The sequence below is a fragment of the Sturnus vulgaris genome, chromosome 9 (genome assembly GCF_052056855.1).
Source record: "Sturnus vulgaris isolate bStuVul1 chromosome 9, bStuVul1.hap1, whole genome shotgun sequence".
In the NCBI taxonomy this organism is placed as follows: domain Eukaryota; kingdom Metazoa; phylum Chordata; class Aves; order Passeriformes; family Sturnidae; genus Sturnus; species Sturnus vulgaris.
In genome coordinates, this window is record NC_142251.1 from 22,127,309 (window position 1) to 22,258,017 (window position 130,709).

At 37.5% G+C, this 130,709-nt stretch overlaps 1 protein-coding gene across 7 annotated transcripts; it reads left to right on the forward strand.

Moving 5' to 3' along the window:
• Window positions 1-59,574: 59,574 nt before the first annotated feature.
• Window positions 59,575-121,327, forward strand: LOC106858805 (uncharacterized). Of its 7 annotated transcripts, XM_088170117.1 has the most exons (10): window positions 59,575-59,966; window positions 89,862-89,974; window positions 95,710-95,825; window positions 114,099-114,203; window positions 115,170-115,235; window positions 117,031-117,319; window positions 118,043-119,559; window positions 120,222-120,296; window positions 120,378-120,449; window positions 120,534-121,327. In XM_088170117.1, exons 7-10 carry the CDS (start codon window positions 119,284-119,286, stop codon window positions 120,558-120,560), a joined length of 450 nt encoding a protein of 149 aa, XP_088026243.1. In that variant the 5' UTR covers window positions 59,575-59,966; window positions 89,862-89,974; window positions 95,710-95,825; window positions 114,099-114,203; window positions 115,170-115,235; window positions 117,031-117,319; window positions 118,043-119,283; the 3' UTR covers window positions 120,561-121,327. The 7 variants fall into 7 exon arrangements, with proteins under 7 accessions (XP_088026243.1, XP_088026244.1, XP_088026241.1 ...); XM_088170118.1 differs by lacking the exon at window positions 117,031-117,319; XM_088170115.1 differs by lacking the exon at window positions 114,099-114,203.
• The last annotated feature ends 9,382 nt before the right edge of the window (window positions 121,328-130,709 follow it).

Sequence of the window (130,709 nt, forward strand, 5' to 3'; positions counted from 1 at the left end):
AAAAAGACTGTAACTGTATGATGCTGCCTCAGAATATGTAATTCGTGTACAGAAACAGAGCTTAGTACTGAATGAAAGATTTGTGCTCCGAGCTAAATTGGGTACCAGTGTATTCATACAATGTGGGTAAAATCCTAAAGGATAATTACTTGCTCCAAAAAGAAATTTTTCTCACTCCCTTTTCTAACCAATCTCAAATTTGGCCTTTGAAGTTTTCTGTCTGTGCTTGATTTGGGAATAATTTCAATTTCTGTTCTTTGAGTAAGAGTGGTTTAAGATTCTCACTCACCTGCTTATAGGCATTAAATTATATTTTACTTGATTTCTTGTGCTGCCCTTTTAGTGAAGTAAATCTGTCTAGTTGTTTCTAACAGGAGCTTTAGGATAGGTTTTGATGGAAACAACAATCTAATTATGACTCACATTTTTCAATGTAATAAATCATATAACAATAACATTTTCACCTTATACAGAACAATAAAAGAGTGAGAGTGAGCATAATTTTCCATTCAGTCTAAAACAGTCTATGGTCAAAATAAAAAAAAAGAAAATCACAAAACAAATTCAAATATTTGACTTGATTTAATTTTCTCCATTTAAAAGTTCTCAATACTCAAAAATCATCCTGCACATGTATTTTCTCTAAATTTAATACTAGCGACTTTAGGAAATGTCCATCAAGCTAACAACCACCATGGAACTGTAACATCTCATGTTACTAAACCAAATAAAAAGCAACTAGCACATGTTCTGTACTCTGAGGGGATGGTACAGATATTTGTTACTGAATGGAGTTGACTCTTGCATGACTTTGGATTTTAAAATACATTTTTCAAAATGCTATGGCATATAACACGTGGTTTCTGTAACACCTTGAATTCTTCCTTTGCCCCGTTTCTGACTTATCTGGCTGTTAGGCTTTAAGCACTGAGAGATCTCTGTGTCTGCCTAGCCACAAGAAACCCCTGTCCAAAGAAACAACCACAGATAACCACCTCAATAAAAAGAAAAGCTAAATGTTTGGAGATTACATTAAACTTGCTTAATAATGTGTTTCATCCACAGTGAAGCTGGGGTATTACAAAGGCAAGCTGAGATTTTCAAATCTGTTTTAAGGACGTGTACACCACAACAAGGCATTCAAAGCTATTGAATATTAAAAATGTTACTCACTCGAGGAACAATTGGGACAAACATTGCTTGCCAGAGATAGTTAGTATTGCATTACAGTTATTAAGGTCAGTGGCATTTTGCTTTCCAGGTGTGAAAAGAAAAATTCCTTTAGGAACACTGTTTAAAACATTCAGATAATTCCAATTTTAAAAATTCCATTTAAAGTTACTGAACTATGCAAAAGAAATAGCATCTACTTACCACATCAGTTTGTTGGGATAGGAATCACACATTTCAGATTCAAATATTTTTGGTGTAAAACAGGTTTCCAAATATGTAAATGCACTCAGAGATTCTGTGGAGACAATAGAGAAGCAACATCAGTGTTTGTGTAGGGTCTGTTGTTTAGGAGTGCTACAGAATACAGCTACAGTATGCCAGTGTTATTATATATTATTATATACTAGCCCTATGACAATTTTAAAAACCTCTTTTTATTAAAAAATTGGGAATGTTGGTATATGTATTTTTTATTTCATATAGAGTCAGTCTGTGTCTTTTAGGAACATCCTGTCCTGGAAAAAAATGCCTTTTTTTTTTTTTAAACAAGAGAACAAGAATTTTCTATTCAGCTACAATAATCACTTTCCAGCTAGCACATTCATCAAAGAATGAGCAATTCACTAGGGTAACATATGCAGGAGCTTGCTTGTATATATTCATATTGTCTTCTGCCTGAAAAGAGTTAAATAGAGCATATAAATGATGAATACAGAGCGTCTTGGGATACAAAACAACTAAAATGGGTTAATTAGTGAAAAACATGCATCAGACTATAAGGCTCAACTGTAAACGTTACAGTTTTTTAAACCTGTTATATCTGCTGATAGTATTTGGGATTATGGATAATATATATAAAAAGATGTTAATTTCCAAAAAGAGTTGAGTGGAAGATATTAAAGAGTAAGAAATATTCATTGTTTGCATAATAGTTCAGATGCATTCACATTAAACATACATTAGCGAATACATTTCTTTGACATGCTCATATACAAACACAATACGTAAGTGACCTAGAAAGTACAGACATTGTATAATCAATGACAAAAATATTGAGACAGATAAGCCCCGAGATCTTTGATCAAATATATTCTTTGGCAAACAAACCAAGCATGTTATCCTGACAAACGCTATTCCTGGGAGCAGTGGCAGCGCTCAGCAGCCGGGTGTCCTGGGCAGGGCAGGACTCGAGCTGCTGCTGCTGCCTGCTCGGGGTGGTCACTGCCTCTCCCTCTGTGCTTTGCCACGTTACAGACCCCTGGCCCGGCTGCTGGCATTCTGACAAACAAGAAACACACTCTCAAGTTGGTAAAGAGATGAGTTTTGTACAGAGAAGAAATGATGTGGTCTCTATTCAAGGGCCAGCAAGGTGTTTTAGGATTTTAAGGATCTTTTTTTCTCTACCTAAAAGAGTCCTGCACAGTGCTGTCGTTGCAAATTTTGCTTTTATCTTCTTACTGGCAAATCAGTGAGATTTGCAAGCTGGCTCAAGTGAATACTGACACGCCATTGGTATTTAACTGAAAATGCTCTGAGTTTTCTCCTGTGATTCCCTGCTTGGTTTGCTGTGTTTGTGTCTGTGGGCTTCTGAAGAAACAGACACCAGAATAGAAGGGATAAATCTCTTGCAAGGTCTGTGGTTGAAGAGACTCCTGAGAGCCTGAAATACATTAATTCAATATAATAAAGTCCTTTGGTTAAAAAAATCTTCTGGAACTGAGAAAATTTGCAGTCATAATACTGTTTCATAAAGTCTTTAAAAACCATCATGACATAGATGTGCAGCTCCCTGTGACCTGTGATAACCCTGTTAAATTTATCTGTACAATGTGCTCATACAGAACCCCAAACAGGAGAGTGCAATGCTGATAGAAAATACATGAACTTGTGACAGAGCAGTAAAATTTGTTCCAATTAAAATAAAATAATTAGCGAAGCATTTAAGAAATATTTGTGGTTCTTAATATCAACATTAAAGTGAAACTGAAAAGTCTTCTTTTTAAATTATGCATTTTTAAAGTAAAAATGACATAATTCCAAACATGTAGATGAAGTCTTTTCATATATGGATATTCTCAATTTGGGTTAGGCAATTGGCATTTTAAATATGGATTGGAAGAGGATATACATCAGAGTATTCAGATAGAAATGTTAAAATACATATTTTATTTTGACAAGTAAAAGCTCTGTCAGAAGGTCTTTGATTCACAAAGCTGGAATACATTCATAGTTTTGAAATATGATCCTTTATCATATTCACTTCTTAGACAAGTTAATGTCTTAAATACAAACAAATGCACATCAGACAGAATCTGAGCCTGATTTGGTTGAGGGCTGTAAGGATAATAACAAAAAAACCCTATTATTAAGTAGATTTAGCATGAAAAGGAATTTTTTTTTCAATATTTTCTTATTTGTCTGAAAAATAAATTCTACCATTATAGTGTGTAATACATGAGATATCTATTAATAACCAAATTCAAATTAACAAGTTTTTCATTCTAAGGTGCTGCCTAAATATTTCCTTTTGTCCAAATATAACTGAACAGTGGCATTCCAAACAAATAAATTTCAGTAAAATACAAATAAATTTGTCTGACAAATAAAATAATTATGGTTTATACGAAAATATTTCCATTGGAGAAGCCAGATTGCAGCTGATACCCAATAAGAGCCTTTATAAAGAAAACAACTAAATATCTCTGTATCTTGTGGAAATGCCTTTTCAGCACTAAGAAAGCCCTTTATAAATCCTGCAGTTATTTTCATTCCTTGTTGATATCATTCTGATAGATCCAATATAGCACTTAGGTTGGACATTAGGAAAGTTTTTAATGGAGAGGGTGATTGGGCATTGGCAAAGGCTACCAAGGAGCTGGTGGAGTCACTGTCCCTGGAGGTGTTTAAGGAAAGGCTTAGGATGTGGCACTCAGTTGACAGGGTGGTGTGGGGTCACAGGTTGGGCTCCATGATCTCCAAGGTCCTTCCCAAACTAGCTGATTCTGTGATTCTGTGCTCTGTGAGAAAGTATAAAATCCATAGAAACTAGGAGTGCAGCACAAGTCTGACTTTTTTCTTCTTCTCTGTAAGTAAACATCTTTCATTTCAAATTATTAAGTATCTGCCAATCCCAAACATGGCCTGCAGTTCTTATTACACCCCAGGACAGTTCTTTATGTTGAGTACCAATGGTGTGAGCTTTGTACCATCAGCACTAGCTGGGAGCTCTTCAGGGCCTTTACATTTAAGTTGTTGTATTCATTCTCAGTGCCTTTGGATGTAATTTCCCATATTCACTACAGGGCAACAAAATCACATGAAAGGTACTTAAAAGTTTCTTGCAAAATTGGGCTGATATATTTATAACAGGTCTCAAAGCTAGAAATTTGAACAACACACTGAAACTGGAGGTGAAGCTGCAAGGTTCCTGTGACTCTGATGTCTGAACAAGATGCAGCAGTATGGCACTTTGTGATGACAACGTGCAATAAAAATGGATACAACAGAGCAGAAACCTATCCATGGAATTTGCATTCCCCAGGCATAGACAAAGTCACCAGATACCACAGTACCTGTGGTACTGTCAACATCATCTTGCTAAATACCAACATTCTCACTTTCCCATGACAGGAATCTTTGAACCAAACACAGATAAACAATAGACAGAGAATCCACCCATGTAAAATTTCCAATACAGTTTTCTGTATGAAACTTCAAAAAATGGAACTATCTGCCAACAATCTGTATTGTTCCCAACCTTTAACATGACCTATCTTGAGACAAAATATGTTTTATTACAGTATAAGCAAACGTGCACCCAAATTGCCAACACATAAACTGGTGAAAGCTATCCCTCCTTCTGTGCTGTGCCTTTGTGTAGTCAGTTATGGACTGAAATAAAGTACCAAGACTCTCCAAAAACAGTGCAATTAAAAGGCTTTCTCACCTCTCATTTTGTAGGAGAAGGTAAGTTTGACCCGTCTTTAAGACAAAATTAAAGTCTTTTAAGAGAAAATACATTTTAAAATCACAAACAGAATAGAAAGGTTATGCATAGCCCCAATAGCAGTATCTCCTTTATCTCTGGTTTCTACTGCAGTATTGTATACGGACTGGAGCTTCCATGAAGCTTATATAAAGACTCTATTAGTCTGATAAAAACATCAGCAGGTGTAGGAATGAAATCAGACGAAACACAAGGTGGTGTGCAGAGAGGTTCCTGAGGGTTTTTCCCCAGTGGCACAGAGACAGAAGGCATGTGGGCTCAGGCTGGCTCAAGCCCTTGCTGCTGTGCCAGAGTGGCTGGGGCCAGTTGCCAGAGGGGTGTTTCAGGGAGGGCTGATATCCTCAGGATGGTTGCTTGACTGGAAACATCAGCTATCACCTTGATACCACTGCCTTAGAGAAGTCAAAATAAGCAGGCAGAGTAGGAGGAGGATCTGAAGTGTGAACATACAGAAGCTTCCCTGCTGGTAGATGGGATGTAGGTTATTTCTGCAGCCACTGGAGGAAGGAAAATTCCTGTGTGCTTTCGGGAGAATTTTTGGATGTAGAGCCGTATTAAGACCTTGAAGCTAAATCCTGTGCCTGCACATATGCAGTGGCTCTTTGGTGTTATTTCTCAGACAATTCCCATACCAAATACAGTGTAAAGTGAAAAATTTCCAGAGTTATCTATGGTCAGTGAGCAGTTTGCTGCACAGTTGCACAGGAGCCAAGATGTGCCCTGGCTGTACATTAGAGCTGCTCCCTGCACTGCAGCACATCCAAACACAGACAGGAAGTACTGGGGATGTATCTCTGTAGATGATGGTCAGGTAAACCTGTGTTTTGGCTGCCTTGCTGTCTAACACTCCACAGTCATCATCTTTCAGGGTATGTTTCCTCACTTTCTTGGTCCAGTAAACTAGTTTCAGTTATTAACCTGATCCTCATCTAACAGTTCTGTTCAAACTGAAACAGCTCCCTGCCTTCCTCCTTTGGTGACTGATTCTAAGAAGTGGCCACTGAGAATGCCAAAGAACAGGACAGCCCTCTGCTACAGATCTTGGTCTTCATAAAGGCATGAAAAGAAATTTTCATATTTGCTTGAATCTCAGAGAGGCCCCAGATATCACCAGAAACAAATCCATTCACATAGACAACTGTTTCTTTAAGAGACAACTAAGTCTTTCTGGAACAGAGTAAAACTTTCTTGGCGAATAAAAGACCTAAATGACAATAGCTTTATCTTATTCTTGGCTAGAGACTTCCTTCAAGTATCTGTTCTTACTTTTGCCATTCTAAAGGGAAAAACAAAACATAGCAGCCTACATAAATTGTCTACTAGAAACCTTGCAATTAAAATATGACCAGGAATAACCCTGCCTTAGAAAAATAACTGCATTTTCATAATAAAATTTCTGTTCCAATAAGAAAATAATTTTCATATTAAAAACAACTGACTTGCTGCAAAAAAGTGTCACTAAGTTTCTTACTAAAAGAAAATGCAAGAATCAATTAAATGCTAAAAAAAATTTAAAAGAAACCAAGGAAACCATGATGAAATGTTAGCAGCTACACACTAGAGTTTAGACTGTTCTGCAGATATTAATAATGAATATGGTCACATTATTTAACTGAAACATCATGCATCCTTCCACAACACATATGAACTAGGCTTACAGGATAGAAAAACGACTGAGAATCATGGATTTTGTAGTGACATGAAAATGACAGATGCCTTTTAAAGTGAGGAATACAGTATAGGATTGAGGAATTTGCAATGGTCACTTAAGCTATAAGGATGGCCATATGATCTGTTTACACTGCACAGGAGCGTTATTAAACATATTTAGATAAATGCCAGTGTCCTCACTTTTTATGCTTTGTCAGATTGCATATAAACTGTAATTCAAATAAAAGATGTAAAACCTTGAAACCACTATGTCAAACAGCCTTGTAAGTAGCTAAGTAATTCCACCATCTCTCAAATTTAACTTTCCCATTAGCGGTCATGCAACCTCATAAATTAGGGGAGCAAGGTAGCTTAGTCTAAATAGAGTGTTGATCAGGGTTAAAAAATATAATCAAATCCTAGGATTAATTCCAGTAATTATCATGTCCGAAGAAAAAAAAATCTGCTGTTTTTCCATTTATTTCATAACACCTTCTACAAATTATAGTAGATTTTCATCATTCTTATATCAGAAATATGGACCCTTGTCTAGGTACAGAGCTACCTCAAGAGAAACACGCTACCAGCACACAGCCAGTGTCACAGAATCCCAGAACAGGGCAGGCTGGACAGGAGCACAGCAGATCGTCCAGTCCCACCTCCTGCTCAGGCAGGGTCACCCCAGAGCACATGGCACAGGATTGCAGCCAGACAGGTCTGGAATATCCCCAGTGAGGGAGACTCCACAGGCTCTCTGAGCAATCTGTTCCTTACACAGTCACCTGCACGGTAAAGAAATTCTTCCTCGGGTTCACAGGTGGAACTTCTGTGCATCAGGTCCTGCCCATTGCCTCCTGCCCCACTGCCCAGCACTCCTGAGCAGAGCCTGGCCCATGCTCTGAGCCCTCCCTACAGACACTGACAGACCCTGATGAGGTCCCCTCTCAGTCACCTCTTCTCAAGGCTGAACAGTCCCAGCTCCCTCAGCCTTTCCTCGTAACAGAGATGCTCCTCTTCACCCTTGTCACCCTCAGCTGGACTCCCTTCAAGAGCTCTGTGTCTCTGGGGAGCCCAGCACTGGGCAATGCAGACCAGATGTGCCTCCCCAGGGCCGAGCAGAGGGGTAGGATCACCCCCTGTGTGATGTCAGTGCTCTTCCAAACACACCCCAGGATCCCATTGTGCTCCTTGGCCACAAGGACACACTGCTGGCTCATGGACAGCTTGTTCCCCACTAGGACCCCCAAGTCTTTCTCTGTTTGAGCTGATTTCCAGCAGGTTGATGCAGTAGTATGACCTGAACCTGCACGCTCAGGAAGAGGACTATAATAGGCATCTTCTCTACTCCTCCTCACGTGCCATGGGCATGTAACTCCATTTCACAGTGGTGGGATCTGTGCATACACTTCCAAGTGGGACAATGTGTATCTGCCTTTGATATTCCAGTCAATACAGCCTGTTTACTAAATGCTGTTGGTTAATGATAAAGCATCTTTCAGAAAGCTCTATTATGTTCATCCCGTGAAGAGAGTTTTGAATAAATGCAAATACAATAAATGCAATGATCACATTTTAACTTGACAAGAGAAGGACTTGGTGTTTGCTACTAAATTTACTACAGAAAATCAGTGGTCTGTTTTCTTCCTCTCTTTAGAACATTTTTTGATTGTCTAGACATGCTAAGAATTTCTCTGTCCAGTTTCACTAAATACCACCTTCTGTAACTGTGAACGAACTATTCCCACAAGAAATAACCTTTGAAAATATGTTTAACATTTCATCAGTACCTGGCCAGCCAGAAAACTCTGTATTGACCTGAAATAATTCAGTAAAGAAAATGTGAGAGTCAGAGAGAGGATACAAAGAAGAAAAACAGAATTCAGCAGAAAGGAGCATGCTTTGAGTTTACCTAAAAGCAACAAACCAGAGAATGAAATCTTGTCGAGCTGCAGTTTTATGGTGCTTGGAGAGCACCACTTTTGTCATGTAAGAGAAGGGAGGCTCTAGATTTTCTTGTAACAAACACTACTCTAATAGGAATCAGGGACAGTTAAACACACTTGGCAAATGTTAAAGGATATGAGTATGTCCTGAGGGTTTCCAATTTGGCCTAGTAATTTTATAATAAACTGTAGAGAACCTTTTATCTGTGCTTTGTGTTCAGTTAAGTCACATAAAAAAAAAAGAATGGATCATTTACATCCACTTGGAAGTTACCATATGCCTGAATAAAAGGTAAAACAGCACTGCTTTAACACACTCTCCTCAGCCCCTGTCATTAAGATGAAACTTGTATGTGTATAAAATCAAGCTCCAGAAAATTCACAGGCTGCCCATACTCCCCTTTCTTCATCTCTGTTCAGTCTGCAGCTCTAGAAGCCTTCACACCAATCTCCATGGTTTTTGCTCCCAAGCATCTGCCCAGCCACTCCAGCACTGGGCTATGGCAGGGTATTTACACAAAAGCAGTGAAATGCAGCTGTGAGACTGACACCTTTGATAAAATGACTGATAACCTTTGTCCTGTGTCTGGACTCACCAAGAGGTCACTGATCTTACAAGGACCTTCTTGAGTCTGCATGCAACTCCATAGGAGAGAAGAATGAAAGCTTTGGCAGAAATCTCTCTTAAGAAGAAGTTTAAATTAAGCCAGTTCATAGAAAAGCTTTTGGTAAACCAAAATTGAAACTACAGATAAAGACCTGAAGCTTCTAATTCCCTTAGTTGTGAAGGTTACAGTCAAAGTTTCAAAGACAATGTTTTAAGAGACAGATTGTGGAAGTGATAGCTCTGAGTCATTACTTTTGTCCGTTCACCAGAGGGAAGAATTAGGTTCAAATCCACTTGATCAACTGAAATAGTGATACTAAAACTAAATAAACTTGGAGATTATACTGCTCACAAGATCTGCATGAATCTTTATTGCTATTGTTTTTCTGATGTACTGAAAAAGCAAGGAGACACTACAACATAATTTTCATTTTTCAAGCCAATTCTGGAATAAAATAGAAGAAATATAATGCTCAGCACTTGAGGACTAATATCAAATAGCTCACTCTGGGGACAACAACTACAGTAACAGAGCAAAGATGATGTTTGAAATTATTAAATGCTTGCTGGTGCAAAGGTAACTACAGCACACTCTCTCTTCAGAGGCAGGCACAGGATGTAGGCATTGAGAGCCACAATGGTCTTTTCTAGGACTAAGTGGGAAGGAAACCAAACACTGAGTGCCAGCTCATAGCAGACACTGAATCACTGACACCAGTACAAAGCATAAACATAATTCCAGGGAATGTGAATATAGATATATCCTCAGAATCCAAAACAAATCTCGTTTAAAAAAGGAGAAAAAAAAAAAAAGGCAAAAAATTCCAAACGAAAAAACCCCCAAATAAACTAAACTAAAAGTGTTATCCTTACTACAAGCTTATCATTCTCTGCCTGGAATCCCCTCTATACCTACAGTCATGAGTTTAGGAGTCCATCTTTCTATTCAGGTTCCTTGGTGGTTTTCATCTGCAAAGTATTAATAAAGCTTGGTCTTTGTCAGCCTATGTCTGATAGGTTAGGTTTAATTAAAGTTTCACAGTCTATTTCATATCTCTTCAAGTTATATTTCTTTACAGCCCATAATATGATTTTTATAGGTAATAGTCTTTCATGGGCTACAGCAAGATCTTTCAGAAGGATTGGAGACTTCCAGGGACAGAGAATATTTCATACATATGTAAGTAAAAATCACCCAAGGCTTCATAATAAAAGTGAGGTAGGGAAATTTCTGATGTAAGAACACATATCAGTATTAAAATAGGAATCTAAAGAATCAAAAGCTACAATTTCTATTTAGATATAAAATAACCATCTCTGTAACTTTAAAGTAGTAAGCAGGTATTATGCTAAAGCTGATTAAAATAAAATAAACCAAAATAAATCTTGATAACTATTACAATAATCAGCTGTGACTTCCCTGAGAGTCTCTTTGAATACAAAAATATAAATTCAAGGTTTTCAGAATTAGGAATAAACTATGGCCAGAAATGTTTTTTAAATATTTCAAGACATTTCAGAAAACACTATGACATTTCCCCTAAATGCCAAATAAAACCAAATAGGACTATGTATATCCATAAAGTAAGGCACATAGCCTTAAAACCCAACAACTATAATTAAAAAATGAGCTCCTCTAAAATAGCAACAATTTAAACTATGAGCTTATTTGTCACTGGGCACATGAGAAAAAATAAATCTCCAGCCATGCCAGCAGTGTTAGATTTTCACAATTTGGAAATGCAGTCATCAGCTTTGCTGAAAAACAGCCACAGAATCAGGCTGTACAGAAGGGCGCCTTTGTTGCACTTGGTATGTACTGACAAAAGAGTAATTCTTTGCATTTTTAGAAGGACTGACTGCTTCAGAACAAACCACCACTATTCCAACTTGTCAGAACAAGCTTGGAGAAAACTAGATAAGAGCACTTGAGAGATCTGTACACAGAGACAGCTGAACTGGAAGTGAAGTTACATACACGAGTTAACTACTGTGTGGTGCAGCTTTAATTACCTCAAACAATTCCTCAGTCTTGTTTGTAGCAATGATATTCCATTTCCCAAAGTTCTTGTTTCATATATGTTTCAAGGCACACAGGTTGCATGCTTTTGGTCTTCAACAAAAACTATGCTGTTACCATGGGGTGACAGGTACTTCACATGGAAATACTAATGTCCAAGCTTGTTCTGATTTAGTTTCATTTTAATGCAGTAATTTATGATTTTAAATACCTGTGCCACACAATAATACTGTACAACACATGACATTCAGCAATGGCTACAGATGGAGCTTTCCCATACAAAAAAAAAAAAAAGATGATTATGAACTGCACCTGTTTCTACCAGCCAGGCTATCTTGCACTGTAACTCTTGTGTTGTGCTAATAATGATCAGCTTAGCATTTAACAGCTCTTAGCCAACAGCTGGCACAAACTGGGGCACACATGTCCCTTGAGATGTGAGCCTGCAGCAGCCCAGGCACATGTGTCACCACAGGCACACTCCAGTCCCTCTGCACATAAGAGAGGAAGGGAAGTTCACATGTGAGGAGCCACCTCTGCACCTCTGGCTCAAGAGGATTTCGGGAAAAGTTTCTTCTCAAAGAATGGGCTAAGGGTGGAGATGGTTATTCAAGTGGCACAGAAAGAAGAAAAACAGGGGAACTGCATTAATGTTGATGCTCTGAATCTAGATTAGAAATTAAGATCTAGAAATAAAGAATAAGGACATTCACACAGCCAAAAGTACTATGCCAGAGAAGCCCAAGTGAAAATGAACATACAAGATGAGATGAATGGAAATGGTCTTTTAGGAGATGATTTTTGCAATAAGAGAGCTAAAAAAATCCAAAATCATAGATATTCCTACTAAATAAACAGGCTTCTTGTGGTATTTTCTGAAGTTTATTTACTTCAGTAAAAATAACGCCTGTATAATTCTGTACAACAATTTTTTGGTGTGAAATAATTTTAAGTTTTTACTCTTCACTGAGTACTAGATTAATTAGTTATATGTCATACATATATATTTAACTCTGGTTCATATTTATCTGAGTAATACATATATTTTTCTACTATCTGGGTATTAACACAAACAATTGGATCAAATAATAGCTTTCAAAATACTACAGTGCATCAGCACTTCCATAAAATTGGCACTTCACACTTATTTTCACACTTGGAAAAAGACTAGAAATGTCACTTGACTGTCTGAAATGTTACATCAGTAAACTTCTGTAAATAAATGAATAACGCTGTATTCTGGCCAAATGGGAAGAGTCCTGCCCACAGAAGAGTGAAATTTTTAAATCTGCTACAAAGTACATTCTGTGTTGGATGCTTCTATCCCAGCCTTAGGAGACAACATCAGACACTTCAGAAGTTGTTTCTTAAGTTTTTGAGGAACCCTGATGAGCTATGAAGGAGTAACTTTCCTACATGGTACTTTTTAGTATTTGTCTTACATGCAGGTTGCTGACAAATGCAGGGTCAACAGCACGATTGGGTGACTGCATTGTTCTTGCCATTATAGCTATTTTAACAGCTGTAAATGAATTATTATATTTTAAGGGTAAATAATACTATTCGAGTGTTCAAAATTGTAGATTCATAGGTGAGGTGTGCTTTACTAAAATCCAATTGCAATAATACAAGTTGAGGCAGAGGGGGGTACAGCAATTTTTTAAGGTGAATCTATGTCCAAATTTAATACTAATGGGATTAATTTTTTGTTTCACTCTTATGTTTCATACCAATTTCCTCTTGTAATTGTAATTTGTTTTTATTTTGGGATTATAGTAACTGACAGCTTATTCATGAATTAGGTCCTACATACTGTTTGCGACAGCTGTAGACTTGAATCATCCCCTGTGTGAGCAAAACACAAATTTCATAGACGTGCATCAAACTGTGTTCCACCAAAATGTGAGATGACTGTTAAAACCACAGCCCCCAAGCCTTCAGCAAATGTAAAGCCTGTCATGTGAAATTCAATGTGGATCTTAATGTGTGGTGTTCTATTGAGCTACTGTACTTGATTCAGAACTAAATTTAAGAATTATTATTTAAGAATTATTATTAAGAATTTATGCATTTAAGAATAAAATTATAATCACAAGGTCTTAAGGGGGAAAGACAAAAAACAAGAATAAAGTAATTTATTAACATAGTGGTACTGAAGAACCTTTCCATTTAAAGATAATGTCTTTTTTTGTTGTTGTTGTAAACATCTTTGACCAAATTTATTTCTGATATTATTTAACTGATCTCGTTTTTTCTGCTCCTACAGTCTTAACTGACACTGCTAGCATCTGCAGCCTTTGGAAAAAATGGCATCTTGGTTCAAACATGAAATGAATTGGCTTAGACAGGAAAGAAAAAAATAACTTACATGATTTTAGTCATAGTGAACAAAAAAACTCAGCAATCAAAAAGTTTACTGTAAAGCAGATTGGAAAAGTGCTCATGAACAAGAAACCCAAGTCAATTTTCTGAAAAAGCTTGAGGGCTTCCCGAATATCACTTGAAGCTGAGATACAGTATACAGACTTAGGATATGGTATAAACTTCCATTGCTTTATGGCTATATCAAAGCTCACAAAAGCTTTGTAAAAGTTTACTGAGGCTGAAGAAGTACCAGCACTTTGATATCAAAGCTTCCTCATTCCTTCCAATAAAGGAGGAGAAGTTAAGTGCTTTAATACCACCCCAGCAAGCAGACAGACATTTTCTCTAAATCGGCCATTGCTGTTAAGTGCTGCAGAGAACTATTTGCTGCTTGGTTTTCCAATAGTCTCAGCTTTCACAACTCTGATTAATTTACTCAGAGCTTCTATAATTTAAGATCTGGATTCCCCCTCAAAGACTGTGGGGAAAAGGCAGTTGAAGACCTGACAAAAATTTTTGTATATTTCAGTTTGTTTGGTATTTGCATTAAATTTTTAGAGCTGAAAAACTATACTGTCATTTACATTACACTCACAGTTACCAAATATCCTAATAACTGCAGAATTCTTTTCAGCCCAGCAAGGTGAAGAGATGTGGGGATACCTGGCAGCACAGTAAAGAGACCAGGGAAAGTGAAAGAAAACAAAAGATAAGGGCAGAAGGAATTTAATGATGCGGGATGTAAATCCATTAGATTTACAGGGTCCATAGAGTTGCACTCTGGTGTTCATAGAAAAGCTTGTTTGGGTAAGCCACGTACTGGATGGCACAGCTTCCAATAAGGCAATCCATTAAAAAATGCACTGAGCCACACTGCATTGATGCCAGCTATTGCTGTGCTCCAGAGTTATTTCCATCAGAGCTCAATAATCACTAACTTTAGCACTGGAAAGCGGTCACAGACTATTATACATCACTCAACTCCAGTTGTACAAGCCCAATCCCTCTCAAATCTTAGCATTTGGCCTTTATTTCTAGAGTAGGTGGAGCTGAAATTCAAGGAGAGAGCTTCCCACACTGGGAAAAGTCTGGATTCAGAGCTGACCTTCTGGGGTGCTGGGCTTACATAATTTGTCAGCTAGCATGGAGAGGAGATAACATTACTGAAGACAAGGATCACAGTACTACTGTTCTTTTCCAGCACCACTGAAAGGGTCTTTCTTTAAGACAGTGATAAAAACATTCCTGTCTGAATGTAAACCCACTGAGTTATAGAGCAATCCATACAAGAAGTGAGAGGATTTAGGCCTGGGAAGTGCCCCACTGAAAGGCAGGTCTGAAAGGACTGCAGTTCCAGAGCAGCCCCACCACCCTCTGTCACACAGTGCACAAGGAGTGCTCCCCTGCACCCATCCACAGGATGCTGGACCCCCATCAGCCCCAAGGAACAATACTGCTAATTCTGACTCAAAGTTTTCAGGCTGCCAAATGAAATTCACTCTCTGAGTGTACACACAGAAACTCCCATCTCTGTCTCTGCTTAGAAATACACCAATGTGGGGTTTATATAAGGTTGGGATTAAGAGAGATGGATAGAACAGCAACACATCCATCAGAAACTGAAATTAAGCCTCTTTGAACGTCTTAAGCAGAAAGGAAGTGGGTCACTCAATTATCTGTGCTTAAAATTAGGCATTTAACTTATTTCAGCTTATATCAAATTCTTTAAATCATTCATGGGAATTGACCAATCATTCCAGTTAAATATCTGAAGTAATGAGAATCAGGCATCAAGAGACAGACACATATCAAACACACACCGCTTAATAAACAGGTTTTGATTTAACAGTCACAGAGGCGTCAAACTTTTTAAGGGTAATTTCAAATTACCAGTGTTTTGGTGAGAAAGGCAATAAAAACCGAGTAGGCTGTTGTTTTCTCAGGCCTGTGCAGAGAGCCTTGGCTGTGTTGCTCTGTCACAGTCTCGTTACCATGGGTTAAGGTAATAACAGAGGAATGGGAATGCAAAGTGTCAGGTATAGAAAGGTGCTCGACTTCAGTGTTAATGCTACAAAAGTGTTGTTAATAAAGGCCTAGTATATGGCCTTATCATCTGTTTTCTTAAAGTTCAGAGCAGCTTAGAAAGTCTAAAGCCAAGCTCATACGTACTAGTTTCAATGAAGTAAAGTATCAATTAAAACAAGCCAACATTAACATATGCATGATAAACAATCACCTTAAAAACTAATTTGGTCAAGTTATTTATTCCAAATTATTTATTTGAATTTATTTACTCAAATTTTTTATTCCAAAACAGGCCTCTCTCAAAAATATTGGCAAAGCAAAATACTTAAATATCTCAAATTTGCAGTTAGCATTTATTTTTAGCTTTTTATTACACGAGTATTTTGGGAAGTGTTTAATGCGGAGACTGTCCTAATGATACAAGTGTTCTTGAATTCTGTTTTTTCTTTCATTCAACCATAACAGAAGCCAGCTGCTGATGTTAGATGTGGATTGGCTTTGATGTTCAGCAAAACATAGAAAATCCCCTTCCTACATCTCTTTCTAGTCCCATATTTTATGGCCACAGCGACCAAAATCCAGAGAGCCTCATCCGTCTGACCTAACTGCCTGGTGGGGAGGGGTATGGAGCAAGAGGCACCTCTCTGCAGACAGAGAGCATTTTTCTGAAACCACACAGTTTGTTTGTATATCCTGTGAGGGTAGTGACAAAATGGTTCAATAGGACCTTTGTATTAAGCTTGTATTCCCCCTTGCTTCAGTACTCTCACTGATTGCTGCAGGACCTAGCAGCTTTTCTTTTCATCACCTATTCTCCCCCAGCACTTTCCCCAAAGTGACACATTAGCTAAGTCCTGGGGTGTTTTCCTGAAGAAATGTAGCTATAGCCAGAAATAGGAACAGAACCCTTTGGCTGATGTAAAAATCCCCGAAGTTTGTGTGATGCTTGGCTCAAGCACTCACAGATTGCCAGATCGCAGGCAGGAAGGCATTTCCCCACAGGGCAGAGGTGGCTCTGAGCGACTCCCCTGCTCGCACAGACCCAGCCCTGCATCTCAGGCTCACCTGGAAATGTCACTCAGCAAGTCCCTGCTACTGCCACGTCCTGTGACAGCTATAAAGCTGCTGAGCCTCCTGCCTTCTTCCTGTGGCACACTGTAATTGTGAGCAGAGATCTTTTATCGTGGCTTTAAGCTTGTTACAGGGTATTAGAAGTGCTGTGCAGTCTCTGAGAGGAGGAGCAGATGATGTCCCCCGGGCCTGCCCGGATTAACTGCTTGTTACACAATTGTCAGCCTGACAGCCCAGTTGGTCCTTCTCTTGCTCGAGTTTCTAACTTGTAAACTGTGAACCCACCCTCTTTACAAGAAAAATATATGTTCTCAAATTTTTTTATTATTTCATTCTTGGGTTTTCTTTTCTCTTGGCAGTGCCTTTTATAGATCCACTTTTTTCTCCTGCACAGCAATTCTCTTCAGAGATAAGGGAGAAGCAAAATCAAGCTTAAACAACCCAACCCTCAAACAACTCATTCTATTTATGCTGATGGCTTAAAAACAATAGTTAAAATTCCTATTATCCAATGTGAAACAACCTCTTTAAAAGGAAGAGCTACATTTCATAACATCACACATATAATTTGCAGAAGCACAGAATTTGAACATGGAATCCCATCACATAAATTATTCATTCGTTGCCAAGGCAATGTAAATTTTGAATAGTTGAAAAGTTAAAAAGGTTTTAAAGTTTGAAAAGTTTAGAAGTTAGAAGGGTTTTAAATACTTGTAAATGGATGTAAGGAATCAAGCTTCCCCTAGCTTCTCAGCAAGATAAACCATATGGATATTAAAGCATGTTTATGTTTCTGTTTGGAACTGTTTTATTTTGCTAAAATACCATCTTAACTCAGAATAACTAAGACTAATTTTTGTTGCTTTTCTCATAACAATATAAATGAAATATTTATATGGGATAGATTTATGCTGGCTTCTAAAATGTAGGGGTAGTTTGGACATAGAATCTGAATATATGTAATGGAAAAAATACTGACTGTAATGCAGAATTTCCTACTTGTGATAAGAAGATATGTCATCAAAGGACCTGACATGCAGTTTCCTGTTTGGTTCATTTCAGAGAACAAAGAGATTGACAAACATATTTGTATATATAATAACACAAGCTTAGCCATCCATCATTAAATGTTTTCAAGTCACATAACAATACAATGGCAAAAAAATTAAGCTTGTACATTTTAATAGTCAGAAGAGATCATACTGATCTTTTCTTGCTACCCACTCCCTTTGTACACAAATCCATAAATTTTGGTCCATCTTTAGAACATGCATTTCTGCACAGGAAAACCCACTTGTTAAATAAAATTCAAACATTGGTCCAGTGAATAATAAAACAGTATGTTCATACTTTATGCAACACAGTGGCCAAAGAAATTCAATTTGGGTAGTACTACTACAAAACATTAATTGTGAATTTCTGTGTATGAAGAATGTTTCTCTAAGGTTTTTTAATGTAGGTTTAGAGACTGTGCTGCAAAGAACCCATTCCTCTGGTTAAGTGGTAACAGTCTAAGACCAAAACACAAATCACTTTTATTTGGCAAATGCCACTCAGGGGTATCAGCTCAGACCAACCAAATTAATCACTGGTAAACAATGTACATCTTATGTATTCTTCTTTCAGCAGAGGCCATGCTGCACTTCAGTACAAGCTGCATAAGGATTTCCATTTTAGATGCAGAAAAGCTTCAGAAAATAATCTTCTGGAGGCCAATCTAGGCTAGACTTTTCTAGCTTGATCTACACAAGTGAGACTCAACCCCCTGAAACGATACCTTATAAAACCTGGAGAATAAAGAAGGAGAAGAGCTGGCACTGCTGCACATTTCTCCCATTGCACATTTCCATTCTGTGAGGGTGTGGCTGCATGGTCTCCCCTCTGTGTCTGTCAATGCTCAGCAGCAAAGCTCAGACCCTGGGCAGCACAGCAGGTGAGCACCTGTGTCTGCCTATGACCAGGTATTGAAACTTCTCCTCCACTCAGGCTGATACATGGGGCTTATTCATTTTCTTTTCCAACTCTTTCCATTTAGAGTATCAGCACAGAGACTCTATGTTCAATATTAATTATACAGCAGAATTTAATGGTTTTCCCAGACTTGTTATGTGCCTGTTATAATAAAAGAGAATTTTATGTTTGCAGTCTTGTGAAGACTAAAGAAAGCTGTAGGTTAGATCAAATAAGAGGTTTCGTTTAGATAACCTCTGTCATTACTTCCTAACACCAGTGAGCATGCTCAAATGCATCCAATAAATTCCCTAGAATTCTCAGGAGGGAAAAGAGGAGTTCCCATGCAAATATAACGGTTCAAACCCATGAGAGATGTTTGATTCCTTTTAGAAAAAACAGCCAGTCTCTTTTCTGGATTTTCCTTTACAGACTATTTATAGTTCAAATGTACTTTCCATATTCACCTATTTAAAAGTAGAGGTTCTAGCAAAAGGAAACACCACACTGGGGAGAGGCACTGTGCTACATAATGAGTTTTCAGCTGAGACTTCATTTACCATACTGAACTAGTTTCACACAGTAAGACAACCTTATGACCAAAGAAGACAAAAGAAAATCCCTCGTGGGTATGCAGCACTGATCAAGGGAGCTTCTTTTGCCAGGAAAGACAGTTTCAGCGTGGCAGCTGGGGGGTTTCTGACTAGAAAGAAAATTGTGTTGGACAAACAATTCTGCTAGAATTGCATATACCACATTGTTATGACAGGGAATTAATATATTTTGCTCCATACTCTAGTGCAGCCCTACATAACAAAAGAATATATTATGGGATAGACTTATGTTTTAGTACTGAAAAGAAATGACATCGTTACATGAAATTTTTTTCACGTTATATATATATTATTCCACTTTGATAAACTAATGCTATACATCACCCTTTATTAAAAAAAAAAATTCAGTCCTTTGTCTTAAAATGCTAGATTTAAGTAGATCCAGACACAAAGACCCACAAAAATCCAAGTGATCCCAAGTTTTGTGACAGAATCCTCCTTTACAGCATTCCCATGGTAGAAGACAGACACATGTTCAGAGTTTATCATTTCAGGCTGCTTCAGCCTTTGCTGCAAATTTTAGTAAATGTTCAGTTAAGTTACTAAAGCTTTTTTGGGGGGGATGGGACATACACATATTTAGCATGATCAACAAGGGAAACCTTTCTTTCTAATCTTAATAGAAACACTGTCTGTACCACAAAATAAACCCGTAAAAGAGAACATACGCTTTTTCTTGTAGGTCCCATACTGTTTCTGTAGCTATATCACAACAATTCTCTCTGTATTTCTCTCATCATAGCATATTATCATGCTGATCCTAGCTCTCAGAAAAAGGGAAATGCAGAACACATATGTGAAATAAAAGAAAACACATTATGTTTTAGATTAAGCCAATCTCAAGATGTTAAATCCCAGACCTGCTCCACAGAAGAGTGAAATGGGTATTAGCACCATATGAGAACCATTCCGTTCAGGACTAGACTTTAAATTGTAACGTGTTTTTCCTAATAATGTGTCCTCTTGGTTCCATCTCACTTCTGAGACACTGTCTCATCAATGTTTGTTCAGAGCTGCACTCACTGCACCAGTAAGAATTGCAGTTATTTTTCTGGCAGCCTGCTGCTCCCTCATTTTATCCAATGCTGAGAGAGATCATGGCTCTCCTTTGCTGAGAGCCAAGCAGTGAGCTACTTAATCTCTTGACCTCAACAATTTATTGGGCGACAGAAGAAGTTGTTTCTGTCGACACCTTTGGTTTGGGCATTCAATTAGAATGTGGAAGATTTAAACGTTTGACACTTCCCTAGAAAAAAAATTGTTACAAATTTACTTTGCACTATCTATCTTCCCCTCTCTACTACAAATGAAGAATGAAAACCATGAGATTTTCATACCTGTTCTTACCTTATGTCAATCTACCCACAGAAAATAAAAATATTTATGCTTTTGATTGAAATTCTCGTGACAGTTTTTTATATTTTTAGTATAGACTTTAACCTGGCTAGATCACCATATATTCCTTAGATGCACTTTGTATAACCACCTGCTTTTCCCATTTTTGAGTGGAATATAAATAATCATTTTCATAAAATATTTGTGAAACTATACATACATATGTACCTCTTGAGAATATATGTTGAAATAATTAATAGACATTCCTAATTAGAATGACATAAAAGAATGTTATTTTAAAAGAAATATCATGTAGCCATTATGCAGTATAGACAGGAGAGAAAAGGAAATAATTGCCTTACACAAAGTATAAGGTCTAGTTGCATATGGCCAGCAAGAAACCAGGAATTGCCAGCATTTTTTTCCATGTTCCATAATTTGTTGTTGTTACACATCAAAAACAAATGGACCTTTCACTATCAATCAAAAATAAAAGAAGATTAAGAGAAGCAGGTCACTCATTGTCTGGATCAAAATTTAGACCTTCACTTGTGTTACCACATATCAGGTAATTAACCCAACTGCCTGGGTCTTCTAGACTCCTTTATTTCCCCTCTCCTTAATTCCAGCATAACTCACCAAAGAAGAGTTTCCCCACCAGAAGTTCAGTGTTCAAATAACCAAGAGTAGTGGTCAAGGTAATGTTTAGTGAAAATACATCTCATATAGAATGGTTTAATTTGGAAAGTAGTTCTGAAGATCATCTGGTCCAACTTCCAGCTCAAAACTGCATTTTGCTATGCTTGGTTTAAATATAGATACCAATGCCATTTGTACAGACTTTTCCCATGCTGTGTTTGATAATTCTCCTCACCATTGTAATGATCAGAAATCACAGTTACAGAATGGGTCAGGTTGAAAGGGACCACCACAGGTCTTAGACACACAAAGCACACCCATTAGCTAATGCTTTACTAAGATCATGCCTAGGTTATGTGGTTTCCACAAAAACCAAACTCTTTTTTTGCCAATCACAAAATTCAATAGAAACTGTAAAGATAATATTTTTTTCCAGTAACACTTTATCAGAAGTTTCCTCACCAAGTTTATTAGAATTATTAGTGTAAGCCAGCACTTTTCAGTCACTCAACTCTCCAACTGCTCCATTGGGGGGTACTGTGAGGAACAGCTTGTACTGTGTTCAGAGGGGTCTGTTTAAAGAGGAAACATTGCTGAAATTGGCTTCAGCCCTGTGTCCTAATGTTCTAGCTCAGAGCTTGGTCACTGCTCTACCACTTTATTACTCCACAATATTTGTATAGCATTAAAATATACTAAATCCTTCCAAATTTCTCCCTTTGTACTGGAAAAATTCAGAATTTTAGCTATGTATTTTCAAATAGATCTAAGTGTCAACAGGGAACAACCACAAAACAAATTTAACTGCACAGAGTTTATGAGCAGTTTGCAAACAACACAAGAAAACGCTTTATCCTACCCGTTCATTGAAATGAAGGAATAATAAATACATGCACAAAAATAAGAGTACTTTCCAAAGGAGGCCCATTGAAGTTTTCATGTTTGGTATTAGGGGGTTTTCTGTTTTGTTTTGGTATTGTTTAACAAGTAATTAACCAGTCCTTTATAGTATTTATGAGATTTTAATTAATGTGTGTCAGCAGTTCAAAATGAAGAGTCTGTCTCACAGCCCAGCTACCCAGGCTTTGAGATTTAAATACGACCTGCATAGAATTAAAAAAAAATAATTAAAAAGCTTAAACTACTAAAGTGTTGTCATTGTTGTTTTAAATGACAATTTAGTGGGATAGAATTCAAGACACTTAATTATCACATTAGTTAGCCAGATGGTTTATTTGAAATCCCAGCAGACAAGTATCTGCATTTTGCTTTAAGTTGGGCTCAACGAGTTAGCAAAGGCAAAGGACAGCAAGAGTATGCAACTCTCTTTTGCTTGCTTTAATGACTAAAATTTTGTCTGCCTACCCCCTGCCTACACTGAGCAATGCTACAAAGGGACTTTATAGAAAAAGTGGCAGCCAAAGGAATATGAGTCTTCCCCAACCCTTCAGATATTTGTGGTCACTTAATCTTATTACTCCCTTGACACTAAATTTCCACCAGTTTTTCAAAGAAAGGGACTTGAAAGCAAACTTCCATAAAAACACAGACTTGTCTCTAAACCAGAAAAAAAGTAGTTTAAATAGTATGCACAATCTCTTTTTTCTCCCCTAAATGTTTTGGCAACAAATAAGATTCCTTGTTGGATGACTTTATGGGTGGTAGGGAAGAGAGGAGTCATGCATCAACAACCCCAGAGTAAGAGCTGGTGGCAGGACTTGGCTGAGCTGTGCTGTTTCAGCAGTCAGCCCTCGAGTGGCTCCTTCAAATGGTCTCAGCATTTTCACAGGAGTTTCCATTAGTGTCTGCTCCAGACGTGAGAAGAATCCATCAATTTCATTTTCAAAATGTCATAGCATGTAATAACTGCCTTTGCTCAAACAGCTTCTCTTAATACAGAATGTTGAATTCTGTCTGGTAACTGCATCCTGAATAAGTTTGTCTTGGGGAACAAGTCATTATTCTTGGAAGATTTTCAGAAGTTTTTTGGCTTTCACAGGCTGCCTGAGCTATGGACAGATACCATCTGCTCATATAAGAATATACATCTCTGGTGTGTCATCGTCCTCGTGTATGAAGTATGCAGACACAGAAGAGCATCACTTCCCATCCCACCCCCACTGTGGCAGGGACAAAGGTCTTGGTACTCATTTTCTCTCGGGGGTTGAATTAGAAGCGTTAAAATTATAATGACACAGAATTTCATTGCCTTTAAAATATTTCTCAGATGACTCTTTGAGAACAGAATTAGCACCTGATGTACCCACCGAGGTGCAGACCTGGGCAGGACTCTTCTCCAATGCTACAATACTGGTTCAGAATGCAGGAACAGATTGCAGTCTGGAAGCTGCAGAATGCAGTCTGGAAAACAAGGCAACCAAAGATATTTCACATACAGACATAAATACAGTGGCCTCTGAAAGGTGGTATTTCCAAGCAGAGAACTACCACAAATTTCCTTTCCTTACTGGAGATGTGAGGAACAGAAATATTAAATGGCTTGTTCAAAATGACACTGGTGTCTCTGGCAGAGAAGAGAGTCATGTCTTGCTCCCCATATTTCAGACCACATACCTTTTGGATATCTGCCCAAAGAAGTTAAATCCCTTGTTTTATGTATTGCTCTGATGTAGCAATTGGTGAAACTTGAAACAAAACATAACAACCAACCTCAAACATTCAAATCCCAATGATTTTCAACGAGACTAAAATTTTTTAGCAATGAAACACAAGTACTTTGAGGTGTTGCCCAAGAGGATCAGCACATGGAAATATTAACACAAGCAAAACAGTAACTAGGATTTCCAGTAAAGACAGCATAGTCGATTTGTTTCTTGGTATCAAATAGCAACATCTGCACTATGGTAGGTATATACTAGCTCCATTACTTTTCTTCTTCACATAAAAAACAGATTGTCAGTATGAGAGAGAGTGTTTCTGGGTCATGGCATTAAAGTCAAGCTAATGCATACCAAATGCATCATCTTCTATGTATTTTTATAGTTCTGAGGTTGTCTGCACTGTAGAAAAGTTGCTTTTTCTAAGATTATTCTTGCAGAGGCCAAATATCATAAAGAGCTGCAGACTATTCAGTGTTTTACCTTAACCTGGGTCCTTCTCTTCAGCTGACATACACGTGCTTAGACTTGCCAGTCATGACAAAGCATTTTGGATCACTATTGCCATTCAGGAGCCTTTTTCTAAACAATTGTACCATGGTTTCCCCCTTCCAAAGAACGATGCCAAAACAATACCATCTAAAACCCACATGTGCCTCATTTCCTATGACTGCAGGTAGGAATGACCAAAGTAATCTACAGTAGAAATACAAATTATTTTACAAACAAAATTACCTATAAGTTCTTGTCTATTACTGATTTGAAATCCTGAATACCAGAGATGATCAAAATAATCCTGTCTGGCATCATTAGGTTTCCCTTTCTCAGCTAGGCACCCCAACTTCTCACTGTAGCACAGTTTGCCAGTTTGTGCCTCTCAATATGTGTGAACTATCACATCTCTACCTTCTTCTTCATCCTTTAGCATATGAAATTATGCAGATTGCTCCTAGATAAAATATACACCTCTTAAATTAGAACTGTTTATCAATGCAGGATGTCACAAGCAGCTCAAACCCAACTATTATAAATTAAGTTATGGAAATACATAGCACACAGTGAAACATTAGGTTTGCACTACAGAGGGAGCATGAAAAAAATGCTTGAATATTTGAGTCTGCTACAGGCTTAGAGGGTAGCTAGTTTTAGGAGAATATTTTGGGACGTGTTTTTGCTTCAGAATGTGTCTAAAAACAATTTTATCCAAGTGCAGCTCGGTTTTTCTGTCACAGAGGAGAAGAAGCTCCTGTGTACTTGAGAGACCCGGGTTTGGGTGCCTCTGAGAACAACAGGACATGACTAGTTTTTGGGGTTTGAGAGGGGTAAGTTTGCTTTCTATAGACAAACGTCACTCTAAGGTGTTGTAAAAAACCTCCTAAATTCTGCACAATTATGGCGAAAGATAAGACTGCAAGACTTGACATCACACATGAACACACAAGACAGAATTTACTAAATGTTGTTTCAAAATATACAGATTTAAAAAAAAAAACAGTGAACCATTCTTGTCTTGAAAAGGACAAAAGCAGACATGAAATATCTTGCCTATGGTGATGTAACAGGTCAGTAATAGAAGTGGGACTATAAAATGTGCCATCAGTTAAGTGAATCATGTACTACTCTTATAAACTATAATATTGCTTCTCTTAAATCCCACTTGAAAGAAAAATATTGGCTTAAAGCACATGCTGGTCTGTTTCGTCTCCAAATGCATACTTCAAAGAAAAGATGCAAATATTTATTCCAAGGGTGCTAGTGGGCAATCCTTTAGAAGCAGAATAGCTACCAACAATATGTCATGGGAAATAAGTGATGAAGTTACTTGATGGCAGAACACTGGACATTTATATGGGAAAAATAGTCTGTCTAGTTTTTGAGACAGTCTAAGGAAAGTGGGGGAAGAAAGAGGAACACTGAGCTGTCAGCTCACAGCTCCTGCAGATAACTGAATGGCTCCAAGTCACAGGGAGCTTTTGCCCAGCCCTTAACAGAAAATAGCTGAAAGAATAAAGAAATTCTATGATGGGGGGCTGGGGGAGGGGAAGTTAATTACACTCAGAAATGGTTTTAAATGTAATTTTTCAGAAGTTTCACTAGCTGCTATTTATTGGCAAGCAGGTTTGTAATAAATTATGGAGCCATACTCTGCTTCAAAAATCAAAGATTCACTATTTTCTTTCATAGTTGGGGTTTTTCATCACAAGGTTTTTGAAGGCCATCCTATATAAATTTGATTACACATTTGCAATTTATTGTTTCCCTACTGTTAAACCCATCTTTTCTGTGAAACTGCTGAGCCTTTGAGAGGGAGCTGTTAAAAGACTGCAGCTAATCAGTCCTTTTTCTGGAAGAACTCTCTCAGCTAGAAATGAGGTATAAGATCTGTGGCTTTCAAGTTCTACTGTCTAAATTGTTCTTCCGCAACAGCTGGAGAAAATGCTTTCAAGAGTTTTGTGCTCCTTCCTGTGTGGTGATGCAGCTTTCCTCTAACGACTATTTCCCATCAATACCCACAGACACCTACCTTCTCAACCACTGCCTTAACGGTCTCTCACCACTTCCACCTTTCCGGAAAAAGAAAAAAAAAAAAAAAAAAGAAAAAAAAAAAAAGAAAAAAAAAAGAAAATAAAAGAAAATAAAACACTCATCTGGGAGAAGGTTTACAAATATCTGTTCACCAGGCTGCTGAAGGAGATAATATCTCAAGGAACTTAAAATTTAGGTGCAAAAGTCTTGTCTAGAGAAAAAAAAAAGGCAAACCAAAACGGTCCTGAGCCTGTGGAGGCAGCAGATGTGACCAAGAAGTTGAGTATATACCCTTTCTCATGCTAAGATTACAGTGTTCTTTACTGAAAACTTCACAGCAAGGAAAAAATAAGTGCTCTTTTTCCATGCATTGTAAAATGAATAGCTAATACACTTACATACAGTCCATTTCTCTGAATAATCCCATGTTCTTTGAATTACAAGAAAGTTTAAAAAGTATTTCTCAAAACCTGCAAAACACATGAAAGCTCTGGTTTTTCCAAGAGCCACTATCTGCTGACTTTTCTGGGAAATTTAATGTTTGTTTCATTTTCCAGAGGACTCTGGCAATCCACTGAATTGACAACTTAAGCTCACACCGCATCAACAATAACATATTTTAACCTTATTAGGGTAATTATTCACCTACAGAATTATTCAAAATTTCAGTAAAATATTTAACTCAGTGGTGTTTCTTCAGATAGTAACTGAGAGTATCAGAACAGCTCAGAAAATCAGCATGTACTAATAGTGACATATACTCTAAATTATTATAAATAATGTACACTCTCTCACGGGGTTTAGTTATTTGTTAGATGGAAAAGAACAAGGGCAGCTGCAGCAGAAGAACATGTATGTGACACAGTCTGGTAACTGGTCATATTGACCATTATTTCATGGAATATTCCCAAACTTCATTTGGGGTAAAAGATGATTACACAATTCAAAAATTCTAAACTGCCACCTGGTTTTAGACCTGTCCCTAAAGAAAATAGGAACCAGTGTCCACACAGAATGCTAAAGGTTGCCACCCCCGCCCCTGAAAAGAGAGAAGTGCTTTATTTAAATCAAATCATGAAGATAGTGATGAAAAAATGCCACAGAAATGCATTTATAAAATTAATCAATAGCTAATTCGGAAAAAGAATATAATGTAAAGTCATTGCTGATATCCTCTGACCTCACGAAGCACAGGTTAACATCACTGAGAGAATGTTAAGCAGACAGCCTGCAGGGACTAAAGGTGAAAAGTGCTACAGAAGTATTTACTGAGTGTAAGGACACTGCCTGCAATCAGAAAGAAAACAAACATTAAAGACCTATTTTAAAATCTTTTTTTCCCTTCCCAGCTGAAAATAGAAGACCGTTTGCTACCACAGGATTCCACTCAGTCAAATTAATCACAGAGAGGAGTGGATTAAATTTAGATTAAAAAGAAAATCATTTTTATCAGAAGGGTTGGCTCTGAGGTATTCATGAACAAAGCAACAAAATGAATGTTGAGGGTTTACAGAGAATCATCCAGGAGCCTCCACCCAAGCATCCCAGTGCCCTGGCACTACACCCATGCCCAGGCCTTGGCTATGGTTTGTGTGCAGCTCAAGGTTGGTGTCTGTGGCTCTGGCAGGCTCAGAGGGGAAAGGGGCACTCTAAACTCGAGTTTATCAGCAATCCTCGATTATGGAACGTTGTGCCACTGCACAAACACAACAGTCAGCATCTCCTCTCCCTCCAACAAGTACCATTACAAATGCATGAATAATGAGATTGGTAACACTGTTGTTATGTTGCTAATAATACTAAGTGTGCTAATCCACATGAAGGCTTTTAGGTAAAATATATCCGAACTTTTGAAGCAATGTCTTAACCTGAGAATGAGATGCTGCAAATTCAGTTTGTGTGGCTAGAGCATGGATTCAAATGCAACAATTCAGTTGTTAGAGGTTCCCTATTATAGGAATACAGGAAAAATAAAAAAATGAACTTGTAAAGAAATAGGACAATCCCAATATACAATCCCAAAAGTTAGGAGAACAGTTAAAATCTAAGTGGAAATTCGCAGTTAGTTCCAATATTAGAAAGCTTTTCATGCTTTAAGAAATAAGAACTATTTGGGCTAACTTGACTGCTACAGCAATTCAGAAAGGTGTTCTGGATGCTGATTTGGGAGAGTTAGTAAGAGACAAAAGACTGAAGAATTTAGTGTAGGAGGAAAAAAGGAACAGTATCCAGAATCACTCACAAAAAAATGCAACAAAGACAATACGTAAGTAGGTGACTATTTTTATTTTCTCTGCTTATTTAGGAGAGTATCTCAAAGGAAAATTCTGAAATCCCAGGTTTCTATTTTTTCACTAGATTTTTTTATCAGGTAAAAATCAGAAGAGGATTATCAGCAATGTTTTTATAGAACTTAGTGAAAATAACTTTACTTCGACTTCCAATGCATAATTATAGTTTCTTTAGTTTGATGTCAAGGCTGTTCAGCTATTTAATGTTTGTGTTTAAACATCAGACAAGTTCATCCTATGGTTTATATTTTCTTTTCACTTTTCTAATTCTGTTTTTTAATGCAAGAAGTTCAAATGAGATAAACATTCAAATATAGAACGTGTACAAATTTTTCTATTGCAAAAAGCTGATTTTCTACGTTTCCTGTTCTCAAAAAAGCAGTTACTTAATTTTTGCCAGTTTTATACTTTTACATCAACTAAAGCTATGGATATGACCCAAATTCAATTCAAAATTTAATTTAGACACTAAGAACCTATTTAAACATTTTATTTAGAAAATTTATTTCATAATCTTTTTGAGTACATTCATCAATTATAAAAGACTTTAAAGACTATTTTTCTTGTAAAAAAAACCTTAAAATTACTACATCTTAATTAACCTCTGCATGCAAGTAACCTTCTAAAGAAACAGCCATCTTATACATTTAGGTTCATTTTTTAAAAAAATGACCATGCAAACCACTAAAATTAGAAATAGCTCAATGTTGATAACAAAACGAATATCAGGTTCCAACATGCCCGTTCCAAATCAGAAATAAGTATGATGTGTCCTTATCAGACTGTAAGCATTTGATTGTTTGTTTTTATGCATCCCTAAGAGCTTGTTTGGAAATTTCACATCCACAGATATGGATGTGTTTGCCAGTGTGAACACCAAGCTCCAGCTTGTCAGCTATCACACTTTGCTTCTCTCCCTCCACGAGCAAATACGCACGGAGAGGAATGTCCCTGTCCTGTCCCCAGGGACACTGCACAACGTGCTGTGTGCCACAGCTTTCACCCTGCACTTCCAGACTTTGTGCAAACCCATCCTGCCACATTAAGATGGAGTTTCGATTTTGTAACCAGTATCAGTATAAAAGCATTAAGATTATAAACGAAACTTTTCTCATTTCTGTGCCAGCAAGCACAGTAAGATGAGGAGCTTTCACTGAGGTATTCAAAATTTATCACTGCTTTCATGGGTAACAATAGCATCAGCTGATAAAGTGCCAAACCAATGGAGTCTTATTTCATTCACTTCAGGGTAGCTTAGTCTTAACTTGTGGGTTTTTTGGTCTTGGGCTGGGAAAGCAGGGTGAAGACTGAATTTTACTATTCACACACTTCCTTTTGTATAGGTGACAGAGCATTAGCAGAGACAGAAATACACATGTTTTTTGAATTAAAAAAATTAACATACATAATCCAAGGAGACAACACAGTAACTCGAATAGAATCCATTTACACACAACTGAGTAAAAATAATCTGTCCATATTGCAGCTATTCTATGCTACCATCTGTATCTGATCTTTATATAAATGGATGATACATTGCCTCCTGCAGCACTGCTCCAACATCTCATGGCTGAGAGAAAACTTTAGTTTGTCTTTCAGCTGTCTCATCAAAAGAGCCTTCAGCCAGCCCCACACCTCAAACACCACTAGAAGATGCCTGACATCATCACTGCGGTTTTAGAGTGATTTATCCAAATAGTACCGAAAAAAACATCCATAAACAAGGTCAGCAACTGCCCAAGGTACAGGTGCTACTGCATCTCACAAGCCTAGGATATAAATGTGACAAATTCCAGAATAACTTGCTGTTAAGCTTCCTTTGAATGTATAATTTACAGTGGATGAATTTAACCCTTGGTCATCCACATGGGCAGCTGCCACTTTCAGTCCTCACTGTGTGAATCAAGTCAGGGCTGAAGTATCTTGTATTTCTGCCTGCCAGCACAAGAACTGAAATCCAGAGGCATGAAATTCCTAGCAAGGAGGGTCACAAGAGTTTCTGCTATTCTACTGTATATTTAATGTTAAATTTTCTACTTCACTTAATTTATTCATCCTTGATGAGAAAAGGGGTCACTGGTAACATTTCACTAATTCGCACTGTTTGCCAGGTTGGCATACACAGCTGAAAAAATACAGAGTTGCTTTTTTACCTTCATTTTTTTTTCTTTCCTTTCCAACACTTTTAAACATCAACTGAAAATATTACCTTTGTAATACACAAGCAATCCCTTTCCTGCACAGTCTAGAGTTGTAGGCCTTCCATCAGTCTTTTTCACCACACTTTTAAAGGCACTTCAGCATTAAGGAGCTCCATAACTGCACAGCAGCTGGCTGGCTGCCAACCAGCTGCAAAACAAACGCCCCTTATATTGACATTAGAGGTTCCTTGATCATATTCAATAAAGAACCTTTGATGTTAGCACTATTGGCTAATATCATCTTACAGGGTCTTGAGGGAGAGTTTATCAAATCTGTAAGACAGATCATGAAGCAAAAAAAGGACCTTCTAGTTCCAGAATACAACAAAGTTTGTGTTCGTGAGGTAAAAAAATATTATTTAAAGATGGGAAAATGTCAAAATGCACACATCATCTATGATTCACCACTTTTTGTGTAACATTTGGTGAACCACAGATCTCACCTTGTCTGGCAAAACCCAAGTTGTGCTCTCCTGTTATCCAGCCTCACCAGTGAAATCCTCCATGGGACACAAAACAAACCAGCCGTGCTCGGGTCCCTTTCTGTCACTCCATATCCTCCCGACTGCCATCCCATATCCTCCTGACCCTCCTTTGCCACAGCAGCTGCCTCCTTCTTCGCCTTCCTGGCAGACTCTGCTTTCAGAACCGTCTGTCACCCTGCCCACAATGTGGCACTTCAACACTTGGCAGGTTCAAAGAAAAGCTTCTAGTGCTCTAGTACTATGGGCTGTTTGGTTTAGTGAGACCTCTTTAAGCACATGAAAATGAAAAAGCAGAGACTGACATGCCACCCAAAAGGCTCCGAAACAAAAGGGACACTGGCCCAGGAAAAAGAAAAAGGTGGTGCAATACAAAGTGCCTTGTTACAGAGTACTCCAAGAGGAATGATCCCTGGAAGGGATCCACATCTTTTACTGAATTATGGGAGGTGTACTAGGCTTTGGTGGTAGTGGTGGTTTTGGCTTTTTTCACTCTGTTGCTTCATCTTTTCCTTTCATCTTTAGTTTTCTGTTCCACTGTGGGAAATACCATAGGAGACCCAGCTTCCTGTCCCCTTTTTCAGCTATTGCAAAATCTCACCTTTCCCTGCCCTCTAGACACGAAACAGCGTCTGGCTAAATGTTCTGATCTGGAAGATTCCTTCCAGTACTAAGCTGGAGAAAACAACTCCCCTAGCATGCCAGCCATCTCCTGCTGGTCTGGGTGGGACAGGTCAGTTCATGAGCAGGTGAAGGGACCCTGCTGGAGGGGTGGTGTCAGTGTGCTGTGCTCTCAGGCTTGCCTCCAGCACTGCTTACCCACAAATGCTAGTGAAGTGTGTAAGTACCAAGCAGTCACACTTTTCTGTCACACTCTTCGATCCTGCAACAGCCAGAGGTTTATTAGCTCACAGATCTCTAAAAATTTCTCTCCCTTGATTTTTAGTAATAGAGGGGAAAGGCAGAAAAAGGCTATCACATATCATTTACATGAGAAAATAAGATATTCTGTTTCATTTTTGTGAAAACACACAGGCACAGATGGAGATGATGATGATAATCATCATCTTTTGAATGCTGGATTATACTCTCATATTGGCCTGGCTTACTCAGCAAGGCACAGTCATTCTATTTCATTAGACACAGCCCATATGAAATACTTGACATTATTCTATTTCTTGGGCCAGCTCCTCCCTCTTTCTCCTGTTTTGTCTGCCCAGCTCAAGGACTGTTGCCTCTTCACTCCCACCCCCAGTCCACATTCAGGGATATTTTCACTTTAGGCTCAGCTCTTCCCGCTCTGGGAACACGGACTGGGCAAAATTTCCCACTTGTCAACACCAGTGGGAAAAACCCTCAGGCCTGCAGGCCCTGAAAAATGACCCACTCTGTCTAATGTCAAGGACAGAAGCACTAGAAATGGGATTTCAATAATCAAAATATTTTCTTATTAGTCTACGTGTTGGCTGGAACACCTGTATGTTTATTTACCAGTTTGCTCTGTGAGATGTTCAGCCTAATTGATTTCATGCCCTGAGGCAGATATTTTAAACTAAATAACAGATGTATGAACTTCCTTCAGACATGAACTGCTCAGGTTATCACATTGCATTGAACCAATATCCAAACATCAGCTCACAACATAATCTTAGCAGGGTGGAACTTCCCAGTGCCACAGCCTCCAAAAAAAGTAACATTTCTCCTCCCTGCATTTTTGTATCATTGTGCTCCTTTTCCAGCTACTTTCTTCAGAGGAATACGTTTTTGCAACCTATATTACATTCACTTCAATAAGCTTTTCTGAAATTATTGTTTCTTTGAAATAGAAAGCTGAATAATAGAACAAACTATGACCATACTTAAAAAGCCAAACAAAACAAAACAAACCATAAATGAGTAAAATTTCTAATTTGTGAATGAACTGATTGACTCAACTCCCCAAAGTTAAAAGTGTAAGATCCCCCAAATGTTTTATACCATGGCTGTGACTCAGTTGCCTTTTAACAGTGTGTATTCATTAAATCATTAAAAGATATCAGTTCTTAAATTAATTTGTCTATGTATTTAGATATAAAAACAAAAAAGGGCCTGAGATATAAAAACAAGTTTCTTTTGGAAAGGAAGAAAGGTGACATTAAGAGAAGCCAGAAAATCATATAGATTAAAATAATTCCGAAAGACAAGATATTGCTGTCCAACAGCCCTAATGCTGCCCAAATAAATATTATATTTTGGTAAGCAATTTTCTGAGCATTAGAAAACACCTTCAGTATGGAGAATAACCTAGAGAAGAAAGGAGAGAGGGTGGCAGTTAAGTAGGAAAAACGATAAGGAACATGAATCCCAGAAAGTGTCATTTTCAATGTATTTAAGAAGAGTTGTAGAGGCATAGAAAGGGAAAAATTTGATGCAACAGGATCAAATTGACTGGAACTGCCATAATCATTAATGATTTTAACTGTAAAATAAATTCACATGTACAAAATGGTGTCTCAAACAGTCAGTCCCTGTTCTAAATGAAATCAAGGGTGATTATATTGCGTAGTTTGAAGAACATGAATTACAAATTCTAATGGTCAAAGAGCTGATTGAAATTGAGATCCAAAGAGCTGAAATGTCTAAAGAAGCCAAAGAATATTCCTTGCAAAGATAGGCAGTTTCCAGACCAGTCAGTGAGAGAAGAGAGGGTTCCAAAGACCTGAAGTCCTGAGACTTCTGAACCACTTAGTAGATTTGGGCTGCAATAAAATAGAGCAAGCAGTGTGTTTTCAACATCTGATTAATAAAATTAGATTTTTTAAAATACTTTAAAGGTTTCCTGAATTTTTGCCCATTTCCAAATCTGATTTTAATTGTATTTTAATATTTTCAGAATCCTGTCCTTACATATCCACTGCTGGTAAGACAGAAAGAAAAAAAAAAGATCCTAGTCATGTTAGATATTACTTGGATAAAGCATTAGGAACAGAAAATTCAAAAAAAGATTAACAAAATGAGATAACCACATTTTAAGCATTACTATTTCAGGCAATCCAGAGGACTCTCTAAGTTTGATGAGACTTGCCTTCATTATAGGTATTTCATATTGAGAATAAGATGCCTACTTTCATTTTTCTCTTCAAATCTGTACATCTTTTTTCTTTCATTTTCCTTCAATAACCTTATAAAATCAAAAGGTCACTAGTGATTTGCGCATTTCTCGTATCTGACAAACATTAATATTAAAAAAACTCAGCATTTTTTAGAAAACAGGATGCATAAGAGAAAGTCTAAAAACTGGAAATGTTTGCAGTATGGACATTTAGTTCTTCACACTCTTATGAACCTGTGAATTTCCTTTTGATAGTTGCAAGTTAATATGACAGTCAAATTTACGTCCACAAACTATGCTTAAGTATTTAACACTAGACAATGTTATTAATGGAACTTTAAAAGATACACAGTTCTGTTCATTAACACAACATTAAAGGCGAGTATTTTTGCTTCTTCAGTGTGAGATGACTTTTTGATTTCACATAATAAAAAACTGAAGCCAAACAACTTGGGTTTTCTTTCCAAACCTACCCTATGTTTTTCTAAAATAACAAATTTAACCTTCAGAGATGTGTATGGCATAAAAGAGGCAGTCAACTGGTAGTTTACTTTGCTTTTTATAGGCACATTACTCTCTATTTTCACTGAAAAAGGCCACACATGCTATTTTAAAGCCTGATGACTCCAGCCTTGCTCGTGTAAAGCCTCGGCCCCTCCCCGCCTCCTCCTCAAACGCTCCGGCTGGCCGGTGACTTGGACAAGTATTGCTTTTTCTGCACAAGCATCTCCCTCCTAAATCAATATACCAGGGTGAAGGCAGCTTGTCATTTCCTGTCACAGGATACCCTTCTAAATTACCCTTTTCTTTTTAGGAGTTCAGCAAATCGTGTTTCAAGAAATGACCATTTTTATTTCCCTTTCTGATTTAACATGTTAAAAATAAACACCAGCCATACTGCTCATGAAGCCCAGAGCCAGATGAGAGAATTGTAGATCTAAAATAAACATAAAATTATTTTTTCTCCCATCTAAAACAAGTTCTATTTGAAGTCAAAAAAGAAAGCAATCTTTTGGTGGGGTATTTTGTAAATATCTTTAAAAAGTAGAAAAGGGATCTGAAGAAATTACAGAAAATTCTTTCCCCTACTATTAAGATTTTATGTTGGAACATGCATTCTCGATTGATAGAAAACAAATGCCTACAAAAATGCCTAATATACCTCAGATTTAAACTGTAATAATCTGCAAGGTGTTGAAATTTAAACCAGTTAAAGTTACAGGCTTTCACACCATGTTTTACCTTGGAGTTCATGTTTTAGATGAGGAATTACCACACATGCTGTACTGTTAACACAGTTCTCAGAGCAAGAGTTACAGCCACAAATCCCATGCAATGAAATTAAGAATGAAACTGAAAAAATGGGAGTCTTACTTGAGTGGCCTAACCAAAACCTTTTAATAAATAATAGGCTAAGATCAAATGATAATAGAATATTTTATTTGATTTGCAAATTAACCTTTAGTAAAACTTCATTTTGATTATGAAGAGTTTCAAGTTATAAACGTCATTTTTAAGCCTGGGAGAGGGGCTGGCCCATGCCACAGGGTTGGTGTGGAAACACTGATTTAGGACATACAGAATAACAGAATACTTTGACTTGGAAGGGATCTTAAATACCATCTAATTTCAATCCCCCTGCCATGGGCAGGGACACTTTCCACCAGCCCAGACTGCAAACAGAAAAGACATTTTATACAATCCTAAAAACCTTGGCACAGCAAATTGAGGGCTCCAGTGCAACTTCCCTATCTCTGTAACTGCACCCATGCCAACACGTTTAGCTGCTTATATGTGAGCAATTTTGTTTCACTCGTTTCCATACACCGTTAATTTTATGTCTGTTGAGATAATTTTAGAAGTATCTAAGGTTTAAATCAAAGACGTCATTAGTAATCATCCACCCAAAATTACAGCTTTTAAATGTTTGTTCTGAGGTTAAAATAAAAACAGGGTGTTCAAAGTTCTCCCATTTCTCAAATCTAACCAGTGCTGAAAAAAGAAAATTAAAAAGTCCTTTCTTTGTCCACTAGAATTCCTTAATTTCTTAACTTCATTATTTTACGTCTGCTTCACAGTAACCTTTCACTGCACTTGAGATTTAAATGTGTGGGACTAAACCAATGGTCATTCTACTTTAAACCATACTGCAAAGTATTGACTCTGCATATCTTCTTCTGTACTCTTTATTGTCATTTTAGGAAAGATGGACAATAAAGGTTAAAAGCCCTCAACAATCTACTTCAGCAGAACAGCATCAATGTGAAAAGCAAAATGACACACGCCAATAAAAAACCAGCACACATTTAAACCAGGGATGTTCTGCACAGTCCCTAATGTACCTCATTAACTCAACTTTTACTGTAAAGTTGCTTTAGTGTTTTGGTCGGTTTCTAAGGTTTCTAACCAGATCTCCCATCACAAGAACGGATTTTTTTTTTCTTACATATGTTGAAGATTGTTGAACATTAATCTGACTGCAGAAGATTCCCTGTTTTAGAGAAACACACAGTTTTTGAAAAGTAAACAAAAGCCTGGCTTTGCCACATGTCGATTAAGGTTAAGGAAACCTGCAAATGTCCTAAAATTAGACTATGACTACCCCTGTATTTTGCACCTTTACTGGGTTGTCTAGGTCTCACACGTGACAGATCTTCATCACATTGGCTATTCCTTCATTATTAATGAATGCTCTGATTTTATCCCCTTTCATGTATAAAGAGCCTCATGGAGTTGCAGAGTCTGCTTTTCTTCTCTGAGGTACCCAAGGTCATTATTAGCACACTGGAGGGAGTAAATGCAGTGCCCTGTGTGCTTGCTGCTGTGGCTTATGTTTGGTAGTGTTGAGATTTCAGTAAAAGCATTACTGCTGCAACAGTGAACTCAGCATAGGGAAACTTGATCATTGGTGTTTCTTTTACTTACAAAGTAAAAGAAAAGCTTTAGGGTAAAATACAGCTTTTCCATTAAGCTCCTTTCTCAGCATTACAAAATGCTATAAAAGTGGCAGTGCTTTTACTTATTTGGTGGTTGTTAATTTACAATCAGATCAAAAGGTATGATTAGGTGTTTGAACTTTCTCTTTCCCTACTGCTGTATTTTAAATAATTACACCAAAAAGGTCAATCTTGCTTTCTTTAAATAAAACTAATAACTCACTAATAAAAAAACAAAAAGGGTTATACAGTTTTCTATTTGTATCCCAAGTACAATGAGGTCAGTAAAAATACTCTCATTAAGTTTAAACAGGCTCTGGCTCAGACATTTGTATGGTAACAACTGGACAACCAAGAAATATGGATGCCTTTCACAAGGCTTGGAGCATTTTACATCAGATTTTGCCATTTATCAAGTTAACACATCAATGGATATCAATGACTTGGAATACAAACAAGAGGCATTACAGTATTTCACTGAAGGGACTAATAGATATTGAAGTCCTTAATTGATTTGATGAGGAGCCTGCACTTCAAAAAGTCAGGAAAACTAAACAGATGAAAATCCCATTATAATGTACATGGATGTATATGGACCTTAACTCAGAATAATCACAAGCAGAAATATTCAGAGACACTTCATCTTTCACCTCTATCTTTACCTGTAGAAATCTCAAATGTTTGGTTGGTTGTTGGCCCTTCTCCTTCCATGTTCTTAGCTTTTCCTCTACACCAGTCAAACATTAATTCCAATAGGGGTTAATAAGTGGAAAGTCCTAATTTCGGGATTTTTTGAAAATTAATATCAAAGAAATTCAATTTCGATTTTAGTCCCTTTTTAAATATCAGAAGATTTTAGATTTTATTCTGAACCTGTATTAGCTTTAATTTTTAATTTCTTCAATGCATAATTTTGTAAGAATGTTTTCTAGCCAAGTAAAAAACTTCACATGGCCCTTAGATACTGAAAAATGCTTTTGACTATAATGAGATCCCAAATGAAATTAAGACAATTAATGTGCATTGCACATCCTAGACAGTTCATGACAAAGTTTCATCCTAGTACTGTATCCACAGTAAGCCACTTCCCCACACTGGCATGTCAGGTTACTGCTTATTTTCCTTTGCTCACACCTGCAAGTACATAATCAACATTTTTGAATCAGCACAATCCTTTGTCATAAACATGTAATATTTGCCATTCTTACTTTAAAGCTAAAGAAGGTATCAATGCAGTATCAGTGGATTCCTTCTAGTGTGGCTATAATAATTTCTGAAATTATGGCTTGTGCATCAGTGGGTGTCTCTGGCATGAGACAGCTGCAGGTAGAGTGAGCAGGGCTTGGACTGCAGCAACCAGCTGCGTTTGCCATGGGCTGATTCACCTGCTGCAAGCCACACACCAACAAAAATCACTAACAGGGCAGCCAGACTTCCAAATCCATGGTGCTCCCGTGTAATCCCCTCTTGCACTGCCAGCAGCATGCAAAATAAATGATTTATTAAGCTTACCCTGCTTAATGCTGGTCAGATGAAAAAATTATGCAAAGGCTTGGTAGGCCAGAATCAAAGGGGTTTCGACTTTGAGATGTTCCCTACAATTTGCAAAGCAAACTTTTTATTTCAATTGTGTTTTTAAATTATTGTTAAGGAAAAAAACAATCTGCCAGTGCATTCCTCTTTGAAAAGGTCCCATATACCACATAAATGCTTGCTCAAAACCTTTACTCACTGTTATCCACATTTCCCTTTCCTGTCATGTTCATTATGTAGCTCTCCTCCATTTTTCAGACCTCCCACTTTTCCTCTTTTATGGCTATACACACTCAATGTCCAGACATTTTCTTCCTAGTCATCACTCTATTCTGCTGAGAGGTTTCTCATTACCTCTGAGGCTCACTGTGCACAGACAGCTTCCACTCTGCCCTCCCCACCCCAGTGCCAGTCAACTGTGCTAAATCCAGACATTCCAGATGCCACAGATACTTGTCCATTACATTATCTCCCTTCAGCCCATCTGCTAAAATCAAATTTGCTGGATCGGGGACTAAACAAATGCTTCCCCTTCCCCGGCCTCTGGTAGCACTAAACCAGCTTAGGGTCAGTAATAACAACAAAACTTTGAACTCGGGACTTTTGGTTTTGCATGAAGATACCCAAGTCAACAAATTAAATTTAAATGAACAATTGAGCTCTCCTGTCATATTAAACACTGTTACAGTATTGAAAAATATTTAGAGAAAGAAATCTTTGCACTATTTTAAGACCTGAAAGACCTAATGTTTGAGCCCTTGAATGGAATCAGAACTTGTTAACAAATAAATAGTAGCAGTATTTATCAATGCAGTTATCTTTGTAGTTCTCAATAACCACACTGCTATTTTGTATACACATGTACTGCATACCATCTGCTGATGTTTATTTTAATTCACCAGGAAAGGCCTGTGTTTAAGTTGGAATTTAAGTGACAGAATCAGAACAAAAGAAAAAGGGCAGCAGAATAAACTGAATAAATTCCAAGTCTGACTTGTAAAGGCAGACAATATAAAAGCTATAATCTTAGTTTAATCCCCACACTTTTTAAACATAGTAATTACTAGACATCTGCTGGTAACACAGCCTTGCTATTGGATAACCTTAATTACCCTGTAATATTTCCTGACACTCCCCAAAATATGCCCTATGGATAATAATTCATTCACGGTTCAGCCCCATTATTAGCTACTAATTCAAACAATCAAGACAAAGACAACGAACAGATGACCTTGAACAATTACCCACTCACTGAACAGAATTTATTTCATGCTTTTCAAAGACTTTACTGCTTTCCTGGCTTCATGAGCAGCACTCAAAAATTAACAAAACTCAAGCGAGAAAAGAGCTGCAGAATAAAAGGAGATTTGCTGGGGTACCCCAGCTCCCTTAAACATAATTTTCTTGCATTAACAACATAATGGCTTCTGCAATAGAGTTCATTTTATAAGATTAAATAGAGACCCAGACAGACTGGGTGCAAAACCTTATACAATTGTTTTAATAGACTGGATTTGTAATATGCTCAATTATCTTCAAGAAATGTATTGGGAAACCTGGCATGAAACAAAATAAATACATATAGGTATAATGGATGGAATTCATGCAACTGTTGCAGAAGCAGAGGAAGTATCAGTGACTTCAGTGCTGGAGTAGATGGCTGCAAATGTCTGAGACATTTCTTTGGCTGCCCAGGAAATATTTCAAGGCACAAATTGCACTTTGTCCTCGTTTGAGCTGCCATAACCTGGCACCCTTATTTCTGATTGTACAGGTAAAATCGAGTGCAAAAGATGGACCATTATTGTCAAATAAACCTAATCTGTACTATGTTAGATGATTCATTATGCTGATCATTCAGAGAAATTATTGTTCCAATGAACATGAAAAGGGCTATGGCTTTTTAAAGTGTAGTTATTATTATAATCAAATTTCAGACATTTTGTCCTTAGATTAAGGTAAGGAGAAGGTACACCAAGGAGTGTAAAAGCTGTTGCCTTTTTCTCTGTTCATAGAAGGAGCTCAGGTCGTTCCTTCCTTGAGAGTCTGTGAGGTCCTTTGCAATCCATCTGAAAGTCAAAGCTTCCAGTTGAGCTGGAAATGGGACTAGAATTACTGAACTGCTAGGAAAATAGGCTTGAAGGAAAAGATAGGGAAAAAAAGAATGTTTATGAAAATTCAAAGTCAAAATTAAATCTATCTTTTCTGAGATGCTTCTGAGAAAGACGACATCATCATAGGAATATAGCTAAATTCCTTAAATACCTTTGGAAGTGAATGGCAGAAATAAGATATTGTGAATAAAATCAAAACATAGAGATGCTACAAAATTCCCCCCTGCCAAAATCAGAACTGTGATAAAAAATAAGTTCTAAACACAATCTATTTATATGTCCTAATCACAATGAATTTAAAGATGAGATTTTCTTTTAATGTAAAGCGCATAAGAACGAACAACTTTGTCAAGTTTAGAGCAGGATGCTTAGCTCTAAGTCCAGACAGATAATTGGAAAGTCAGAGATAAAAGGACAACTTTAGTTTTCCTTGACCTTAAAAGGTATGCAGTCTGCAAATATAAAGCACTTCATGAAAGGTGGAGGGGGAAAGGGAGTTTTTTCCTCCAATGGAAAGCATGAGATTGCAATATCTTTTAAAAAAAAAAAATTGTGTGTCAACACAGCTGTACAGACTACTTGAGATTTCTTGTTGAAGCTATGCCCTCTCTACGTGCTTTGCTTATCAATAATACGTAATAAAACTTCTGAGGTTTTAAAGTCCACATTCCAGAATTGAGGTACACAGGATGAAATTTCTTGTTCTGAGCAGATTTTTTCTACTTTTGCACTCCCCATCAGAATTTCCCCTTCAAGGTTGGCATTGAAGTGCCCATGTCCTATAACTGCACTTTTTCACTGTAGTCACTGTAAGAGGAAGTTCATTGGGGAATCCTCACATTTGAGGCATTTATCCAAGTAGTTCTGGAGGCACTTTCAAAATACTGGGCTAACTTTGGTACAGTCCCTTCTGGTTTCAAAAACCTATTAATTACATCAACATTCCTCCTTTTCTTGTTTTTCCTTGATCATTACATAACACACAACCCAACATTCAGGATTTTTATTAGGGAGTATGCTATTTCTGTCTAGAACTTTTGTAGAAGTGGACATTGGGCATTTCATTTCCAAGATCAAGAGTAGCCTCTCATGTCATAATCAAACCTCTATGAAACAAATTTGTGATCAAGGCTTTGTAAGAGCTGTGTGCTCTCTTTCTGTTTAAAAAGTCACTCATGTAATGGGTTGTCAACATAAAATATTTTCTTGGGGATAAACAAACAAAATAATCTCTTGGCCAAGGGTCAGTAATGGCCTTTTCTTATGCATAAATATTCAAATTATTATTTTTGAAGGGAAAGTTTGAAGTACACTTGTTATTAATTTCTATACAGACCAAATTAATGCAACTTGCCTGAAGCTCATGTCCCTGTTCATTCAGGAACTGAAATGTCATCTACAGCAAGATAGTTTTTTCTTCTAATTAATGTGGTCATGAAACAAATGAAACACAATATGCAAATAAGAGCTATGATGACTAAATAAAATGCTGTCCCTCTAGGAACAAAACACTCAAAATAAACTAGTTTCATATGGTTGGTTTTGAAAGGCCCATCTGTTAAAACTGAAAGTATTTTGCTTCAATTACATCTGGTTACTAATAGGTGCTGTGTTTCACTTATTTCAGGGAAACTTAAAGACAGTAGTTTTTGCTAGAGTTTAGGTCCAGAATGAACTAAGTTACTGGGTTATCATGTGTTAACCTTAGATGCTGGGCCAAGCTCAAAATTAAATTCACATTTCTGTTCACATCTGAAAAACCTCCAATGTGAATCTGTGAATGTTATACAGCCAAAAGACATATAAAAGATTACAGATTTCACCTCTTAATCTTATCATTTCTAGAAAATACCCTAAAGCCAACACAAAGAAACCAAACTTATTTACAGAGTGAAGGAGTCTTACAAAAATATGATTCTAAGAAAAACTCCTCTTTTAATTCAGTGGTTCCATTTTAATGTGGCATGTTTAACCTCATCTTCTGCAACATACAACAGTATCTGGCATGGTTACTTCAGAAAATACACACTTATTAAATAAACATTAGAAACTGAAGAAAGGTGAGAGGATTCACTAAGAAGACTTCTGTTTCAACCATTTCTTTGGCCAACTCATTTCAACAGGGGATGGTGTCCCTTTCAGACTGAAGAAGGTGGCCTGGTTACAAACATCTTCATAGCAGAAATTACACCTTCCTGTCAAAATTCCAGTGGGAGTTTTGACAATGGATCTACAACCACTTTCACCTGCTGGACCCTTCTAGGGCCAAGAGTCTGTGACAGCCTGGATTCATCTCCCCTTCACAGAGTGTGCCTTCTCTAACCTGCAACACTCGAAGTTTTTATGTTTTTTAAAAAATATTGTGTTCCAGATATCCTGGACAAGGTGAAAACAAGATAAGGAAAAGGTGACTATTTCCTCCAGAAAATCCAGAGACCAGTCCACTTGTCTGACACAAAGGAAATCAATATTTCCTGGAGTGAATCAGGTTCAAGGCCTGGCATGCAACTTTCTCCATCATAAGCAATTATTCTGGCCACCAAATTGTGTTCTTAATTAGCTTTGTCCATCTGGACACAAATCTTTTCCAATAAAGTTTCTATCAAAACACTTAGACTCCTGTGAGAAGTCTTAATGTCAAGCTCTTGCTATTTTTCAGTAACACAAAATCTGCTTAATTTGATTTTCCAATGAGAATTTAAAGCACCTAGAAAAGTTCCAGGTACAGAAGGCAGTGCTAGTGAAGCAATAAAGAAATCACCATCTGTATAGGCAAAGGTGACATTCTGACAGAGTAGACCTTTGAGCTACAGGAGAGCTCTGACCAGAACGAACTTAAGAGAAGCAGTTTTGTTTTTTTTTTTCAGTAACACTGTTCAGGAATCAAGGTTTCAGAGCTTCTAAGGCCTAATCCACAGAGTCAATGGAAGAGCTGAACTTCAATTGCTACCACCTGCTTTTAATTTCTTGTTGGTTTTTTTTTCCAGCTCTCCTATACATGAAAGCTTATTTTTCTTTCTTAGACTCAATGCTTTTTCCTGCTTATGTTTTCCCTCTCCTTCCTGAAGTCATGATTGCTTTTATCTTCAATGTAGTCAATCCCAAGTCTAAACCAAAGTACTTTGTGTACAGTGTACTTTTAAAAATTGATACAAACAAACCTACCTACTTTTTCAACTTCTCCCTGCTTCTGATACCTTCTTGATGCTGCCTAATTCATACTTTGTCTTTTCTTAGCTTAACCTCTACTTTTACCCTCTGCAAAATGCATTTTCTATACCATGCATACCGGTATTCCTTACTCTTTCTCTTCCGACTTTTATTTTCATGCACTGTCTTCAAAATCCAACTTTGTTTTCAATTGCAACGATTTGAGGATTTTTTTTCCCTCCCAAAATAATACTTTCATTCCCTAGCTTTAGTATGAAGCAAAATATGTTTGGTTGTTTGAAATAGCAAGGATCATCCCACCTCCTACATGGTGAATACCAACTTGAGTCATAGGATCTTCTCTCTCTGAAGCTCAGTGCTAAATCCCTGAAGCATTTTTAGAACTCCCATCTTTAGTTTTGCTACAGATGTGTTACATCAGACTGTTTTGTAGTTTCCTACTTGATGGGAAATTTCCTGCATACTGTACATTTGTAATTGTAGCTTACTGCAGTCTGACTTGAAACAGGTCTCCTGGATGATTTTTACATCTGCTCACTGCAGCATAGCCTGTATCTCTGCAAGGGACAGAAATCACCATTTCCACATTTTTACTTGATAAATTTTCCACGTGAAGTAGAACCTGTAACTGTGTAAGATGCCGTTGCTGGTATAAGGAGGCAGTTTTAGCAAAGCTGGTGGTTTTTCCATTGCTATGTTGCCCACGGAAGCTCAAACATTGTCTGGCAACTATCCTCAAGGGCAATTGTCTGGCCAACTTAGCAGTGGGCCCCCTGCCATCCTAACAGATGGGCACCAAGTGTAAGTAGCCATAAGACCATATAAGTGCATTTAGTGTGAAACTTGGGGCATAATTCCCAGCCTTGATCACCATATGGCTTTTCCATACAGAGTTTGTGATAAATGGGATGCACAGTGCTAATCTAACTTTGAACATGAACAGCATTAAGGAAAATAATAATGAAAATAGTTCCCACCATGTGATAATCAGCAGGTAAGTCTGGAATTAGCAGGAGCAGTAGAAGAGCAGGATTATTATGCATTAGCATCTTCCCCACACTTATATTTCTGTTGATCCATTAAGATTTCCATGACTCAACTTCTGAAAAACAAGGAAATGGGCTCCTTCACTCCCCTCCCACTCCTCTGTAGGGAAAGAGTGCAAAATTGTGAAAGACTGTGCCTTCAAGAAAAAACCTTGGACTGATTCACAACTGAACTGAGCCTACATTCACAGTCACTTCAATACTGAATTCTGCAGAAGTGCTTTAGAAGAGAAGCTCAGGATTTCACAGACTCAATAACCATGCACATATTAACACTTTTATTCTGTATTCTTATTGGATGTGCAAAGTGTTTCACCTCCCCTCAGCACATAGTGTTTCAGACATATCTGATCTAGTGCTCAAGGAAAAAGGGAAGCCAGTAGAGCCTCTAATTATATCTGTGGCCACCATCTTTATTGTAATTCTAAGTAGTGCATGCCTTGCTGCCCATGGATTTTAGTTATTGCAGCAAACTGCGTTTGTGTATGCTAACAGAAGGGACTGTAAACAAACAGTAAGTACTGAAATAAGGGCCTAGCAACAAGAAAGTGGATCTTAAAAGTTCATACATTGGTTTATTTTTAGATAGTACTTATAAGTTTTAGTTATTGTCAGCAAAAGATGCTAGCTGTGACCTTTGAAGAGAGAGAACTGAAAGTATGAGAGCTCTGAAGAAATATTTAATCTAATTTTAAGATTTCAAGTGGTAGATCATATGAAATAGAATTTACCTGGTTATGTTTTTTTCCTTTTCTATCATACTCTAAGGTGTAGTTCATGGTTGGTTTACACCAGTCTGAAAGGATACCAGCAAAAGAAAAGGAAAAGTCCCACCTCTCCCATCTGCAGTTACATATTTCGACTGGAAAGGGCAGTGCTGGCTTTCAGTGAGGCAGGGATTGAGTAGTTCAAGGTATTTACAGAACCATTGTCTTAGATAAAAAAGAGGGAATTTTAATGCTACATAAACCAATACAGATTTTGCTGGAAATAGTTCCAGCTGTGCAGCTGAAAGTCCAACACAATGTAGCTCTGTACTCTAGGCTCCTAAATCTGAGAGAGAAACACCTTTCATGAACAGATATTTGAATTTGCTTGCTTTCCAACTGTATTCAAATAATCAACTCTGCTGGCATGAACACTTGCAGAAAGCAAATGTCAAAGTTCCTTATGTGAACTTTTCTTGAAACATCATTTAAATCCGGCCCTCCAAGAATTTCAGTTGAAACATTTATCTAATTAGGAGGAGAGATAACTGATAGGCAGTATTTAATCAGAATCCTGAAGTAAGCATAATAGAGAATCAAATATAGTCATGCTTTTGGTTGAGATATATGATCTCTTTCTGAATTAACTTCCTATTTACCTGAAATAAGAAGAGTTAAATGAGTGCCTATTTATGCATTCAATATTTAGGCTACCAATAGCTTGTCTCATATACAGTTAGGTATGATTAGAGACCGTTATGCTTATTTCCTTTTAAGAAGATTGGATCTTTTAATTTTATTTTAAACTATTAACATAGAAAGTTTGAAGCTGAATCAGTTTCAAAAATCAGTAATTAACTAGTCAATGCAGTATATTTTGGCAGTCCTATGTACTCACAGGAGGCTCCAGTCTATTCACTAGTTGAACAGGTGAGTGACACAAACCAAACACACAAAGAGAACGTGTCCTAGTCAGCATCAGAATAGAACTAAAAATTTTTAAAATGCCCTTGGAGATACAGAATTTACCAGAAGTATTAGGAGATCAAATTCACAATAGAGAGAAGGCCTTTGTGCTTCAAAATTGTGCCTCTGTTAAGAAATGAGTCTAAAAGTTGCACAGCTTCCTGTTTATGATCTTTCAGAAACTTTCAGGTCCGATTCAGTCAATCTATCTGAAAAGTCTTTTCTCAGTTGTCACCCTGTGAGACTGACCTCAAGCACAACTCAAAGCATGGGCTCCTTGTGATGCCTTAAGTTTTAGCTTTTATATTTTTCAGATCAGTACTGCTTTAGTGTATAACTCTAAAGCTCCATAGCCTGTCAGCTACTCTTCCCCCATTTTATTCAGACAAAACAATTTCCCTAGGCCTGAAACTCAAGGACACCTTCCTGTCCCAGGCCCCCAAAAATGTAAACAGAAAGCGAATTGGGGGGAGCAAACTGGGGGAATGTGATTGCATTACCTGGAGCAGTAATTGGACAATTAACCTCTGATATGCAAATAGACCAAGCTGATATCTGAGAAACTCATGACTGTCACCCATGTTGGGTGTAGCCTCTGGGAGACTCCTGCACTGCCCAGGGTATGCCCTTTGAAGGCCTTTCAATAAACACCTGCCTGTATCCTTTATCTCTAGGGAGCCTCTCCAGGCATCACTTTGATGAGTGCAACTATGAACACACCACTGAAAATGGCAGGTGGAATCATCATTGCTCCCTCTCGTGATAAAATTCACTCCAGAACCTCTCCATTGTGAAGTCTTAAATATGCCAAATCCATAATGTGGAAAGAACAAAAGACAAGGGACTGGAGTAAGATGAAACTAGACATGGGTGAAGTAAATACAACCAGCAGAAATTGTCTAACAGTAATTTATCATCCTGTAAAAGCAGAAATACTATTTTTGACAAAAGAAGTTACAAAAGTACTCTCTTTAAGTTACAAAGAAAGAGATACATTTTCACAACAAAACTAATCTGCAGAACTCACTACCTGCAAGTAATTAGAAAAACCAAGAGTTTCATTTGTTTAGTGACCCAGATATTTGTCTGGATATTGAAATAAGAGAGGGTCTTTATGACAAGAGGAAAGTGCTTATCCAGCCCACTGCTTCCTGCTGTAAATCACGGGCTTGCACGAGGGCAGGGCTGGGTATAAATTTCCCCAGTGGACAGCTGCCTTGCAGAACTTTCTGACGCTGGCAATTCCAAGATGAGTGAGTGCCAAACAATTCCTGGCTAAATTTACAGGGTTTCATCTTCCTCACACTCTCTATTTGACTGAGGTGTGCGCTGAGTGCTGCTCAGGCTGTGATGCAGGGCAGCCCAGCAGGGACACTGCCCTCCCTCTGTGCCCTTTGTCACCTGCAAACTGGCACAAGAGCACAGGACACCCAGAACCCTCCAGGCACCAGGGGCTCCAGAACAAAAGCTAAAAACCTCTTACAGAAGTAAATTATGAAGTATTGGTGCATCTTAAAGGAAGTCAGCTCTATTTTGCAGCAGGTGCACTCACAGTATTAGCCATATTTTCGGAATTGAGAAGCAACTAATTTTTAGAGAAAAGCTTTCTCTTTTAGAAGACGTTCTGGCTTTGTTTTCTTGTTCTACAGTACTCATCCTAGGTTGTGGCTTTATGTAGACTACTGAATAACCTGGTGTCCCATAGTAATTCATAATAGGAATTAAGTGTTCTAAAGCCCTTTTGAAAAACTAATTAATAAAATTCCTTTTTGTCTACCCTATAATAAACTGGCAGTATTTTAAAATGTGTTAAGATTTTTCTCTAATAACTCTTGCTTTAAATCTTTAAGGACACAAAATTGAGAAATTAATTCAATAGAGATATTTTTTCTATATAAAAACAGTCTAAAAATCTGATTTTCTAAGTCTTCTTCTTCCCAAAATATTTTACTTTCTAAGGTATCAATAATATGTTCAAAATTGCAAACTGGACAGTGTAGTGACCCTTTCAGATTCCACTTTCATAATCCACAGAATCTTTGCTTTTAATCTTTTGTTAGAAGACCCTGATGTTCTTTGATGCATGCACATTATTTTCTAGTGATTGCCACCACATGAAAAGGGTGTTAATCCTCTGCTAATTAACAACTTGTTGAGGTCAAAGGGGGTCAGTACTTTACATTTTTGGATTTGGTGAATTTTGTGTTCATTGGAACTTCTTGTTCTCATCAATTCAGGTATTCTGTAATTTTGTTCTATGTCAGTGATAGCATCCTCTGGCCCTCTTAGCCCAGTAAAGAACATACTAAAAGGAGATCTGACATGAAATTCAGTTTGCATATATTTTTCAACTCCACAAGTCCTTTTATTACACACACTGTTGCTTCATGCAGTTTAGGAGGTTTATCTAAACAGGACATGGAGTTCCACTGCTCTTGATAGTCATACTTCATGTTAATAAAAATATTACAGTACCTCTAAAAATGGTTAAAATATTATAAAAGGTATTAAACCAAATCCTTATTGATGGGGAAAAAATTGAAGGTGATCTTGCCGCTTTTATTTTTTCAGTATTTTTATATATACATATACACATAGTTATTTATATAAGTAGTTCTTCATTGCCTTCTGAATTGGAAAAGTATTTTCGGTAACTCCAGAAAATTTTAACTTCTCTCACTAAAATATAGCTATGCTGCCTGATCTGTGTAGGCTTTTAAAAAGTTCTGCAACTTGAAGAAAAGCAGCATCAAGACAGCAGATGTTTTGTCTTGCATTTAGTTTCCACAAAGTGGAAAAGGTGCATGAGAAAAGGCATCATAGAAACAGATAAACAAAACTTGATGGGATTGGCAGAGACTAAGAGGAGAAAAGTGCAAGGGCACCAAACCAATCGATTTTCATACAGTAATTAAGACAGGTCTAACCTTAGTAATCCTGACAGTGAGTTCCACAATTTTATGACACATTGTATGAAAAGACACTTCCTCTCATAACTTATGAATCTGTTCTATCTTTTTCTAACCTCTCCAGATCAAGCTGAATCACCTTGTGAGAGGTAAGGAATGCAGACGTTCCCAAACTCTCTTCTACAAGCTTCAGTACTTATAATTTTTTTAAAAATCTATTATAATCTTTGCATTTTCCTTCACCCAAATAAATGCCCTGCATTTACTTGACAGTTTTCATCACCATTTGAACAGCTGCTATTTTTAAAATACCCTAAAAAGGATGAGTGAATTTTTTTTGCTAACGGTTTCTTAGTCTAGTTTAAAACTAAATGAAACTGCTTAGAAAGAAAACCATCACCACAGTATAATTTTAATTATCATTTCATCAAAAATATTTTTTAAAGTACAAAACCATCTAAACTGAAGTGCAGACTTAGCCATGCCTGTGTATACCCTGTCACTTATTCCCCTTTATATCAACAGTATTTCACAGAGAGCACTGTAGAGATCAGAGACCATTAGCACAGCTTACAGGGGGAAGCAAGTGATCTCACCCTTTTGAATATTGATTAATAAGGGGAAAAAAAATTATTGGATGGGTTGCTTGGTCTAAAATGATTTTGCTATCTGGAGCTCAGCAGAACCTCAGCACAGCAGAGGTGACTCTGTGTGACTCACAGAGGATGTGCCTGGGTTTTTTTTGACAAACGAAATCCCTCCAGGGTGCTGAAGTTGTGCAGCTCTTCCTCAGCCGTGTGAGAGCTGAGGGTTTCCCTGAGGTGCCCTCACCCCCTGCATACCTTCAGCTCCTGTTACAACAAGGCACTGCTTATCTCCACATCATTTCTGAATGCTTTTGGCTGCTGAAATGAAGCAACTCCTGACATTTCATTTCTGCATGTATTATGTTAAAGTGAGACTAGCTGTAGAAAGAACACTTGTCTTTCTTTTCATGAGTGTCTTTTCAGAACTTGACTAAAGAATCTTCCCTTTTTATTCAATTATTAAGACCACTTTTTATTTGTTCTGATATTAATTTGTAGTAATAGATTTCCATGCAGATAAACTAGTAAATTCACTTGAAATACTATTCTTTCCTTAACATATTAACCAAGTAAGAAATGTGAGTGTAGATATTGGCATTAAAACAGTGCTAGTTTCAGCATTTGAAGCAGTTTCATTACTTGAGGAATTGGAGTATTTAGATGAAGTTAAATCAGGCCACAAGAAAATATATTTTTTAAAAAGATGATGACCTAAATGGTGAATTGTGACAGCAGCCAAGTAAATAACTTAACAAGAAAAAGCTTTGCAGAATATTGATTTAATGCATCACTTAAGCAACAGAATATCTCAAACTCGCATTATCCATGCTCTATTTCCCTGTACCTTGGACAGTTTATCTATTCACCTCTCTCAAAGGAACAAGCACATATTTCTACATGGATTGTTTGCCTATGATGTACAGTTTTTAACACTATGATAAAATTAATCTTTAGAATAATTCTACTTGTACTAGTTGCTAGAAATTTTAGAAATTTACTGAAATTAAACTTACAGAAATTTAACCAAGATACATTAATTATCATCTTTACTCTGGGAAAATCCATCACTGCAAAAAAGATTATTTTAACTGTTTTAAAGGACTGCAAACTGCATTTCAACTTCATTGGAGTGTTTTTAAAAGAGCATTAAAAATACCAAAAACCTGATACAAAATTACACTAGTTTTAAATTATGGCTCAAGATGTTACATGTAGAGAAGAATATGAAGGTAGTGCTTTCTCTGAGAAGGAGGGAGAAAAGGCAAGAAAAGATAATGGCGTTTTGGTTTTTGTTTTGTTTGTTTGTTTTTTTTTCTTTCATTTGGAAGAAATGAGTGAAAGAATCTAATTTTTTCATAACATTCTGGTTTATTACCCAAGTAAAAATCTAGCGTTGTAAAGACTATTTCAGCTAAAATTAGACTTTATCAGTGTTATGCCATTTAATATGCATGAATGACATGTTGATGGATAGAGAGGCATGGGATGTGAATTCTGTGATTTCCTCTCCGAGGCTGCAGAGCTGGAGCTGCTGCTGCCTCCATGTGCCCCAGCTGCCACGGCAGGTTCTGCACGTACACTGCCCTGCTCCTGCAGCACACGCTCAAACTGCTCTACCAGGCTCCTACAAGAATTAATAATAATATGGATGAGGCACTTCCCTATATGCCTGTCCTCAGGAAACACTCAGACCACTTTTCCTCCAATACTTTTGATTTTCTTCATTAAGAACTCAATTTTATGGGAATCGGGCTGAGAGTACCTGTGCCACTCACCTGGGTAACAGAAGCCCAAACAAAATTGTGATTTTTCACTGCATTTGGCAAGAATATGGACAGCCAGAATACTGTCCCCAGCACAGGGTTTCAATCACTTTTTATTCGAATCTTCATTATTTCCATCACAGTTACTTTGTCTCAAAGGTATCTCACCACAGCCCAGCAAAAGATATGGAGGTAAATTCAATAGTGGGGAAATGAATCAAAACTAAACTCCTTTTTAGCAACACCTATTTCACCAGACAGAAAGAACTGGCTGTAATTTTCAGGTCTCTTCTCAGTCTTGGAGGGGCTGGCCACTGGCTCTCACTGATTTCCCTGCCTCCCTCCATGCTGTGGTAAAAAGGTCCCTCGCTATTTCCAGTTCTACACTTTGTAATATCTGCAAAGCAGATTTAAGGAATTACAGAAGTTACCTCCTGGCCAGTTTTATTTATCTTTTACAGCTAAAGGAGGTTATAAGAGCATTGTTGGAGGTTATTTGACCACCCTTTTTAATCTCCCCAGCTGAGCAAGGCAGGGAATAAGACTCATCTGTTCACCTCATGCTGATTTGTCATTTGACATCTGTGTCAGAGCAACACCCTGTGAGAACAGACACTTTGATGCCACTGCAGCTTTATCTCTGTCAGGACTAGGGCTGGGTGCACTATTTACTGGGAATAATTTATTCAGCAGATTTCACCCTTTCTTCAGTTTAAGAGTTCCCTATACATGTTCTAATTAGAAGAGATAATTGGCTTAATACTCAAGCACTTCATTCTTACTTGTTCCCTTTGTCCAGAGGTGTCCTGAATAAAGTCAGGGTGAAATCCTGGCGCCACTTAAGACACTGAAACCCACTCTTCTCCTTGATTTCACTAAGGTCAGGATCTCAGTCAAGGTCCCTCAAGCAAGAAACCTCCAGTTTAGATTGTGATAATACCATCAATGAGATCCATAATTAAACAATGGGAAGGAACAAATGACACAGAGCAAGGGATGGAGTAATAGGATATTTAAATATCATCATGATGGCTCTATTAAAAAAAAAAAAAAAAGGTAAAAAACACAATAGAGATTATTTTAACTAGGATGACATGCAGGAGGGCTCAGGGTAGAATTTTATTCCCCTACAAGGATCAGACAAATATACGAGCATACTTTTGCAACTGGAAATATTTGAACAAGTGCAGTTTGCACTGACTTGCTCCCTCTGCCCTGCTACTTTTGTCCCCTCTGTCTACACCTTGTTTGTTAACCAAGATCAAAACCCTCCTACTAAATGAATTCTCTGCTCTGTAGTGAATAAGAAATTCAGTAATCGATACCAAATATATAATTAAAGATAAAATGTCATTCCTGGAGTATCAGTTCTGTTCAACTATACAATAATCTATTTCTGAAAGCATCTGTACCCTGCATGCACCTAGCAAGGATCAGTGCCTGAAGGCAGTATTGAACTATATTCTCTGAAATGCCTCATGTTTTGCAAGCAATTTCAAACTCCTCTGTTCCTCAATGCTCAGTCACTAAACTATGCTGCTTAAATTATTAAATCCTTTTAATTTAAATTTTCATAAGCTACCAGAGGAAAAATGTGCTTCCTTAAAGTAACAGGTCCAGCTTCTAGTAAGGAAAACTATGGTAATGTTATTGCTTTTATGCAGTATTAGCATCCTTTAAGGAAACAACAAAATAAATTATTTCATTAAGGAGTAAAATGTGGAAGGCAGATGGTTTAAAAAAACAAATCCTTTTGAAACTGTTCTGATTTAGGACCACCCAAAACTGGAACAGAAATGGGGCAAACTATCTGCTATCTTAATCCCTAAAAGACTGAGATATCAGACAAGAACGATGAACTAAACATGGGAAATCTTATTACATCAAAATTATTGACAAAGAAGAAAAATAATCTCCAAGATTTATTATACTGGTCCACAAACAATATATTACTCTGAAAAATTTGGAATATATATCTTACTTAAATATATTTTAATTGAAAAAAGATGTTGCAACTGCTCTAGGCTTGTGTCCTAGTGATGCCTTAATCCCACTTAGAATACTGCAGTTCTGTGCAGCCACTGCTGTAGGGGTGGGACAGTGCAGGGAATACATTATTTAATTTAGTGAATTCATGTAGTTTGAAATACTTAAACATTATCTGTTTCCTCTGTGAAGAGATGATTTACCCCAGAGTAATAGATTCAATAAAAAATATTCAAAATTAGACTATTTTCCTTTTCAAGGAAAATACTTCCACATGAAGTCTTGAACTGAACATGAACTGCTAAATACTATCATTCTTCACCAAATACTAGATTGCATATAATTTGATAAGTCCTAGATTTTGAAACCAATCTTTACAAGGAAATTAAAATATGAAGTGGCAATTGCAGACATCTATAAGGAAATGACAGTTTGATAAATAATTTATAAAAGGTATATGTTTATGTATTGCTATGGGTTAACTGGGGATTAAAGATCTGCATCTGAAACCAGAAAAGGCTGCATAACCTTGTAAGAGTAGGCTGAAGGAAAAATTCTTGTTATGGTCACCAAGTCTGACTGTCCCTATAAAGCCTTCATTTTTTAGGATGAAAACTGAGCCAGCTAAGCGTCAGGCAAGTGTCTTTTACAGGAAATAAATTGTTTATTCTGAAAGGAATTAAGAGAAAAAATGATTAAAGAGAAGGGACAAAAATGGAAGAATTTTTTAAAATTAAGGAAATTACCCAGGAAAGAAAAAAAGCATTACTCAAAAGAAATGACCAGACTTTCTGGAATACACAGATGTGATATAGAAACTGTTTACCTAATTTTCATTTTTAGGTTTATGTGATCAAAAGCATGGTTGGTTCTAGCTTTATTAATCAAGTCTTTCTGGGATAGCCTAATTCTATAGTGAAATCATTTGTAGCCAAGCTTTAAAATTTTCCTGTCACTCAATTAGATCTGGGGTATACTGCAGTTACTCCACTGTTTAAACAACATTTCGTTTTATCTAGAATTTCACTTTTACAAATACAATTCTAAGCATATTATTTTAATTTTCACTTGAATAAATTAGTAAAAATGTTAGGATTGATTAGTTAATAATCCTGGTTTTCCTACTGTATTAAGTTCACCTGAATGAGATCTGAATTCCTCACTAACAGTCCTGTAACCAAAATCAGGTTTATAAATATACAACAAATATGACCTCAACAAATGTATGAATTCTAGTGCACAGATCAAGATATCAAGATCACTTTTTTAATAGTGGTAAAATCACAGCTGTATAATCTCAGCTACCCACCAAAAGCTGTTCCTAAGCAGATAGACCTGCAGAGGAAAGAGAAGTAAGTAATTCTGACTTTCACTAGTAAGGGGACACCAGTCTCTTCTCTGACTTGAAAATCTTCCCAGTATTTCATGTGGTTTCATTCACTTCTTGTACAGAAACAGAATAAGGAATAAGGCTCAGTTGGAAAAAATCAAAAGCAAAACATACACGGCCCCCCCCCAAAGCTTCACAAAATCCATTATGATATTAACAGCTAAACTCATGATTTTTCTTTGTGGCAATGGTAGATATTGCAGCCTGCCCAACTGGGTCATATACAGCAGAGATTATTTGCTCAGACAACATTTCAGCTATTTTCACTCCTCCTGGTGCAGGAGATGAGAACAAACCTTTACTCACAACCCTCTTGTAGCAGACACATTTGAAAACTCCTCGTGCTAGCTTTGGGCTGTTCTTAACCAGGGTATAGAACCATTCCCAGAGTATGTGCACACACTGCATGTGCACATTCCCAGGCTCTGGTAATTCCTCCCCATGAAATGGCTTTTGGGTGCCCTTCATCCACTTGCTCTCAACGATTTTCAACGACTTTTTCTCCTTCTCTGCCTTTTTCTTCAGTATCTCCTGGGATTTTTTTTTTTTTTCTCTGATTTCTTCTTTGCTTATGCACTACCAGTCTCAAGGGATTTTACTAGCAGTGACTAATATAAACTTGAAACTTTAGCAAATACCACCTACTGCTGAATTATAAAAAGCAAAGGTGTATAGAACAGCAAAAATTCTCTGGCAAAGTTGTAAGCAAATACACAGTCTATGAAATTCAATTACTTTCCACTGAAAGAAAAATGGAAAGGCTTAAAAATGCTGGGCAACATGAAATCTGCATCATACACATGATAGGACTGCAGTTGATTGTCTAAAGGAACAGCTAAAATACATATTTTCAGAAGTATCCACGCAACACTTCAACATGCAAACTGCATTAATGCCTTTATTTTGTTTCTGAAAGAAATTTATCTCAACTTTTGATTTTTGTCTTTCTAAATGTTATATGCCTTACTAAGAAGAAGCCAAGGGGCAAATCTGCTTCTCCTCCCAAGTAGACATCAGCTTGTATTTCCACATGAAAAAAAATCAATAGCTGTTTTTAAAAGTTATTTGTGAATGCACCCTGTACAAGTTGTTCAAGGCCATCCTACTTTTCTTCACCCTCACACCAACCATCTGCTCTCTAATGCTTCCAAATATTGAAAATGCTCCTTTAGTAGCTATAATTTCTAACTTCAGTCATATCTTTTTTTTTTTTCCTAGTGCTCCTGGCCAGAAGCTTAAAAATTCTTAGGAACAGGATCTCTATTAGACAGGAATTAAGTGTCCCTACCAATCTTTGCCAGATCGGGGGAAAAAGCTGCAACACTGAAGAACCCAAAACCCCTAACCCAAATCCAGAAATGGAAATTTGTAGTGTTAAAGGATGGAGTCACAGAGGACCACAGAGCAATAAGATCTCCAGACTCTGACAGCCCAGTTCATCCAGCATCTTATCTCACGGGTTAAACTTGATCACAATGACAGAATGTGCAGAGTAACATCATTTTTCACACTGTGGTAATTTCATGATGCTCTTATTCTTTGCCTCTTACAATTACGAATTCATCTTTACTAACAATAGTTGCAAAAGGAGCAGCTTATTATTCGAGGAGAGTGAATATGGTGTAGCCTAAATCTTAATTTTGTTTTCTTTTCAATGGACATAACAGGGAGAATAAAATGTCCATTTAGATGCACAAATACATGCAAAGATGCACTTCTCTCTCTGGAGGCAACAGCAGAGTATTAATTTAGTCTCCAAAATACAATGAGTCACAAAAATGTCTGCTTGTATTATCTATGTCTCTGATTCATGGTTCAAAAAATGCAGGTAAATAATCATTGCTCCAGAGCCCCTAGATTTTCCTGAAATCCACTCTTGAGTTGTTTGAGGAAAGAGCTAAACAATAATAAATGAACCCAGATGTTTATTCTCTCTCTGTAAAGAGCTTTTCAGCATTTTTAAATCAGAAACTGACATTCATGAAAAAGATGTATTTAAGACAAGACCATGTATTGGTCTTAAAACCAAAGAGTTTACTGCTCTCTAGAGTAGGGTTTCTTTTATTAGTATTTCTTCCCTCTTTAATTGAATTAAACAACAACAAAAAAAACCCAACCAAAATTATGAAGACCACCAGCGCAGCGAAAAAAAGAAAATGTCTCCCAGGGTTTTCAGTTCTCTTCCCTCAGTGTTCTGGAGTCCAGATGTGGAAAGCCTAGTGGAACTGAAAACATTCTTGGAGGGTGGAGAGAAAGTTTTGACACTACTGCTGTAGCCTTATTTTATCCAAACCAGACAATTATCTTTCTTCATGAAGATTAAAAAGCCAAACAACAACACCCACCAAACCACACCTTATATATGTTGTTACTAAACAGTATTTATAACTGAGCCTGCTGAAAAAAAAACCCCATTCTGCATCTTCTTAGCACTTAGAAGCACAGAAGGTCTTTACAAGGTCTTCTTAACTCAGAATGGAATAATTACTGTTTTCATCTTCTTTAAAATCCTGTTTGTCAGGTGTGTCAGTTTATTTTTAGGAGATGTATTTTTTCCTGCTCACATATCAAGCAAACACATATTGATTTGCTGCAGCCATACCAGGTCACAGGATATGGAGGAATGTTCCCATATCTTACGCAGCTACACCTGGAATATGGTGTTCAGCTAAGTGATGACAAGGGTGGTCAGTGAGGTGATGATAAAAGTCTATAAATAGCTTAAGAGGGTGAACTCTGAGGAGGGAGAAGCATTGGGTTAAGGTGGACTGAACAAGCTTGACTGGAAGAAACAAAAAGATGCCCTGAGAGCCAGGGCGAGGCATAAGCTGCTGAAAGGATCTCGTACACACTACAATTGCCAGCAGAGCAGTCTGGGCTTGGCCTTGTGTACACCACAGACATGTAATGAATTTACTATTCCAGATTAATTATTCTGGGAAATTTCCAAGCATATTTAAGCACTTCAACTGCTAAATTGGGCCCCAAGTTCAACAGTCCACCAACAGGAGTCACACGCTGGGTGTACTGAGAACTACACTTGACATAGCATTGCAAAAGTGTAAGAGGAAATAAATCTGCCCAGAGAGGAAGATGGACACAAACCCTGCAAATCTGTCATACCTCTGTTTTCTGTAGTTCTAGGAAAGCATGCATGTGGGATTTGGGAAAGGTCTTTTTAATAAGGGTTAATTGGAGAAGTATGTCACACATGACTGAGTACCGTTTCAAATTACTGCTCACGCTGGCATAACTAAATCAGACAAATGACAGAATACCAAAATAGGGAATAGTCAATCTTCTTCCCTCCTACTTATTATTTATATCTTAAATATTTTCAAATATCAGCAATTACAGATTTTCTGGAATTTGTTGCTTCTTTTAAAATATTACTGAGACCATACCATAATATTCCCCAGAGATCCAATAGTTCTGTAAAATCTTTCTTCTGTTGTCAAATTATTAGTCTAGGCTTTCAAACTGCTGGATTCATTTAGCTGTTTTATGTGATGCAGAAATTTAGGATAAATTATACTGATATAGCCCTTTCCGAACTTAAAAAAAAAAAAATCTGAAAAGAGAAAAATAACCAGTAAACCAGATTAGTTATTCCCATGAAAAGCACTGTACTGTCTGTAACACTGCGTTACTCTAAAAGTTAGGTCCCTAACCCCGAACCCAAAAAAGTCACTTCAGTTTCTCTGTGTTGCACAAGTTAACTGCAAGCATTTCCTGACGCTGAGAATGCAGGCAGAAAAAGGAAAAACGTCGGCTTGAGAAAAGCACAGCTTCCAATCCCCACCCACCAGCTCCAGTCAAAGGGATGACTTCAGTCCCTTTCTTAACTAATCCTGTCACTGTAAAATCCTACAGTCATTCTTCCAACATAAAGGGAAAACGGACTCACTAGGAGGACCTAGACTCTTTCAGCTTGAACTGTTAACCAATGGTGGAAATGCAAGAATGCTGAAGTTGTGCCTTCAGAGCCAATAGAGTGGATCTGTGTGTCCCACATGACTGTGTTTCCCCTGTCTTTCACATGGGCAGTATTTAGTTCAATTCAGAACTGCAGATAGTATAGCGTGCAGAGCAGCAATGGGATGTCTGAGCACAAGTAGCTGACTTCCAGGCGACTTCAGGAAGCACATTTGTACATTTCTCCTGAATTATCTGGGATTCTGCACCTTTGACATTCTCCAGCCCTCCTTGTCGCTGCAAAAGGAGACAGCGACCTGCACAGCACAACAAAACTGTGAGTACGGGCTCTATTTATTTTTATTTTCACCCAGAAAAGCAAATCTCTTAAAAATGTCAAAATGCTACGTGCCCTAAATCAGTGATTACTTTTCTTATAAGATGAACAAGTATCTAAAGTGTTATTCAAATTCAGAAATATTTCTTGCATGCTTCAATAAAAGAAAGAGGGGGGGGGGGGGGGGGAAAAGCAAAAGCGAGTTATCCTCCAGGGCAGTGCCTCCATGCACGCTGCATGACACACTGCTTCCTGACTTAGCCAGTGTGCTGCTTTGTTCATAAAGAAAAACAAAGACAAAAAGCCCTACACACGTTATGTTGTTCACTTTTATTTGTACTCTGTGTCTAATCAGGCCTGATCTGTCCCCAAGGGGAAAACATAAAGGCAAACTTTAACTCCGGCAGCAAGGGCAGCCCAGACTTTGCAGACATCTGACAGTTATTATAATTAGCTATGAAAGACAGCGAAGACACTTTGGGGCAAATAGCCTCTTCCATTTGGAACAATGAAGTCGAGCAAGGTTCCCATCCCACCCCTTCCACGGGGGGAGGGGGAGAGGCAAGGCAGCGGGGGCAGTGTTGGAAAGGGTTATGGCTGGACTGAAAGCACACAACTCGTGTAATATCTGGACTCGCTCGCATCAGGAGAGGCTTTTTGATAAGCAACTTTACCTCCCGATGGCAGCTCGCCTTCGCTCCCATTGCCGCTGGGGTGGGAAGGGTGTGGGTCTGTGCACGCTATCGCGGCAGAAGGTCGCGGTGGAGGGGGCAGCGGGGACCACGGGGGCAGAAAGAAGAGAATATCCATAGCAGGAGACATTGAAATTGTTTCCCAGAGCTTTACTGGCCACATCTCCTTAAGCCCAAGTTGCTTTCTGGGCAAGATTTATGAGAGTTCTCAAACAGAAGCAACAGACAAAGCAGCGCTTTTTTTTTTTTTTTTTTTTTTCTTATTCTTCTTCTTCCTCGGAAAAGAAATTGAACCCAAACGAATAACCGTATAATAAACAGCACTGATTTGTATTTTTGCTCTTCCCCCCGCCCCCCCACATGCTCGTAAGACCTTTAATAAGGTATTTCCCCCCTGCCTGCACGATCCTTCCCACCCCCCCCTTCCCTACCAAAAGTTAGATTCTGAAAACTACGATCAGAAGGGAAAAAGCAAAGACAATAGAAATCTGACTCGGTCCTGGCAGGGCTGGATCTCTAATAATGCATGAAGTGAAAACAGTTTCTAAGTGAAAGATGAGCAGACTTCTTTAAGAAAAAAAATAAAAAAATTAAGTGCAATAAGGAGAAATTGTTGAAAGACTCCAGACGCTACTAATTATGGCTTAAATAAATCTTCCTGGACAGATGTTTGCTTGCTCCCACTGCAGGGAAAGGAACGTTAAAAGAAGCATTTTTTAAAAAAGGATTTGACATGAATCTCGTACATATGATTTTCTTTCTTTTTTTTTTTTTTTTTTGGTAAATACACAGTTTTATTCTTTGTCTGCCCTCCTGTTATCTCCCCATCCCCCACCCGCCGCCCACTGTGAGCTGAGACACCTGAAGGCTAGACACAATGATCAACAGAGCACTGCGCTCGCCTGTCTGGATTCCAGCCAGATTTTTTTTTTTTTTTTTTTTTCCCCCTTCCACAATCAAGGAGCCTGCACGCAATGCACGGCAAGCCCCTTGCTCTGCTATGTGCAGATCAGACAGAAGTCTGAAACGTGCTGCAGAAAAGATTAAAGACAAACACAAGCCTTTCGTCCTTATGTCGGCCAGGCTCAGTTTCAACTTTGTTATGATTTGAAAAAAAAAAAAAATACACAATAAGAAACTTTGTAAACATATATACACATTAATGTACAAAGCATATGCACACACTTTCCAACACAGTGTAACTGGGGACATCGAGTGTTTCCCGTTTTACTGTGATTTCTACTCTAGGTTTACAGTCAATGCAGTATTTTATGTTAAGTTCATGCATCACTTACATAATTGCTGTGCAGCTCTCAAATATATGTAAAGATTTAATATGCGCATATATGACATGCAGGCAAGTAGCTACTGTACAGATACCCATTCCTGAGTGCCCATCAAGCCGAGCTCTCACAAAATATTTGCGTTTAGCGAGATTAGCGAGAGCCCCTGGACAGTTTTACGATAGTTTCAAAGGAGGCGGTAGCGAAATGCTTTGTGAGTCGGCTGTGTTCCAGGGGAGGAAGGGGAGCATGGCAGGGCACCGAGCTGGCCCTGCCAGCCCCGGCCTTCCTGCTGCCACAGCCCCAGAAAAGCCCGGTGTCACCGTGCCACAAACTTGGGCTTGGGAATGCAGCGCTCCCCGAAATAGTTGCTCTCCGTTTGGTGTGGCTATGGGTGGGGTTAGCAGAGACAGACAGGGGAAAGGCAGATTCAAAGCCTGGGTTCTGTTTAATTTTTAAACGTATGCTGTGCAGACCGACCTATTTTCTAAATTCTTTGGAATTTCATTATCTTATGGTGTGATAAACATGATGACTAATATTTGCTTTTCAATATGAACTTCGTGTGAAAAAGACCGAAAAGAAAATACATTTAAAAACACACAACCACATGCACACATGTACAGTGCTTTTAATTTACTCCCTGAAAAGGCTTAAACTATATTTTAATCACCGTAACAGGTATCCTAATGGACAGATAAGAATTTTTTCAGCTTTTTTTGTCTAATATTGCTTATAAACACTATGGGAAAAGGAACCAAGCATAAGTATCCCATAAATTTAATCTTAAAAAAAACTTCCTTTCCAAATAGCGGGGACATGCAAACAAAAGATTGCATGTAGTGGCAGCAATATCCCCAGCAAAGTAAAAATTCCTGAACAGAGATTTCAGAAAAATTAAGTGAATGAATCAAGAGCTGTGGTCAAATTTGTATTCTTGCATTTCATTTTTTTAGCAAACAAGGGATTTAATGCTTTTCTAAATGAACAATTTACACACTTCATATGAAAAATACAAGCAAACTCTACACAATGGTCATACATGAGGAATATGTGTATGTAAATTATATGTATGCACACATGTTCGGTAGGATTAAGGTGATCATTTTTTTTCTACTTTTCCTGGCATGTTAGGTTTGAAAACAAAATTTTTCACTTGTTTCAAAAAATGTGTTTCGAAATAATGCCTGCAGCTAAATTATGAAGTGCTCACTTTCATTTTCTTAAGGTAATGACAAGGCAATCATATTTTTATCCTTTCCTAAAGGCTGAAATCCTATGCAAATCGATTCCTCTCAACTTCAGAAGTGATTTACACACTATCTTGTCTTAGAAGGTTATTTCAACTGGCAATTTATGCAATGTTTGTCAGTGTAAAAGTAATGCCTAATCACATAAAAGAGAAGCATTAAGCCGAAGAATATGAATACAGGGTCCTTGCCTCCATGTTTAGTTCAGCTTCTCCCAGCAAGGTCTCTTGGGTTTTGTGAGTGCTGGGTACAACAGCTCTGACTAGAGTAGGAGGAGATACCTGACCAGTGCTGCTTTAAAAATGGCATTATCCTCTCCTGCTGCTGTTGTCCACACACCTGAGATTTGGAGCTGTGTGTTTTAGTTTTTTACAAGAAGAATTTATTTACCTTGTGTGAAAATTGCTGACCTCCATTTTTTTATTGACTTCTTCAAACTTTTTAATAGTTGATGCTGAAATAATGCAATCATGGAAGCTTATGCATGTTATTTACCCCATTCCTTAAAAATTTGTATCTATTGCAGCTTGTCTCAGCTTGTGGCTTACATATGGTCTTGCAAATTCCATGGTGCTACTCACATAAACTTCAAGTTCTAATTTCCTTTTTAAAATTCTCCTCTCCCCTCTTCTCCCCATGCTTCCTGTTGCATTGGCTTGTTTGAGTCTTTCCTAGTTCAAGCAGAAGTGTGACTTTTAGTCCTAGGAATAAAGCGCTCAGAATTACCTCCAAAACTTTCAAAAGATTGGTAGTTTCACTGATACCTCTACAGAACTGAAGTAACTTGAGAAGCTACCAGAAACATAGACAGTCTCAATAAGGTAACGAGGTCAAATGAGCTCATGCATTGCAGATAGGAAGAGAACGGCACGTTGCATTTTTACAGATAAAAAGCAGTGTTTTAATGTAAACATATTTCTGTTCGATATTTTAGCAAACTGTCACAAAGCTCAAACTACTAGAGCAAAGTCAAAACTACTTTCAGCATGGTACAGTTAGGCCAGATGGCCACGTGTTCTTTTCTTATTTAGATGAGACTTTTCCTTTCAATAACATCTTTCTTCCTGACCTGCTTAAAAATTCCAGCGAATGAAATCAGCACAGGATTTTCAATTCTAATTGACCATGTGCAGAGGAAGGCCAGTAGAGAAATCAGTAGGACCATTGTAAGGCACACTGCATCAATCTCTCCTTTGTCCTGAATCTTTTCTTGTATGAGCTAAAATAATTAAGAATATTTAATTTATATTATTTGTACAGGAGCAAATCTAGTAGCACTCAGGCAAAACTCATAGTGAGTTCCTCTTATAGAAATGCATGTAACAAGGAAAATGTATGTCTGACATCAGACAAGCAGGTACTTGACATCATTTAATGGCCAAATATTCAAAACAAAACAAAACAAAAACCCATAAAACTGGAAATAAACACCCCAAAACAAATTCAAGGAAAGAATGACCAAAAAGACTGAAAGGTGTGGCTGAATTAAAGCATGAGCTGCTTTACCTTTTCTAACGAAGGTGGAAGATTTGAAGGATATGGTACTTAAAGAAATTCTGGAAAAGCACATTTTAGAAGAGTCTAAAAAAATATATTTTTACACTGTCCAAAATATTGACCCTTAAAGCATCTGTAATCTTCAAATGCTTCAAATTTGCCTACATAAGTTTTACCCACACACATCCCACCCACACTGCATTGGTTGTGATCGGCCTCAGTTGTGTCTGTGTGATCTACATGAGAGGGACAGATAAAGATAACAACTGTGTATCACACACAAACATTACCTACAGAAATACACACCCAGAAGACATCCTTGCAGCCTTACCTACTATTTTATTTGCATTTAGTGAGATGTGTGTGAAGCAATATAACAATATTTGAGATTTAACGAGTATGCAAAGGATGCACGAAGTCCCACCTATGTGTTTATGTAGCCCATGGATAAGGTAAGTAGGTAAAAGGAATCCTTCAGAAGAAAAGGGGGTGGGGAAAAAGAATAACTGAGAGCAATATAGAACAAGTTTGGTTGGTTAAAAAAAGTAGCAACAGACTTATGGCTGTACTGTTTTGTACAAATTCACTCTACTCCTCACAGTTTAGTTTAACACAATGCTTGAATGGTTGGTGATTTCATATTATGACTATAGGCTTAAATCAATAAACAACACCTGTAGAATATAAATTCTGAGAAATAGTTATGGAAATTGTTTCATTAAGATAACCTGAAGAAAATAAGGATTTCATTAAAATCCCAATCATTTTTAAACTTAAGGTGAAAAACAATCCAGGAGAAAATTCAGTGGGCAGCATGGCCTTTGCTATATGTCAAGCATGCAGTCCAAATAACATTTGCATGAAGAAACATGCCTGAGAACATAAAACAAAGCACAGACCTTGGGTCTGGCCAGGCAGACATGGTAAAAGGTCTGATTTCAGCTCTCCAGCGAGATGTTTCATAGCCTTGGGCAAGTCATTTAACTGCCTGGCTTCTCATCTACGTCACATTAGCAGAATTTAAGTTTTGAATGTGTGATTATAATTATGAGGTCAGCAATGAGGTACCACAGAAAAGGATTCAGGAGAGACTTCAGATGCTTGAGAACAACATAAAATACTAGACAGAACAATGGTCTTTTGTTTCGGTTATCAAGTGAGGTCGTTTCTGGTGTGGTATTTCTACAACAAGAAAGATAGAACAAGACGAGATATAAAGCCTCTTTCTCAAGAGATCAATGTCATTCAATTCTAGCTCAATTTTCTACAGTTCTTCATGTACTTGAACATTCATTTCTTATTTTTGCTAACTTGCAACAAAATATCAGAATACGGGATAAGATACAGTATGGAAGATACTGCTCTTTCTGTGAAGATGCTCTAGATTCACCACTCGTGCAAGACCCACAACTAAAACACTGACTCCAGTAATGGCTTATTGAGCAGGCTGTGCCAGGGTAGCAGTGAGACAGAGCAGGTTAAACGCTGCCCTGCACGGCCAGGGCTCAGTCCTGGGCCCTGGACACACACTGCCTCTGGTGTTCTGCACCAGGGAGCTCATTCATGCTGATGAGCTGATTCCATGATGGGAGCTCATCCCGGAATGGCCTCGAGTACATTATTGCCCACAAATCCTGAAGGCCACCTCACAGACCACTTCCACCCTCCAAGTCCAGCATGTGCTGAAAGCATCGTGCTGCAACAGGGCTTTAATTTCTACAGAGCACATTGTTCTGAAAAGTAAATCCCTCTGCTGGGCTCTGCCCCCATTAAATTGTGCTGCCGTGTTCACCTTTCTGTTTCTATCGATGCTTCTTTGATTGCCACCACTGAAGAGACCAAGTTAGAAACCCAGCACTAAAACTCACTGCACAGGAATAGAAATCAATGAGCCTGCACTGCCAAGAGACTTGACAGGAGACCTTTTGAGGCCACCATTACATGTCTGAGTAATGGCCATGGAACTGGAAACTTTCTTTTGTCTCCCTGAGGAAATACAAGGAATCTCTGTGCAAAACAAAAAAAAAAAAAAAACCTGAAACATTTTCTTATTAATGTTGTCACTAATCAATATTCATCTACAGTATGAAAGAAATACTCAGACTTTCAGCTACCTTGCATCAGTGTTGTTCACAAGATGTAAAAATTAATGAAAAAGGCAAAGTGACAGAGCTGCTGAACATCTCAGGTTTGCAGAAAGGGTAGGGCAGTGAAAAGTGGGTAAGAGGAAAATATCCTGCGTGGAAGTGCAGCCTTGTGCTCAGAAAAAGGAGAGGAAGTGAGCAAAATGTGCACAGTTACATACAACTGATGGGCTCTATTTCACCAGCCTATTTTTACTGTCAAGGCTCCAGACTATATTAGAAGTCTATCCAGTCTCTTAAGCCATGGGATGTGGATAATGGGATCAGATAAAATGATTAAAATCAGTTTGGTCTCATGCTTTCATCTACTAAGTGCAAGAGATGCAAAACTGAAAGACTTAATTGTATAATAAAAGTACAAACACCTCTTTGTTTTACCTCTGCATTTTTCCAGTTTAGAGAAACTGATGAGGTTTTCCTCTGTTTGTTTGATTGAAAAAAACAACAATGGCAAACAAGATGATTCTTTTCTTGCAGCATCCCAGCTGAAACTACTTTAGTCTATCCAAACAAATAAGCTAAGAAGCAGTTGCAGAAAAAAAATGTATACCACATTCCATGAGATATTTTACATAGAGTGTCTGGTTAATAAGCTTCAGAAACAAAGACTGCTTTTGAGTAGTTTACAGAGTTTAATAACTGCCTTTTTTACAAGTAAAAATCTGATAATTTCCCAGAATGTCTTACCCATACACTGAGTTTGTACTATTGTTTTCAACTATTAATTTTTTCACTGACTTGAAACCATTTTTCTCAGAGAAAAATTTGCAAAGAAAAGGATTTAAAAAGATAAGTCCAGCAAATTACAACAGTGAAGAAAAGCAGTTCCCGAGGTTGATTAAAAGACTTGGAAAGGGTTAAAAATTCAGATCTTTATGTAAGAATTATAAATGAAAGGAGAGTTAAAAAGGGGGAGAAGCGGGGGAAGAGCTAAGCTGCTGGTGACTTGAGTGTATTTATGGATTACTATGTCCTGAAAAGAAGAAAACCAGAGTTGTAAGATGACACTGCAGGGGTTGTCTGGACTTTTCACCGAGTGTAAAGTCTGTTTAGTCAGTGTCTTAATGCCTAATGCTGACCTTTGCCCTCTTCACTCCTCCCTACTCCAGGTGCAACATTTTTGCAAGTGCTTTAACATTATTGGAAAGTTTTTGCAGGTTTCACACACTGCAAAGTGCACAGAGCACTTTATAGATCCATTACGCCCACTCAATATCAAGGGTTAGCACATTTTTTTATCCTAAGTACATACAATGATTTGTTTTACACATTTTCCCTTATTACTATTACTGCATTAAATTAATAAAAACAAAAGCTTCTTTGTAACAGTATTTAATTTACATAATTCTATACAACAAGATACAAAATTAAGTAGAAACTCATCTCATGCTCCCCAGCACTGAATTATACCAGGAATATGCAACATATGCCGGCAATGCTATTGATCTCTCTTAAATTAATTCTCTTTGCTATGGAAATGGAAGACAAAAAACAAAACCCATTGCTACAAAATAGTCAAGGCAATACAGCTCATTTTCCTCAGGAAAAAAAAAATTGATTTCTTGTACGTTTATTAATTAGATTTGGACTGATATAAATTTTAAAGAAAAACCACAGTTTTAGAAACTAATAATAGGAAGAGCTAAATTACATAAGGTCTGTACAATTTCAGTTTTGATTTACAAAAATAAAGAGTGTATTAAATCTATAAATTCTATCATTTGCAGTAATGAAGGTAATATAGAAGTACACACATAATTATTTCTCTGTGCTTTATGTTTAGTAGATGGTTGCTAAGATTTTTGAGGTCTACAATTTAACTTCTCTGAGGAGAAAGTATAATCTGGGTACCATGATCTTCAGGAGCACAGGAGATGTTGTGTTGTTTCTGGAAAGGGTACTGTGGGCATTTCTTGCCACTGGGGGCAAGGAACCCATTTTGCCCGTGCACCCAAGGCTGCCAGGTTTCTGGCTCCTGGGTTGCACCTGGCATTGCAGATGATCTTCACTGTGTAATACCAGGTATTAAAACTCACCCTTCTGCAGTGGCATAAAGCTTACTGCAAATCCAAGACTGCCCAGTGATGCTTCCTGCACTTTGTGACCTGTGCTAGCCAACTATGCCCCCGCAAAAATTAAAAACTAGGATTTAGAAATTTAAAACTTTTAAATAACTGACTTCACGTTCCTTCCTCACTGAGCTATGCTGAGAAATGCTCATTACACTGAAGGAAAAGAAAGGAGGAAAAGGGTTGGTTTAAAAGAGGTGAATAGCAGCAGGTAGGCTTTATGGAAAACCCTACTAGTGTAGCCAGAATAACTTAGGGTAACACATCTATGCACAACGTTACTTCAAGGTGAGACTTACATAAAAAAAGAGTTCAGATGAGGTTTTCTATTTAGAGAATTGCTATGACAGAGATGTGTTTGCATCTTGACAAAAACATTTATTTTACTGGATTACCTCTCAGATATGCTAAGCAGCTATACTACTTACAGGACACTGTACTTCTCTAAAATAATATTTTGGTGTTTTCCTATGGCATTTCTAAATTAAAATTGGCTTACGCTGTTTTTATTACCTAGATCCTTTTAAAGGGTCTGATTTTGGGGGAGATTTTTCTTTAAGACAAAATATGGATCTTAATAGAGTAGTTTACTCCAGCAGTAGGCACTGGTCAAGGGGTCGAAATATTCTGGGAAGTGGGTCCTGAAACAGTTTTCTTATGTTTTTCAATTTAATTTGTAACACTGCAACTTCGAGAGAATAATGAAAAAAAAAAGAAAAAGGTTGTTTGTTGTATGACAGACTATTTCTGGAGCTGGGCAGCTTTATCTCAACACAAAGAGTGCTCCTGTTCACAGTGCAGCTGCTAGGAACTCATCAGCACTCCTTGTTTAAGAGTAGAGTACAATTAGAAGTCAAAACTTTAAAAACCTGAAAAGTTATTACTGCAGTAAGGCATGCAACTGGATTTGATTTCTAGCCAGACTGTATCCCTTTGCTCCTGACACTGTTTACAAGACATATTTAGTGCAGGTGGTACTCTCCTTAATTTCACTGAAGGTCAAGTGTACTTGTCATAATTGTATTTTTTGCACAGCTGAGAATTCAACTACTTGTGCAGACTGAAAACAGACATTGTTTCTGTAAAGGAAACACAGAGCACTGGAGTTGGACTTGAAATAAACAGAATGAAGTAAATTCTCACAGTTTTCACCTACTATCTCATCAAGATCATCACTTCTGAGTCTGCTGTGTATCAGTGGAAGCAGCCATTTGGGTCCTTCACTCCCAGAACTTCAGAATCCTCTGTCTGGAAAAGTGGTTTCATTTATCTTGCTTTAGGTGGCTATTTTAAATTTTTTTCAGGACTACAAACTAAGGTGAAGGTTTTGCAATATTTGCAAATGACTGACATTACAATGATTTACAAGAATAAAAATGAATAAAACTGAAATTAATCAAGATTCCAATTTAAGAAAAACTAGATTACCAAAAATATAAATTCATTTTCTGCTATTTTGGAGCATCAAAATCATGGCTTTCAGAAGAGACTCAGTCTTATTCTCTGTAAATTCTAAATTGATTTTTTACAATTGTCAGATAGCAAACTAAATCTGCTTCATGGCAGAAACAGGATACTATTCTCGTGCTTTGATTCATTTACTCTTATGAATTATCAGTCTCTCCTACGTGCAATACGTGCACTTAAAATACAAAAAGTCGTCCACGGAACCTTCTTTTTCCTGTGAAACGTTTCCTTCATCCTCTAGTTTACAATCATTCCTAGTTCCTTCTCTACACATTTTACCTGAAGAAAGGAAATTAAAGCAAAACATCTCTGAATTGTGCTTCATTATATTTTTTTCGTGTCAGTTGAAAAAAAACCATAACAAAAAAACCCCAAACAACCAGGTGTCTCCTTCTGTAATTCTTATGTAATAGTTCAGTCTTGCATAACACTTTAAAATCCTCCATTTTTTTCAAGTAAATGATTTCCTAATATATCAGGCACAAGGAAGAGAAATCATCCTTCCTTCCAGATTCTCTTCACGTCAGGACCAGAGCTCGGGTTTGCTTCAGAGCATCAGTTCACAAAATTCTAAAACTAGAGACAGATTCCTCTTGTGAAATCCATGCTGATTAGCAGCTTCTTACCCACCTCTTCTACCCCCATCCAATCTGCTTCTCTAAACAACTCTGCCCTGAATCACTGTATTCCTCTGCAGACAGCAAAATGTAAAGATGTAAAAATCGGAACTGCTTACATAAATACACCATGTTACTCTACATATCATGAGAGCTTTTAAAATTTTATTTAAAAAGCGTAAATGTAGGTAAAATAGTGCCTTTTTATGGAGCAGTTTGAAGATACAGAAATATTTTCACTAAATTGACACAAGATCAGGACTTCAAATCTACATTTTCATTATTGTGGAAACCTCAAAAAAAAACCCAGGTTGCAATCTCATTAGTTTCTGTTCTTTCCTCCCAACACAAAATAGTACAGTAAAGCAAGCAGCAGAGTCTTATGAAATTTTGTCAAGTCAACTTGCAGGGCATTGGTATTTCAGTCTGTGGGATTCATCTGACATTTTGTTTGCAAATTCAGGCTTCCTCTTTCTTCACCTCATCAGCAAGCTTCTTTTTTAGTTGTATTTATTTGTAACTATATAGTTTAACTGCTTTATTTTATGGTCAAATCCACAAAACACATTCATTTGGTGGGGTTTTTTTGGATGTTTGTTTTTTGGTTTTTATTTTAAAGAGGAGAAAACATCCCTCTAACCACTGTCCTATGGCAGTTTTGTACTGAAATTCAGGGAATAAATTTTATACAACTTCATTTAGAGAATGATTAATCAGGACTATTCTTTCAGTATCAGTTTTCTAGCTGAGTTTTTCAGACTCCAGATTGAATTTGAGGCAACTTGAGATCTTTTCCATGAAAAGAAATTTAAAAATCTATCGTCCTGCTAATGAAGGAAGTGAAACCTAAGTTACTTAAAAAGCTGATGAAGTTCCTATCCTTTTCGAGGAGGAATCAAAACGGTTTTTGCTGAAATACCGGTTTACATTTATCCCACAAAAAAAAAAAAAAAAAAAAAAAAAAAATCCTGAGCTTTAAGAAATAGTTCAAAGGGGACAGGGACTAACACTGAATGTGTATCAAATTCATGAATCCCTTTCTCAGACACCCAACTGCACTGTTTCTCTGAGGAGATGGCAAACACCCTTGTACCTGTGTACAGCCAGCACAGGGAATCACACTGAGCCTCATCCCAGCAGGCTCCAGCAGGATAAACCTCCATGGAGTCTGCAGCACGCTCCTGGAGAAAGGAGAACGCTGCCTGGCATGCACAGGTTGTGAGAACATCCAGGCCATTGAAGGGACCAGTGGGACTGGGCTGAATTCCCAACTTTTTCTTGTATTAAGAAAAGGTCTCTACTCTGTGCTCCTGCAATTCTTCTCTGATGACTAACTCACTATGTAGTGCCTATATCCTGTCCCTTTCTTTCCTTCTCTGGGATTTACACAGAACAGACAGCAATGATTTCCTGCTGGATGCCCTCAGGATTCACTGCGTGTTTTGGATGTTGCAAAGGAAGAGGAGACAGTCAAGAAAATTTGAGACTTTTATGGGAGAGGGGTTTGTGGCCTTTGGCTACAAGATCTTAATGAGCTTCCTGCTCCTTTTTTCCTTAGCTCTCTACAACAGGAGGTGGCAAGCATAACGAAGACTAGAATTGTGCACCCCTCCTTTCCAGAGGTTTGTCACCCAGTAGCTTTAAATTTAGAAACTTAAATTGGCTGTCTTTTTTTTACTACACAAATGTAAAATAAGTGATGTCAAGATAGCATTAAAGAGAAACATTGGGGAGACTGCTTCTCAATTGTTCTGTTTGAAAACTTGTACTTTATTTCATGACAAGCAGTGAGATTCACTGGAAAAGGCATTCTGTGCTGAAAGATACTGGGCATACTTCATTACACGAGAATATTTCCAAATGAAGACCTTCTGTATTGTTTTCCATTTCCTTAAAGAAGGCCTCAGACTGCACCACCTGTCTAAACATATTTACAGTCTCTCCACAAGGCTGCAAGCCCAATGTAGTGGAATTTTTCTAAGGGTCAAAGGTAGCACAACTGAAGACATTTTGTTTTGGTTTGTTTTTTAAGATACAAGAAGATATCCATGAATTTTCTGCAAATCTAGCTGCAGATATAACTGGCTCATAATAGAAATATTTGTTAATCTAATCTAGAAATACAAATTCTCTGAGTGGCTGATAAACATTCAATAAACTTTGAAAACTTAGCAGTACATTCTGCAGTTTGCTTTTGACTTAACTCCTTTGTTCTCTGCTGCCCTGTTTCCACTTTTTTTTGTTTGTAAGATGTTAGTTAAGCCACAAAAACAAACCCTGTATCTCCCAGCACACTTGCCAAGTTAATTTTACTTTTACTTCCTCATTTAAGGGGAAAGGGGGGGCTAGGGATGAACATTTTGGATCAGGTGACACATCCATATCTGAGGACAGGAGCAAAGATGAGAGATCAAACTTGCCTTAAAAAAGATAAGCAATTACTGGATCACAAATATAACATTTATCACTTGAATAAATTGCTCAAAATTTGACAGTTGCTATCTTTTCTGAAATTTCTATGTGGTGGATCCCTCCCCCACTCTCCAGGAGAGACATCTGGCTACCACTGAATGGAGTTTAATGTTTGAACATCCCATCTGGTTTCATCATGTTAACACATGATTCCAAGTCATTCAAAAAGTATGAACAATGGATATTGTATTCCATATAGTGCCATGTGGATTTAATCTTTAAAAGATGGTGGCACTGTAGAGCTCAATCTTTTAGTTAAAAGTCAAAACATTTCATGTACTGAAAACTCATTTCCCACAGCCTCAGAAGCCTCACATTTTATCCTGCTCTAAGAACAACAAGGAGACAATGTCTCCCTCATACAGTGCCATTCCTGTTGTTACCTACCTGAATACCTATCTTGATAAATCAAGAATACATTTCCTAAACATGACAGTTAAAAGCAGCATTAAAACTGATTTCTCATGAGAATATTCATTATTTTCATACTCAAAATACTTCCAGATTGATTAAAAACAAAAGCAGAAGTTTACCAAGCCAATGGAAGTTGGGCACTTGTGCTTTCCAGAACTGGTAACTCTACCTTTAACTAACATTAGCAAAATCTAAGGAGGTCTCTCCAAAACAAACTGTAAGGGCTTTCCTGAACAGAGCAGCACTACTTTATCTCAGTGATACTGAAAGAACATCTCATTTCTCTATATACTCTTGAATTAAAATTCAGTTTTCAGTTAATAACATTTTTTTATTCAAACAGTTCTTTCACTTTATTTCTTCATAAGGATAATTGACTAGTGGTCCTGTAATACTGATGTTAATATATTTCTTGTATTTCTTAAAGGATGCCTAGTAGGAACAAATGTTCAATAAGTGGCTTATTATGAAAACTTAATAAAAATTTATTTCAGACTAAAAGTGACTTATATAAACTTCAAGTGTAAGCAGGTATTTAAATATTTTCTAGCTGCCCTTTAAGCCACCTAATAAAACAATATTGCTTCATTAGAGCACTTAGGAAAATGACTGGTTTTACCTGCAAGGGTGAGAAGATGAGGAAAATATAGATATTTTGGAGGGAAATACCTTTTTAGTGGAATGAAGCAGGGCAACATGCTTTACATCTCTGTAACTGGATCATGAAGAGTATCTCGTTTATCCTCAAAACTGTGATGCCAGAGTCAGAGTTTTTATTTAGTAGACTCAATGTTGTATTTAGTATCACCATTTTACCAGCTAGCCAGCTCAAAGGTTGAAGTTAGTTAGATGTGGATCACATAACATCAGGATTTTCACACCTAAACATCTAAATCAGAACTATTTAAGAGGATACTGTTGGTGCTTAAATGATCACTTTGTGTTGTCTGGAAAAATTCTTTACCTCTTTTACCTGCTGTGTTTCAGTTGAGGAAACCTGTCTAGAGGATAGGGGCGCTACTATATTGAATAAACAGAAAGGGCAAAGAAAGAAAAGATGTGCTCAAATTTATGGAAGTGAATGAATTCTGGTGTGACAAACCAGAAGTGCCAGCAAAACTGAGTTGAAGGCTAGCTCCATCAGTTGGAAATTCCTTTCAAATCTGTGGAGATCACACAGACTGTTAAAGCAGTGCATTGTATGCATTGAGCAGAGTCACTTCTAGCTGATTATGTCAGGGAAGCTACTGAACTCCCTAAATCCAGGCTGAGAACTATAAAGTGCAAGATTGGCACAGAGATGGCAAACTTTGCTGATTTTAACTGTTCCACTGCTCCTATCCCCTCTAGTAACTAAATCATTAATACAGTAGTGACTATGTTCATTGATGACCTCCTTAGTTTTACAGAACTAAGAGAATTGTTTGTTTCATTTGACACTACTCCTGTCGACTCTTTTCAAGTAATTCTGGTAGAGTATTCATTCAGCACAGATTTATGCAAGCTATAGCAGACAGCCTGTGTCAGAAAGTCTTCAGAGTCTGTTTGTCTAATTCAAGTACTCTGTCTAGAAAGGCATCGCTTCTGAGTACTCAAAACCTATTCATTCATTTCCTAACGTTAGCAGGCACAAAACACACAATACTTCTCAGTTTGTAATCCATCTGCAACACCTGAATTACTACAAGCACTTGTCATACACTGAAGAGGGAAAGGGATGCTGACAAGAGGAAATTTAAGGAAACTGAAATCCTAAACTCAATCTTCGTGAAAGAATTTTTAAAAATTATTATATTCCTGTGCCCTTAAGCCATGAATGTCTTAAAACATGCAAGATCCATGCTTTAAAAGAGCTAAAATCCTGTCTTCTAAAATTTAGGTAGCTAGTAAAACTTGTTGGTACTATATAAGTATTTTGTACTAGTGGAAAGTTTGACTTCTCAGACAGGATCCAGAATTACAGTTGGTTCTACTCATGATCAATTTCACTTAAGACGTAGAGCAAGAGAAATTTGAAGACATAGCAAGACTTTCCCAGGGAGATAAAATTGATTTTAATGCTTTACTTCAAGATAGACTGCTGGCCTAGCTAGACCATATGAAATTGGTGCCAAGTGATCCTCAATCAGATTAGCAATACATCCATTTAAAAGAGCAGTGAAACAGTGCCTGATAGAGCTCTTGTTGTTACATCACTTCTCTAATTTACAAAAATGTGTAGCGTATTAGGGCTAATTTCCTAGTTCTTGTATGATGTAAGGAGCATTGATTTCCTAGAACATTGTATTCAGTCATCTTGTTCCTACCTATGATGATTAACTTCCCAAAAGTAAAGCAGAATGCCTTCAAAATCCCAGCCTTCATCAGGGGAGAAGAGGATCTTAGCACTTTGACATAAGTTTAAGCGTTATGAGAAAACAGAGTGGATAGATTCAATAAATCCACTCAATTCTGGATATTTATTCCACATTAAATGAAAGTAGCAGGTGGTCCTAAAGTGAAATCTCACAGTGGCAGTCTGAGTTCTAACTTGGACTTTGGTTATTTGTAACTCATGTTTAGCCTGACAAAAGATCTAAGCGCATTATGATCCAAATAAATAAATTCAAACTTAAATCTCTTCTCCTCTAAGTAATCTAACTCAGATATTTGTGCACTGCAGACATCTGATATCTCACTCGCTCCCTCTTGCTAAGAAAATCTTGTTTTCCACATAGAAATGGCAAGCTGCCAATTAGGGAAGTACACATGCTGCAATGCAAAGGAAAATAAGTAGATATGTCTGTATGCATTAACTACAAGTCAGAGTATTGTCTAGTGCAGCTGGAGTGAAAAACACTCCAAAAAAGCTAATTACAACTCCAGTCTTTATTATTATAAGCAAAAGCTTTTGTGAGCTAGGGTTACAGTCCTCACTGCAGTATATTTCTTGTTTTTAAGTCTTTGTTATTCTTTTTCCACTGATTCAAACTCTTGAAAATAAAATTGTCTCGAAGCTATTAAAACAACAACAAAAATGTAAAAACAAGGCAATTTATCAAACTCTAGTGCAAAGAATAAAATTCTCTTAATTCATTCCATCAACTCTATGGCCTTATAGATGCTTTTATCCATATGTAGAACACAATTCTAACATCAATGCCAGTATGACAATTAAACAAAACCTATTAGTGTAGATTGAAACATTTTTATAAACTTCCTTAGGGAAAAACCAAGCTACTGGTGAAGCCAGCAGGACACTCAGATTCATCTGGGCTCCTGTTCCAGATTCAGAATGATGTCATATGAGAAACTCCTCTTTGTTTATTCCCTGAGTCTCAAGCTCTGAGAAGCTGTGTTAGGATTATTCCCTTTATTCATCCTGCTATAAACCAAAGCAGACAATCTTTTGGGTGTTGCTATAGAGTAACAGAGAAATCTAGGTAGTTCTGTATGGTATATGATGCACAGAGATGTACACCACCCTCAAACCCTAGCAGCAGTAATTTAGATCAGGATACTGAAGTCAACAAACCTAAAACCCCCCATATTCTCTCTTTCCTCTCTGCACTAACTGTACAAGTTCTGTAGGTATATTGATCATTTATAAGCCCGCTAAAAAACATAACTAATTATATTTTATTCATTCTCCTCTCTATTTAAGAGAAAGAGACTTACTATAACTAAATTTTGTGGGCTCTGTAATCTCCCCGTGACTGTGCTGCATTCTCTCCTCATGAAATGCCTGGCATCTTCTTGTGCCACACTTCTCAGCATAAGCTGCTTTTCTGTAATTCATAGGCCACTTCTGTACAGGGCCATTGCCATTTTTTAATTTCCAAAAGCAACTATATGTGATAGAACGCTCAGAAATGGAAAAAAACCTGTGTCCTACTTTTAACTTAACAGAAAATGGCATTTCATCTCATAGCCCTGCCAGTGCACTTGCTCGTAATGTGATGTGTCACGTAGGTTGAAGTGAATTTCTTTGCCTCAAGGATCAAGTGCCACTTCTCACCAAAAACGTAAGAAGATTTCACTTCATGTTTGACTCCTAATTCACAAGTGCAGTCTTTGAATATCGGCTTTTCTGTCAAGCTGGAAGATGGTGATTCATAAAGTTAAACTTCATGTGGAGTGGTACCATTTTTAAAGAAAACTCCCTCAGAAAACATTTCCAGGGATTAAAAGGGAATTTATAGTCAAAAAACAGACACACTGACTCCAAAATAGCTGTTTCACATTTAGCAGTAAATCGACTATTTCAGACAGATCTCTTCATTCTTCCTAAATTTCACTGAAATTCAAAGTAGAACAGGACTAGTTTTGAACTCAAAGTTTTGTGGGCTGGAAAAAGTGAGTTTTCTGCTTACCTGTGGTCATGAAATATTTATCAGTTTGCCAGTTAAAAAATATAGCAATGAATGGTATACAGTGATTCATTTCTTTATGTGAAGGGCTTCGTATAAATGAGCAATCTAGCATTCAGTGGTCACATGTATTCAACATACTGAGTAATGCTACTTTATCTCACCCTCATACAAGCACAACAACGTGGCCTCCCACTAAGTTACTTAGTGCTTAATGTAGTGGGCCAGAAGTACCTCAAAGTTGTTTGGCAAAATTAACAACTCAAGATAGAACTAAATACAAAATTTGTGGGGAAATTTGGAAGCAATCCTATGTGCAACAGTACCAGCCTAAATAATTTCTAGTTAAAAAGTTTTTTAGTCCATTTTGGACAAGCACAACTACTTGTGCCAGCTTTTCCAATAAAATATCCAGTAGAACCATTTAGTAAAACATAACAATGCCCTAAGACCAGTCCTCCAGATAAATTATATTTATCACAATTCCAGATCCAAATCTACTTTTCAGGTGTTTTAATAGAGAATTGCAATTGTTATGAGTTATGCAAATGTATTCAGGAGAGGGGAAGGATGACTTTTGGACTTTGATTAGTGCTGTTTGGGGGAGAAGAGGAAAATAAATGAGATTCAGCTCTATTTTAAAAATAATTCTGCTGCCAGAAGATTCCACCATCACAAAATAGGTGATATCTATAACAGGCCAGAGAAGATAAAGATCTTTTCAGCCTCTGCTTATGACCAAAGCTAAGCAAATGTGCAGCTGACAAAGGTACCTGAAACCCTTTCACAGGGCCTTTGAAACCTTCATCATGCTATTGTAGATAAGAATGTTAAAGAGATGCTTCTCTTCTTGAGAGATATCTTCAGCCTTGATCAAATTTATTGCAGGCTGCCATTTTCCAAGCCATACTAGTACTAGTGTGGTATTTGGTACTGGTGGCAGGGGACTTCTCATGGAGAAAACTCAGTGTTTCACAGGAATTCAGCAGAAGAGCCTGTAACCACAGCCTTCATCTTCAGTTTTAAAGCTATGAAGAGGGCAATGTGTACACTTACAAAAATTTTAAAAGGAGTGGGGAATGTTTCAGAGGGTCTTCAAATTTTTGTCTGTTTGAGTTGTGGAATTAAAACATACAAGTTCAAAACCTTAAGGTATTTTGAGCTACCATCAAATTTAGGGCAAATCCCATAAGAGAAATTTCTCACTGTGAATCATGTGCTGGACTTGCTTTTGTTGGTTATTAACACCAGGAAGTTGCCTCCCAATTTAAAATGCAGGTTTGTTTATTGCAGTATCATTAAAAAAATACTATCCAACAAAAGATGTAGTTATTTCTTTACAAAGACACAATACCATTCAGTTAGAAAGGTTTATATGATTAAAAGAGAGATACTCAAATATTTAACAAATATGTATCTTCCTTTATCAAGTGGAAGCCAAGTACATGGCAGCATGCTTGGGATTAGAAGGTGGAGGATGACCAAAATTTCTTCTCTCAATGGATTCTCATCAAGGTTAGAGATCTCCAGATTAAAAACAACAACCCCCACAAAACCCTCTCCAAAAAGCAAAGATAAACACCAGAAAACCTTAATGCACACCATTTTATATACTCCAAATTATTCTGGTAATTTAGGCTGTTGATTTTTTCTTTACATGAGTTTTTACAGAAGGTTCTCTACACATTTTAAGGCAGAAGGATCAGTGTAACACTTTAAAAGAAATGAATATGCAATTCTGCATCGTTTAGTGATTAAGAGGAAAAATGGTTTTAAGAGTCAATCAAAAAGAGTAACAAAAGGAACACAAAGAAGGTCCCAGTTCACTAAGTACTGCTTGTCTCTGCAAAGAGAAATTTTGTCTAGAAGCATTCAAAATGCAGAGTCAGAGCACTCTTCTGCAATGTCAGAGCTCAGTGTCATGAGGCAAAATGTTTTGGCTGGCTAGAGAGTGATGTAAAAGTTTTCCTCCTAGTTGAAAAGAACTAAAATGTACTGTTGGAACCACTTCAATGAGCCAGCACCACTGGCCAGGCTGTAGTACCTGCCCAGCAGCAGCAGCAGCACTGCCCAGCCATGCAGTGCTGCCTGTATGGGTGCAGCTCTTGGTGGAGGAACAAACAAAAGGCCAAATTGTTCCCTGCAGCCAGAAGCAGCCCCAGAGTGTCCCAGCCATGCCCTTGCTGCAGTGGAGAAGCAGATTGAAACTCTGAAAGTGAAACAAGATGGAGAAGAAACTTTGGCAAGTACGACCTGCCCTAACTTGAAGGCAATAAGCATTTAAATGTTAATGTCTCTATATGCTAATTTAATTAGCAAAATGAGGTACTGTATGCCATATTACTTTAAAAAAAAAACAAGACTAACTGCATACACCAACGTATTATTTGATGTATTACATACTTATGAAACAAGTCCCATTTTCTATAATGACTTCAGGGAGGAAGTACTGTACAGAGCCTGACGAAAAAAGGGTAAAAGTTGTTTAACAAAACTCCCTTCCTATACTATAACTGAAGGCTTCTACTATACCTATGTAATAATATAGTCTAGTAAATAATGAGACCTTTAAAAAAGTAAAAAATAAAAAGCACTGGATACCTAAAAAATGAGAATAGTACTTAGTTTTCTATTCTCATAAAGAACATCTCCTTTTGGGGGAAAAGCAGTGGAAGAGGAAAGCATCACTATCTTTTATTCTACATCCCTATATGCTTTATTATAAGAAACCCAAAAATTCATTTATTTAACTGGTCACTTTATATTTAGGCCGGCTGGGAGAAATAATGCTTCTGGAAAGGTGAAGTCCAAGGTAGCTACAAAATCCTTTATGAGAACCTTTAAGTAAAGAAAGAAAAATCCTTTTTACGTCCTCTCATATTCCTATCTCCTGGCTTTTCAAAAAAATACAAGTAGTTGTGTTTAAAGGAGCGAAAATATGAGGCACATTGATTTAGTGAGTCTGAACTTAAACTAGGACATCAAGAAATAATAGCAGCAGGTATTCCCTTACTCCTCTGCTGCCAAAAAAAGATGCAACTCTACTATTTCTTCCTCTGATTACAGTGGTGCACTTGAGTTTCTAATGGTTGAAGAGGGCATTACAGGAAATTTTACTCTTTTTTTTCCCCAATTACTGTTCTGTGTAAAGCAGAAGTTTTAATTTCCAGAATCTGCCTGCAAAGTATTGAAATTTCTCTCCATTTTTGACTCCCAATGACTGTCACAATAGTGAGAGCACAGTGAGGGCTCTTAGGGCATTGTCCCTCCTTCTGAACCCTTTGTAGGATGCCGGACAGAAAGACTTGGGAGAGCCAGGAGGCCTCTCCACTCTACAGCATCACTGAAATAAATGCAGCACTAGGTGTCTGTCCCTTTCAAAGATCTTTCTAATGCCAGCAGGTATCTTCTGTTCCCTGTTTTACAAAGAAGAAACTGGAAGTCTAAATCTCTTTTTTAATTGAATCTCCAAAGCGAGCACCTTTGAAAATTAAATGCCTGAACTCACATATCCTATTGGCTATCGTTGGATTTTATTACCTGATGGCAGGTCAGAACATTTTTATATTTCACTTCTGCTCTGCTCCCTGGCAGCCTGGAGAGCTTTTGCACACAGCAGGCCAAACTTTCCGGAGGCAGCCAATAGCAGTCATGTTAAAAGGAACTTTGGGGCAAATTCTTCAAGTGTTAATCCATCTGCTTGCTTCTACTTTAACACCTTCACAGCAATTTACAGTATTTTCACCCATACAATCATTATTTAATTTATAAGGAGGATGAATAGGAATATCTTCTTTAAATTGTATGCCAAAGTAAGTTTATTGCTTAAAAGAAATAAGCAGAGCTTCCCAACTTCTATGAATTAAAGGGATTTTCAAAGACTTCCTATGGTAAATGTGAAGCACCAAAAAAAAAAATAGATTCTTAACATATTTAAATAATGGTCTGAAATGTAATTAGAAACTTTAATATTTGCAGTTGAATGAAAATTAATTTTCCTTTACTTTCTTCTACTTAGGTTTCTTATAAGGAGCTTTCTGTTGAATCAGAAATAAATCTTTGCACCTTTAAAGTAGACAATATTTAAAAATGATGGAGAAAGGATGAACCAGGTCCAATCATAAGCACACACAGCATGAAAAGTATGCTAAAAGTAATTAAAAATCCTACAGGACAAAAAGAAATATTGTATTAAAAGGTGAGGTATAATCAGGGTACCTACAGTTACTTTGAACCTTGTGACTTTAACAGAGTAGGGTTTAGATAATACCTTATCAAATAGAGTCTTCATTCTTTTGGAAAAGAGGCACAAGATGATCCTTACAATACCACAATAAAATAAACAGGAAATCTAGATAATATCCTGAAAACTGCTAGTTATAAAGAGTTCCACTTGGAAACTATGTACTATAAGATTAAAGATAGCAAAATGTTGCCACAGATACCTACCTAGTCCTGTTAGAACTGTAGCTTTTCATATCACCACCTTTCAGATTAAACCGAGGTAATATCAGGAATCTTACTCTACATTAATCTAGTATTTACTATAGTCATTAATCTCTCTGAAATATGCATTTAAACAACCTACATGTACCAGTGCACACAGCTCTGGTAATATATAATCTGACAATTCAAAGAATTCAAACTGTTCACTGATGAATCACCTTTCTTTCTAAAAGAAGCACCCTAAACATGGAAATTTCCTCCTTTTTTAATGCAAAACCACATCAAAAACTGAATACTAAGATCAGGCTCAATATAAGATTTTTTTCTGGGACATGACATTGAAGACACCCGAGACTTGCACATTGTTTCCTTGTTAATTAGAAAAATTTCTAACCCCATATGCTGCACATAATAGATCTAGAAAAATTACTTTCAAAGGTCCAAAATAAATGAAAAAGTAATGCAATTTTATTCACAGCTTTGCTGTGTAGGGTAACTTTTTTTGTGGTACAGAAAAGGCCCCGTTTCCACAGTAAACTTCATTGGGAACTCATGAGTTATTACAGCTCTGAGCTAGGGAAAAACCTTCATAAAATACCTTATAGGTAACCTGAAAGTGCACCTTCAACAGTTGTCTCTGACTTTTCCCTGTTACAATAGGCATTTGAAGTGACATCTGAGCTATTTATTTTCAGTAAGAAGCCAAGCACTTGTGTCAAGTAGCACCACATTCCACAGGTTGTCTCATTTAAAAGCTGTAAGTCTAGCTAGATATTGGCATGCATGATTCAAGGGGACAGAACTCAGTACTTAGCAGGGGAGGGAAAGGCATTTAGATGATAACAGAAGCCCAGTTATGAACTGTGAAAATATAGAAACTCATTGAGGAAAATGGGAGAAGCCTATGCTTTAGGTTAGATGCATGTGCTCAAAAAAAATCTCAATCAGTCAACAATGAAAGAATAACTGCCACGAAACATTTTAACCTGACAAGGTATTGTAAACAGCATGGTCCTCTTTTGGGATATAGTCTATTGCTTTCATACTACAAGCTGCAGTCAGTGGAGAAACTTATGGAATACAGTCTTGGGGTGTCTTTGAATTTACTGAATTCCTTCCAAAGTGCCTTATGGTGGACTATTTAGTATTCATCACCATGCCTCTGTGGAGCAACGGCTGTTAATCTTCTAAAATATACAGAAAAGGAAAAAACATCAGCTCTACAAACAAGCTTATTTTGTCCTATCTTGTCATTTTTAGCAGAAAGCCCAACAGCTCACCTACAGGGAAAAATTAAATAGCTAAAGCAGGAATTTACTGTCCAGTGTATCTAAGAATCGGAGAAACAAATTCACTTCTCTTTTCAAGGTCAGCACCAAGATGACAAACAGTCTGTATTACACAGTTGTATCATATAGTCAGCATGCCAGACGATGAACCCATAATTCAACGAGCCCAGACTTAAGGTCCAGCACAAACACAGAGTTAAATGTGCTTCCCAGTACTTCTGAATATTGCATTCAGACATTGCTGCTCCCTAGGAAAACAACCAATCCCCCAGCCACACAGACAGAAACCTCCTCCTTTTCCTGTGCCTCCAACCTCCCCCTCCAGTGTAACCCCAAAACCAAAGAAATCAGAAATATGGCAGGCCAGGGCAAGGCTGAATTTTTGTCTGTGTAACGTGGAGTTACTGAAATGAACTTAACAGCTCAGTGAGATAAATAGCAGTGCTTTGGTTTTACATTGCTACAGAAGAGATGAGGGTCTAACTCCCCTTTTGTTGTTTAACTGATTTTAATGAGAGGAACTGGGAGGGGGAGAGAAGGGTTTCCAACTACTTTATGAAAAGGTGTCTTTGAAGGGAAAATGCAATCTTCAAAAAGGAAGAAAATTGAAAGCTTTTCCTCAAGTTTCCTTTCATTTCTTATCTTCCTAAAATACATATATACAGTTTGTTCCAGGAAATGTCTGAAATGCCTTCTGGTAGCTTTTAAATAAACATGAAAATCTCCTTTTGAGTTCAAAGAATTTCAAATAATGACAGGGGAAGAGTTCTTGGACTGTAACACAGATGTAAACAAAGGTCACTAATAACTCTCAATAATTAAAATGCATTATCATTACTTTTTGACTTTTAGTCTGCTATAACATAACTGAATTAATGTCAATAACTGACATGAGCAAAGCTCTAATGTGCCTCCACAGTGATCTTTTCCTGTATACTAAAACCAACAGACCTCAGCTACATTTCTCAGCCAGGAGCTAATGTTTCTGGGTACATGTTACTGTTTCTGTTTCATTTGTCAGTAAAGCCTTATTTACTTGCTTCCTGTTATTAATTATGGGAAACAGGATCTCTTCAAACTGTAGGAGAGGCTCTTTTAACTCCTGTCTAGACTTTTCAAGACAAAATATTGATGAGCCCTTTAATGTTTGTGCAGTGACACAATCTGAGCAAAAAAACCCCCATCGTTACCTCAAACAGCTTAAGGCTCCTTATCACACGTTCACAAAAAAAAAAAAAAAATCCTTTAAATCACTCGGGCTCACATCCTTATTGTTAGTCACTGAAGTAAGGTTTCCTTTCATAGTTGGATACTTTCTTCATCTGTCACACTGATTAATTAACAGCTCACAGTATGAGCCCTGAGCTTAAATAGCCTACTGAAACGAGGAGGAGAGATCAACGTTAATATTCCATAAAAAGCTGAAGAGGGAAAATGCTTTCCTTACTATGAAGGGATCTGTCTTCTAATAATAAAAAAATTAACTAATTTCTGTTTGGTTACATTACGTGAGGAGATGAAAGCACCCAGCTTGCAAAGGGAGATTGCAGGAAAGGATTAGGACAAAAGTTAGAGAAGACTTAAGCATTTTAAATTAAACTATTGGTTGGAAACAACCAAGTCTTGAACAGCAGTGAAATTATTTTCATCATCATTAAGAAAATCCAGTTTATCAAAACATAATGAACAAATCCATAAAAACACAGTATCATTGCTTGTAAAGATCTATGGGTAAAAGGCATGCAATTACATGAAATGGAGAGCTGCTAAAACCTTAAAGCTAAAGCTGGTTTTAGCCAAAGCATTTGTTCTCTCACACACACCTCTTTCCCAAACTGTTACAGTCCAGCAATTATTTCAAGAGTTTGACTTTCAACAACTGCAAGTTCTCCCCCTTTTTTAAGCCCCTCCAGTACTGCTGAGTGGGCAAAAATTACAGATGCAAGAAAAGCTGACAAATGAGTGCAAGGCCCCTCCTCCCCAGTGCTCAACAGTCAGAGCCCCTGCCAAAACATGCCTGAAAGCTAGTGAGGAGACAAAGACACAAAGATTCCATTTTTTCAGGGAAAATAGATTTCATGTAGAAACTACTAGGGAGAAGAATAGCACACTGGCACGTGTGTAATCTCAAAAGCAGAGCAGGAATGAATGTTTCAAGAATAAGTGACATTATATTTGCTTATTGAGTAAGCTCAACAATTTAACACATGGCTCTTTTTAAACTGCAAAGTGCTACAGGGGGTAGGAGAGGGAGCTCCCAGAGAGTCACAAAAACATTTTCAGTCATGGAGAACCTTCAGTTTAACATGATCAAGCTAAGAGTTCATGGCTGTTGCTCTAAATCATCTCCTGATAATGCTGTAGTACACAACCAAAACAAAGTAAATCCAGCTTTTTGGTTCAAATCTATTTGGCTATGTTTACTAATAAAAAGATGCTTCCCCCAGGGTATCATTAATAAAGTCGCAATGAGTTTAAAAGCCTGGCACCTAGGCACATCCAAGTTTTCAAGGTTTTCATAACAAGTTTACTACTTGCATGACTGGCACTCCTCACTGAGCTGGAACAGGTCTGCCTCTGAGCAGGGAGAGCAGCAGCGAGGTGAAGGCAGGCAAGCAGAGCAGGAGAAAAAGCAACAACAGGATTTCTCTTTGAAACTAGTCAAAGCTGGGGGAAAGTCCTATTTATGGTGGGAAGATTTGGGACAACTCAAGATTCTCACTAATTTAAAAATAAAAAGGATATTCACAATAGCATATAAGATTAGAAACTATTGTTTTAAGTGTGATTCCAGCCCTTTAGGACTCAGTGGCAAAAAAAGCTGCTGTTAAAAATAACATAAGCTCCCACCAGACAGGCAGTTTAGGAAGTAGAGGTGTAAAATGGGGTTTTAGTCATCAGAAAGGTTTTCAAAGTGCTCCCAGCTCTGATAATTAGTGCTCATCAAAATGCAGCATTCTTACAAACTCTCTGCTTGTGATACACCTTTTCTCTGTCTTATGGGAGACTGCTTCTACAGAGGCACTCAAATTCAGCCAAAGTCTTCCAGTCTTTGAGCAGAACACTAACAAAGTATAAACAGAACATAGAAAATGTTATATAATAAACATTCTAAAAAATGTGATTAATGCCCTGAATAGACAGGTTTGTGATCGAGGATAAACAACTGCTGGGAGCACTCTAAAAAGATGCCCAAGGGCCCTGTGCCTTGCAGGAAGGGCCATGGGCAGAGAGCTCAGCTCACCCTCATGTTCCTCTTCCTTCATCATGAGGATGTGGCACATTTCTGACTCTGAGCCCAGGTGCTGCCTCTCTTCCCTTCTGTCTGCTCCTGAAGACTGCTCTGCCAAAAGACTTAAGAAAGAAAGGGCTGGTAATCCCTTGACTAACTAATAAATCCCCTTCAGGATATCAACACTGATTGTTACACAGGGATTCTGGAATAGTACAGAACTATTTATTAAAAAAAACCCAAACCAAAACCCAGCCCTATTCTCCACATTACACCTGAGGTGAAGTACCAGGAACATCAGAAAACTTGAACACTGCCCATTTAGTTACAAATCCACATTTCTTTTTCATGAAATTTCCTCACATTCTTTTAGCTGATCCCCCTACCCTCCCACTTGCTAAGTCTAGGCATATTCTAACACTTCATAGCCCGTCAGTATCTAAATTGTTTTGGGGTTTTTTATGCATTTTACCATCCAACCATCACTCAGCCCCTCCTAAATGCATAGCTGTGTCCATTTGGCCTCCATTCTCAACCAGACCAAACCATTTTCATTTTGTTAGTACAAACAGATCCTAGAGGTTACCTTACTGCAGAGACAAAAAAAAGTCTGCATCTCCCAGTCTGATATACCTACTGACAGTCTGGTACACCTACTGACACATTCCCCTCACTTCAAATTCTCATAAGCTGAGCTCCAAACTATTCCTCTACCCCACTGCCCTGGTTTAGGGCAAATTTGAGAGGAAACCTCTGACTGGGGTCCCTCTAGGAAACAGAACAGACGATTTGGGGATACAAGCATCATAAAGTCACCCCAAGACACCCACCCACCCTGAAAGTAAAACTGCTGTACTTGTAGACATAGATCAAGAGTAATACGAGTGCCTGATTTCCAGGAACATTCCAAGATAAAAGGAGATTTTGTTCTGAGGTCAAATTCTAGAAACGCTAACAGCAGAGCTACATGAAAAAAAGAAAGGGCTGCAGCTAATGATTTAGGTAAGAGAAACAGTAGAGAATGCAATAAGATTTATGAACAGTTACAAACATGCTTTATCTTCTACAGCTGCTAAACTCATTCTTCAGAGTATCATTACAAAGTAATCTTTACAGAGAAAACTCAAGTTATATCAGATAATAGAAAGAAACAGCAGGGAAAAATACTATCATATTATCACTTGATTTCACATAATGTTCCATCACTCACCTAACACTATCCCTATCTAAATACTTGTAAAGATTACTTGAAAAGCAAACGTTAGCATTATTTCAACCTATAGGAGCTGTTGAAAGTCAACATGAAATCTTGCATCTGTGTCTAAAGTCTGTCATTGGACCCGAGCTCGTGGTAATGGCCACATGTCCAGGCAGCGTGTGGCACAGGGCTGGGAAAGGAGACTTATGTTTGACTTGGCACTGGTACAGCATAGGTCTTCAGCATGAAATTTATTAGCATTAATGGGCATTGTGTAATTAAAGCACTGTGCTTTAATGCCCTGAGGGGTGATGGGGCTTTTTTTCATGTCCTATAAAATAGACAAGTAAAAAATGTGAGACTTTTTAAAGCTATTCAAAGAATTCAAAAGTGCATGTTCCTCCATTAATCATAACAGAGAAGGTGTAGCTGAACAAGATGGATCTAAAATTCTCAAAATGTCTTCCATGAACCCACAAGATGGTTAATGCTAGACACCAGGATTTTTGAGAACATGCTATGTAATTACAATACTTTGCAAGGCCACAAGTTCTTCAAAAAGTAACCATTAGATCACTGAAAAGTACAGATTTGAAAAATATATTTTTAGATTGAATATACCATACTTACTTGGTATTAAACTTGTTTAAAGGGGTCCAATTTGATAAAGTGGCTTTGAGAAGCAACTCAAATATTTGTTACTTGAGCCCTGGCATTTTCTTTCCTGAATGACAATTTAGAGGGCTTTGAGAATCCCATCATCTAACCCACTGAACCCACTTAACCCTTCAGGGATAAGGGGAGGCATTTATGTAGTTCCTCATGTGCTTTTGAATATTACAGGCTGAGACTGGAATAATATTCAGAGCTAGTAAAAAAGTGCAGGAGTGCTGCAGGTTTCATTAGGATTGGTGCATGTCAGCACTAAAGATCAGACTATTACCTAGACCTGCAGTTAAGCAGAACTAATTTTCTGTAAGAGAAAATTAATTCAGAAATACACTATGGAAGAAAAACAACACATGCAGGTCTAGTATTTGATTTTTCAGAAACTGATCTTGACAACTGATCTGTAGAACTGGAGAATAATCCTGGAGTTCATTTTCTGGTGTTTTTAAAATTGTTTTATATGTCAGAATGATCCTACATGAACAGCAAGTCAGAACAGCATGGAAAAAATACCACTGATGTAACTATTTATGATGCTTAAACTATTGAAAACATAAGGCTTATTGACAGTATTGTGTCATATCTTAATATTCTGAATAATCTAATTTCACTTAATGGTAGCTTGAAGCAAAACTTATTTTATCTGAAAATCTGAAGAAAAAGTTAGTGCAGATTGTACAAAACCACTAAGACCTTTACAGTGACACTAGCGATTTTTCCCTGGGAAATGTCAAGATCAATTATTGGCTGATCTATTGGACATATCCTAAAGTATCAAACAAAATTCTTTATTTCTTTATCTTCTAGACAAACCACCACAGGGCTGCAGACCAGCAATGAAGAGAGCTGAGGGCAATTTGACCAATATCATCTGTGTTGGCTCCCCAGAAGTCGATGAAACACGTAATCGGGTCTCCAAGGTACATCCCAGAGATTAGTTGCTGTGCCATTCAATTAGTAAATGATTAAAACAAGATGTTTTCTTCAATTACATTAAGATACTGGCAGCAGGGAGGGCTATTACCTTCTGTCCAAGCGTCTACCTTCCCAGATTATATTGTTTCTTAACACGTCATTAACAATGTGCCACCTCAGCCAAATGATCAGTGGTCTCAGGTACAAAGTAAAGATCATTACAGAACTCCACCACCTGCCTCATTTGAGCAAATCAAGTAAGTACATCTGAATCACTGACTGAACAGAAATATTCAAATGCTAGTTTTCATCTTCAGCTTTTTGCTTTTTTGCTGAGCACATGAGCCTTCTGAGGAATCAACAAAACCACGTAAAGATAGTGTTAAATAGAGAAGTTCTTGAAACTAAAACATTTTTCTTTTCAAAAGAACAGGACCCCAGGTAAATGATGCCTTTTAATACAGCACATGAAAATTTCAATTATGGAAATCATTATTCTAGGCACTATGTGCCATTTTATATTCCCAGCAGGATGTTTTTCATCTCATCAAGAGTTTCCAAGGCTGTTTAGAGCTCCTGTATATGCAAAACACATTTTAAGGGCCCCCAAGAAGATCTGTTAATTAAAAAGCCTAGTCAAGTGGTCAGACAGACTGGAACTTGAGGATTATAGGTAAGAGGGATGAAATAAAGGCTTGGAAATTATAATTTCTTTTTCTGTGGTAGCAGCCAAAGCAGCTGTTATAAACTGGGTAAATTAAAGATGTGGCTGACTAAGCCAGCAGTCTGGAAACAAGACATTACAAAAACATAACAGCAAGTCCTCTGCACCCCACTTTTAAAAAGCCAAAAGTGCTGACCGTTTCTTTTTTACTGTCTCTCTTCCTGTTATTCTGATCTGTCACAAATATCCTCCAGCTGGGACCCTTCCAGCCCTTGTTCACCAGCTCTACTTTCCCACCCCCATCTTAGGGAGTTAGTACTAATTCCTGGGACTGTGGACAAATGCTCCATAGTGGGAGTAGTCAGCAAACAAGAAAGGACATGTTTAAAAGAAGAGCAGGTGAAATAACAGAGTTGCAGTTCTGTTCTTTTTTTTTTTTTAATATGAGGGTTTTTAATGTAAAAACAGTCTTCTCATACTGAACAATATTTATCATTCCTTGAGAGCTGTTTCATCTGCCCAGTACAGTCAGCATCTAGGTACAGAAAGGTCTCCAAATAGAAAAGCCAGATTGTCATCACACTTTCCAGATACATTTATTGTCCTGTAATTTACTCTTTTCAGGGGAAAAAAACCCAAACAATCCAACCCTTTTTCTTTCTACATTTTCTAGTCTGTTTTCATAAATATTTTTGAAAGGGCTAGAAACAGTTTTGCCATGAGCTTCTGAAGTTACGCATATTTTTTACATATCAGAAAGTGATGAAGGATCTATGAATTACTGTATAAATAAGTTACTTAAAGACCCCAAAAACCATCCCAGAACAACCCTTTGTCTTTTCTCAAGAGCAGATACAGACTTCCTTTTAGAAGCAGAATAAACATTAGTTGCTTTGTTTAGACAGCTTTTGGTCAGTGTTGCCAAGCTAGAATATGTCTCAATTTATATTAACGTAAACCTGTGGCCTATTTTTATCTCATTTTATACATCATGAATGGATACCTCCCAATCTATTTCCTCTATGTTTATTTGCATTCAAGACAAACTCATCATTTCAGATTTGTGGTAGATGAATTTCTGAGTGTTGCCATTTCAATCCTACATTAACAATGCTGTTAATAATATTGCTGCATTGAAACATTGCATCTGATTTGAGGCACACTTCAAGCCCTTTACAAACAATTATTCATTAAATACATTTGAAAACTGTTTATGAGATACATGCCATAAATCTTTAACAGACACAAAATTGATACAGGCAAGCTGAGTACTCCATTTTTTATCAGAAATTAGTTTTAGGTGGCATGGGGCCTTTGTCTCATGCTTTTACCTGAAACAAATCAATTGCCATTTTGCATTTTCATACAAGTCGAAGAGCATGAGAGAACAGAACAAGAATTCTAAAGGTTAAACCCCATATTCAGTAGAGTCTCTCCCCCGCCCCTCTGTTTTAGTGGGTATTTGAGGAGGTTCTTTACATCTCCTCCCACACAGTTTCTCTGCTTCATAAGCAGAAAGCAGCTGCTGGTGCTTTCAAGTCTAGCGGTTAGTTGACATTTACCAATAGTTTATGGTTTTCATTCTACCTTAGCAAGGAAAAGAGCTAGAATTTCAGTTTTAAAGAGTCTCAATCTTTGCATTTCTAATTCTTCCCCACCCCAAACTGAAGGGGCCTGCAGCCAAGGTTTTGGTGCAACTTAAGGGACAAAAACAATGCTGTGAACCAGCACAGAGAATAGGACCAACATGTCCTGGATTTACTGTTAAAATTCTTTCCCCTGGAAAACACCTCAGTGCAACTCTTGACCAGTAGTGCTGATTTAATTATTTCCTTCTCAATCTCACTTTCTAAAAAAGTGCTGTGTACAATGTTGGTTACATAGCTGACTTGACAAACTTGGCAGCATTACTTAGAAACTGCCATAAAAAAAAAAAAAGAGAAAAATCTTGCGTTTATATCTATGATATGATGCTTTGACGGCAGAGATGAGAGGAATGAGAAAGGTGTAAGATACATCACAGAAAACACTATTTTCCAGAGCAGGAAGAAAAAACCCAGCTGAAACATAGAAGGAATGATGCTATGTCCTGCAAACCCTGCCTAGCACACTCATGTGAAAGGTTACCCCCTACAGTTTAACTCCCCCATCCAGGCAAAAGCAGACACAGGCCAGGACACAGTCCTGACATCTGACTTTGCTCCCAGATAAATGCACTGATGGGACGCTGTTTAAAGTTTGTCTTTGTAAAATTTATCTTGGAAAAAATTGAAAATTATGATTTGTTAAATACATGGGATTATTATATCAAAATACCGATGAAAAATAGTACTGTCCTGGCCACTATTTCAACAGTGGAATACTCCTGCTAAAATTATTTTCAGATTTGCAGGTATTTTGAAATCATAATTAACAAAATGTAGTCAGAGATGGCTCTCTTTTAAGGCACGTTTATACACAAGGGAATTAGAAAAACAGAGGTGATCTGATAAGCAAAATTCCCCACAAATTAGGAGGTAAAAAATGCCATACTTGTAGTTGTTAACAGCCTGCTAAAACCCCCAGTAAACCTAAACTCAGAGTCAGTTAGGTGCCAATACTGTGTTTATGTCACAGACTTTTTCAGAGTAGAAATCCAGAGCACAAAAGCCTTTTATCTGATGATATTTACTAACAAAGGGTTTTAAAAAGGTAACATTAACAGGATTGCTGTAGATGCAAAAAGGAACTTGGAACATACGATTACTGGATGGCTCCAAACTTTACCTCATGTGTTTAAAGCCACAAAAGTAAACCATCCCAGAGGGCTCAGCAAACACTGTTTTTTCCAGGTGTAGATCAGGACATTTGAAGACATCTATGACTGAACTGGGTTTCTTCTCCCTAAATCAAGGCTTCCATGACTGGCCATCATAGAGGCAGTTATAAAAGTCACACTGGCTCACAACAGCTGCAGGAACTCAGTAGTGCAGCAGTTTGCTGCACACGTGTTAAACAGGCAGCACTAAATACTATAAAATCAGGTCAAAGCAAAACGAAAAAGTACTTGAAATGAAGAATTTCGCATCGATAACAGGAAGAAAACATGGAGACAACCTTTTCTGCAGGTCAGCACGCTAAAAGCAGTAAAAGAAAAAGCAGTTTGCAGCAATCCACACACAATAGATCTTGAGCATTACTTCCTTTTATCATGTATTGCACTTACAGGGCACTAGATTTTTCTAAACAGCAGCCAAAGCATATTTTCAAGTCCATCCAACAAACATCTGAACGACACAGCAGACTGAAATATTTCAGAGGGATCAAGCATGCACACCAATGGCTACCTCTTGCTCCCTTGGATTAAGAGTGAAGAGCAGCTTATTTGGAAAGTAGAATCTAATTAAAAATTATCTTTTCTAAAGAATAAAGGAGAAAAGCACCAGTCTTTAAACAAGGTGGAAACTCAGCTGGAGATGGACTGCAGCGTCTGTTTCTTTTTGTAAAGTCGTCATTCAGAAGTACATTCAAAACCACATTTAACTGGTAAATATTAAAACATGAAGTACTAAAAATGAGGATCATGGGAGCATGATCCAAGGACCAGTTTTCTTCCCTCACTGCTGGAAGCTGTAGGGAAAATCAGATATACCTGATGCAAGTACATGAAAAAAAGATCTGTAGCATCTTAGCACACATGCTTTTAGACATTTGACTGATTTCAGTTAGCATTTGTACTTCAAAAGAGATGATGTAATAGTCAGAGCAGCTAACATTTTTTTCATGTTTTTATATGAATGGAAAAGAGATCCAGACATATCAGACTGATTATTTTATATTCTTCCATAGAGTCACTATGGCCTTATGAAAAGGATTTTTTCCCTCAAACTTGTTGACTTCTGCTTGGGATTGAATTTTTAAAAGAAGCCCTCACATTTTCAACATTAGTTCCAGTTTTTCACTTTGTAGAAGTAAAGGAAAATAAGTACACGTGCAAGTGTGCAGACAGCACAGTGTTTCTTTGCAATACTCAGTAGAATAAACACAAGAATTTGCCAAGGCTCCAGAGCTCTCCAGCCACAGCATCCTCCTTAGATATGCATACAGTTGCTTTAATTTCATTACTAAGAGTGAACTATATCATAATTATACTTCTTTCATTACTAGACAACATGAACAATACATCTGTATGTGACTGTTAAGACTGATCAGAAAAAAAATATTCCTTGCTCAGAGAGATAAAAAGATTTTTGAAATTTTATTATTAGACTAAAGAGAGGTATGTTGAAGTTATTTCAATTATCTTTTGGGAAAAGGCATGTATCATAAAAGCAAGTGGAGGAGAAAAAGTAGGCAGCACGATCCCTTTCCAGATAGATAGTCTGTTCATTAAGACTTTCACACCAAATATCAGAAATCCAGGTTTCCAGGCCCTTCTCCAACGACAACAGAGCTCTGACATTCCAGAGGCACACCAAAACACCAGGTCATAAACCCTTCTAGGGCAGCAAGGGAACTTTTTCTTCTTTTCTTCACACAAAAGGCCTTCCCAGAAAAACCTCCATTGAAATATGTATTTCTTCAAAACCTTCTGCATTTTCCCCACAGAGGAAGAAAAAGATAAGTTTTCAACCAGATCTAGTTACAGTTTTGCATGGAACTGCAATTGCAGGGGAAAACTAACAATTTAAAAAAAAATACTTCTATAAAGTTCTAGTAGTATCTTTAATCATATTACAAGCTTAATGCATTACATTAATTTTTTAAATTAACACAGATGGACTTTTAGATCAAACAGAGAAGAGAAAAAAGATTGTGATCCAACAAAAGCATGTTATAAAACACTGCTGTTCAAAACAGGTCAAGTATTTTCTTGTGCTTGAAGACTAACAAAGGGGTTTTTCCTAAAAGGCAGTCATTAGGTGTTTTGTCTTTATTTTTGATACTTTTTTTTAAATGGTAAGATATAAGATATAACTTCTGCTCCACTATTAAATACACTCTAATCTGTATTCCTGGGAATAGCAACTTTCTTAAGGCACTTTTGTTGCTATTAGTTGTGATAGGATTGCTTTCTCTCATGTTTGCATTTTGCAGACCACAAGCCTTAGAAGATCACTTGGAAGAAAGACCCTGGGCCAACCCATCCTGTTGATATAACTCAAAGTACTGCCCAGTTTGGTACTCTTTCCACTCTGAAGGACTCACATCAGGTAGTAGAAGCTAACTTATTTCTTTGCTATTGAATGACTACCAACTGACTATTCTTTTTTCCCCAGCCTTCCCCTGTTAGGCAAAATTTACATTTTAATAATCTGGAGAACCTTTAAATTGTTGTTGTCCAAGGGCCACAATAAGATGTGGCCATTCCAGCCAGTGTGGGGGAAGGAGGAGGCTGGTTCTGGAGACCCCCACACCTTCCCTTTCTCACAGGGCCAAGCAAAGTCCATTAGAACTGACAGGCATGCAGGATGCAGGAGAGAGGGCTAATTGAGTTTAAAATCTGTGTAGCTGCAGCCTCATTTAGGAAACGCCTCCAGGCTTGCTCAAGAGTTTAGTAATAAACTTAGACCACAAAGCAAACTGAATGTTCAACTCTACGTGCCCAGAAGGGAGAGACGATCCTTTTCTCCACACTCCTAAGCCCATGTTGTTAGCCCCTCCAATCTTTCTCCCATAAAGTAGAATTCCAGGAATCATCTCCATTTTTCTTATCCTGAAGGCAGAACTGCATACTGTTAACAGTTTCAATAATCTTGATTACAGATTTCTATTACAATAAAACATCAGTATTATCACATTAAATCAATAATCTGTCCTGCTACATCTTGCTAAAAATAGTCATTTTCAGCCTAAGTAATTAGGAAATTAGAAATGGCCACAGAGGGTTTCAGAACAGAAAAAAGATTCACATTTGATCTCTTCTGCCACAAGTGGCAACAATAGTTGGTATGTGAGATGCTTTCTGCCCTAATCAACTGATCACTAAGGCATTTAAATTATCTGTATAGATGATTTAAAATGAGATAACCCACAGTAAGAATATCTACAGTATTTAATAGAGCTATTAAGTGTGGAAGAAACTTGGGATCAGCCCCCAACTCAGTCACAAACACATTCAAGAAATTTGAACAGATGCACATATGACCATAGTAGGACATATTCTGAAATAATACCAAAAATATGGAACAACCACAAGTTGTTCTCACGTGTTTTTACTGACTCCAAGCTTTATTAAGCTTTTAGTGTCCTATAAAAACAGCTCTATGAAACAGTGGCAGAAACTGAACCTGAACATCTAGAAACTCTTTCATGCATAGGTTTATACACAACCTGCAATCATGACTAGAGTAAGAAGTTGCATGACTGAAGTGCAGGGTCTAGAGCCCAAGTCCATCCAGGAGCAGAGGGAAGTGGGGTTATGAAGTCTGAAGGCTCAGGGGAGAATTTATCACTTTCTAAAACTACCTCACAGGAGGCTGCAGCAGAGTGTGCCTGAGTGTCAAGTACACTTTTTTTCCCAAGTAACGAGTGATAGCATAAGAGAAAATGGCCTCAAGTTGCACCAGGGGCCATTTAGATTTGATATTATGAAAAAATTCTCCACCAAAAAACCTGTCAAGCACTGGAAAAGGGTTTCCAGAGGAGTGATGAAGTCACTGGAGGTACTGAAAAGACATGTACACATGGTACTCTGGGAGAAGATTTAAGTAGCAGACCTGGAAGTGTTAGGTTTCCTGTTGGACACAATGATCTCATGTGCCTTTTCCAACCTGAATTATTAAATGAATGACAGGTTCAAATCACTGGCTGTGTTAGAATGTATGCTGCTTTAAATAATGGTTAATTCCTTCCTTACATGATACTTAAAATGCCATAATTATATTCTCAAATCCAAGTGGTTCTTGCAATCACCTGGGCCATATGAATGCATTTAAAGACTGAAATCCATAATATAGTTTCCTTCCTAATGTATATACACATTCCTGCAGCCATGGTGAAAGTATTTCTACAGATACAACATTATCAGAGAGCCAAACTGTATCCTTGCTGTCCAACAATTACAGCACTGCTCCATACAGCAAAACAGGAACATCTGGAATTCTGCTCTTGTGAGGGCAGCTGGGACTGCATTTCTCCATCAGGAAATGAACTGTGCTCAGGTTATAAAATATACTTGGGGCTGTTCACAGAAAACTAACAACCATCCTGGTATTGAAGAAATTACTTGTGTACAAGGCACTTACTAGGAAAAGTTTGTCAAAGTGCATACTGTGTTTTTCTGACATGGAGAAATTGTGCAGATTCACTCTATATTTAAACCCCATTGAGCATGAATAGCTCCCTCTCATTTCAGAAATTATTTCCTAAGCAGAAAAATAGTGTGATAACTAAGACTGATTTTACCAAACCTGCCACTAAGAAGAATTTTTTCACTAACTCATATTCTGATCTAACTAGAAACAAGTTTGAGTAAATGCTAGCTATTCCTTCTCTCAAGTTCTGCTTTGGTTTCATGTTACTCCTCAGAGTTTGTGGCAACAAGTGCAAGACAAATTAATTTCTCTTCAGACAAAACTGAAAAGTACTGATTGCAGTAGCTAGGAATAGTGGCCTATTCAAAATCTTTCTTTACTAATATTATTGAATGTGGTGGTTTGAAGTGGCTTGGATTTTGGTTAAGGGAAAAACCAAGCAGGCCAGGCCAGCCCTCAGCCCACTACATGGGGAAAGAAATAGACAAAGACAATTTTTTTTCTGTTGGCCAATTGTAACTCTTGTATTTTATTGACTGTTCTGATCAAGATTGCTTCCAAGATCAAAACGTTCAGATGACTCATTTTTTGCACACATTGGCATCAATACTTTGGAAGAACCTGAATTGTTCTATGAATGCACAGATCCAGTAGAAAGACATTTTGATGATCACAGATTTGAAAGACCCTGTTTCTATACACTTGAGACACATTAGATAAGGAAAATGCTCAATAAATTACTTCTGCTAAGAAAGAATAAATTAATTATCCTTCTTCAATTCTATTTACCTTCAGTATTAAGTAGATCCATGTCTACTCCATAAGCTTTGAATTGTAGGTATTATTTGTTTTTAAGTGAGAAAAGAAAGGCATACCTACATACCCACATTTACCACACTTTGAATGTACTTTGTACTATAAAGAGAAACAACTTTCCTGAAACTCCAGACCTATCCCTTTAGCAAATTTTAATATTTCATTATAGTTCATGGAGTATAAGATGGCTTAATTTTTGTTAACACTGCATGAATATTTTGACACGAGTTCATCCACTTAGCCAAAATTGGAAACAGCTAAGTATTGACACAGTATATAGTACCAGACCTACACACAGTGAACTAGTTTAAAGGGGGAAAAAGAAACCTGAGTGAGATTTGCAAAGGCATTCGATCAGGATAAAGAAATAATGCAACTATTGTAACAGTCTCCTGCTAGAAGTGGTGGAACACTTGAAACAAGTTTTACTTACACAGCATTTCTTCTCCTCCTTTGAAATATGTTCTAAAAAACTCTTCACAATTAACGTATTGTATAAATTTCGCAAGGTTTTCAAAGATCAGGAGCTGTTTCTGGAAAGACTCACCCTGATTTGGCAAATAATTAGAGCATAAGTTACACCAGGATGCATTAAATGTTTGACATCTGTCAGGGTACAGAAACACGTACTTACAGTTAGCTTCGATAAGAAAAACGAAGTCAGATATAATTTTAAATGGGGGCAAGAAAGAAAAAGGAAAAAAGAGAGCAAGGCTAAGGACAAGAAGTCTGAGTGGCAGAAAACATTACAACAGCCAAGTGGAAACAAATGAGATATTATAGCTGGGGTGCAGTCACAGGACTGTGTGTAACTCTGTTACAGCTGAACACCAAGAGCTTCTGGTGAAACTAGTGCTGTGTGTGACTTCAGGAAAAGTATAAAGAAGCATATTCAAAAGACAACAAGCACAAAGAAAACACAGTCATGACTATTGACAATAGTGAATTCTGTACGGAATGTGTGAACGGGACGTGAGCGAGGCAAAATAGAATCAGCCCCCCTTTGCCTGGGATTTTTGTAGTGACACAAGCCAAGCAATCGAAACAGAAAATGTCTGTCTGTGCTAGGAGAGAAAGAAATAAAACACCACAAAAACAAACTGCTTTGCTCATGGAAGAATGGTAACTTTGGACAACATTTGGCACCACAAGTTCAAAGGGCTATTTCATCTGCATTGTAAGTACAGACCCAGAGACTTTACAGTATTTCTGTCTCCATACTATTGTTTTCTGTGCCATTAATGACATTTAAATTATAGACCTGCTGCAGCCATGTAGTCAAAACACCACATCACCCGATGAGACACTGTATTATAATGTCAGTGTGTCTGTGTTTTAGCTGTGCTTTCATATACTCTACTTCTCTTCAATCACCCTTTTTCTCTGCCAAAGAATAGATAAAAGAGACAAGTCTATCTTTAGCTCCACAAAAATTTCTTACTCAGGCAGCTGCAACACTTCATTCATCACATATCCAAGTCTCCTGTTTACAGCAATGAAATTTTTAGACATACAAATAGTACAGAGGCAGATAAAAAAAATCATGGAGAATTTAAACTGAAAATACAGGACATGACTAGGGAGTCAGAAATAATATGCTTCAAAGCAAACCAAATTCTAAACTACATCAGGTGGGATTTCTTGTTTCTTTTGGGTTACTTTGAGTATTAGGTATTTTTTGTATTTACTTTCAGTAAAGTATTTAATATTTACTGAAATACTGTTTCCCAGAAGTATAATACTGTATGTATTGACCTTTACATACAGTTATTCACAATGACAAATATTGATTGAACAACAAATAATTATTTGACAGCATCTTAAAGGAAAATGTACTGACATTTCTCAACAATTGCATGACTAAATCTGAAGTATTTCTTTTTCTAAATGATTCTACTAAAAAGCTACACTGGTCATAGCAAGTCACTAAAGAGCTAGGTACCAAATCCAGAATTTTAGCCAGCATTTAAAAGTTTTTCAATCTCAAAAGCCTCAAGCAAGCTACTTCAAGGTCACAAAACTCCTGGGGGCTGTGGAGGGGGACATCTGCTCCTATAAGCTGGTCTGCTGCTTGTAGCCCTCAAATGGACAACTCCACTTAAGATGAAAGGTTTATATATGGAACAATCTTCAAGATTCCATGATGTCCTGCTTTCTGCATGTGCAATTCATAATTTCAAGCACTCAGATTCTCAAAGTATTCACATTAAGAAATAAAATTCACAGTATTAAGTTGGCCAGCTAATTTTATTCTGTATTGGCTTATTTTTAATGCCATATGCAAAACAGCAGTGATTTTTGATTATTAAAGGCATAGTCTCAATTCAGAAAAGCTAAATATCAGGAATTCATGAAAATTTTTGTGCATACTTTAAACTTGCCAAGAACATCTAGGACAGCTGAATATATTTAACAGTTTAATTGAACTTTTAAAATTGTTTCCACTGGGCAGGGGAGGACAAATACGAGCCTACAATTTTCTTTTGCAATCTTGACATTATTTTACTTTTCTCTAAATGAAAAAAAGCTTTTTTTATATCTTAGTGACGTAGCTTCTTTATTTCTTTGTTTTCCCCTCCAATGCCATGTGATTTCTCTCCTCCCACACTCCATTTTCAACATCATCCCAAGTTACAATGGTTTGGCATTGGACAGAGGACTGTGGAAGCATAGCAAAACTCCACCCAGCTTTTCACTCATCTTTTTTCACAGTCAAACCACAGCAAAAGGCCACCACACTATAAGCAAGGACAAAGTCATGCATACACAGGAAGATCCAAATGCTTGGGGTTTTTTCCAAGTGTCAGTGGTCAAAAGGATATATTGATTATTCCTGACCTTTATGACAGAAAGCTCAGTATATTTCAGATACAAAAGTTCTTCTCAAACAGCTGACAAACATGTAAAAGAAAATCTACTTTAAAGTCTTCTGATGTCTGAACAATCAACAGAAGGGCCTCTGATGCAGTTCAGTCAAAACTTATCAATCCATATGCAGCATGACTGAAATCAGACACTGGAAACAAGTGAGGTTGGAAGGGACCTCAGTCCCTCACCTAGTCCAGTGTGCTGCTCAAACCAGAGAAAAACCTGGCATTACCCTGTGCTGGGCAGCTTGTCCAAATTTGAAGTATCAGCAAGACAGAAGATACCAGCCTTCCTTCACATGTCAGTAATAATACAAGGCAAGATTTTATATATTTATCTGATTACAAATGTACATAGAAGCTTATATTAGCCAATGAGTGAATTGGAAGAAATGCACATTTTAGCTGTTAACATTTAACTATTCTTTGTGACATATTCTTTCTCCTTTGTGAAAAGAAACAGCTGTGGAATGTCAGATACTACCCATGCTAACTACTGCTAAATGCACTCAGTTTAGACTAAACCACTAGATAATGGTGTATTAGGTGACTTGGTATGAACACTGAATCTTGATATGGATGATCCTTTGCAGATACTTTTAGGTTTTGAATCATTTTAATCTGACCATACTTATCAATGCCCCACTAATATTTAATTTCTTATCAACGTCATTCACTACAACTGCCTCAAAGGGTCTTAAGGAGTTGATGGAGTCAGCCCGAACTAGATTCATTCCAAGTACTGATGGTTTGTTCTGACAATTCAAACAGAAAATTCTCCTTGCACAGAAGCAATCATCATCTCCAGCTTTAGAAGTCAGCACAAAGATTTCCATTTAACTTCACTAAGACGATAGTAAAGTAACATCAGGCCCTTTTCAAAACCTACTTTGAAGACATACTGTTTAGCCCAGAACTAGCCCTGGAACAACTCACTGTTTATAAATGCATGTGACAATCCCCCCAGAAGAATCTATTAAAAGATACCTAGTTTGAATTCTCAAAAAGTGGAGATAAACTCTATGCAGAACTGCTTCCTTTAGTTGTTTCAGTAAACTTGATCTCTGACCTTTAAATAAGGGTTAAAATACCAGATATTCTTTTCAGACATCTTCTTGAAAAGGTGTGGTATTGCCTGACAAACATTTCATTCTTTCTCAGACCCAGCTGACTGTCACCTGTGTTTCACATGTAGGATGACACAGACATTATTCAGGAAAAAGTAGAATACCTTTTACTCTACCCCATGCTCCAAACTGGGATACCAGGTCCATTTTTAAACTTACTGATATGTCCTATTGCTGAGGCAACAGGAAATTCACTGACACAATCGGAAGGGGACTGCATTTGAACACAAACCAAAGTGAGAGTGATCAGTACCCGCTGCATTCCCTCTTACAAATCACAAGTCTCATATTTCCAAGATTTTCAGGAATATTAGTGGTTGAATGCATTCAATTTTACACCTTGTTATACGTTTTCATATATTTTCCTTTTAAATCAAAGGAAAACACCATTTTATTATTCAGTTTAGGACGTATCACAAAGATATAAATACTTGTATAGAACAACACAAAATTAAATGTTTTTCTAGCATTTTCTAGCAAATTTTCTAGCAGATATTATTGGTGGAGTGCTGATAGAAATAAGCCTTTACAAAAATCAATACAAAAACATTTTGGTTGCCTTCTCAACTACATAGAAAGTTTTTGCTCTGTGAAGTCCAGCAAACAAACAAGTATTTGATGCTCTAAAATCCTTTTCCATTCTTGACCATCAGAGAAGTCTGTTGTATCGTGTCTCAAAGACCCTCTTCTATTCACACCTGTTTGCTCTCCTTCATGTTCATGGTGACCAAATTTTGAATATCCTGATAAAATATTTCTTTGCATTCATGAGTTACAAAATTTTCTGCCATTTCCCTGGTTTCTCCAGATAAACTTCAACTACATCTTCCAATTTCAACTTGCATACAATGATAGTAGGACTGTCTAGAATACTAAATTTCTACTGCACATATTTTAATCATTTCCTTGCACAGTCAAGTATCAGCCAACTGTGTTCAGGGACATGTGATGGGACTGAAGGGGACATAAGGAGGCAGAACACTTTTCACTGCTCACCATCACTCAAATGCATAGGGGTGAAGAGAAACTTGCAACAGGCCTAGCATATCTATGATTTTTAAATACTGTTAGGATTTAATGATATGAAAATCAAATAAATTTGAGAAAAATTTAAGCTACCACACTAGAATGAGTTTGCATATCAGTTCAATAATTATTTACTTTTTAAATCAGATGATTAAGTACCCTCTGGAGTGGAACATGAATTTGCATAATCTGGGAACTGTTTTGCTGAGCTCATGCAGACACCTCTTTTTAAGCTGCAGGTTTTGACAAACATTTTTAATCACATACCTGGCAGATGAAACATTGTCAGTTTCCATTATTATTAAGTGCCTATGTTTGAGTTGAAGAAATATGAAGAGAATACTCTAAGAGCAAAGAAATCAAAACGAACTCCAAAAGAAGAGAGACTTGCCAAACCCACAGAAACATCTATGCCTACATTCTAGTCCTGAAAAAATACCTCTATCACCTAACATAGGAAAAGATTTCTGATCATAAATTTTCCCAAACAAGAAAAGCGGTAAACCACGTAAATACAGTATGATGAAAATGCCAAACCTAAATAGAATCACAAGTGAATATCCATGAAAATTTTCACAAGAAATTATATAAATAGTGAACTGAATTATCTTCAGTTTATAATTACCAACTAGTCATAAGCCACAGACACATAACCCCTTGCAATGCAATTGCCCAGCTGCCACAGTTCACAACAGAAAGAGAGCTCCCAAGGCTATTATTTCCCTTTTTCCAGTGCATTTTTGCAACATATTTTTTAGTTTTATCTTTAGAGTCCAGCTGGAAGCATGCTTCTGTTGCCAGCTGGTTTTGCCCTATAAACTCCCTCGCTCATGAAGGAAAAATGCAGAACAGCAGTGCAGTGGTGGGAGAAGCAGGAAAGTACAGGGGAAAAATACAATCAGAAGCAGTAGTTCTACCAGACCTGTGTGTTAGGCAGCATCTTTTTAGTCATAATAACTCTTCAAATGCCCCTCATCATAAGCTATTACACACCACACCTCTCACAAGAATAGGCATGTTTGCAATGTTTCTATGCTCTCATTTTACACAAGAAACTTTTGTTCTCCTTGTCTCAAAGTAACGAATGGAAAATCAAATGAAAGTCAGCAAGATTCATACTATAGCATATTTGTACAAGTAGTTTTCCCAAGTATGCCCAAAAGGCATCTAGAGAAGAGTAACTAAAGTAATTTCAATTACCTGATCTTCTGAACAATAAACAAAAATCAGCATAAAGTTTCAGTAATAAAGCAGTCAAACATGAGTAAGGAAACTCAAAACCCAGTTCACTTCTTTCCAAGTCAATTTAAAAGGAAAATACTTTAGGAAATCCCCACCTGAAAAGGAAAGTACTCCTTTATTAGACCAACTCGAGTTGGCATACACAGAGTAGAAGAAAACTGCATAGCACTTTTTCAAGTTCAGCTTTTCTGACAGGAAGCTAAAACTCTCTTGCACTGAAGGTAAATCATAGCATTCAAAACAAAGGTTATCAAAGGAGAAACACTACCTTAAAGCTTATAGGTTGCTCCCACTGGTAATTCTTCATATTAATAATCTTGAAATATGAAATTTCTCTCAGAGCCATTTTCCAACATTTTAGCTCTAGAAAAGAGCTTGTGAGATACAACAAGCCTTTTGGTTTTGTCTGTCTTTTTGACAGAGTAATAAACCTTACAGTTTGCTACATCTAAATATTACTTTCTTTTATATTCTCAGGTTTAACTTTCAGTGAAAGATTTAGCAAAAAGTCAATTTGCATTCTAAAAATCCTTTTCAGATCCTCAAATTAATATGCTAATGTTTTCAGCTATCAAAATAATATGCATAAATACTGGGTTCATACATTCATATTTCTAGAATTAGCAGTTGAAGCTAAGCTTTTTGATAATGAAAACAGACTTTGGGACTCTGGTTTACCTGTTAAACCTCTTCCTGGAAAACTGTGGAGCTGGAGAAAACACATCCTGCATGCAGATTTCTTGGCTGCTCAGTGTCACCCATCACCCAGGAGCTGTCACTTCAGCAGAAGAAGCAATATCAGCCTGGGCCTATGAGGAAAGCAGAATATCCAGCAAAGAATACATTAGCTTCTTAGTTAAAGACAAGAGGAGCCAACCATAACCCACAATCACTGCAGTCATTTCCTAATTAGAAGGCAGAGGAGAAGAGTACTGAAAATAGGTTAGAGCAACCAAAGGTCTGAGCTCACAGCTCAGCTAAATGCTGCAGTTATCTTCCAAGCATTGATACCCAAAATATCCATAGAGATTTATATCTAGGCAATACATAGAGCTGTCTAAGGAACTGCACACACAAAAATACTCTCAGAAGTCTACAGGTTGAAGATAGTCTTCCTAAACTATATGGGGAAATAAAGAGAGCCACAGCCTTTAAACTTTTGCTGGTGTTACAACAATACGACCAGAAACCCTCTCGGAATTTGGCCTTGAAAACATTCCTCTGCCACTGACGAAGGAGCAGGCACTTGTACTGCTTCTCTCTGAAGAAACTGCTTCCCCACCCAGGGCACAGACCTTGGATTTCAAACCTAAACCCACCCCCAGCTACAAGAAGATCTGTGATTGAAGGATGCTCCAAAACGTTTCCTCGAGAAGTAAAGAGCAATTTAAACACTGGTTTGGCAATAGAGAATACTCCTGGTAATCGAGACACCATCTTCCTTCAGGGAGGATTTAGGTTTAGGATTTGCTGCTCAGAGGAGCAGAAAGCAGAGGGAAGGGGAGCTGCACACACTGTCCTGTGCAGGACACACTGAAGGGAGGCCAGTGGGGCACTTCTGCACAGGGGGGTCAGCTCCAGCCTGGCCCAAACAGAGAAGTTGTCTGGCAGATATTTTGTGGCTGGTGGCTTTGGGCTCCTCCATGGTGAGACAAGCACTGAACGGGCCAGTGAGAATTCAGATATTTTGGTACTGTGTGCTAATTAAGCACCTTAACCCAGCTGTGGAACACATTTAAGAGAAATCCAGCAGCTTGATCAGTCTTACACTAGGCTAATTTTGTTATGATTGTTTTAAATGCCTACTAAAAATTATCTGCATATTTTAAATGTGACTGAAAAATTAATTCTGTTTCTCCTTATACAAACAAATGGCTCTTAGCATTTTTAGAAAGGTCCCTGGATTCTATAAAAACTGGAAATACCATGAAGATACATTCGCAATTATGAACGAATTTGTTTGCACATTTACCATCAGCATTATTTTTTCCGAGTTTAATTTTAATATTACACCATTGTAATTCTCAGCATGGCAACTGTGCACAAACATCATCTGGGTGGTGAATGCTGGGGGTAGCTGAACTGCATTATAGGAACTCTGCTGGGTGGTGTTCTGTGCACATGCAAGGCACTGTGATACCAGTGCTTAGACCTGACTGCAAGCAAACCAGTTCTTTAAAACAGAGGAATTTCTAAATTCACAGAGCTAAAGGTCTGGCAAGTGAAGAACTAAATGACAAATACCACATCAACTGAGCATAAAAGCCTTCCATGTAATAGAAGATACCCACATTTTGAGACCAGAGACCAGTTTAACTCCTTAACCATGCAGGATGGCAAAACATTTGTTACATAACAGCAACTTCACATGGCATTTTTGCATCCTGCCATCTTTTCACTGAAGAACAGAAGATTAGACTTCTACCGACTCTGAGAGACGGGGAGTGGAGCCAGCAGCAATATTTAGCACAGAGTGACTGATTTCTGGCACCATCTAGCTTCTCTGCAACAGGAATCTGGCAGCCTGGAAGGTGCTTTTCAAAGACACTGATTGAATAATTGATACTAGTGCTATACAAAGGCTCAAGACAGCACAAGGAAGAATTAAGAAATAAAGTCGTTTTGGGGCTTAGGACTCTTTTTTTTTTTTTTTTTCTCCCCCCCCCCAATAAAGATCGTGAGGTAAAAATCCTGGGCAGAATACCAAAGCCAAGAGAATGCAGACTTTGTTCATCATTCAGCTTCTGACTATGCAACTCTGCCAAATATCTATAATATATATGAAAGTATTAGACACAAAGAAGCCATAATGCAAGCAAGACTATTAATTGTTCATTTTCATGAGACATGGTATAATCTGAGAAAAACAGATTTGTTTTGACCAGTGGAACTATTCCCAATTCCACTCAGGAACTGCAAAATTCCAACAATTATTTGTAACTGTAAAGATCGTGGATTTATAATAATTCATTGCCCTTAAGGGGTTTTGGACACTAGAAACTTCAATCCACCCCCACCAGCTCTGTATGGAGAACTGCTGTGGCCATTTGAGAAAAGCAGCCATGTTTTGTGCTGAACATTGAAACTCATTAACTGATGAGATAGATATACAGCCTTTGGATGCTTGTGCTCTACAAAAATTTGCAGAAACATATTTGTCAGCATGAGGACATGTTTACACACTCACACGTTGGTAAATCAGCAAGGAAGACAAATAAGGTTGGTTTATATCTGCAGTAGAGGAGGAAATAGCAGAGAAAAAGGAGTGAAAAAAAAATCTTTCTGGACTATACCAGACAAGCAGGCACAGTCTCTCCAATTCAGAACTTTTTTCCAATTCCCACAGTGTAACTTTCTTTCTTTCCATTTGCCTGAAATCACCTGTAACGTGCTTCAGGAGCTAATCCCTACACATTTGGTTTACTCGGCACAGGCCCAATAAAAGCAAGGATTCTCAAATGCATTACAAACCCAACCCACTTTCTCACTTCGTCTTTTCAACTGCATGTGACCACAGCTACTGAAAATAGAAAATTAGCTACATTAACACACAAGTAATACATAGGAGTCTCCCAGATGGAAAAAATGGAACATAGTTACATGCTTTTTCCTATAATCCACTTAAAGTAATATTCCTCTCCCTCAGGGTCGTAATGTATTCAGTTAAAGCAGTTTCTCAGTAGAGGTCTAGGGCTGTTCTACTGTTGATTCATTCATGATCAGCTCTGGTTTTGTGATATCATCCCATAACTAAAGTGTAAATGAAAGGGAGGTATAACTGTCTATGTGTTTTAATGTATTTCAAAGGTTTTTTATTTAAAGAAGAGTCTTACATTCTCTTCTCCCTAGATATGCAGGTTTTGTAGACTCCACATTTTTCCACTCCTTTTGGTTATACTAAGAAGGATCATATATTTGCCATGACATAGGAACATGTGATGACTGAAGACTAGTAAGTCAGTATTTGGTGTGGCATGAATAAGAGTATCCAAGTGGGAAGGAATTTCAAGATTTACATCTAAGAACTCAAATGCACCCAATCTGAACCACAGGCAGAAGTCTTGACCAAAATTTGAAACTACCCTCAAAGTCAGTGCCTGTTATTTGAAGACACTTTATACTTCCTGAGCAGTTACAGATCAAAATGAAAGAGCAAGCAAAGCACAATGAGAGCAAAGCTGAGAGCATGTTCATAGAGGGGAAAGGGAAATTGAGACATCTGTCATTAACATCTGACTTGGATGTCTCTTAATGGGTTTATATTCAGTTCTTTGTTATTCAGCTGTAATTACTACAAAGAATGAGTTTTTATATCTCAGAATGTTCTGGGTTAGAAGGGGCCCACGAGGATCAAGTCCCACTTGAGTGAACAGCCCATAGGGAAGTGAACCCACAGCCTTGGTGTTGTCACCACACTCTCACCATGTCTGGAACTAAAGCATCTTGGGCTATTGCACAGCATTCACTTGAGAGACCAACTCCAAGGAATTTATCACCAAGATTTCGGTGATCTTACACTCAGATTTCAATATTCAGTGATGCACAAAAGAAAAGCACTGGGACTTTCAGTAGCAGTTCCCCTGAATGTCAAGGATAGAGAACTTTTTTAATCTCTCAGTCCTTTTGAAATTCTCTGTGTGCAGTTTCAGGGTAATACATTGTTTTAAAAAGCCTGGTAGGTAATTCTCTAGAAAGCAGAAAGTTAGATCTCCTGATATGTACACATGCAAACCTCTGTCTCCTGCATTCTCATGTACCAAAATGCTGCAAATTAAAAAAAAAAAAAAAAAGTCTAACCCATAGCCATCAGAATGTACTGCATTTATGTAAATATTTGCAGAAGACACATTATGCAGGTAATACAATATAATCATAAAGAGCTGAATGACATCCTAATCCTGACATTCAGGTACCCAAAATAGGTGCTTAAGGATTGGAAAAAAAGCAAAGAACAGAGAAGACAGTAGAAGTGCTAAAAGCATTATAGGAACCTTTATATTTTATATTCAGGTGGAGTTTGCCATGAGCAGCCCACTTCCTTTTTGCACTGAATAATTCCCAGCATTTTCATATCACATCTTAGATACACATATCAAAGACAACTTTCTAATCTTGCAAGTGTGCTTAGAGAGAAGGAAGAAGAGAGCAAAAAATACCAATAAACTCCCCCTTTCCCCCTTGTCCTCACCTTACTGACCAATACTTCTTGTTTTTATCTAATACCTGAGGAATTCTCCTCCTAAACAGAGGAGAAGACTGAAAGGAGGTAACTGATTTGTATATGCATCCTCTTGTGCTTTTATTTTATAATTTAAAATCGATTTTATATATATGTTTCTCCAATAACAGGCAAAATTGCAGTCCTATACAAAAAAGTGTCTAGGATCTGTTACTTTTACTGGCTTGTTAAATGAATTTTATATTAGAGAGGAATCTAGATCTCAGAAATCATTTGTCTTCGAGTTCCTCCCCGTTTTTACCTCAGATGTATGATGAATCACTAAGTATTTCAGCTGTTTGCTCTCCTTCCTCACCTCACTGTGTTTGACATTAGATTAGCAGTGCTGTGCACACCATGTGACAATAATACTGAGCTCAAGACAGGACCCTAATGTGCCAAGAAAAAAGAAAAAAATCTACATTTCACAACAAGAAAATTAAGTTCCAGAAACATGAGACTGCTTATATCCTTTCTTTGGCTATATTCTATCCTTCTTTCCATCCTATTCACTAATTTATTTCTTCCTCAGTCTTGTACTTCATCTCCCAAGCCTTCAGTGACAGCTTTTGGAACCTTAAACCAGTCTCAATCGATAGGCTGAGGTCAGCTGTCAGATCCATGGGACCAGAAAGATCACAAGACATTTATCCAAAGTCCAAGTGCAGTGCCCTATTCAGACAGCTATGTAGCCTGCCAGTTATCAGGTGGAATTGAAAACAAAAGTCATATTAAAAGACAGCAGGATCATTATTTCTCCTTTCTGCCCCGCCTCCTCAAGTGCCTGAGGTCATTTTCCACAACAAAAATTAAAGCCCTTCTTGAAAGTGTTTTTGTGCTAAACAGCAGTGGTTAATTTCTTGCAACTAATTAGTTATTCAAGTGAAAGTGTAATGATCCTCCAACGTGATTGAAAGTGCTTCAACTGAGTTTCCTGCTAACAGCATACTTCTAGAAAAGATGCAATAAATCAGCAGGGTTATGGAAATCTTTAAACAAAAGCAAGTCTATGACAGGAACCCATTAAAGATATAGCCATGTAATATTTATGCACCTAGCTGACTTGTGCTTTTAACCCAGCACTTTCAGCTATAGCTTTTTAGCACCTGGGTCATATTCAGTAAGAATGAAATTCATCCTATCTGCTAAGAGCCAGCACAATGTCTCTGCTTTAGGTGTTCAGAGTGTAGAATTACCAGAGGGCTTAAGTGATGGAACTTCCCTCCAAATGGAATTTCATCCAGATATTTCTAAATAAAAATACAAATAGAACACCTTTGAACAGCACAGAAAATGTAATCTGTGAGCCTCAAGCTCCCTGATTACCTTTAGCAAGAAAAGGGGCAGGTACTGACACAAGATTGGTTCATAAATCCAGGGAGGTTCTGCTGCAGACACAAAACTCCTTGGGATAGCCAATATCACTTATGATTGTTCAGATTATGACTTGTGATCAGGAGTGGTTACTGGGATAGGGGATCTCTTGAAACTTTTACAGAAAGTCCTGACTGTGTAAAATGCCATCCACTTACTCCTAAACCTACTAATTCATTACAGGGTTTGTATTTAAATGCATTGGGTACTGCAGAAAAGCAATATCCTGCAGTGGAAAAATGCATTTTGATAATGTTTGAGGCTTCTGGGTGTACAGATCTGTATAAACAGACTGCAAATCTGTATAAACTGTCTGCAAATGTGCTTGCATGTATTTTTAAGCTACACATATGTGCACATGAAACAAAGAGAATGGTTTAATTTATTAATTTACTTGGCTGTACATGCTTTCCTTCGTCCCATTCACTCATTTACTTCATTGTCCATCTCCCAGTCAGTCTTCTCACAGTTTTAAAAAACAGAATTTGGATTCACAAACCAATTTGAGTTGAGGAGTCAAATACAATTTCATGGCCTACCTTTCCTGGCTGCAGCTAACGGCAGCAAAAAAGGAAAAGCTTGCTGCTGTGAGGTTGGAAAAGGGAGACTTCAGGGAAAGGTGTAGGAACTGCAGTTTACTTGGGACTCTGGGAGGTGGAGATTGAAGGACAGAGAAAAGGAAACCAGACATCAGTCCCCTTCCTGCTAAAATCAACTTTATCTTCATGATAGGTTTTTGGACCAATGACCACTTTCAACTCGCACCTTCTGTTGGAAAAATGAATTAAGAGTCCAGCTTTATTTTGTCAATAGAAAGTTTAAAGCGGTCACTGGAGCACAAAGCTTTTCAAAGGGTAGCTGAGCTCAACAAGGACAAGGAGGAGGATGTTGAGAAAGCCACAAAAAACACAGGCAGATTACAAACCATCAGAGGCCATGCTGTTTTTCAATAATACAGATAAGGCCTTTAGAACAGTTCTGGTAATTTCTATCTATTTGTTGTGGGCTACTTTTCTTTAGAAAAGTATGTATTACTTAAAAAAAAAAAACTCTGCCAGAGCAGGAAAAGGTGGTTTGTGTTTGTGTGTGTTGGTCTTGATAAAAAAGAGCCACTAGAAAATAGGAAACTAACTAGGCATTTGCTCACTGAATACATGGGATTACGCTTCACATTTGTGCTGTAAATCATTGGATCCTGTACAAGTAATTGTACTGCAATGGGTTTTGCTATGCTAAATATTTAAACTGTGTGCCCAGTCCTTCAAAGTCTGAGCTTATTCTGTGTTCAGAGCTTTTTAGAGTTGAGTCAATAGCATATTTGTTTTGAATGGCTGCTCCTAGATAACAGTAACAAAAATCCAAAACTTGTTTACATCATTTATCATGCCTAAGAGCTTAGTTTGAGACATTAAAAAAGCCACACAACAAGCAAGCAGAAAAATGCAATCCTTTAGAATAGTCTCTACTGGTGAAAAGAAGTTATACCAAAAAGCAAAGAGAATGTTTTGCCAACTCTGGACCAAGAATTGCTTTGTTTTTAAACTGGAGCAAGACTGGCTGAAAAGACTTCAAGGAACTTTCTCCTCTCCCCGAAGATAGTCATGAGCCTTTCTGGTGCCCCAGACTTCATGTTGTAGTGATTGCAAGGAGAGATTCATCTTGTGGGTCCTGAGCAGAAGCCCTTGTTTATCAGAGTGTGCAAAACGTCAAAAATGTCAGAGTCAAAACAAAGCAGGTCAGGCAATTCCATCAATCCCAGGAAAACTGTTCCCATCTGAGCAGTACCTTCAGCTCTAACAGGCAGTTACATCAGCTGGGTACCAAATGCCCCTGGCCCATTTTCTTAACTTGTATTGCTACCTTAAAGCAAGATTTCACCAACATTTACACACAGACACTCACGGAGAGTTCTACACGTTCTCAAATTGCATTTGTGGTCTAAATTCTGTAAAGTATGGTGACATTTTTGGGAACAAAGATGAAGCGTAATTTCATATCTTTTTCAAGTTACACATGAAAAATACCGGGGATGTTACGAACAAATAGATTTACATACAGAAATTTCACAAAGGAAAAAAATGCAGAAATGCCCAAATACAATTACAGCAAAGGAAATAATGCAACCAGGCAATGATTTACCATCCTCACATTTTCAGAATCACGGTTCTAATTGTTAGAATCCAGTGCAGTATAGTAGACCCAATATTTGAAAAAAAGAAGTCTTGCATATCTCTATGCTACCTCGAGAGCTCCTGATACCTAATCTGGAAGCAGACAGAACTCAAAAAGGTGCCTCTTTTCCAGGGAAGACGTGACTTCCCCTCCAAGGGCCTGGGGCACTGTGCCTCAAATGCTAATAGCTTGAGCTGTGTGCAATAGCCCTATATTGTTTATATAGCACTTCACATGTTCAAAGCACTATGAGATATCAGCCATCACTACACTTTTATGAGGCTGTAAGTATTACCCACTAAACATCAGGGTTCAAATGACTTGCTCTTGATCAAAAGGAACTTTGTGCAGCAGGACCATAATTATTTGAATTTGGTAATTCTCGCAGACCATTCCTATGGCAACACAGAATGAAGAGGGGGATGGGATATTAAAGCCAATTGCTGTTGCTCTCTGCTCTGGCAGCGAGATGGACACGTGGAGGATCTCTTAGGTAAACCTACACTCAGCACTTTTTATAGAAAATTCTGGAAAAATATTAAAAAAAAAAAAAAACAGGAGCAAAAATTAAACAAAAGGTTTTGAAAGCCCACAGGCATGTTTTTCTAAATGTATCTATTTCACATATTCACTGTGAATAACATAAAAGACAACATGCAAACAGTACTGAAATACTCCAGAAATCCTAAAAGGGCATTCTGAATTAATTCAAAGCAGTTTGGGAGTTTTTATGTGAAGATTAGTAGGCAGCTTTAAAGTAAGTCCATTTTCTGCAGAAAAAGAACTACAGTCTCGTGTCTTATGGCTGACTAAAGACTCAACTTTTTAAAATATAGAATGTTTTTGCTCTTCATATTTATACATACATTCTTCCCATGAAAATTTAACCGTGCTGACATTTATATTGCTAGTCTTGAAGTATCAAGTCTCTATTCCTGAAAAAAAGATACAAACACAAAGGAAATGTTGAAAAACAACCAATGTATCCATAGTACATATGACAACCAACTAAAGGCGACATAAATGCTAAACAGGATAGATGCTGAAGATTCTTCTCTTCACAAGTGAAATCACTTTATCCAGGAATCCTAACACTGAGATTGAAGACAGAATAAGAAAACTTTATCCTCTGCCTTTCCATCCTGTACCCGTGCTATTCTACAACATTGTCTTTCCCACCTCTTACATTTTGCCTCATACACAGCTCTGGTTTCCACACACACAATATGTTTTCAGAGCACAGCTTCACAGTTATTGGCCTTACAACCTTGCCTGCAGAACCACATAGGAAATAGATCATACTAATAAGACAAAAATGTAGACCACTACACACAGTCCAGATTCATCAAATAAGAAAAGGATGCCTGTTTAAAGCTATCACAGGAAGGGGGAGGGAAAGAAATTCTCTTCAAAGAAATGAGTGCAGAGAGAATTATTAACATAACCTTTTGTGTTCTAGCCAGGTCGATCCTGTTACAATGAATATTTTCCCTGTATCTTACAACTTTCGCTGGGCATTTTTCAGGTACAGGCCACACAGAACTAACTCTATGCCAGACTATGCTTGCAATTTCTACTGTTTTGACCAACGTTGCCTGAAAAGTTAAATTACCGATATATTTGCTAAAATAATAAAGTTTAACATCAATAGGTGAGCATTACTTCATGGACATTAATGTAAGAACCAGTTACCATACTCCATCTACTGATCTACAGAACAGATGTTTACATATGATTTATGGACACTGAAATATGTGCATATCTTCCATAAATAGTAATGTGTTCCAGCAACAAAGAGTGGAGAATTGTGATCCAAAAGACTGGGAAATTGCAGGCAGTATTAGAATTTATGCAATTTCTTGGCTTTAAATAAAATGCAAATCTCATAGAGCCAGGGCCTGAATCCTGTATGCTGGAAAAGTGCTTACAATTTCAAACAGGACTAACAACATGAAGTAATAAATTGCAGTTGGGCTCAAAAGGACAGATATAAAAGTCCATTTTGGAACATGAGTGCAACTATGGTCTGTTAAATAAGAGTAACAATTTCTATTGATTGAGACTCAATAAATCTAAACAGTAAGAAAGAAACCAATATTAATGTGTGTACTTTGACATTAAATTTGTGCTTGGAAGTTTCTTTAGTATCAAGACTTAATAAAATACTAATCAGGTAACATTCTAATGGGCAAAGCATAGTTTTGAGCTCTGCAATTAAATTATTTTTGGAAGCGCAATCAAATATTTGATTGAACTAATATCACTGCTGCTCCTCACATTTGTTCTGTTCCTAAATTAGCTTGGCTAATCAGTATCCCACCTCATAGCCCGTGTTGTAAACATGCAATATTAACTGATGGGTTTCATTTCAAGAGCACAGTCAATTTTTTGACAGCAAACTTACTCAAAAATTTAGTCAAAGCCTACAAAGACATGAAGCAGCATGTTTGGAGATGTCACAGTTCCTGGGCCATCACAACTCTGATAAGACACAGTGAACTTCAGATCACTCTGTGATGGCCATGCATGTCAAACAAGTTTTGATTTAGTTTAAAAACCAGTTTTGTGGACCATATTTCACTTCAAAATGTTTTCTGGTTTTTCACCCCCTTATTATATGAGGAATGTACAAAAAAAGCAGCCTTGTAGAATGCAGAATTTAAACAAGGCACTCACAACTTTCTGCTCCTGTCTCAGGCTGGCGTGCATTAGTGCTTCAAGATGTTATGCAGCTGCTACTTTTCCCCAGAGATGGCTGTACTCCAGTAAATGGTGAAATACTCCCTCAAACATAGGTTGGTTTTTTTTTCCCCAGCAGAGGGAACAGAGATGTTTCCATAGGTCTAAGGCAACATGAAAACATGATGATTGTGTGGTTGGATTTCTTGAAAAATATTAGCCTTAGATTTACTGCATCAGTAATTAGGAGCTGATGCTACACTCCAACGCACTGCAGAAACAACTGCAGTTAGTGTCTGTAGAATACAGTGAATCTTGGATTACAGTGATTTTTATTTGATTCTGTTGTGTTGATAGCTGCACAGATTTTCTTACTTTCAGCAAATAACTCAAAGTCATCTAAGAACAAATTGAATTTCTAATAACTACAGTCAACTGGACTTAATTCCTTTCAGTGGAAGCACAGCCGTGTCAATACTTACTGAGATTTAGTATTACAGATGATTTATTGAAAGTAAAATGTCAATACAACATGAAAATCTGTCATTTTAGAAAGGTTTAATAAAAAAAGATGAACACAACACAAAAAAATTGAAAATATAAGAACCAATAACTGATCATTCTAATTCACTTTTTTCCAGACGAGTGTCCAGTGTCAGCTGGTTCAACGCAGATGCCACTGACATCAATGGAGCTGTGTCAGTTTGCTCTAGCTAAGAATCTGATCCCAAGTGTGCTGCTGCCAATTTTAGACCCTGCCACTAGAATTCACTTTTGCAAGGAAGGCAATTAAAAAAAACACATACACACATCGCATTTCTTCCTGTCCCCAAGTGTATAACTGGAAGTCTGTTGACAGACTGTGGAAGATGGCAAGTGGAAGGTGGAAGTAGCCAACAACTGCATCTATGAGATAACTTTGCAGTATCAGTATGAACACTGTTCTGTTGTCTTCCTTTTATACAAATGAATATTTGGCTTCAAAACGTTTTAACTCCACCTTCCGCTAACAAACAATTCCATGTCAGCAAAAAGAAAAATGATGCTGTTAACCACGTGGAGGATCTACCTTACAAATTTGTTAACATGGTATTTTTAACCAGTGTACAATCTGGATAGACTGTTTTAATGTGCCATTAGAAAAAGTACTTAGATCTACCAGAGCCTCAAGGCTGAGTTCTGTGTCTTCATCTAAGTATTTGTTCCTAAGCAATCTCCCTGCTGTACCAGCAGTAAGACTGGTGACAGTTGTAAGGCAGCTGTTTGAAGTGGCCTGCAAGCCAGACTTCTACCTGGCTGATATCTTTCATATCTCATCTAGCAATTGTGTGGGCAAGAGAGGAGCCAGAAAGGAAAAGGTGGGGCAATAAACAAAGCAGAGTAGTACTTGACAGCTCCATATCTGTTAGACCATTTCTAAGCAGGGAGAGGGAGCTTCTGCCTTATTTTTGCAAAAGGCAGCTGTTAACATGAGTGCATTGTATAACAGCTGCCCAGTATTAACCAGTACAATGAAGTTGGAATGTTGGTCTTTTGATTCAACATAACAAGGTCAAAATGGAAAAGGTAATTAATTAGAATTGAAGATGCAGTTCACATAGTATTGAAGTAATTGTCTATTTGTGCAGCACAACAACCATATCTTCAATTTAGGTCAGGCCATCAAGAGGAAAAGGACTGAAGACTGAAGATGAGATGCTCTACTTCACACAGTTGCCCTCTGGAAGGACTTGCAAAGGCAGTCACTTAAATTAAGTACAGGTCATCAGAGAAGATATCTAATCTATTCCTAAGACAGGCAGCTCTAGCAGTCCAAATCCCCATGGCCTTTGCAGCGACACGATGAACTACTTCCTCATGTTCCTCTGTCAATTCACGTTAGGTTCTAGTTTCTTTAAAGCGATATTTCATGTACATCATGACCCTATTGCTCAAAGCAAGGAAAGTGCTTTGGTTTATTTATGACCTACTAACCTTAAATAAAAAAAAAAATACATCCAATCTGAATGTTCACATAAGCCTGCAGATCTGAAATAAAATTTAAAATAAAGCTGGCATTTGTAACAGCTAGCTAAGCCTGGTAAGGGATTTAAAAAAATAATGAAAACCAGATGAAAGAAGATGAAAGCATATTTACCCTGCATAACCTTCACACATCACGAATCAGGGCTGGAACCCAGAAATACCTTTTGTACTTAGAAGTTTCAGCCCATTTCAGAGGCTAGATGACCAAGGAAATACTGAGGTTTTCCATGATGGGGGGTGGGGAGGCAATAATAACAACCTATGAAAGCGATTCCTTCTAAGCTGTAATCCACCCGGCCACAAGCTCTGCACAGCTCCTCTCCTTCCCCTGCACCCCATCCCAATTGCCAGATACCAGCCAGGCAAGCCCCCGTACTGACATATGAAGTGACAGATGGAAGCAGGGAATAAGGGCACAGGAATGAGTACTGAAAGAAATGAAATACAGAAAACAAGCTAATAATGGGGCAGATCTTAAACATGAGCAACCCTAAACCATCAAGTTAATTCATTTGGCTAGAACAGTGATGAACAGATGCACATGCACATCAGACTAAGTTGGAGAGCCTTATTCTCTCATCACTCATGCCAATATGCAGAGGTCTTCTCCTAACATCCATGGAATTAAAGCTTTGAAATTTCAGTACAAATAAATGGAGAAATAAAAATAATCAAAGCTAAAGTATTGGCAGCAAATATCCTGTGCTGCTGTACTATGAAAGAAAGGTGGGCTGCCAGATTTAATTAAAATCTATTTGATTTAGCTATATTTGTAATCACAGTGGCCTCTGGAAATAAAACACATCTAATCTACCATAAAGAAGAAAATTAGATTCTATTCTTGTCTAGTTCTCCAGTAGGCTATATTAATGACTGATGAACTCAGGGTTCTCTTCACACAAGTACAGACACAAACCCCCAAACATTTATCAAGTCTTATAAATAACAACAGATGGATGAGAGAGAGTACAGAGCATCTTGAACCAAAGGATAAGGTAAACAAACAAACACCTATTCATACAAGTCAATGGATCAGTCACTCAATTTCAGCACAGTTAAGAGTGGACCTAGCAGAAAGGAACTCTGACAAGCTGAGCTTCAAGAACACCTTCTGCATAAGAACTCTGCTCACAAATGGAAATAAGGTAACATTTCTGGATTACTATGTTTTGCCTTCTTATCCAGCCTCTAAAACCCTTCTACAACACAAAAATTACTACCTTAATTTTATTTAAAAACTAGTATTTATTTTTATTATAATTAGGACAACTGAGCTGGAAAGCTCAGAAGATTAGGAAGAAGTGCTGTGTTACTGTGGAAATTTTTAAGAATAAGGACTTTATTGTGTGATGATCAGCTAGATGTGCACAACATGCTGACACATTTAAAAAAATGAAAATAAATATAGGTCAAGCCTTGATATACACTCACCTTTTTGCCTCCTGAAAACTAATACAACAGGTTCTGCATGTGTGAAAATTGGTAAGGGAAAAAAAGCATCTCTCCGAGATGTTTTTTTAAAAATTAAGCCTTCTTTAAAGGAAATTTATTTTTCATCAATCCTGAACAAGTTTTAATCCAATTGAACCACGTCAATAGAAGAAATTTTGCTAAATTGAGCAATCTCTAATTGGCAACACTAATTTGTAAAACTCATAGCCAGCTCTGTTCATTTATGGGATCTCATGTTTTATTTTACTGTGAAGTTCAGTCTTGTGAAATAACAGACAACATTAATCCACTCGTGCCTGGATCTCTAACCTATTTTTTAAAGCCTGAATAACTGAAACATATTTTCTTTTCATAGAAAGAAGTCTGGAAAATTGCCAGCTCCTCACAGAAAAGGCTGAAAGATGACAGGCAGAGAAGGATGTTGGTGTCGGTAAGACAAAAATGATTGAAGTTGCATCATCTGTATGATTAAATTCACTGTGTGAATTTTGATTTCCCCCCCTACTTTCAGACATTTGAGGATGCAGTCAAGTCAATGGAGTTCTGTTGTAGTGGTTGCTTCAGTGAACATTCAACGCTGTCGGTGAGTTTGGAATTAAAGTGAAAACCATCGACCGTTGATTGTACCCTCCAGCTAACCATCCTCCTCCTTACTTCATGCTTTCAGGCCTTAACACCGAAGATAGCCACCTAACCATCATAGGATGTTTCTCCCTCACCCTGCCAAGCTTTACAAAAAGGTCACAATCAACATTCATTGCTGTCGGTGGGTTTAACTATGTGGACAAGCTCACTGAACAATGAATGCAACTGTGGCCCCACATTGTACAGTTGCTGTTGAGAGGAGCAGCAGCTCTGAAGGCAATAGTGAGAAGCAAACATTTCTTATAAGCTACAGTTTTCTGGTCAGAGAAATAGTTGGGAGTATGCACTTTTTGCTTGCTTGGTTTTGAGTGTGTTTAACTTAGCTGACTAGAAAAGAAAACCCGCTGCCTTTTTCTGGGGAATTGTCCTCACAGGCTTCAGTACCATTGAAAATGTGAAAATTCTTATTTAATATGTATGCAGAAAAAAATAACAGGACAGGATGCTCTGTATATCCACTCCTAAGGGCTGATAGAAGAGGAAAGAATACTTAATTGCCATTTAACTAGGCATTTTTGAAGAGTTCAAAAGGTTATTCTATGCTTGTCATGACAAATACAGCTGGGAACAGATGGGATTTAAAAGTTATGGATAAAAATGTTATATCAAAAAATATTAATTAATTTTACATGAAACTGATTTTAGGAAAACAAATATTATTGCATTTGCTCTTTTTAGGGATCTGAAAGATGACAAAATTATATCCAGAAATAATAATGGAAAAGCAGTTAAATTGTGAAGTTACTGTAAACTGAGTACCTATGTCACGCTCTGAGTTTTGTGATGAGAAAATAAAAAGTGCAAATAAGCCCACAATTGTGTCCTTATTCCTTTATAACCCTGTATTAACCTGGTCAGACACACAGAAGGACCAATCTACATTTCTCACCTAACACAATCATCCAAGGTAAGTTCAGCCTTTAGACTCAGTGCAACTCGAATACTCTGCAGCAGGAATTGCTTGCAAAATCAGGAAAACTCACAGCAGATCATGGTATCACTCATATAATTCTTCTCATTATGGGAGTGTTTACAAACAATACTTTATTCTGATTATTTACTAAGTTTCCTCAGCACATTGGTCACACAAGTTATCTTGGTGTACTGGGCCTGCTTGGTCTATCCACGTTTCACTGTGTAGGAACTGAACAGCATAAAAGTGTCAAAGCTATCATGGGACAACACATCTATAGTCACTTCTTGAACTGTTATCAGTCTAATTAAATGGTAGAAATGTATTTCAATCATGAAAGAGATCAGTCCTCTGTCACAGGTGAAACTAATATTTATAGACCCCTCCCCTACCACCACCCCCCCCCCCCAAGTTCAAAGTACATAGCCACCCTAGAAATATAAATCCTGAAATTATTTGGACATTATTTAAAATTGGTGTTTGAGAAGATTATCTTTTTTCATTCTGATGTTGACTGCAGAAGAACCGACATGGTCTGTTGCTCACTGAATACTATCATGGTCAGAGACAGAAGAGTATAAAAAGGAAGAGTTGCTATGGATAAATGATTTCTCAGCAACACCGTTCAGAGATAAGCCTGTATCTTTGGGTTTACCCCTTTCTACAAAAATGGGAATTTTAATTACTACAGACTTACATATTGCAGGTAGATAAAGATCATATTAAAAGCAAGACTCAGAGGTATGCATTCTGTCTAGAAGGAGAAAATTTCAAATTAAGCTGTAGCTGGTATGTTTTTGCGACAAAACAAAGTTCTTTACTGAAACCTAAAAAAAAAAAACAGATCTCGATTTTGCAAAACACTTATTAACGCTAGTTATAGATGTGTTATGTGTTTTTAGCAGACTTATCAAAATACTTATCAAAACAGAAGAATCTGGAATTTCTCAACACTGGAGGAACTAATGTCCTGGAACATGAGCAGTTTCTGTATATATGTTTTCTCTGCTAACTGATAATGTTTGAATGATTGGTATTGAGGAAGGCCAGACTCCACTACAAGAAAAAGCTACATCCTTTTTTAAGGCGGTACTTTTCCTCAAAATACACATTTCTCCTGATTTTGGTCATCATTTTGGTCCATACATTTGCTAATGGAAGAACACCTATTCATACCCTATGAGGCCAGGGTGCAGAGACCTCAGCCAGCATTGACCTAGGCACACAGTCCACTCTCATTACAAATATAAAACAAGTATTTCCACCCGGACTGCAAGTTTTTACTAGTTTCTGAAGAGGAGAATCTGCAGCAGTTGTCTTTTTAATGGTGCCTAGCATGGGAATTTATCAGTGATATTTGTTAGACCATGTTTTTGTACAGAAATGGAAAAATGTCTTCTTAGTGCACAGATATATAATACTTCATACAACTTGAAACCAACCTCTACACACTAGTTATTTAATAACATTCATTGGAAACCAGCACCATTATTCCACACTCCACAACCAATGTTGGCTTGCACATATGTTGCCTTATGCTGTAAAGCAACAGAACAATCCCAGTTTGGCAATGATAACTGTGATATACTGTGGCAAGTTTTCATGGTAATTTTCATGTTTTTTGTTAATATCATACATATGCACACAGTACAATGCCCACAGGCCATAGAAACATTCTAGAAAATTGCTCCTCATAGTCACTGTAAATAATTCACTCACAGCAATATTTTTAGGTCAAGCATATCAAAGTTGCAGTAAATGCGATGGACCTTGACATAATAGGAGCAGTGCTTTTACAGCAGTGGAGGAAGAGGACAGGGAATGCATTCCCTCCATGAGAGATCAGTTGCTGTTCCCCAGTGTGCACATCAGTACTCAGGGTGTGTTATGAGGTGGAGTTGTTGGATTTTTTCATTTACCTCTAAGTTCTTTTTTTCCTCCCTGGCTTCTGGAGTAAGATGATTTAAAACGTCCAATCCAGCAGCTTCTGTATCAATTCTATAACTTCTGCTTAGCATGTACAGAAACACGCTTGGTTTTACCTCTAAAACTACAAGTCAAAGAATTCCTATGATAGAAATAGTCTGTGATGCTCAGGACCATGGCAGGATGAATATGATAGACTTGCTTTTTGGCACAGCTGACACCACCACACTAACATCTCTTGCTTTACAGATGGTGAAGTGACACAGTATGTTAAAGAGTTAAACATAGAAGCCATTTATAGTTGAAAAGGAAGCAGTATCTATACAATTTTAGCCTCCAACCATGTCTTTCTGGGGAAAAAAAAAATTGCAATCCTGACTTTGACCTCATGTAAATACCTGTTTTTCTTGCCAACCACCTTTTTTTTTTTTCTTATTAATGTATATCTTCGTTACTTGCCAGATTTATAATGGTAACCAATTGTTTTTACAATCAGTTCCATGGTGACACCCTCTACAGAATAATTTTTACATCTTGCCTTCTCTTTTATCTATGTTTGTATAATTTTGTTTGATCTTTACTTTTTTTTTTCTTCCATATGTTCTCCTTTAAGTGCAAATGTCAGAAACTTAGACCACATTCCAAAGAGCCCAGTCAGGGCTAGCTGAAATAATCTGATGTCTCTTTATTTTACAAGTAATTACTGATCCTTTTCAGCCAAAAAAAGCATTTGTAATGGCACCACACTGTTAACACATTTAAATTTTTCTGACATTATTCCATAGATACAGTGTCCACAAGTTCTTTCCCAGTTTAAAATTGATTATTTCATCCCCTTGAAATGCAACACTTGCAATTTTTTGAACTTAAGAGATTTTTTTCCCAAAATATAGCTCCTCCTTCCCTCCTCAAAATCACTAATGTTTTGAAAATTAGCGTCAGAAATTATATGGTAACACATAGTAGTGGGAATGAATTTTGAATATGAGCAGAAGCCTATCATGATATAATTTTATAAAACTAAACTTTCCACTGTTGTGCATTTCCCCCACATTATTTTAGGAGTACAAACTGCAAAAGAGGCAGCAGAAGCATGATGTTTAACTTTTCCTGCTGTCTGCACCCAAAGGGTATTTACAAGCTCAGTATTTCCATGGCTGTGGAAGAGCCTTCAGTTCGTAACAAGCAGTAATCACACACTGAATACAAATATGTGTGACAAATGCACGTAAGGGAAGGTTTATGTTGGAGTTTAGCAATTACTGATCTGAGGAGGAAACAGGGCAAGTCTTCAAATTGCACAGCTCTCAAATACACTGCTTAGGAAAACTGACAAATGCCCAGTTTCTACATCTTCTTATGAGACTGCCTTTGCATTGCCACTGGAAATGAAAATACTCTCCTCCTCCTGGGTTTGCATATGAGCTAATACCAAAAATTTAGGGAAAGCTTCAGGTACAGAAACTAATACACACAAGCCACGAGTTAGAAACTGTCTACATTTTACAGAAAGTCAGAAATAAGCCCCCAAGTTCTGCAGACAGAATATAGGTCCACGGTACATATTCTGATCTTTCCTGATTTTACTTCATGAAAGCTGCTTCCAAGATAGCCCTAAAATTTTTGATGTTTTAACAAATCTGCTTTAATCCAACAAGTTCACAGAGAGATTATAATGAGATCTGATTATAGAAATTTCTGGGTTGTGTTTTGTTTGGTGGGTTTTTTTGTGGGTGTTTTTTTAATAATTATTATTTTCTCCACTAGAAATGTCACCTTACATCTTTATGAAGAAAAACAAGTAAAAACTGGACCAGATACCACAAATCTATGACACCATTGTTCAGAAGGTTCAAATACCAGGTCAGGTAAAGAGGAGAGAGAGCTGGAAAGCAATGTGTGCTTTCAAGACAGTGGAAATTTCACCTTGTGCTCAAGAGAAATTACAACACACAAACTGTGTATCTCAGCTACAGTGTCACCTCTGGATACCAGCAACTTGTCCCAATAATCACACTGGTCAGCTAACTGATTGAATTGATCTATTATTTAGTGATTAAACAGTTAATGTATTTTACCACAGGCATTTTGAAACACTGAAAAAAAAAAAAATACAAAAATATTTGTTTTAGCTAGTGAGGGTTGAGTCCAGGTGGTTGCCCTCAAAACTCAACATCACCATCTGATGTGTAAAACATTCCTAATTATTATAGAGTACACCCCGTGCTAATTACTGTGCCTGCCTCAAAATAATGAGCCATGATAAGCCTAGAGTTCATGACAGTAGATTTACATTTAAATGCCATGCAGTTCACTCAGTATCAATATGCTGCTGGTTACCAGACTGACAGACATGATGAAATTAGGCTCTCCCACAGACAGGGACAGTGAATATGCTTTAGGGAGGCCACAAACTGCTAGAGAGGTAACAAAACTAAAGGAAATTTGAGAGACATTCAGGATATAGTTGTAGGAGACAACAAGAGGAAAAAAAAAAAAATACATCACTTTATAGACAGTAGCCAGCTGTGGCCTACAGCAAATCTTAAATCTTAGTAGACTCTCCAGGAATATCTCTGTACATCCCCACAACAATTGCAGTAGATTATTCCACAAGTTCATGTGGATCATGGTCCACTACTAATGAATGCAGATTCTCTGCTGGTTTTGGAGTCAACATACTTCTGTCAGTTTCAGTGAATTATGGCAGTTTGTACAAGCTGAGGATTTGGTAAGCCAACACACAAGAGAACTGTAAAAGAAGTATGGTCCCACACATCCTACACTACAAGAAAATTGCAGAGGTACATGTCACTCTTGGGGGAGGGGGAAGAGGAGAAACAAAAGAACATGTGCTTGAAAAAAAACAGGTGTTACCACCTACAGAGAGAGTATTTCTGCCCACAGACAAACCGGGGGTGCCCCACACAAACAGCACCTGGACACTTCACTGCTCCATTGGTGCAGTTACTGCTTTGCAGGTACAAATAAGGAGCTTCAGAACAGGCAGGAGAGTATTTTTGGGCAGAAACATCTCACCCACGTTATGATAATCTGGCCTTTGCCACCACATGACAGTCTCCTTCTCTTCATGAAGCTTGAGCTATGTGGGTGGGAAAGAGCTCACAGCTTATTTTTGGCTGACGATGGCTCCCACAGCACAAGTGTATATATTTGAAGCAATGGCAGCCTGTTTCCTCTCTCTCCCTTCACATTGTGCACTTCCCATCATTTCCCATTATTCTGACACAGAGCTAGCAAAGGAAGCCACTCATTGGTTACATTTGGGGGAAAAAATTCTAAGCAAAACATTATCACACCTTTTAAAATACCTCCTGTCACAATACCCAGAGGTTCTTTACTTTGGGTGCTTATTGGCATCCCTCTCTGGCCTAGAGCTACATATGGTCTTCAGATGTGTATCAGCCTTTACAAGACAAGATTTATGTTCTGCACAATTTAGGCAATGCAGGTACACGTACAAATGCTGGTAAGTGCTGCCTGGAAGTGCTTTGTAGAACTAGCTGACACGTATCAAGAGTGAGATAACCAAACCACAGGTCTGCTCAAAGTGAATACCACAAACTGACTGTTAAGAGTGAATTCTAAAAACAAAACCAACCAAACAAAAAAACCTCCCCTTCTTCATTTCTCCATTGCCACACCACCCATCCTATCAATGCCTTTTGTGGATGCAGAAAAGCACTTAAGACACTTCATCCTTGCAGGAGAACAATAAGCCAGATCAAAACCAAACTAACCATTAGATTTCCTTCCTTATAGAGATTCCTATCTATATAGGAATGGGATTTCTGCTTTAAACCTTGTATTGAGATTCTATGGCGTTATTGTGTCTATTGCTAATTAGACAGGAGCATTGCTGAGGAGTAATCCAAGCCTGAGACTCACATACCTGTGCAGAAGGGTTTGTTGCTTGATCTTAGGTGTGTGCCTTTCTAGCCTTAATATCTACACTGACGGCTCCTCTCTACTTCGGTGAGTACCAGAGTTATATTTTCCCAAAACAGAAGTCTTTCTACCTTGTTCATTTTCTGTGAGGACATCATCAGATTAGCTCAGGATAGTCATGACAGAGTTATTTGCCAGGAGGATATACCATCTTTTGATGAACTGCAACTAAAAATTATTTAATTGAAGTGGCTACAAATAATAGACCATGTTTAAGGACTATTTGTAGTTATCAAAACAGATTATTTTGCCTTCTATCATAAATCAAGTGTTATATAGAACTATATATATATATATAAGGTATACAAAGAAATATTGACTTGGATCTCAGATCAGTAAGATCACAGCAAGCTTGCTGCACTTGAGCTCCCAGGTGCTGGAGCCACGATCCTACTGTAAGAGGAGGACTCACAGCTGAACAGGCAGACCCTTCACACTTGCTGAGAAAAGAACTTGGTATCTCTGCATAGCACCCAGACATCAGATGGTTCCTGAGCTGGCTGCAGTTGATGTACCTTCATCATCATCATCAGAAGCTGTAAGAGCCACTGTTAAAGTGAACAGAGTCTGCACAGAGCACTGCAATGTGAGCTCAGCCCTGTGTTCACTTTAAGACTGTTGGCTGCTACATTTTGTCAGCTCTTTTGGAAAAAAGGCTGCTCAGTAACTGCTTTCCAAGCTTTCACATATGTACAATTCCCATCAGCTACAAGTGTAAATTTGCAAGCAATGGGAACAACACACACGTGGTCTGATGGAATCTGTAGAGAAGGTAAAGCTGTCACCAGATGGCATTTTTAAGTTTTTTAGAGCCAGATATTCACAAGCAGCATCTGAATTTTGAATGCTTCATTTTAATTTTTTTATTTTCTTAAAAACTCCCAAAACAAAGAATTTGCTGCTAGAAATAGTTTTGTGATATTCTGTGGCTAAACCTCCAACAGCTCATTTTTCATGCCTACATACCTAGACTATAAGAGCCCTAAATTAGTACTTGGGTACAGACTGCTCAAAAATTCAGTCTATAATGTCAGTAAATAAACTTCTTATGAATATAATTTTGAGTCAGCCCTAACAGTGGAAAAAATAAGTAGGTTGCCTGTTCCTTTCCTACAGGGAAACATTGCCAAAAATATATAACTGTCACTTTTCATCTTTGGAATAATGTTAGCTACTGAAAAAAAAGATTCACAATGAGCAATTATGTCTTCAGCTTTCATGTCATTTTACATCATTCCACTATCAGCCATGCTCAAAAGCTTAGAGGCAACATTCTAGGTCAGTGACTTTTGCAGGCAGTGTATTCACTGTTTGGTAATTAAATTAGATACACTTTAAATAACCAGATTCTGAAACAGACAGCCACTTACAAACACGTGACCAAATGTATCACTGCCACTGATGGCACTGGATGAGGAAAATTATGCATGTTAGCAATCATTAACTATCACTGAGGATTATAAATTTAAGGATTATGATATTAAGAATAACTGGATCAGCAAATCACTGCAGAGAAAAATCTTTAAGATGTAGCTAAAAGCCATACTGAAGGAGTGACCTACTTTCATCACCAAGTTTTATTTATACGTGTATAGAATTTTTTCTTATGGTTAACAAAACATCTCCCACTAAGAAAGCTCTCAACTATTAAAACTAAATGGAGAATGAAATATTGTAGTAGATGGTCAGCTTTTAAATAAGGTTTTAGCCTGCATCTCAGGCAATAGCCACTAGTGCTGTTTCAGATAAAACTTTAAACAGCAAAATAAGGACACTAATTTTCACTTTATGTGGAATTTTTCTGAATAAATTATTAATTCTTGACATAAAGTTGCAATGTTAAACTATTTCATATCAAACCCAGCTCAGAGGCATCCATTTTGTAAAAAATACATAGCTTTGCCACTTTTCAAACTTTGCATTTAGAAATTAACATTTAATAAGTCAGAAAAAGATCTGGAAGGGGCTATAAGACAGGTTCTTTGTAAGAGCAGATCCTGTAATTCTTCAAGGGACAAACAGTCCTTTATTAAATAAATAAATAAATAAAACCCCAACAACAAAAAAACAACAGCCCACTAAACTAAAGCAACCAAACCCACAAACACAGAGGTTTAGATAGGTACTGTAAGAAGATATGCAGTAATGTTAATGGACCGAGGCATACAAATGATAACAGAAAGAACACAAATTCAAGCCAGTCTGGTAATTTGTGTGTTTTCACTTATTTCTCCACAACAGCAGAGGCTATTGCTATTCTATGTTTTAAGCAGACATTCTGCATCCACAAGGTGCAACTCACTTTTTGTTACCTTAGTTCTCTTGCCCCATAAGCATTCATATGAAAGTCTTCATTTGTGACAACTGTGCAAAAAGGTCCCATTTTAAAATTCCATTTTGTTTTTTCTTCTGGAGACTGAACCATTGGCTTTTTATTTCAAGATAGACACAAGCCACAATCCACAGCCACAGATTATTAAAAGACCCCGTCCACTTATGCCTGCAGACCACTGAAGGCAGCCCCACAGGCTAAAGATGTCACAATCCAGTTGTAGCATTGCCATAGTTACTTCTAAAGTCCTGAACTGGAAAATTATTCCTTCTGTTTGCAGGTCTTGCATTGGCTGAAACACATGGAAAAACGGCTCCGAGGAGGAAAATGCAACCCGGCACATGTATATTTCTGACTATTATAAAACATGAGGCCGAACAAGGGGTTTCTGTGTCCCTTCCTGTGCCATAGGTAGAGGTTTGCAGGGGTGTCACACTCAGCTGCCAGCAGGTGTTGCACTGGGCAGCCATGTAAAGCACTTATTCACTGAGCTCTGTCACTGCACTTATGTGCTCTTTATGGCAAGGAAAACAGAGAAAACAAAGAGCCTGTTATGCTTTAACTTCAAAGCCTCATACCCCAAGCCTCAGCTCTATACCTCGGGCATTGCAGCCCAGAAGAGAAGCAGCATAGTCTCAGGTAAAGATATTTTTCTGCTCTAATAACCTAATCTCTGTAGTACTTATAAGAGACTTTGGGAGAAAGGCAGGGGGTAATCTTAAATATAAGCATAGTGATAGCAGGAGGCCATCTGACATTTGTCATTTGACTGACAAGTAAATTTTACTCTGAAGCTTTCCAAGTTCACAGGAAGGTTTTGTCTGAAAGGTCATAGAGGAACCTTAAGTTTATCCGTAAATGCTGCAAGAATCTTGCTGCACAAGGAGTTAGGAGATGGTGATCTTCCCAGTTTACAGTTATCACTCCCCAGTTACACCAATTTGCTCTCCATCAGGGGTAGAGCTTCTATGAGATCCCTAAAGCCTGTGTGCAATATTTATTCTGCTAGTCTAATTAAAGGTATTACTATGTACATAGTTACTGAAGCTGTCCCCAGT

What these genes read in the sequence shown, in the direction of transcription:
- LOC106858805 (XM_088170117.1), top strand. Translation starts at nt 119,284, where the DNA reads ATGACTGATGAACTCAGGGTTCTCTTCACACAAGTACAGACACAAACC. An exon ending in TGCTCACAAATGGAAATAAG is followed by an intron (nt 119,560 to 120,221) that starts GTAACATTTCTG and finishes TTCTTTTCATAG; the next exon opens with AAAGAAGTCTGGAAAATTGC. An exon ending in AGAGAAGGATGTTGGTGTCG is followed by an intron (nt 120,297 to 120,377) that starts GTAAGACAAAAA and finishes CCCTACTTTCAG; the next exon opens with ACATTTGAGGATGCAGTCAA.